General features: G+C 45.2%; 2 protein-coding genes across 10 annotated transcripts; one reads left to right on the top strand and one right to left on the bottom strand.

The window, feature by feature from the left end:
- The first annotated feature begins 6,903 nt into the window (after positions 1–6,903).
- On the top strand, positions 6,904–79,032 carry LOC127570244 (vasoactive intestinal polypeptide receptor-like). 3 transcript variants are annotated; one of them, XM_052015572.1, is made up of 13 exons: positions 6,904–7,110; positions 11,149–11,251; positions 21,400–21,507; positions 22,691–22,791; positions 32,237–32,328; positions 40,659–40,791; positions 48,758–48,911; positions 51,705–51,765; positions 57,849–57,915; positions 59,671–59,765; positions 62,012–62,141; positions 63,948–63,989; positions 78,778–79,032. In XM_052015572.1, the coding sequence occupies exons 1-13, from the start codon at positions 7,048–7,050 to the stop codon at positions 78,916–78,918; spliced, it is 1,290 nt and encodes a 429-aa protein (XP_051871532.1). In that variant the 5' UTR covers positions 6,904–7,047; the 3' UTR covers positions 78,919–79,032. The 3 variants fall into 3 exon arrangements, with proteins under 3 accessions (XP_051871532.1, XP_051871531.1, XP_051871534.1); XM_052015571.1 differs by lacking the exon at positions 78,778–79,032 and adding an exon at positions 69,494–73,800; XM_052015574.1 differs by lacking the exons at positions 6,904–7,110; positions 21,400–21,507; positions 78,778–79,032 and adding an exon at positions 69,494–73,800 and having other exon boundaries at positions 11,090–11,251.
- sec22c (SEC22 homolog C, vesicle trafficking protein) lies at positions 37,762–118,951 on the bottom strand. 7 transcript variants are annotated; one of them, XM_052015575.1, is made up of 7 exons: positions 118,834–118,951; positions 102,875–103,083; positions 99,872–100,035; positions 98,095–98,274; positions 95,359–95,477; positions 94,133–94,198; positions 37,762–38,113 (listed from the first exon to the last, which is right to left on the bottom strand). In XM_052015575.1, the coding sequence occupies exons 2-7, from the start codon at positions 103,054–103,056 to the stop codon at positions 37,862–37,864; spliced, it is 963 nt and encodes a 320-aa protein (XP_051871535.1). In that variant the 5' UTR covers positions 103,057–103,083; positions 118,834–118,951; the 3' UTR covers positions 37,762–37,861. The 7 variants fall into 7 exon arrangements, with proteins under 7 accessions (XP_051871535.1, XP_051871536.1, XP_051871537.1 ...); XM_052015576.1 differs by having other exon boundaries at positions 102,875–103,086; positions 118,834–118,867; XM_052015577.1 differs by lacking the exon at positions 118,834–118,951 and adding an exon at positions 107,637–107,716.
- Between the last annotated feature and the right edge of the window lie 25,228 nt (positions 118,952–144,179).

Raw genomic sequence — 144,179 nt, forward strand, 5'->3', positions numbered from 1 at the left:
AGATGTCCTGGTGTGGGAAGCCTCTTCACGAAAACAGACACAGCAGAGAGGGAGGAACTGAGAGAAGGGAGTTGTGTCCTTGCAAGTGACAGCGTGGGAAGAGTCAACGTAACTGTGGAAGTCAGTGGGTTTGTAGAAGATGTCAGTGGATAATCTGTCTCTCAAAATGGAGACAGAGAGATCGAGGAAGGGGAGAGAGATGTCGGAAGTGGCCAAGTGAAGGTGAGGGCGGGGTTGAGGTTGGTGACAAAGTTGACAAGCTCAGCATGGGTGCAGGAAGCAGCACCGATCTAGTTGTCAATGTAGCAGAGAAAGAGTTGGGGAGTGTTACTGGTGAAGGCTTGGAACATGGACTGTTCCACGTAGCCAACGAAAAGGCAGGCATAGCTGGGGCCCATGCGAGTACCCATGGCTACACCTTTGGTCTGGAGAAAGTGGGAGTTAACATAGAACATACATAGAACGTAGAACAGTACAGCACAGAACAGGCCCTTCGGCCCACAATGTTGTGCCGACATAGCTATTCCCTCCTGCCTACAGAATGCCCATATCCCGCTATTTTCCTCTCATTCATGTTACCATCCAAGCCCCTCCTAAAAGCCCCCAATGAATTTGCCTCCACTGCCCTATCAGGCAACGCATTCCAGGCATCCACCACTCTCTCAGTAAAAAATGTACTCCTCACGCCTGTACTGAACCTACCTCCTCTGACCTTAAATGCATGCCCTCTGGTATTGGATCGCTCAATAATGGGAAAAAGATATTGCTTGTCCACCCTATGCCCCTCGTAATTTTATACACCTCTAACAGATCACCCCTCAGCTGCTCCAGGGAAAAGAGCTCAAGTTTGTCCAGTTCTCCTGATAGCACATGCCCTCTAATCCAGGCAGCATCCTAGTAAACCTCCTCTGCACCCCCTCTAAAGCCTCGACATCCTTCCTGTAGTGAGGTGACCAGAATTGCACGCAATAATTGCACGGAATTGCCGAAAGAGAAGTTGTTGAGGCTGAGCACCAGACCGAGGCAGGTGGTGGTGGAGGGGAACTGGTTGCATGTATGTAAGGGCAGTGCATGTAAGAGACTGGGGATCAGATAAGAATGAACATACAGATAATGTTGGTGCTGGCTGTGATAAAGACTCATTAAATATAGCTGATCTGGAGTTAAATAGGACAGTGGAGAGAAGCAAATAAATACTGGAACTATGAGATACAAGCACAACAGATGTTGGAAATTAGAATAGAAATAAAAATTGCTGGAAATACACAACAGGTCAGGCAGCATCTGCACAGAGAGAACAACGGGGTCCTGATACAAACTGGAAAGACTGGCTATCTGAAATTGTTAAACACAGCATCAGAGCCTGAGAGCCATAACAGCCCCAAAAATATGTGCTACTGTTCCCTGAGCTTACTTCAGAACAATATAGAAGAACTGAAGGCAGGATGTTCAGAGTGGGAATGGGGAAGTGAAAGAGAACAGAAAGTTCAGGGTCACCCCCTCAGACTGAACGGAAGTGTTCTGCAAAGCCGACAGCCAATCTTGGTTTCTAACCTTTCCCAATTCTGATGATAGGTTTTCAACCTACATATTTACTTATGACATAGAAGGAGGCCCATTGATTTTGGCCCATCAAGTCATAGGGTCATGGAGTCAGACAGCACAGAAGCAGATCCTTCGAGCCAATTGGTCCACACCAACCAAGACATCCATCTAAGCCGGTCCCATTTGCCTGCATTTGGCCCTTTCCTGTCCAATTGTCTTTTACATGTTGTTCATGTACCTGCCTCAACCACTTCCTCTGACAGCTCCTTCCATATACAAACCACCCTCTGCATGAAGATTCACCTCAGGTCCCTTTTAAATCTTTCCCCTGTCTACTTACACCTGTTCCCTCCAATGTTTGATTCCCCAACCCTGGGGAAAAGACTGAGCGCATTCACCTTATCTATGCCCCTCATGATTTTATACACCTCTGGAAGGTTACACTCAGTCTCCTACTCTCCAAGGAGGTCGTAGCCTGCTCAACCTCCCCCTATAACTCGTGCCCATGGGAACCTAGAGGGCATAGTTTTAAGGTGAGAGTGGGAAAGTTTAAAGGAGATGTGCGGGGCAAGTTCTTTTACACTAGAAGCGGTGGGTGCCTGGAACGTGCTGCCAGGGGTGGTGGTGGAGGCAGATACGATAATGGTGTTTAAGAGGCTGGTAGACGCATGAACAGGCAGGGGACGGAGGGATATGGATCAGGTGCAGGCAGAAGAGATTTGGCTTAATTCTGCATTATGTTCGGCACAGATATCGTGCACCGAAGGGCCTGTTCCTGTGGTGTACTGTTCCATGTAACTCACAACATTCTCATGAAGTCTGTGCTGGCTAAAAGAGCAGTCCTATCCCCACTAATTTTCCCCCATGACCTCATATCCCCACATTCCCACCAACTCGCCCCAGATTCTACCACTTACCTTCACACTTTATTGTGACTTACAGCGACCAATCATCCTACCAACCTGCGTATCTCCAGGACATGAGAGGAAACCAGAGCACCCAGAGGAAACCCACACAGTCAGAGGGAGAACACACAAACTCCACAAAAGCAGAATCTGAGGTTTTTCAAGGTAGATTCAGTCAGCTCATTCTCTTGTGGATTTGTAGGTCTCGATATGAGAACCTTTGCTACAAGTACCTACTTTTTTTTAAAATCCCCCTTTATCCCCCCACCATCAGTAGTACCTAGAAAAACAAAGGACTGCAGAAGCTGGAATCTAGATGAAAAACACGATGATGCTGGAGGAACTCAGTAGGCCAGGCAGCATCCGTGGAGAAAAGCAGGCTGTCAACGTTTTGGGTCAGGACCCTTATTCAGTCCCCACCAGAAATTCTTAACCGATTAGATAATGTATCTCAACCCTTGGGCCAGGCTAGAGAGGGGAGAGGGTAAATTGGATTAATATTGTCACATGTACTGAGGTACACTGACAAACCTTGTTTTGCATGCCATTCATACAGATCATTTCATCACAAGTTGGAAGTACCCTGACCGGTTGCATCAAGGTCTGGGATGGCAATTCGAATGCACAGGAACATAACAAGCTGCAGAGAGAAGTGGACTCTGCCCAATACATCATGGGCACATCCCTCCCCACCATCGGGAGTATCTACAGGAGGCGCTGCCTCAAGAAGGCAACATCCATCATCAAAGATCCCCCACCATCCAGGTCATGCCATCTTCTCGCAGCTACCATCGGGCAGGAGGTACAGAAGCCTGAAGTCCCACACCACCAGGTTCAGGAACAGCTACTTCCCTTTAACCATTCGGTTCTTGAACCAACTGGAACAACCCTAATCACTACCTCAGTATAGCAACACTATGACCACTTTGCACTATAATGGACTTTTTTTGTTCTAATTGTGTTCTTTCTTGTAAAAATAATGTGTAATTCATGTTTAATTTATGTTTTTCTTGTGAATGCTGCTTATCTGATGCTCTGTGCCTGTGATGCCACTGCAAGTAAGTTTTTCATTGCACCTGTGCATACATGTACTTGTGCATCAGACAATAAACTCGTGTACTTGTGAATCTGACAATAAACTCGTGTACTTGTGAATCTGACAATATTGTTACCCATCAGTTTTATTAAAGAAAACATTTAGTTATTGAACAGCTGAGCTTTTGCTGTTGGATTTTGTTGATTAAAGAAATAGGGGAAAGTGATACAAATATAAAATGAAATGTAAAAAAATTAGCTCCTGTACAATAATTGAAGATCAAAAACAACAGATGCTGGAAATCTGAAAGTAAAGCAGAAAATTCTGGAAAGACTCAGCAAGTCAAGCAGCATCCGTGGAGGGAGCCATCCCACTTCCAGTCTGACTTCTCTCTGTTTGCGGCTTCCTGTACTGTTTAAACAAGACCCAACGCAAGCTCGAGGAACAGCACCTCATCTTCTCTCTGGACAGATCACAACCTTCCACACGCAGTACTGAATTCTCCAACTTTAGCTAACTCAGCCTTTCCCTCTGTATCGGAACTGGCCATTTCTGCCTGACATGATTTTGGCTCCATTTGTCCTGTTCCACTGGTATAATCTGCCCTGTTTGGTGTCCCCCATCCTCACTACTGATAACACATTGCACAGACAAAGAAGCACAATGTGGTTGTAACTGCTCCCAATTAAACCCACTTGGTCTCCCACACTTTGTCCGACCCTCCCCTCCCCCACCTTCTCTCCAACTGAAACCTAACTTGTTTCTCTCCCCCTATTCTGACAGAGTCCCAGACCTGACCTTGTCCTGATACAGTATTTCCACCCAAAACGTCGACAGTTCCTTTCCCCTCTGCAAAGACAGAGGTGCCGCCTTTGTAAGGAGATGTTAAATCGAGACCCCCTGTCTACAATCCCATCTGCACATAAGACCCCCCCAACTCCCCCCCCCCCCCGCCCCCCACGGCATCATTTCGAAGCAAAATCAGCTACTGACCAAGTGGTTGTTTACTGGGATTAGTATGGATGGACAGCACGGATATGATGGGCCGAAGGGTCTATTTCTGTATGACTCTCTGAGAACAGGGAGGTTGTACCCAAAATGTCCCAGACAAGACTATTAATTAGTAAAAAGATATTTCCCCATGATCAAAGACCCCACCCACCCAGGTCATTCTCTCTTCTCTCCTCTTCCATTGGGTAGAAGATACAGGAGCCTGAGGGCACGTACCACCAGACTTAAGGACAGCTTCTACCCCACTGTGATAAAACTATTGAACGGCTCCCTTATACGATGAGATGGACTCTGACCTCACGATCTACCTTGTTGTGACCTTGCACCTCATTGCACTGCACTTTCTCTGTAGCTGTGACACTTTACTCCAGATGCTGCCTGACCCGCTGAGTCCCTCCAGCAGATTGTGTGTTGCTCCAGATTACACGGTAGTGTAGCGGTTAGCGTAACACTTTACAGCGCCAGTGACCCGGGTTCAATTCCGGCCGCTGCCTGTAAGGAGTTTGTACGTTCTCCCCGTGTCTGCGTGGGTTTCCTCCGGGTGCTCCAGTTTCCTCCCACATTCCAAAGACGTACGGGTTAGGAAGTTGTGGGCATGCTACGTTGGCGCCGGAAGCGTGGTGAAACTTGCAGGCTGCCTCCAGAACACTCTACGCAAAAGATGCATTTCACTGTGTGTTTCAATGTACATGTGACTAATAAAGATATCTCTTACAGCATGTGCCGTCTCCTGTGTCCCCACTGAACTGGGAACTGTTTCTCTCTCAGCAGATGCTGCCTGACCTGCTGAGTGTTTCCAGCTTTCTTTTTTTGTCTTTATCAGCTCCTTTTACAATCCCTTTTACCGACTAAGCACACCCTAAAGTCACTAAAGCACTTTTGGAAAAGTAGTCACTGCATGACAAATACAGCCGGCAATCTGTAAACAGCAGAGGTCCCACCAACAGCAATGAGATAAGTGATCAAATAAGGTATCTACTTATGCAACGACACACATGTTGCTGAAGGAAATCAGCGGGTCAGGCAGCGTCTGTGGAGGGAAATGGAGACTCCACATTTTGGGTGGGCACTCTTCATCCGGACTGAAGGATATGATAGAGGGGTTGGTTTCTTATTGTCACATGTACCAAGGTACAGTGGAAAACTTGTCTTGCATACCGTTCATACAGGTCAATTCATTACACAGTGCAGTTATATTGAGTTAGTACACAGTGCATTGAGGTAGTACAGGTAAAACCTATAACAGTACAGAGTAAAGTGTCACAGCTACAGAGAAAGTGCAGTGCAATGAGGTGCAAGGTCACAACAAGGTAGATCGTGAGGTCAGAGTCCATCTCATCGTATAAGGGAGCCGTTCAATAGTTTTATCACAGTGGGGTAGAAGCTGTCCTTAAGTCTGGTGGTACGTGCCCTCAGGCTCCTGTATCTTCTACCCAATGGAAGAGGAGAGAAGAGAGAATGACCTGGGTGGGTGGGGTCTTTGATCATGGGGAAATATCTTTTTACTAATTAATAGTCTTGTCTGGGACATTTTGGGTACAACCTCCCTGTTCTCAGAGAGTCATACAGAAATAGACCCTTCGGCCCATCATATCCGTGCTGTCCATCCATACTAATCCCAGTAAACAACCACTTGGTCAGTAGCTGATTTTGCTTCGAAATGATGCCGTGGGGGGCGGGGGGGGGGGGAGTTGGGGGGGTCTTATGTGCAGATGGGATTGTAGACAGGGGGTCTCGATTTAACATCTCCTTACAAAGGCGGCACCTCTGTCTGTGCAGAGGGGAGGGAAGGTAGGCGCGGCGCTTTTTCACACAAAGGGTCAATGTTTAAGAACACGGTGCTTGGAGGAAACGGGTCTGAGAGAGAAATGAGGGCGGCTTCGGGCGCTGCAACGCCTCTGTAACCCGAATCAAACGCTCGCCTTTACTACTGGAGGAACGGGAGACTGCAGGACGCTGGAATCTGGAGCAACAAGCAGTCTGCTGGAGGAACTCAGCGGGTCGAGCCCGAGGCAAGGTGTGGACCTGAAACATTGACCATCCCTCCAGCTCCCACTGAGACCCGCTCCCTTCAATGGGTACACCTTTGGACACCAACTACATCACAGTGCTGCAGGTACCTGATAGTCCCGCCCCCTTCCCGTGCTGCCATTGGTGAAGGGCGAGGCAATTCGTTTCCTGATTGGCCGGTTCCACTGTCAACCAAGCCCAGGAAACATATAAAGAGTGTCACAGCCTAACTTGGGCTTGGAGCGCAGACCAGGGCTAATGAAAGGTTGTATTTAGCATCCGCTATAACTACCAGAAGCCTCCCAGAATCTGCAGATTTGTTATTTTAGAAACATTCTCTGAAATAAATAAACATGCTTTTTATTTGCTTTCCACCTACAACAGCCCTATTGCAGAGAGAGGGTGACTGCAAGCCGGGGTTACCGGAAAATCGCTCTCGACCCCACTGAAGGTTCTTCTGCGGGCAGAGAGGGGACGTGGGGTGGTTCTACCGGCGCTTCTCACAGCCAGCGCCGCAAATCGGGGCGCAATTTCGGCGCGATGTACTTCGCCCAAGTTTCCACGCTCCTTGTAACCCTCCTGACCCAGTGTGTCATCCCCTGGGTAAGTCAACGTTTACCATGTTAAAACTCTGCCGATTAAAAGCTTCATCTTTTTTTTAGTTCTAGTATCTCATTTATGCTGTATCCAACTACAAGGATGTAGGATTAGGCTTCTTAAACAGGGCAGTAGATTAGATTTAGAGTATAACGAAGATTGGAATCTATAACTGTATTTTAAGAACTCACTTTAGATCGAACTGTAAGGGTATAATTGTATGGGAGGTTTCCAATTAATGACGACTGTCGATATTTTGGAATGTTTCCTGTCTGTTTACATCGTGCTTATTTAGCTATGAAAAAACTTCCCCAGTCCCACACCGAAAGAGCTATTTCCCCTATTAAGTGGTATGACTTTTTTTTAAAGTACAATAAGCTGTAGATATTCGAGATTCCAGTCATTCGGAGATTGGTTCAAAACTTTCCACAGATACCGCAGGACTGAGTTCCTCCAGCATTTCTGTTTGAACCAGAGAGCCTTCCGCAGAACTCCGAGGGGTGAAGGGTTTCAAAACACCGCTTGGGGGGAGGAGTGTGATGTGTAGGTAAATTGGTTTATTATTGTCACTTGTACTGAGGTACAGTGAAAATCTTGTCTTGCATTGCCGTCCATACAGATCAATTCGTTACACAGTGCATTGAGGTAGTACAGGGTAAAAACAATAACAGAATACAAAGTGTCACAGTTACGGAGAAAGTGCAGGCAGACAATAAGGTGCAAGGTCACAATGAGGTAGATTGAGGTCAAAAGTCCTTATCGTACAAGGGGACTGTTCAATAGTCTTATAACAGTGGGGAAGAAGCTGTCCTTGAGCCTGGTGGTACGTGCTTGCAGGCTTCAAGGAGCTCTGTGCTAGGGAAGGGATAAATGATTCTATAGTTGACCACACCTGATCTCTCTGCAGACTCTTTGCCCAGACCTTTACTACATAGAACAACACAGGAACAGATGCTTTGGTATATTGTTTACGCTATGAAATGTTGCCTCCTTTTATTGGGGGGGGGGGGGGAACTCCCTGTCCAAGGTAGAGGTATGAATCCAGTGATCATTTGGTGGTACAGCTGAGAGCTGCGATGACCCCCAGTGCTGTCTGTGTGGAGTTTGCCTGCTCTCCCTGGGACTGTGTGGGCTTCCCCATGGGTGCTCTGGTTTCCTCCCACATTCCAAGAATGTGCAGGTTGGTAGGTTAATGACGCACTGTAAGTTCTCCCTGGGGTTGTGACGGGAGTGTGGGGAGAATGTGTTGCAAGGAAAATTGGTGAGGGAGTGGGATTGCTTTGCTGACCAGCATAGACTTGATGGGCCAAACAGCCTCCTTTTATGTTGTGAGAAAATGCACAGGAACAGGCCCTTAAACCCATGATGTCTTTGCCAATCATGGTGCCAAATTAAACTAATCCCATCTATCTGCACGTGGTCTATATCTCTCCATTCCCTGCCTGTCCCTATGCCTAAGTAGCTCTTAACGTTGCCATGGTATCTGCTTCTACCAGCTCCCCTGGCAGTGGATTCCAATCACCCACCATTCTGTGTTTCTATTTTCAAAAAAATCTCAAATCTCTTTTAAACTTCCCCCTCTCACCTTAAACCTATGCCCTCTAATATTTGACATTTCCACCCTGGGGGGAAAGGACTATTACCATTGACCCTTTCTATGCCTCTTGAACCTTCTATCAGGTCTCCCTTCAGCCTCTGACACTCCAGTGAAAATGATCCCAGTTTGATCAACCTCTACTTGTAGCTGATACACTCTTAATTCAGACAACATCCTGGTGAACCTCTTCTGCATGCTCTCCAAAGCCCCTAGATCTTTCCTGTTGTGTGGTGACCAGTACTCCAAATATGGTCTAACCAAAGTTTTACACAGCTGCAACATGACTTCCTGACTTTTATACTCAATGCCCCGAATGATGAAGGCAAGTATGCTGTACGCTGCCTTTATCACCCCATCTATTTGTGTTGCCAGTTTCGGGGACCTCTGGACTTGCACTCCAAGATCCTTCTGTACATCGATGCTCCTGCCAGTTACACAATCATAGTCATACAGCATGGAAACAGGCCGTTCGGCCCAAGATTCCCATCCAGGCTAGTCCCACTTGTTTGTGTTTGGCCCTTAACCCTCTAAATCTTTCCTATCCATGTACCTGCCCAAGTGTCTTTTAAATGTTGTTAATGTACCTGCCTGAACCACTTCCTCTGGCAGCTCATTCCATGTACTGACCACCCTCTGGGTGAAGAAGTTGCCCCTCAGGTTCATATTAAATCTCACCTTAAACCTATGCCCTCTAGTTCTTGATTCCCCAACCCTGGGGAAAAGACTGAGTGCATTCACTTTATCTCTGCCCCTCATGATTTTATACACATCTATAAGATCACCCCATGCTCCAATAAAAAAAGTCCCAACGTGCTCAAGATAAGATATCTTTATTAGTGTTACAGACTCAGGGAATGTCCCTTTAAGATAGAGTGTGTGTGGGGCGTGCTTATGTCAATAGAAGATAAAGGACGTAATGACGTTGTTGAAGTCAGAAGAGAGAGAGAGAGAAGGGAGAGAGACACCAGTCTGCTAGTGTTCTCTATCGATGGATGAGAAACAATAACTGTGTCTAACACAGAAATCCATGTATGGAAATTGGAAGTAAGCCGGTGGAGTTCACTTTGTTGCTGACCTGTAGAAGGAAACGGGTATTTGTGTGTGGACGACCATGATTTGGATGTTTTTCGGGGTGAGGAAGTCACTACCGAGTAAACACTGAAGTGTCGTTTGGGTTCCATCGTGGAACATTTGGATTTCGTATTTACTCTCTCTGTTTCTCTACGTCTACATCTTATCTTCAGACAACGGTGGTTGTTGAAGAAGCCCTTGCTCATGTTTCACCTTATGGCTTGCGGAACTGAACTTTAAGAACCATTCCTGAACTTGGAGTTTGGGACTTTGCCACACACACATGAAGAGTTTAGTTTTTGGGGTTAACGTTCAAGGTTTAACATTTTTGAATTCTAACATTTTTACTTCTATTTTTCGTATTATCATAAGTAGTGATTAATAAAATAGTTTTTAACACTGAATCATGCTCAGTGTGTTTCTTTTGTTGCTGGTTCGTGACAATTAGTCACGTGTACATCGAAACACACAGTGAAATGCATCTTTTGTGTAGTGTTCTGGGGGCAGCCCGCAAGTGTCACCGTGCTTCCAGTGCCAACATAGTATACCCACAACTTCCTAGCCTGTACATCTTTGGAATGTGGGAGGAAACCCATGCAGAACAGGGAGAACGTACAACCTCCTTACAGACAGCGGCGAGAATTGAACCTGGGTCGCTGGCACTGTAAAGCATTATGCTAACCGCTACACTACCGTGCCTGCCTAACTCTGGTCCCTTGAGTCCTGGCAACATCCCTGTATGTGCATTACGATATAATTTCCTCTTGCATTTGACCTCCAAAAATGCACCACCTGACACTTGTCAGGATTAAACTATCTGCCATTTCTCTGCCCACGTTTCCAACTGATACCCTTTGTCAACTTTCCTCACTATGCACAACTCCTCCAATTATTGTGTCAACTGCAGTCTTACTAACGAGACCACCTACAGTTTCATCCAAGTCATTAATATGCACAACAAACAGCACTGATTCTTGCGGAAACCACTTGGTCACTGGCCTCCAGTCAGAAAAATGCCAGTAGCCTGTTTTGTGCGTCCACTGTGCCATTATCTGAAAGAGCACTCTCCTTGCACTGTCCCCACAGCCAGCCAGATTTCCTTTCTAAAACTGAATATTCTTTCCCCCCACACTCACAGTCTTTGCTTTTCAGCTCTGAGAAATTCGCTGCATAAAGATAACACTTACTCCTTTACCAAATTCAAGGGCAGAGCTGCCAGCCAATAAAACCCCTAAGCCACAGGGATAAGTTTGTACCAATTGAAAGTAGCCTCCTGCATCAGCTGCCTGCACACTGATGTGGTAACGGGCTGAAAAATTGATGTGTTTGCTGCAGTCCTGCTCGTGAGGTTATCTTGATGAAACTGTTATCTCTAGGTACTGTCGGAGCATTTGGAGTGCAGCATTATGGTGAAGGTCGCACAGCTTCAGGAGGAGTGTCACAGGACGCTTGCCAGAGACAACCAGAGCTTGAAGACAGGTGAGGAGATGATTGCACCCGTATTGATGGGAACAAGGAAAAGGATGAGGGGACTTGCAATCACATAGTTGCCAAAGTACATAACATCCAACTGAAGACCTTTTTTAAGCATTGCAAAGTTGACAAAACAGCAGCCTATTTACTCACAAGAAGGTTGAGTAATTTGGTTATCAGTGTTAGTAATGCTGGCTACAACACTGCTGATGATCCCCTGCTTTTCTTTAAAGTAATATTATCGTTCTTACTCCTTCAATGGTTGAATGGTTGCCAGCCACTTTAATTCTCCTCCACATTCCCTCACTGACATCTGGCCTTGGCCTCATCCACAGCCAAGCTGAGGCTAAATTCAAACTAGAGGAACAGCACCTCATGTTCTGCCTGGGTCATCTACAACCCAACAGCATGAACATTAAACTTTCCAGCTGCTGGCACCCACACACCCTTCTCACTGGGTCCCCTCCCCACCTCCCTCCCTTTATTCCATGTTCCATCATCCTTTTGACCAGATTCCATCTTCAACCCTTTGTCACCACCCATCTCCTCCAGCTTCTGATGCTATCCCCACTCCCCACCCCCCCCCCACCACCTGCCTATCAGCCCCCTCCCCTGCCCCACCCAGATCCACCTATCACCTTCCAGCTCTTGTTCCACTCCACCTTTTTATCCTGGCTATCTCCCCTCAATCTTTCAATCCAGGTGAAGGGTCTCGACCCAAAATGTCACTGTCCATTTTCCTCCGTGGATGTTGCCTGACCTGCTGAGTTCTTCCAGTGTTTTGTGTGGCTCCAGATCCCAGCATCTGAAGTCGCTTGTCTCCACCCAGTTCAATGTCTCATCTGAAAGCTGGAACTGCCAATAGCGCAGTGATCCCTTCAGAGAAGGCAAATTCTCTACAGCTATCTGTACCTGAACTTTGGCCACTTCCAAATTCTTAGCTGGGCTTTGAAGTTCTGGGTTTATAGAGATGTGTTTAACTTCAGCTGTGCAATGATTATAAACCCTAATGATTCACTGCAACTGGGTATTTGGCAGGAAGTTTATTAACTTGTAAGTAAATACAAAGTTTTGTGGTTGATCCAGGAATGTTTGCCTTGCAAAAGGAGGAGCATCCCATTGATTTTCAACAGCCAATATAGATGCACAAAGATAAATATGTACATTAATGTATACACTTACCTATTGTATGTATATTTGTCTTAATATACATATTTTAACCTTTCATTCTCACCCAGCACTCAGTTTTGTACAATCTATCCAATTGGTTCCACTCCACTATGGTTTCCACAGAGCACTGTATATGTTTGCTCATTACTTAGTGTTACTGTTGAAAAGTCCCCAGTAATTCTTGTATGAGTGTTTGGAAGCTTGCTGCCTCCCACATACTGTAAAGTGACAGGCATCTGTTTCTTATTAGCAAGCCATATTGATCCAGGTGACGCACACTAGACCTTTTCATGCATAGTAAATTAAACTGTGACTCGGACATTGAACATGGGTATAACTGACACCTCATGAAATATATTCCATGTACCTCGCTTTTAAATTTGAACAGGATGGGTAAGAGGCTATGATTGGTCCTAGTGCATGACTCAAGTCACTGGCCCTGCTGTTTAGAAGGTGCAGAGGATTAGCCCAATTAGCCAGGCATGGCAATGTGGTCAAAGTTAATTAGTAAAGTTTGTTTCCAGTACTCGTATGAATTAGGAGAAGGCCACTCAGTCCTTTTGAAACTGTTCCACTATTCAGCAAGATCCTGACTGATCTGATTGTATTGGCTTATTATTTGTAAAGATGGAGCTTGGGGTCCAAGTCTACAGGCTTCAGAAAGTGGCTGCACAAGTCGATAGCGGTAAAGGTGTATGGTATGCATGCCTTTATTAGTTGAGGCACTGAGTTCAAGAGTCAGGAAGTTATGTTGCAGCTTTATAAAACTCTGATTTGGCTGCATCTGAAGTATTGCATTTGGTTCTGGTCACCCTATTGTAGGAAGGATGTAGAGGCTTTGGGGAGGGTGCAGAAGAGGTTCACCAGGATGCTGCCTGGATTAGAGAGAATGTGCTATGAGGAGAGGTTGGACAAACTTGGGTTGTTTTCTCAGGAGCAGTGGAGGCTGAGGGGAGACCTGATAGAAGCTTATAAAATTGAGGGGCATAGAGAAAGTAGACAGCCAGTATCTCTTTCCCAGGGTTAATGTGTTTAATACTAGAGGCCATGCATTTAAGGTGAGAGGGGGTAAGTTCAAAGGAGCTGTGCGGAGCATATTTTTTAGTGGTGGATGCTCAGAATGTGATGCCAGAGTGGTGGTGGAGGCAAATACAACAGAGGTGTTTAAGTGGCTCTTAGATAGGCACATGGGTGTGCAGAGAATGGAGGGGATGTGAACATTGTGTAGGCAGAAGGGATTAGTTTAGTTAGGCATTTAATTAGTTCAGCACAGCATCATGGGCCGACGGGCCTGTTCCTGTGCTGTATTGTTCTATATGTGCCCAGGGCTAGGAAATCAAGAACTAGAGGACACAAGTTTAAGGTGAGGGGGGAGAGATTTAATAGGAACCTGTGGGGCAATTTTTTCACCCAGAGGGTGGTCCGTATAATAAATGAGCTGCCAGAGGAAGTAGTTGAGGCAGGTACATTAACAACAGTTAAAAGGTACCTTGACAGGTACATGGATAGGAAGGATTTGGAGGGATATGGGACAAACATGGGCAAATGGGACCAGCTTAGATGGGAATCTTGTTCGGCATGAACCAATTGGGCCAAAAGACCTGTTTCCATGCTGTATGAACCTGACTCTATTTCACTGCAGAATACAATGTTGACATTACAGCAGAAATACAGTGCAAGCGGACGATAAGATGTAAGGGCCATGACGGGATGGTTTGAGAGATCGAGTTCATGTAACCTCAACACCACATCCTCAACTGCTGGAAACCTTGCTTACTAAGAATCCATCTGCTGCTGCTTCAAAAAACATTCAGACTCTGCTTCCACTGTGTTTGGAGGAAGACAGTTCTAAAGTGCCCCAACTTTGAAGAAATATTTCACTTTGTCCTCAGCTGTGTTAAATGCAGAGCCTTTTTTTCCTGCAACAGTGTCCCCAAGTTCTAGACCCCCTCCATAGATGGAACGGTCCTGCACATCCATCCTACCAAGACCCCTTGAGGTTTTGAGTTTCTACACATCCCCCCCTCACTTGTCTAAGCTGCAGAGGATATGAACCTTGGCTCAAGGGTAGGAAGCAAAAGCTGATGGTGGAAGGTTGTTTTCTGAACTGGAGGTCTGTGACTAGTGGTGTTCCCCAGGGGTCAGTGCTGGGCCCATTGCTATTTGTCATCTATATCAATGTTCGAGGGTTAGTAAGTTTGCAGATAACACTAAAAATAGGTGGTGTCGTTGACAAGATGATTATCAGGAATTGCGGAGGGATCTTGACCAGCTGGGTAAGTGGGCTGAGGAATGGCAAATGGAGTTTAATTCGGATAAGTGTGAGGTATTGCATTTTGGGAAGACAAATCAAGGTAGGACATTCACAGTGAGCAGCATAGCCTTGGAGTGTTGTAGAACGGAGGGAGATAGGAGTACAAGTACATACGTAGTTCCCTGAAAGTGGCGTTGCAGGTAGACAGGGTGGTGAGGGTGTTTGCCATGCTGGCCTTCATCAATCAGGGCACTGAGTATAGAAGTTGGGATGTTACGTTGCAGTTGTACAAGACGTTGGTGAGGCCGCATTTGGAACATTGTGTTCAGTTTTGTTCACCCTGCTGTAGGAAAGATGCCATTAAGCCGGAAAGAGTGCAGAGGAGATTTACGAGGATGTTGCTGGGACTTGAGGGGCTGAGTTATGGAGAGAGGTTGGGACATTTTTCATTGAAGTGTAGGAGAATGAGGGGTGATCTTGTAGAGGTGTATAAAATTGAAGGGCAGGTAGGGTCAATGTGCACAGTCTTTTTCCCAGGGTTGGGGAATCAAGAACTAGAGGGCATGGGTTTAATGTGAGAGGGGAGAGATTTAATAGAACCTGAGGGGCAACTTTTTCACCCAGACAGTGGTCAGTATATGGAACGAGCTGCCAGAGGAAGTGATTGAGGCAGGTACATTAACGTAATTTAAAAGGTACTTGGACAGGTACATGGATAGGAAAGGTTTGGAGGGATACGGGCCAAACACTGGCAAATGGGACTGGCTTAGATTGGAATCTTGGCTGGCATGGACCAGTTGGGCCAAAAAGGACCTGTTCCCAGACTCCGTGACTCTCCATCGTTAGATAACCTGCCCATCTTGAGCGACCCACCCCCACTAATCTGGCACCAAATGGTGGCAAGGGCCAATCAGTGGGGAAGGCTGGTGGATGGAAGTTAAGGTGGGGGTCAACAGGCAGTTGAGAGAATAGGAGGCTGATGTGGGTGCTTGGTGGGGAGGTAGTGAGAAGTGGTTGAGAGGGTGGAGATGATTCTCTTCCCAGTGACGCTGCCAAATTCTTTGACTCTTAATCCCAGTCCTTTGTTTATTCCATCATTGTCCCTTTAGCATTTCTTTTTGCACTACTTCAGACCACCCTGTTTTATTCCTGTCACTGTATTTATTATTATCATGTATACTGTTTACTGAGTTTCACGCAAGCAAGGAATTTCATTGCACCCTGGTGTGTGTGACGATGAACTGATCTGAATCTGGATGGTGGGTGAGGGGTTAGAGAAGCAGATGGGAGGCAGGAGATCACTTGAGGGGTGGGGGTTTGCTCGGTAGGGTGTTGAGGAAAGTCTCAATCAAGAAGCCGTCAAGGTTTGAGGGGTGGAGGGAGTGGGGAGAGCCACCCAGGCACAGCACTAAGATGAGAGCTTGATGGAGTAGAGGTGCCCCAAGGGAGTAAAGGCCGGAATGGGGGAGGGTGGGGCTGTGGCCGTGATGGGGGGGGGGGGACGTTGGGCCTTGGTCTCCTTCAGGGAGCAGAGGTGCATTTTCTTTTGTTCTTCAGACCATGAGGAATGCTAGAAAGAGTAAAACCTTAAATTGGCAGCTCTCACCTCCATTTCATGCTGTTTCTTCCTGAATGCTGTTAATACAACAAGATGCTGGAGGAACTCAGCAGATCAGGCAGCATCCATGGGGGGAAAAGCAGACGGTCCTGACCCAAAACGTTGACCGCCTGCTTTTCTCCACAGATGCGGCCTGACCTGCTGAGTTCCTCCAGCATCTTGTTGGTTTTTTCATCTAGATTCCAGCATCTGCAGTCCTTTGTTTGTTAGTGTAAACCTTACTGAGCTGCAATTAACCACATTAATAGTCCTGGAATATTAACACAACAAAATATTCCTCAACAAGAACTGCTGGAGGAACTCAGCAGGTCAGGCAGCATCTATGGAGAGAAACAGTCAACGTTTCAGGTCGAGACCTTTCAGGTTTTTCCCTGCAGTTTAATCCCAGTGTTTCTTGATCCCCTTCTCACTGTAATTGGTTTATTATTGTCACATGTGCTGAGATGATGTGAAAAACTGTTTTGCATGTCATCTGCACAGGTGATTCCAAAACAATACATTGAGGTAGTACAAAGGGAAAACAATAAAAGAATAGAGTATGGTGCCACAGTTACAGAGTGCAGGCAGACAATAAGGTGCAAGGGCCACGATGAGGTAGATTGTGAAGTCTGCTTAACTGAGGCAGTGAGGAACGTAGACTGTGCATGGAAGGGAGGCTAGTTTTTGCAACAAACTAGGCTGTGTCCCCAACTCTGCAATTTCTCATCTTGGGCAGAGCAGTCGCAATACCAAGCTGTGATGCATCCAGATAGGATGCTTTCTGTCGTATAGCTGTACAAAAAAAAATTGGTGAGGTTTAACTCGGACATGCCAAATTTCCTTGGCCTTCTGAGGATGTAGAGGTGCTTGTGTGCTTTCCTGGCCATTAATTTATAGCCCAATATTCCAAGGTTGCTGCCACACCACTTCTCATCTACAGTCTCTCCAGTCAGTGTGAGCTAATGTTATTTGGGGTTTCTGCTGCTGATCTGAGCACTGTCTGGTTTGGTCTGAATCTGTAATACCCTCTAGCCTAATGGTCACATGACCAGGTTCTAGGAAGCCAGTCAGGGTGGCAGAGCAAGTAAAGCTGCTGCCTCTGGGCTCCAGAGACCCAGGTTCATAAAATGTGGTCGCCAGAAAGATGTGACTGCACTAGAGAGGGTGCAGAGGAATTTGTGGATGTCGTCCGGACTGGAAAGTTGTAGCTCTGGGGAAAGATTGGATAAAGTGGGATTGTTTTCTATGGAACAACGGAGACTTGTTACCTAAAACTGAGGGGTCTAGAGGTACTTTATTTCTCTTCACTGAGTGGTCATAGAGTAAAACATCAGGGAAACAGGTCCATGCTGACCAAGGCACCCATCTGAGTCGATCCCACTTGCCCACGTTTGGCCCTGAAACCAGGAAACATAGATTTCAGTTAGTAGGCTGAAAATTAGTAAATTAGTTTATTATTGTCACATGTGCTGAGGTACAGTGAAAAACTTTGTTTTGCATGCCATCCATTAAGATCATTTCATCACATCAGTGCATTGAGGTAGTGCGAGGGAAAACAATAACAAAATGCAGAATAAAGTGTTAGTCACAAAGTGCAGTGCAGGCAGACAATAAGGTGCAAAGCCATCACAAGGTAGATTGAGGTCAAGAGTCCATCTTATACTAGGGGACCATTCAATAGTCTTGCAACAGCAGGATAGAAGCTGTCCTTGAGCTTGGTGGCCAATGGGAGGGAGGAGAAGAGAGAATGCCCAGGGCAGATGGGGTCTTTGATTATGTTGGCTGCTTTACCTGTAGGGAAGGCTGGTTTCTGTGATATGCTGAGCTGCGTCTATAAGTCTCTGCGAAGGGGAGATGAGGAAAAATGTTTTCACCAGATACAGTGGGGGTCTGGAACTCATTGTCTGAAAGGGTGGTGCCAGCAGAAACCTTCCCCTGCACTCAACTGGCACTGGGATGTGTACTTGAAGAGCCATGACCTGCAGAGCTACAGACATGGTACAGGAAGTGCGGTTGAATCGTTGAGTTTTGTTCAACCAGCTTGAACAGGATGGCTTCCCAGTGCTGTAAATATTCTGATTCTATGTTCACTGACATTTAGCTGGTTAGATACAGCCTCATCCTGTGCTGTGTAGTTATTTACATTGGGAGTAGTTCAGTGTATCAAACCTGTTTGTATTAGTAATGTTGGCCAGGTTCATAGTACCGATATGAACCTTAGGGTAAACAACCCCTTGGCAAAGAATCTGCCCTGAACCTGCTCAATATTTTCCTGGTTAAGTTATTCTTGTTTGTTGTGGGGAATATCAAGGATACATTGAAGCATTAGCTTCCAAGCTTTGGTTCCCTCTCTTGAGGTGGAGATCCCCTTCAAGAATCCTTTAATTGCCTTTTTTCCTCTGCAAATGATGGCCCTGTACCGAAGCTCTCCAAGATGCCAGGCTTCCACCACCCTACAACCCCTCCAATTATAGCCAGCATATTTGTCGTTCCTTCCCATCTCCCATCATTTGTTCCCAAACCTGTCCAGGCTTTGCCCTATTCTGCCATGGCTTTGTGCTGACAATGGATCCATTTCCAAGTGAATGCTCTTTCCCCAGTGTTCCCACCCTGCTGAGCTCTTCCAGTCTCCTCTCTGGCAGCCCCCCCCCCCCTCCCAATTATCTCTGCTGCTGTTGGACAATGGGGTAAACTTATTTCCTCCTACCAAAACGTTGGTAGGACTGGGCCTGCCCACCTCGAACTCCAGAATCCTCATCACCAACTACGTCCCACTCCCTAGTCACTACCTTGGGTTGTGACTGGTTTACAATCTCTCTGCTCTCCAGCCCTAGGTTTCCAATCCTGTTGCCATTCCCAATATGCCTTCCATTACACCCAAACAAGGTCCACCTTTGACCCAACCTCAGCTTATCTGCTACTGACGTAAGTTAACTGATTCATTCAGTTCAGGTGGAGGCCATTCGGCACCCTGTCCAGTGCTAGCTCTGATTTCTCTTACTCCCAGTGTAGCTAGCTGAATTTTCTCATTTACTTAACTGTACTTCCATTGAAGTTCCAGAGAGTACATTCTTGATCAGAGCTCTGCACTTAATCTTCCCACCTGCGTGCCCCCCCCCCCCAGATTCACTGCTTGCTTATTACAACAGCAGCCATTTATCCCATCAAATCAATGCTAGCCCTTGGGGCAATCCCACTGGCCCCATTCCTCATTGCCTTGTTTCCTCCTGGATGCCTGGTAACTCCCCTACCAACCTGGGTGAAAAACTTTCTTCCTCTATCCTCTTGAGGCTTCTTCCAATTACTTCTAACCTATGACCCCCTGCCCCCCATCCTGTTTACCCCATCTGTGCCCCTCATAATTTTATCCACCTCGACTAACTCTCCCCTCAGCCTCCCCTTGCTGGCTGGGAGTGGTAGAGGCAGATACCCACACCGGATCAAGTCAGTGCTGGAAGAACCCAGCCGGTCAAGCAGCATCTGTGGAAGAGAAACCAGTCAACGTTTCAGGTCGGGGATCCTTCCTCGTAACTGGGGGAGGGAATGGAGGGTTAGTTATAGTCAGATCTGGGGGGAGGAGTGAGGTGAAAGACAGACTATATTATAGAACAGTACAGCACAATACAGGCCCTTCGGCCCACATAATTATAAGTTCTGACCATTAGCCATTTATAGAAATGGGACAAGAAAGGGACATTCCCAGGATAATGGGAAATGGTGAGAGCAGCTTACCTGAAGTTGGAGAATTCAGTGCAACACAAAACTGAAGGAACTCGGCAGGTCAGGCAGCATCTATGGAGGGAAATGAGCAGTCAATGTTTTGGGCCAAGACCCTTCATCAGGACTGGAAAGAGGGGAGATAGCTGGTATAAAATGGAGGGAAGGGGCAGAGCAAGAGCTGGCATGTGATAGGTGGATCCAGGTGAGGGCAGGGGGAGGGCGGGACTGATGTCAGAAGCCGGGAGGTGATAGGTAGAGGTGACGAAGGGCTGAGGATGGAATCTGACAGGTGAGGATGGTGGAGCATGGAATAAAGGGAGGTGCGGGGGGGAACTGGTGGGAGGAGTGGGTGATGGGCGGATGGATAGGGTGGGGAAAGCAAAGGGACAGAGGGGAGCAGTTTCCATGCTCATTCCAGAAGGTTGCAAGGTGCCCAGACAAAAGATGAGGTGTTGTTCTTCTAGCTTACGTTAGGCCTCACTGTGACACTGGAGGAGCTGCAGACACACAGGTCGGAATTGGAGTGGGATGGAAAATTAAAGTGGCAGGTAACGGGAAACTTGGCGTCGCTCCTGTGGACTGTGTGGGTGCTCCTCAAAGCAATCACCCAGTCTGTTTGGTTTCTCCTATGTGGAGACCGCACTGAATGCACTACACTTGATTGGAAAAAGTCCAAGTGAATCACAGCTTCACCTGGAAGGATTCTGTGTTCCTGGGTGGTGGGAAGGGGAGAAGTAAATTGGTTTACTATTGTCACACGTACCGAGGTACAGTGGGGAAAAAACTTCTGCACGCCGTCCACACAATCATTTCATCACATAATACAAGGTATTACAAGGAAAAGCAGAATAGTGTTACAGTTACAGAGAGTGCAGGTGAACAATAAGGAGTAAGGTCATAAGGTAGGTTGTGAGGTCAAGTGTCCAACTTATTATACTAGGGAACCGTTCAATAGTCTTAACTATAAAAACATTGGCTGTGCAGCAACTAATTTCTGCACAGCAAGATCCCACAATAGGCAATGCAATACTGGAGCAAATAAATTGTTCTAGCAGTGTTGCTCAGTGAAAAGATGTCAAGGAACCAGGAGAACCTCTATCCTCAGATGGCAGCATTTGAAAGGATGTGTCTGAGGTTTTGTCTCGGCAATGCTGTGGTGCTTGGGAGCTTGATTCCACAATCTGTTACCTATAGACAAGGTCTGGCAGATGGTTAGAAATAGTTTTTGTGAATGGGTGCATGTGGTGTTTTAATCTTTGGGGACTTTCACAGGCCCAGGACCCCAACTACAAATACCACCACATTCTGATCTCCAAAAACTGGAAAAACTTTTCCTGTCACTTAAACTCAAGCTCTGTTTTTGAAATCTAGTGGTTTAAGATCTAAATTAAGAACAAATGTGCTTATTTTCAGGGTGCAATGGAATGTGGGACAATATAACATGTTGGCCTCCTGCAAGAGTTGGGGAGGTGGTTGTGGTGCCTTGTCCACATTTTCCTGGCTTTTTCCTGGACATTAAAGGTAACTTAAAAGACTTGCTGCCATTCGTCTGTGTTTCATTGGCCAGTGAAGGCTCTCACTGCTTTCTGTTTCTTTCATTAGCCAGTAAAGACTCCCACTGCCTTTTACCTGTGGTTCATTGGCCAGTGATCAATCAGCGGCTGAGGTCAGATACTACCTCCCATAAAGTGGTGACAGAGGGCACACTCTCCCCTGCTGTAGTTTAATACCCCACATGTCCCTAGACACAGTGTGACTATCTGAGCAGAGGCTGCCAAAGGCACCTTGACCTTCTGCCTGGTGGTGGTTTGCATGGTTGGCACACAGTGCCAGCCCTGTCTCTCTCAGCTGAACCCTACCATAAGTTGAAAGGCTGTGGGTTCAAACCAAACTCCAGACCCCTGAGCCGGCCAGACAGAAGTTGCAGTGGAGCGCAGGATGAGTAACTGCAGTGGATTTTGTAGTTTGCACTGCAGTCACTGCGCCAGTGGGGAGAACAAGTGTTTCAGATGGTGGATAGGGTACCAATCAATAGGCTATGGTGTCCTGGAAGGTGTCGAATGTTGCTGGTACCTCAACTCATGCAGGTAACTGAGTGTTCCATGGCACTCCTGACCTGTGCCTTGCAGATGATGGAATTCCTTGTGGCATCTGAAGGTGAGTCACTCACCACAGGATACCCCGCCCCGACCTGCTCTTGCAACCATGATATTTATAGGCAGCCCAGTTGAGTTTGCTGGTCACTGGACATTGAGGGTGGTGGACTCAGTGATGATAATGCCATTGAATGTTGGGGATGGGTTTTTGGATTCTCTTGTTGGAGATGGTCATTGCTTGGCACTTGTATGGGTGAATATCACTTGCCACTTCTCAGCCCCAGCCTGAATGTTGTCCAGATCTTGCTGCATGCAGGCATGGGGCTGCTTTGTTTGCTGAGGAATTGTGAATGGAATTGAACACCGTGCAATCATCAGGAAACACCCCCACTTCTGACCTTATGGTGGAACGCAGCTCACTGAGGAAGCAGCTGAAAGCTGCAGATTAAATGAAAGCTTCCCTTTCACTCTAGCCCCAGTACTAAACTCTTGGCTCCTGTAAAGCACTTTTTGCATAGTTTTATCAAGATATGGTAAGAAAAGCAATTTGTGTCATTGATCAGTCTTGGTGCAAGAATAATTAACCCACACAACTATTTGTCTTACAGCCAACGTCAGCAGGACCTGCACAAGTGCAGGTTGGACAGACCTCTCCCTCTCCTATTTCTTAGCTTGTGGCTATAACAACAAGACTCCACCCACTGCAAAGGTTTGTCTGCCTGCAACCAGTCTGTCTGAGCGTTGTCGGGTGGGGCTAAACAACCTCCTTCACCTGAAGCTTCAGGCCTTTATTTCCTCTATCTTTAAACTTCATCAGTCAGGGTATTGAGTACAGGAGTTGGGATGTTATGAAGTTGTACAAGACCTTGAGGCCACATTTGGAACATTGTGTTCAGGTTTGGTCGCCCTGCTGTGGAAGAGACGCCATTAAGCTGGAAGGAGCGCAGAGGAGATTTACAAGGATGTTGCCGGGACTCGGGACTGAGTTGTGGAGAGAGGTTGAGCAGGTTGGGACTGTTTTCATTGGAGCATAGGAGAATGAGGGGTGATCTTATAGAGGTGTATAAAATCATGAGGGGCATAGATAGGGTCAATACGTATAGGCTTTTCTCCCAGTGTTGGGGAATTGAGAATTAGAGGAGAGATTTAATGTGAGAGGAGAGAATTAATTGGAACCTGAGGGGCAACCTTTTCACCCAGAGTATGATCAGTATATGGAACGAGCTGCCAGGGAAGCAGTTGAAGCAGGTACATTAACAACAGTTAAAAGGTCCGTGGACAGGTACGTGGATAGACAAGGTTTTGAGGGATATGGGATTAGAATCTTGGTCAGCATGGACTAGTTGGGCCAAAGGGCCTGTTTCCATGCTATATGACACTATGACTTTGACTCTAGAAATGAAAACCTAGTACCAGGGAGTGTTTCTAGAGCAGCAGAATGGGGGGTGGGGGGGAGGGCTGATTTTTGTATGGAACTTTGGCTACATCACAGTTGGGAATACCATGGATCTTCAGATTACAGAAGAACCAAGGGGCATTGTCAGGGTGTGGTAATGGTTTGAGGGCCATTCAGTGTATTCACAAGAACATGAGAAAATAGGAGTAGGCCACTTGGCCCTTCAAGCATGCCCTGCCATTCAATATGATGGTGGCAGTCCCCTGGACCTTTCAAAACAAAATTACCCACTTCCTCTAAATACCTTCAATAGAACATAGAACAGTTCAGCACAGGAACAGGCCCTTCGGCCCATGATGTCTGTGCTGAACACAATGCCAATTTAAACAGCCCACCTGTACATGTTGTGTACCCCTCCATTCCCCCGGCAGTGCATTCCAGGCAATTGCTCTGGTGTTTATGATAATAAACTAATCTGAATCTGAGAAACAACTTGCCTCAAATCTCCTTAAAATCTCCCCCTCCCCCCCCCCCACCTTAAACCTATACTCTCCAGATTCCAGCATCTGCAGTCCTTTGTTTCTCCAGTATTTTGACATTTCTGCCCAGAGAAAAAGTACTGTCTATGCCTCTCATAATTTGCTCACTTCTATCGGATGCTCCAGAGAAAACAATCCAAGTTTGTCCAACCTCTCCTTGTAGCTCATACTCCCTAATCTAGCCAGTGTCCCGGTGAACCTCTTCTGCACCCTCTCCAAAGCCTTCACATCCTTCCTGTAATGGGACAACCAGAACCACACACAATACTCCAAGTGCGGTCTGACCAAAGTTTTGTACAGCTGCACTGTGGCTTCCTGACTTTCCTGACTTCCTGGCTTTCCTGATGAAAGCGTGCCATACACCACCTACACTATCCTTGCCGACTTCTGTTGCAACTTTCAGAGTCAACCAAGTCTTTGTAACGGCTACAACGTTGTAGTTCCTGTACTAATCCAGGCCCTGGGTTTATCTGCCTTACCTGCAACACTCCTTGCACTGAACCTGGTGGTGTGGGACTTCAGGCTTTCAACAGCTACTTCCTTCAACCATTCAGTTCTTGAATTAACCTGCACAACCCTGATCACTACAGTTTAGTAACACTATGACCACTTTGACCACCTTGCACTAAATGGACGTTTTTTGTTCTAATTGTGCTTTCTTGTTTAAACAAAATTGTACACAATTTTTTAATGTTTTTGTTGTGAATGCTGCTTATCTGATGCTATGTGCCTGTGATGCTGCTGCAAGTAAGTTTTTCACTGTACCTGTGCACATGTGGACGTGCAGATGACAATAAACTTTGACTTTGACCACTCCAGCCCCTCAGTCCCACTGTGTTCATTAAACCTGGCTCTGCCTGTCCTTGCTTCAGCCTTATTTAACCTAACCCTACTTTCCTTCCCCTCAATCCCTCCTTTCACTGACCTCCTGCTCTGGGTCCCAGCCATCTAACACTCCAGTTTAATCCCTCCCGAGTAGCACTAGCAAACCTCCCTGTGAGGATATTGGTGCATCTCCAATCAGGTGCAACCCGTCCCTATTGTACAGGTCCCACCTGCCCTGGAAAAGCCCAGTGATCCACGTACCTGAAGCCCACCCTCCCTCCTACACCAGCTGCTTAGCCACACATTTAACTGTACTACCTTCCCATTTCTTACCTCACTAGTAAATGACACAGTAATCCTAAGGTTACAACCCTTGAGGTCCTGTTTTATGACTTTCTTCCTAACTGCCTAAATCCTCTTTGCAGGACCTGCTCTCCCTTCCTATGTTGTCGGTACCAACACAGACCACAACCTCTGGCTGCTCACTGTCCTGTTTCAGAATGTCCTGTGCCCACTCAGACATCCCTGTCCCTGGCACCAGGGAGGCAACACACCATCCTGGGGTCCTACTCATGGCCACAAACCCTGTCTGTTCTGCTGACTAAAGAGTCCCCTAACACATACTCACCTAGCCCTTGACCTACCCTACTCTGCAACAGCCAATGATCCTACCTCAATAATTCTCTTGATGTCGAGAATTGCAGAGAATACCATCCTGTGCAAAAAGAAATTTCTACATCCCGCTTTTTTCTATAAATGACTGCTGCCTTGTAATATGTCCCCTTGTTTGTGACTCTCTCACTAGTGAAACTATCTTAACCCCTACCCTATAACCTCGTGTCTCAATGTTGATCTTCATTCTTCTAAGCTCCAAACAATATGGATCCAAACTGTGTCCTCTCACTGGGGCAGCCCTTCTCATCCCAGGAATTAGCCCTGCTCCCTATTTGTCCCAATCTGTTAATTTAAATGGAATTCTTTGACACCAGGACAATCAAGGTCTTTTGTTTTCTGGTTCTTACTATCTGGGGCTTCTTGTCTGAACAGGCAGTGACAAGTTGCCACTGTCCCAGGTTTGCCCCCACATACCACCCCAACCATAAGCCCTCACAACCACCTTATTTACCCCACCCCACCCCACCTCAAATACTGTATCTCTACACAAAGGAAGTACCTGTGTGCTGTCTGTAGGACCACTGAATCAGTTAAGCACAGAGATTCCCAGCAGTGGCTGTTAAAATGCAAAATTCCTCACTGGAAATGGAGGTTGAAGCAGATTCCCCAAAAATAAATATTCTGAAGGAGTCAGTGGGTGCAAGAAAAATTGAAGCAAAGGTGGACGGGATCCAAAAAAGAAACTTTCAGAGTTGGCACTGATCATAGCACCGCTGCATCACTCCCAAAACAGTACAAAGATCCTGATACTTTCCTCACGGAAGCTGTAGAAAATGGCACCTGCTCAGGAAAGACTTGCCTCAAAGGCAAAGGGAATTTCACAAGCAAAAGGCCAAAATCTCCTCCCTGGGGTTAATAGCGTCTGGTAAAAGATTTACAGTGTTTGTTTGTTCCTGTAGCAGAAACATAATGGTTGGCTTAGATTTCATTTAAAGTTTATATCTCTGTGTGCATTAATTACCAGGCCTCCCTCAGAGAGCTTGTCTCCTGCAGGATTTCACTGACACCTGTAAAATGAGGCAGTTCTGAGTTGAAGTGTTTCTGCTGCTGCTCTGGCAGCTGCCAAATGCTGAGAAGAGGCAGCAATCTCCCTTTGTCAATGGCTGTGAGGCTGTACGCTGGGCAGAGTTTCTGAGCTGCCTTAACTCTGACTGCTAATGATCATTGACACACCTTCCAAGATAAAAGGGTGTGTTTAAAGCCTCCCAGTTCTAACATATCTCCAGTCTCCCACCACTTAACACGACGTTACATGAAGCTGTTTAATGTGGCAAATGTCCCAAGGCTCTTGAGTATTATCAGACAGAATTTGACATCAGCACTGGAGATATCTGTGCAAGCAGTCTAGAGTTTGCTCAGGGGCAGTTTTTAAGAATACAAAATTAGATTAATAGGCCACTCAACTCCCGAGCCCACTACAACATTCTATAAGATCATAGCTGATCTGATTATAAAGTCAAGTTTATTGTCATAGGCACAAGATATTAACAACATTTAAAAGCCATCTAGATGAGTACATGGATAGGAGTGAGTGAGGGCTGTGGGCCAAATGCAGGTGGGTGGGACTAGCTCACTGGGCAACACAGTCGGCATGGATGAGTGGGGTGAAGGTCCTGTTTCCCTGCTGCATGTACTGGTGTGATGAAAAGTTTGCAGGAGCATCAGGTGTACATAGCATCAAATAAGCAGCATTCAAAAGAAAAACAAACACATTACAAACAATTTCTACAAAAAAGAACACTATTGGAACAAATAAGTCAATTGTCGTGCAAAGTGGTCATAGTGTTGCTAAACTGAGTGATTAGAGATGTGCCGGTTGGTTCAAGAACCGAATGGTTGAAGGGAAGTAGCTGTTCTTGAAGCTGGTGGTGTGGGACTTCAGGCTTCTGTACCTCCTGCCCAATCGTAGCTGTGAGAAGATGGCAGGGCCTGGATGGTGGGGATCTTTGATCTAACTCTAAATGTTTAATTGTAACCGCCACACATTGCTATCTATCCTTGGTAAACTCTAATCCCTATGCTTATCAAGTTTCTATCTTTGCCTTGCAAATATTAAAAGACTTTGCTTCCACTATCCTTTGAGGAAGAGATTTTTCAGAGTCACACACCTGAGGAAAAATTTTATTCATTATTCAAAAATATAGGATTTAGATCTGGAACATAGAACATTACAGCACAGTACAGGCCCTTCAGCCCATGATGTGCTGACATTTTATCCTGCTCTAAGATCTATCTAACCCTTCCCTCCCACATAGCCCTCCATTTCTCTATCATTCATGTGTCTATCTAAGAGTCTCTTAAATGTCCCTAATATATCTGCCCCCACAACCTCTGCCGGCAGTGCGTTCCACGCACCCACCACGCTCTATGTAAAAAAAAACTTGCCTCTGACATCTCCCCTATACCTTCCTCCAATCACCTTAAAATTATGCCACCTCATGTTTGCCATTGTCACCCTGGGAAAAAGTCTCTGACTGTCCACTCGATCTATGCTTCTTATCTTGTACACCTCTATCAAGTCACATTTCATCTTCCTCCGTTCCAAAGAGAAAAGCCCTAGCTCACTCAACCTATCCTCATAAGACATGCTCTCCAATCCAGGCAACATCCTGGTAAATCTCCTCTGCACCATCTCTAAAGCTTCCACATCCTTCCTATAATGAGGCGACCAGAACCGAACACAATACTCTAAGTGTGGTCTAACCAGAGCTTTATAGAGCTGCAACATTACCTCATGGCTCTTGAACTTGTTACCCTGACTAACGAAGGCCAACACACCATACACCTTCTTAACAACCCTATCAACATGTGTGGCAACCTTGAGTGACCTATGGACATGGACCCCTGCTAAGATTCCTACCATTAACCTTGTATTCTGCCTTCAAATTTAATCTCCCAAAGTGTATCACTTCACACGTTTCCAGGTTGAACTCCATCTGCCCAGAACAGATCCCGGTGGAATACCACTGGTCACCGACCTCCAGGCAGAATACTCTCCATCTACAACCACCCATTGTCTTCTAAGGGTGAGCCAATTCTGAATCCATACAGCCAAGTTTCCCTGGATCCCTTGTCTCCTGACTTTCTGAACAAGCCTTCCATGAGGAACCTTATCAAATGCCTTACTAAAATCCATGTATACCACATCCACTGCTTGACCTTCATCAATGTGCTTTGTCACATCCTCAGAGGATTCAATCAGGCTCGTGAGGCACAACCTGCCCCTCTCAAAGCCATGCTGACTGTCCCTAATCAGCCTATGCTTCTCCAAAACGCTCATAAATCCTGTCTCCAGTAATTTGCCCACTTCCAAAGTAAGACTCGCTGATCTGTAATTCCCAGAGTTATCCCTACTCCCTTTCTAGAACAAAGGAACAACATTTGCTATCCTCCGATCATCTGGCACTACTCCTGTGGCCAAAGAGGACACACAGATCATTGCCAAAGATCATACAGCAATCTCTTCCCTCGCTTCCTGTAATAACCTTGGATATACCCTGTCTAGCCCCGGTGACTTATCCTAATGTTTTTTCAAAAGTTCCAGCACCTCTTTTATCTTCACATCGATATGCCCTGGCATATTAGTCTGTCGTACGCCATCCTCACAAACATCAAGGTGTCTAACTCTGGTGAATACTGAAGCAAAGTATTCATTAAGGACCTCCCCTACCTCTTCCGACTCCAGGCACATGTTTCCTCTTTATCCCTGATCGGTCCTACCCTCGCTCTAGTCATCCTCTTATTCTTCACATACGTGTCGAACGTCTTGGGGTTTTCCTCAATCCTACTCGCCAAGGGCTTCTCATGCCCCCTTCTAGCTCTCCTAAGTCCATTCTTAAGCTCCCTCCTGGCTACCTTGTAACTCTCCAGTCTGATCCTTGCTTTCTAAACCTTAGGGAAGCTTCTTTCTTTTGACTAGGTATCCTGTGTCTCTTGTCAACCATGGTTCCTTCACTCTACCATCCTTACCCTGCCTCAATGGGACAAACCTATCCAGAACCCCATGTTTACTCCCTAAACAACCTCCACATTTCCGCTGTGCACTTCCCCAAGAACATCTGTTCCCAATTTACTCTCCCAAGTTCCTGCCTAATAGCATCATAATTTCCCCTCCCCCAGTTAAATACTGTCCCATATCGCCTGCTCCTATCCCTCTCCGAGGTGATGGTAAAAGTCAGGGAGTTATGGTCACTGTCTCCAAAATGCTCTCCCACTGAGAGATCTGAAACCTGATCAGGCTCATTGCCTAGTACCAGGTCCAGAATGGCCTCTCCTCTAGTCGGCCTGTCCACATACTGTGTCAGGAATCCTTCCTGTACACACCGAACAAACTCCGTCCCATCTATCCCCTTTACACTAAGGAGGTGCCAATCAATATTAGGGAAGTTGAAATCACCCATGACAACAACCCTGTTATTTCGGTACCTCTCCAAAATCTGCCTCCCAATCTGCTCCTCAATGTCCCTGTTGCTATTGGAGGGGTGTCTGTAGAATACTCCCAATAGAGTGTGCTCCCTTCCTGTTTCTGACTTCCACTCACACTGACTCAGTAGACGATCCCTCCAGGACATCCTCCCTTTCTACAGCTGTGATACTGTCCCTGATCAGCAAAGCCACTCCCCTACCGTCCCTGTCCCTTTTGAAACATCTAAACCCTGGAATATCCAGCAGCCATTCCTGTTTTTGTGACAGCCAAGCCTTCGTTTTGGCCACAACGTCATTGCAGATATGGGCAGAGAAATGGCAGATGGAGTTTAATCTGAGCAAGTATGGGGTGTTGCACTTTGGGAGACCAAATATAAGGGGAAAATGTACAGTAGATAGCAGGAGAATTGAGGTACGGAGGGATCTTGGTGCAAGTCCATAGCTCCCTGTACACGGCAACACAAGTAGATATGGTGGTAAAGAAGGCATAAGGCATGCTTGCCTTCGTCAGTCAGCACACTGAGTATAAGAGTCAGGAAGTCATGTTGCAGCTGTATACAATTTTGGTTAGGACACATTTGGAGTATTGTGTGCAGTTGTGGTCGCCCCATTACGGGAACAATGTGGAGGTTTTGGAGAGGGTGCAGAAGAGGTTCACCAGGATGTTGCCAGTATGGGAGAGTGTTAGCTATAAGGAGAGGTTGGACAAACTTGCGTTGTTTACTCTGGAGGATCAGAAGCTGAGGGGGAGACCTGATGGAAGTTTAAAATTACCAGAAGCATAGATAGGGTAGATACTCGGTGTGTTTTTTTTCCACAGGGTAGAAATTTTGGATTCTGTAGGGTGTAGCTAAAGGGGATGTGCAGGTCAAGTTTTTAAGAGTTGTAGGTGCCTGCAATGGGCTGCCAGGGGTGGTGCTGGGAGCAGATGTGACAGTAGCATTTAGACTGGCACATGAATGTATGGGAAATGAGGGATGTGGATCACCTGCAGGCAGATGGGATTAGTTTAATTTGGCATCGTGTTCAGCACAGACATGGTGGGCAGAAGGGCCTGTTCCTGTACTGTACTGTTCTGTTCTAATCTGGGCATCAATAGCAAGGTGAGTATTTATCACCCATCTCCGGTTGACCATTTGAACCAACTATATTGAGTGTGGAGTTGTATATAGGCAAGACTAGGTAAGGACTGTAAATTCTCTGCCCGGAAGGAACTTGGTGACAATCCAAAGGCTTAATGGCCACCATTCCTTTCACCTTCTTCACCCCTCCCCGCCCACCACTCTCATTTCCACCCCCCACCCCAAAAAAAAATCCAGGTTAATTTGCATTAAATGACATCTTCCATGGTAGGAGTTGAACTCTGTTTCCTGGACTTGGTCCAGGCCTCTGGGTCACTGACCCAGTTACTTCACCACTGCACCAACACTACCTTGAAGGAGCAATGGAAGGTGATGTGGCAAGGAGGTTGAGGGAGGGAACTCTTGAGCTTAGGGCCTCAGCAATTGAAGTCATGGCCACCATTGGTAGAGGGATTACATCCGGCCAGAAAGGGAGGCGTGTGTCAAATTTGACCACACATCTCCTCTGAACTTACCTCCTCTCATCCCAAATGCATGTCCTCTAGTATTAGACATTTCAACACTGGGAAAAAGATACCGGCTGTCTACTCTATCTGTGCCTCTCATAATCTTGCAAACTTCTATAAAATCTCCCTTCAGCCTCTGCTACTCTGGAGAAAACAGCCCAAGTTTGTCCAACCTCTCCTCATAGCACATGCCCTCTAATCCAGGCAGCATCCTGGTGAACCTCTTCTGCACCCACTCCGAAGCCTCCACATCCTTCCTCTAAAGGGGCAACCAGAACTGAATGCAATACTCCAGATGTGGCCTAATCAGAGTTTTATAAAGCTGCAACGTAACTTCCTGACTCTTGAACACAATGCCTCGACTAGGAAAGGCAATCATGCCATACACCACCTTTACCATCCTCTCAACCTGCGCAGCCACTTTCAGGGAGCTAGGGACCCGGACCGCAAGGTTTCTAAATGTAATGCGCCTATGGTAACTGGGAAGCAGGTGAGTTGAAAGGGAGTTGCAAGGACTGAAGCCTCAGTGGCAGGAAGGGAGCAGAGCAAACGTTATCTGGTGGGACAGATGCAGAATTTCGGAATGGTTGGATATCGGATTATTGGAGTTTTACTATACTGGGATGGTGGATATGAACTCTGCTTCTCTGTGCGTGTGCAGCAGCATTAATAATAGGAGTGTTCTTCCCTTCCCCCTCGGACATAGTTCTACAGAGTGGTGAAGACCATTTACACCGTCGGGCACAGCTTGTCCCTCTTCTCCCTGACCGTGGCTATCGTCATCCTTTGCATCTTCAGGTAGGACGTCAACGGCTTTCTTTTGGGCTCAGTCCCACCACCTTCCCCATGGGGATGAGACCTTGAAATGTGCTCTGTTGGCCAGGGTGAGTTGTGGGATGTCCCAAGGCTGAAGAAAGGTAGTGTACGAGTTCGTTCTTCTCTTCCCCTATCCCTGATGGAGTTCTTCGCCAATATGTAATCGGTAAATTGGTTTATTATTGTCACATGTACTGAGGTACAGTGAAATACTTTGTTCTGCATGCCATCTATACAGATCATTTCATCACATTGAGGTAGAACAAGGGTAAGCAATAACAGAATGCAGAATAAAGTGTTACAGTTACCGAGGAAGTGCAGTGCAGGTAGACAATAAGGTGCAAGGCCATAACAAGGTAGAATGTGAGGTCAAAAGTCCATCTTATCGTACAAGAGGTTTGTTCACAGTAGTCACAACAGCAGGATAGAAGGCGTCCTTGAGCCTGGTGGTATGTGCTTTCAGGCTTTTGTATCTTCTGCCCAATGGGAGGGGGTAGAAGAGAGAATGTCCGGGGTGGGTGGGGTCTTTGATTATGTTGCCTGCTTTACCGAGGCAGCGAGAAGTGCAGACAGAGTCCACAGAGGGGAGGCTGGTTTCTGTGATGTGCTGGGCTGTGTCCACCTGTGCATACTTGGGGAATATTTAGAGCTGAAACATATTTAAAATATCTTGCCATTTTGTTTTAAGTAAGCCATTTAAGGTTAAATTTCTCATTTCATATTTATCTCATTTTCCTATTGATAGGGAAAGAGGCCATTCAGCCCATCTCTGCCATTTCTTGGAACATTCCCATTCTGTTGCTTATATGCTTCTAAGCTATTCTCTCTCACATGCCCATTAATGCTGCACAGTGATTGTCCTGCTGCCCAATACACTGTCCAGTTAACTACCAACCACCCCGCATGTCTTTGGGATGTGGGAGGAAATCGGAGCACCCATGGCGAAACCCACGTGATCACGGGGGGAGCGTTCAAACTCCACACAGACAGCACCCAAGGTCAGAATCGAACCTGGGTCCTAAAGGCTGAACCCATATTTTTAAACAGCAACCCCTAGTCTAGAGTCTCCCACAAGGAACCATTTTCTCCACATCCACCATGTCAAGACCCCACTGGATCTTGTGTTTCAATCATGTCCCTTCTGGCCCTTCTAAACTGCTGCAGATATAAATGACAATATGTAAAAATGTCTTTGAGCTCTATCTTGAATGTGCTCAATGACTAAGCGTCATCACCACCACCACTCTGCGGGTCAGAGAGTCACAGCACAGAAACAGGCCCTTCGGCCCAACTCATCCGTGCTGACCAAGATGCCTAAGTGAGCCAGTCCCATTTGCCTGCATTTGGTCCATATCCCTCTAAACCTTTCCTATCCATGTCAGTGTCCAAATGTCTTTTAAATGACATAATTGTACCCCCCTCTACCTCTTCCTCTGGAAGCTTGTTCCACATACCCACCACCCTCTGTGTGTGTGTGTGTGTGTGTGTGTGTGTGTGTGTGTGTGTGTGTGTGTGTGTGTGTGTGTATGTTGGGGGGGCAGGGGAAGGTGGGGTCCTTTTTAAATCTTTCCTCTCTCACTTCAAACTAATGGTCTTGGACTCTCCTTGCTCGGAATCTGGAGCACCTCTGACGTCATCTCTTCGCTACCTTTTGCTTAAATGTGAGCAGGCTTGGCTGCTCTATTCTCGCCAAAGAACTGAAGTCCATTGGATACCAATCACCCACAGTGGCTGGGTGAACATAGAACAGTACAGGCCCTTCAGCCCTCGATGTTGTGCTGAACTAATTAAACCAATGACTCCTAATTAATCTAATCCCTTTTCCCTGCACATTGGCCATATCCCTCCCTTCTCTGCACATTCATGTGCCTATCTAAGAGTCTCTTAAACACTCCTATGCTATCTGCCTCCACCACCACCCCTGCAGAGCACTCCAGGCACCCACTACTCTGTGTCTCTTTTTTTTAAAATCTTGCCTCACATCTTCTTTGTACTTTTCCCCCTCTCACCCTAAATACATGCCCTCTAGTACAGGACATTTCAATCCTGAGGGAAAAAAGATACTGGCTTTCTACTCTATGCCTCCCATAATTTTATCAAATCCTCCCTCAACCTCTGCCACTCTAAGAGAAAACAGCCCCAAGCTTGTCCAACCTCTCCTCGCAGCACGCGTCAGAGGTTTACCAGTATCCTGGTGAACTTCCTCTGCACCCTCTCCTAAGCCTCCACATCCTTTCTATAACAGGGTGACCAGAACTGAATGCAATACTCTAAGTGTGGCCTACCCAGCATCTTATAAAGCTGTGACATAACCTCCTGACTCTTGAAGTCAATGCCTTGATGAATAAAGGCAAGCAGCCAAGGGAAAGTTGTAAGTGATATCAAGGCAAGGTGAGAATCCCTCAGTGGCATCTTTCATCTGGGGAGGAGTGGTAGTGTGGGCTGGGTTAGTGACCCTGTGGTACAAAGTGCTCATGTCTTCAGTGGAGCCCCCGTCCTCCTCACTGAGCCTTGTGCATCAAGTAGATGGCAACACCTTGCCTCTCTGGCAAGGAAGTCTGCATGGGAGTGAAGGAATCTGGAAGATGGGAAAACCAGGAGAGAGGTGAGGGAGAAATGGAGACACAAGAAACTGCTGGAATCTAGAGCAACATGCAGTCTGCTGGAGGAATTCAGTGGGTCGAGCGGGATCTGTCTATGTGTTGGGGGGGGGGGGTGGGGGTTGGTGTGGAATTGTCAGCATTTCAAGTTGAGACTCTGCATCTGAAATTTCAACCTGAAACATCAAAACCCTGTGTCAGGATGCAGGGGTTCGATCCAATTAAGCTACCAACCTATACGTCTTTGGGATGTGGGAGGAAACTGGAGCGCCCGGGGGAGGGAAACCCACGCAGTCACTGGGAGAACCTGCAAACTCCACACAGACAGCACCAGAGGTCAGGATTGAACCCGGGTCTCCAGAGCTGTGAGGCAGTTGTTCTACTCACTGTGCCAGAGTAGACTTGATGCTTCGGGTCTCTGATCTCTCCTCAGTATCCGTTAGATGTGTGGTTGCTCTTGTGATTTCCCACAAAATCAGAAGTTGGTGAAAATACTTGTCAGACAGTATCTATATAGAGAGAGAGTCAATGTTCTTACTCGATGAACTTCCCATTTAATACCTCCCATGACACCAACCCATAATGAGTGATGTTGATGGCAGATAAATATTGGCCTGGGATACTGGACAAAACTCTCCTGCTCTTCAAACAGTAGAGTATGCGGGCTTTCTTTGTCAAGAAAACAGAAGAAGCCTGTGTTTAACAAATCATCTAATGTGTCACCTTCAAAAGTGCGGAGTGCCCTCAGTAACAGAATCACAGAACATAGAACAGTACAGCACAGAACAGGCCCTTCGGCCCACAATGTTGTGCCGACATAGCTAATCCCTCCTACCTACAGATTGCCCAGATCCCTCCATTTTCCTCTCATTCATGTGCCCATCCAAGACCCTCTTTAAAGCCCCCAATGAATTTGCCTCTACCACCCTATCAGGCAACGCATTCTAGGCATCCACCACTCTCTGAGTAGATCACAAGGCAAGGGAGCAGAAGCAGGCCATTCAGCCCATTGAGTCTGCTCCAAAGAAAAGGGAAAAAGGAATGGGGAATGGGGGGAGAGAAAAAAAAAACCTATTCTAATACCAATTTCCGGCCTTATCCCCATATCCCTTGATACCCTATTTAGATATCTACCTATCTCTTCCTTGAACGCCCCCACTGATCTGGCCTCCACTGCTGTACGTGGCAAGGAGTTCCACAAATTCACCACCCTCTGACTAAAGAAATTTCTCCTCATCTCTGTTTTGAAACTGTACCCTCTAATTCTAAGATTGTGCCCTCTGGTCCTGGACTCACCCACCAAGGGAAACAGCCTAGCCACATCTACTCTGTCCTTTCCTATCAACATTTTAAATGTCGCTATGAGGTCCCCTCTCATTCTTCTGTACTCCAGTGAGTACAGTCCAAGAGCTGACAAACGCTCATCATACGTAAGCCCTTTCATTCCTGGAATCATCCTCGTAAATCTCCTCTGAACCTACCCCCCTCACCTTAAATGCATGCACTTATAAAGCGGTCTAAGATTTGGTTGGAGAGGCAGTTGCCAGAGCATTTGAAAGGAAGAGCTAGAGGAAATTTCGTGCCCACAAATCAACAATGTACCTGAGGGTGGACTTCTAGAATTGGACTTTGGATTCACGGCTCTTGAGTCAAACAGCACAGAAACAGGCCCTTCAGTCCAACTGGTCCATGCAGACGAAGATTCACACTCAAGCCAGTCCCATTTGCCCGGGTTTGACCCATGTCCCTCGAAACCTTCTCCTATCCATGTACCTCTTGTTAGTGCACCTGCCTCAACCACTTCCTCTGGCAGCTTGTTCCATTGTTGGCGGCATTGGTTAGCCGGCTGAGACAAGGCCCAATTGAAGGACGAGGAAGGGCTATCCCCAGGTTACAGACACACCGAAGAGCTTCCATTGTATTATTAAATTCAAAAGTCCGACTTGTGTACATGTATTTATTCCTACGAATGGCAAAACTAGTTTACTCTCTCCACCAAGTAATTTTCTTATCAGTCTAAAGTGCTTTTGATGCCATTCATTACAATACTGTGGAGGTACGGTTACCCTATCAAGTGATTTTTGTTTATTTTCTGACTTGTGGGCATCCGTACAAGCAGAATCCATTCGTTACCTGGGGACAGTCTACAGTCTGTCACTGTACCTCTGTACAGGTGACAATAATAAACCAATACTTAGCTTCCTCCAGACTGTACCGATGCATATGGACCGTACGGGTCAATTCATTACACAGTGCAGATACATTGAGTTCGTATAGAGTCCATTGATGTAGTACAGGTAAAAACAATAACAGTACAGGGTAAAGTGTACGAAGGGTTATCTTGTGTGGAGGTTCAGAGAACCTGTGGAAAGAACTGTAGAAGGGAATGGGGTCTGGTGATAGAATCCATCCCTCATTATAAGTTGTAGCGTCAATTTACTGCAATAATCTTCCACTTCCATACCCTAAATCTGCACTGGATTTTCTGGTGTTCTGAGACAAATGTTTGCTTTGTACATCAATAGTTGCTAGTATTGCATATTAAACTTATATTAATGCTATTGAGGAGCTCTGCCTGTGGAATGGAAATCAATGTCACATCAAGTTTACAATCATTTTAACGGAGCAGTTAACATTCCTTTTATCAAGGGAATCAACCGCCCAGAGGTTGGGACTGATGAAGTGCACACAGCAAAGCAGAAGTTATTCAGAATCAGGTTTATTATCACTGACATATGTCATGAAATTTGTTGTTTTGCGACAGCAGTACAGAGCAAGGCAGAAAGACCTAAAAATACCGTAAGTTACAAAAATAAATAGTGTAGAAGAGAAATAACAAGGTAGTGTTCATGGACCGTTCAGAAATTTGATGGCGGAGGGGAAGAAGCTGTTCCTGAATCGTTGAGTGTGGCTCTTCAGGCTCCTGTACCTCCTCCCTGATGGTAGTCATGAGAAGCGGGCATGTCCCAGGCGGTGAGGGTCCGGAATGATGGATGCAGCCTTCTTGAGGCACTGTCGCCTTGAAGATGTCCTCGATGGTGGGGAGGGTTGTGCCCGTGATGGAGCTGGCTGAGTCTACAAACTTCTGCAGCCTCTTTCGATCCTGCGCATTGGAGCCTCCATACCAGGCGGTGATGCAGCCAGTCAGAATGCTCTCCCCCGTACATCTGTAGAAATTTGTAAGAGTCTATGGTGACATACCAAATCTCCTCAAACTCCTAATGAAGTAGAGCTGCTGGAGTGCCTTCTTCGTGATTGCATCAATGTGTTGGGCTCAAGATGTTGACACGCAGCAACTTGAAGCTGCTGACCCTTTCCACCGCTGACCCCTCAATGAAGACTGGTGAGGAACAGGCCCTTCAGACCAACTCATCCATGCCGATCAAGTTGTCTACTTGAGCTCGTCCCTTTTCCTCACGTTTGGCCCATATCCCTCTAAATCTTCCCAATCCATGTACCTGTCCAAATGTATTTTAAATATGTAATTGTACCTGCCTCTACTAATTTCTCTGGCAACTCGTTCCATGTACCCACCAACCTCTGTGGAAAAAGTTGCCCCGCAGATCTCTTTAAAATCCCTCTCCTCTCACTTTAAACCTATGCCCTCTAGTTTTAGACTCTCCAACCCTGGGGAAAAAAACTGACTATCCACCCTATCTATGATTTTACACACCTCTATAAGGTCACCCCTCAGCCTCCTTCACTCCAGGGAAAACCGTCCCAGTCTATCCAGCCTCCCCTTATAACTCAAACACTCCAGTCCCGGTAACATCCTCATGAATCTTTTCTGCATTTTCTCCAGCTTAATTGGAATTGGTTTATTATTGTCACTTGTACCAAGGTACAGTGAAAAACTTGTCTTGAATACCGTTCATACAGTTCAATTCATTACACAGTGCATTGAGGCAGTACAAGGTAAAACAATACAGAATGCAGAGTAAAGTGTCACAGCTACAGAGAAAGTGCAGTACAAGTAGACAATAAGGTGAAGGTGATAACAAGGTAGATTGTGAGGTCAAGGGCCCATCTTATTGTACTAGGGAACTATTCAATAGTCTTATAACAGTGGGATAGAAGCTGTCCTCGAGCCTGGTGGTACGTGCTTTCAGGCTTTTGTATCTTCTGCCTGACAGGAGAAGAGAGAATGTCCAGGGTGGGTAGGGTCTTTGATTATGCTGGCTGCTTTACCGAGGCAGTGAGAAGTGTAGACAGAGTCCACGGAGGGGAGGCTGGTTTCCGTGATATGCTGAGCTGTGTCCACAACTCTCTGCAGTTTCTCATGGTCTGGGGCAGAGCAGTCGCCATACTGAGCCGTGATGCATCCAGATAGGATGCTTTCTATGTGTATCGATAAAATTTAGTGTGGATCAAAGGGAATGTGCTGAATTTCTTCAGCCTCCTGAGGAAGTAGAGGCACTGGTGAGCTTTCTTGGCCGTAGCAACTACGTGGTTGGACCAGGGCAGGCTATTGGTGATGTTCACTCCAAGGAACTTGAAGCTCTTGACTTCAGCACCATTGATGCAGACAGGTGCATGTGTACTGCCCCCCCTTCCTGAAGTCAATGACCCCTTAACAATGTCCTTCCTGTAGCCAGGCAACCAGAACTGCACACAATGTATATATAGTTCTGGACTACAGGAGAGATGTGTTTGCACTGGAGGGGGTGCAGAGAGACTTACAAGGATTTACCAGGACTGAAAAATTGTAGCCATGAAGAAAGATTGGATGGGATAGGATTGTTTTCTTTGGAGCAGAGGAGGCTGTGGGGAGATAATTCAAGTAATATTCTGAGGAGTCTAGGCAGGGTAAATAGAAAGGACCCATCTCCCTTAGAGATGGGGTCTAGGACGGATATGGGAACTAGGGTCATCATTTTAAGGTGACTGGAAGATAAGATGATGAAAAGCTTTTCACCCAGAGGGTGGTAGTGGTGGTAACCTTCACCAAAATTAAATGCAACTGGAGTGTAGTCTAAAGTCTGTGACCCACGGGGTTACAGACCCAGCACTGGGATGTGGGATTGGACTCGGGAGGTCTTTTCATTGCCTGGAATAGAATGAGTGACCAACTGTGTTGTAAATTATCTGATTTTTTTTTAATGATCTGGGATCAACAGTTATGGGGTAGAACTGTGAGCATTCTGTGAGTGGGGGACAGGGGGATCGGGAGGGAGTGGTAAGTGGGGATGGGGCTTGGGGAGAGGGCTGAGGGAGGGGACAGGAAGTGCGGCAGGGCTTGGGGATGGAGCGGTGGGTCAGGCAGGGCTTGGGGACGGGGTGGCTTGCGGGGGGGAGGTGAGACTGGACAAAGTTACAGGGAGTTGGAGCAGGGCTCTTGGTGATTACAGGGGGAAGTTACGGACAGTTGGGGCAGGACTGGGTAGTTACAAACACTGGGGAAAGTTGCGGGGAGTTGGTGCAGAGCAGGAGGTGACAGGGCTGTGGTGGTTACACGGTCGACTTTGTTGATAGCATTGAGCGTTCCTGAAATTGTATTCTGAAGCTCAGACCCTACTGAGGAACAATAGTTCATGTGCAGGATTTAACACTGTCACAATGTTGTAACAACCCAGTGTTGATACGTTAGCAATTGTCAATCTTTAACGCTATGATATTGAACTTTCAATTGCCTATAACTTCTCTATTGTCCTCTCGCATGAACTTATTTAATTCACAACGTAATGCACTAATTGCCCTTTCCTCTTTCTATAGCAAGTTGCACTGTACCCGAAATTACATCCATATGCACCTCTTTATGTCGTTCATCCTGAGGGCCATTTCCGTCTTCATCAAGGACTTGGTTCTGTTTGAAGGTGGTGAATCAAACCATTGCTCCAAGGTTTCGGTAGGTACAGAACGACAGCTGTCCCTTCCCGTCAAACCAAATTTACCCCCCCTTTTGGAGGAAAACGTGTCTTTAATGCAAATACTTTTGCTTTAACCCACTTCCAGTTCCAGGTTCCTGACCTGATCACTTCCCTCAAGCTGGCCATTTCTTGACCTTCCAATCTCACTGGGAACCAACCTGACGCTGCCCACTGACCACAATGTGACATTGTTGGACCAACCCAGGAGTTAATCTTAGAGACTCGGGACCTTTTCTTAGACGGTTTGAGAACCTGGGGTGTGGACAGAGGTCAGTTGGTGCAGGGCAAGGGACAGCAGGAGGTCCAAGACAAATTAAGAAGGTATCCCGGGCTTGATGAACCATCCTTGGGTTTTAACAGCCTCGTGGGGTTGCAGGGAGAAGTAAAATTTCCAGGGGGACTGATTAGGAGCTGCAAAGGCTTGAGTGGAATATTGGGGATACAGGTGGGGAATGGAGGGTAGTCAAAGTCAAGTTTTGATTGTCACATTCGCAGGTACAATGAGAAACATACATGCAGCAGCATCACAGGCACATAGTATCAGAACATAGTTCGATGCAGGAACAGGGCCTTCAGCCCACAATGTTGTGCTAAACTAATTACATTAAACTGGTAATTAAATGCCTCACTAAACTAGTCCCTTCTGCCTACACAATGTCCATATCCCTCCATTCTCTGCACATTCATGTGCCTATCTAAGAGCCTCTTGAACACCCCTATCATATTTGCTTCCATCACCATTCCAGGCACCCACCACTGTTTAAAATAAAAACTTGCCCCACACATCTCCTTTGAACCTACCCCCCTCACCTTAAATGCACGTCCTCTAGTATTAGACATTTCAACCCTGGGAGAAAGATGCTGGCTGTCTACTCTATCTCTCATAAATTTATAAACCTCTATCAGGTCTCCCCTCAGCCTCTGCTGCTCCAGAGAAAACAACCCAAGTTTGTCCAACCTCTCCTCACAGCACATCCACTCAATCTATGCCTCTTATCTTGTACACCTCTATCAAGTCACCTCTCATCTTCCTTCTCTCCAAAGAGAAAAGCCCTAGCTCGCTCAACCTATCCTCATAAGACATGCTATCCAATCCAGGCAGCATCCTGGTGAACCTCTTCTGCACCCTCTCCAAAGCCTCCACGTCCTTCCTATAATGGGGTGACCAGAAGTGAATGCAGATGCACACCACTCACAAGAAAAAAACGTGAATTATACACAACTTTTTATAAGAGAGAGTACAATTAGCACGAAAATTCCATTGTAGTGCAAAGCGGTCATAGGGTAACGTGGGTCAGGAGGGGTAACCTGGGGACTGCTGGGTTGATGTATGAGGGGGAACTTGGCTAATGGTGTAGAGTTTAGAAGAACAAGAGGCGAGCTCAGTACCGCATGGGGTGGATACGGAATTGAGGTTTCCCTGAGCTGAGGGATCCAGAACCCAAATTAAGGGATTATGGACAGAGATGGTGAGAAATTTCTCCACCCAAAAGTTTCTCCTTTTAAGGGTGTGGGGACTTAGTTGTTGAGTATATTCAAGATGGTAGACCCAGAGACTTTTAGATAAGAGAATTTTGAAGACCTACTCCTTGTGAAGGAGGCCTTCGTAGAGCATCGTCCATGACCACAGTAAAGCCAAAGCATATAGCAGCCAAATGAATTGCTTTAAAGTTTGTAATGTAGGAGGGACTTCATCCAATTAGTACAATGAAAGCTCTCACCAAGTGTGGTCATTGTGGTTGCGTTATCTGGGCGATAGTGGTCAGGACATCAGGTGCAACACCACCGCTCTTCACTGAAAGGGCAGGACTTTGTGAAACCCACATGTCTAATAGTGCCACACTGCTGAGCTTTTGTGTTTGTATTTCTGGGGTAAGACTTGAACCCTTAACCTTCTGACTCAGTTGTGGGCTACCAACAAAGCCACAGACAGCGTTCTCAATGAGAAAGAATAACACTGGAGCCAAATTCCAGAGAATAGAAGGTTTCATAGTATAGATTAAGGTGGTTGTTAATTGGTTTATGATTGTCACATGTACTGAGGTACAGTGAAAAACTTTGTTTTGCATGCCATCCTTACAGATCATTTCATCACATCAGTGCATTGAGGTAGTACAAGGGAAAACAATAACAGAATGCAGAATATGGTGTTACAGTTACAGAGAAAGTGCAATGCAGACAGATAATAAGGTGCAAGGTCATAAAAAAAGTGGGTTGTGGAGTCAAGAGTCCATCTTATCGTACTAGGGGACTGTTCAATAATCCAACAGTGAGGGAACAAGAATCTAACAAGAGTCCATGGAGGGGAGGCTGGTTTCTGTGATGCGCTGAGCTGTGACCACAACTCCCTGCAGTTTCTTGTGATCCCGGGCAGAGCAGTTGCCGTACCAAGCTGTGATGCATCCGGATAGGATGCTTTCTATGGTGCATCGATTAAAGATTGGTGAGGATCAAAGGGGACATGCCAAATTTCTTTAGCCTCCAACTGTGGAGTTGGAGAGTGATTGGGAAGATTCAGAGTCCCATTTCTGAGGCTAGCCACAATGAATTGGAAGTGGCAAACAGATCCATCAAGGAGCAGAGACAGAAGGTTTTGGAGTTTGTTACACTGTTTGAGTTGGTGGGGAGTGAAGGAAGGCAAACTGTCCCATTGCCACTGACTCTCACAGGCACTGTTTACTTATTTTTCAATGTGCGTCACTGAATCCAGTCAGACTGTGGTGTGAAGTGACATGTTTGACAATAGGAAAATCTGCTCGATGAATGAGAAATTCCAGAAATGAAATATTATCCTTAATTTTTATGTGCTTTTGAAAAACTTAGTACCTGTTAGTTTCTTAACCCTGTCTGGGTTCATTAATTTGGAACTCTCATTCAACAATGCTTTCCACTATAAGTGCCTACATCATCTTACATAACCTCTTGTGGGATCTAAGATATGAACAGTTTCTTTCGATTATGGTACAACAGCGCAATGTTATTTTAGTGTCACTTCAGAACCTGTTGGGGAGATGGGAGACAGCAGGATTATTAGAACATAGAACAGTACAGCATAGAACAGGCCCTTCGGCCCACAATGTTGTGCTGACATAGCTATTCCCTCCTATCTTCAGAATGCCCATATCCCTCTATTTTCCTCTCATTCATGTGCCTATCCAAGCCAATCTTAAAAGCCCCAATGAGTTTGCCTCCACCACCCTATCAGGCAACGCATTCCAGGCATCCACCACTCTCTCAGTAAAAAAACGTACCCCTCACATCTGTTCTGAACCTACCCCCTCTCACCTTAAGTGCATGGCCTCTGGTATTGAATTATTTTAAATGGGTTTTCCTACCTCTCCCTCATCGCCCACTCCAACAGAATCTATTCCTTCTTCTGCATTATGCAGTGAAATTACGATCCATAGCCTTATTATATGAAAATCCAATCCATGAAAATCCAAAATATTCCAGATGCTGGCAATCTGAAATAAAAAGATAACACTGGAAGCACCCAGCAGGTCAGGCAGCATCTGCGGAAAGAGGAACAGAGTTAATGTCTCGGGTCTGAGACCCTGTTTCAGAACTGGGAAAGAGAAGACAAGTTAGCATTAAGTTGTAGGGAATGGCAGAGGAGGAATGGAAAGGACGAAGGACATGAAGGTGAGGCTAGTGTTGCAGCAGGGATAAGTTGTTAGGCTCATCTATTCAATGGGTTAGAGTGGGGGGGGGGGGAAGAAAAGGAACAAATGTACAAGATGAGGGCATTTAGAGAATGAGTATACAAAGGAAGTGAGAAGTTGTGAAATGCAAGGTTGTATAAATTGCCCAGCTATGCTAATGGAGAGAGTAAAAGCTCCACCAATGAATGGATGGTTTGCAACAGAAATGACCAGTTCTGATGTAGGCAAAAAAAAAGTCACCAGAATTTGATGCTAAATTCGGAAGACTGCAGTGTTTCCAGTTGGGAAATTGAGGTGGTGTTCCTCAAGTTTCTGTTGGGCTTCATTATAACAGTGCAGGAGGCCACAGAAGACAGTGGCATAGCTGGTAGAGCAGCTGCCTCACTGTACCAGCAACCTGGGTTCAATCCTGACCTCTGGCGCTGTCTGTGTGGAGTTCTCGCGTTCTCCCTGTGACCACATGGGTTTCCTCCGGGTGCTCTGGTTTCCCCCCATGGCCCAAAGATATGTGGGTTAGTAGTTTAATTAGCTGCTGTAAATTGCCCCTAAGTGGTAAATTGATGGGAATGTGGGGAGAATAAGTTAAAGGGAGAATTAATGGGGGAATGGGATTGCTCTGTGAGCTAGCATTGACTTGATGGGCTAAATGGCAACCTCCTATGTTGTATGAAGATCGGTCGGAGTGGGATGGAGCATTAAAGTGGCAGGCAGCTGGAAGCTCAGGGTCTCAAAGCTCTCGGAGAATTAAATAATTGGCTAACAGCACGGATAACCAGGCTGGCTGAGGCGTGGATCCCATTGCTAGGGATCTGAGATCAGGATTGAGATGGAGCTGACTCCACGAAGGGTTGACAAAGGCATCGTCCACCCAGGCTGTTGCAGATGCTCAGTGGCTGAGTCCATTCAGATGGAAGGAATAGTGAGCTGTGCAGATAGAGCAGTAACGTAAAGCAGATAATCAGCCGTGACGGCCACTTTGTTGCGAAAAGATTGAAAAACCATATCAAATGGGGGTGGCATTTTTGAGGGGCCGAGTGGCCTACTCCTGCTACTATTTCAAGTTCAAGTTTATTGTCATGGGTACATGTACCCAGGGTATACATGAGATGAAAATTAGCTTTTTGCAGTAGCACAGTGCATGACAAACATAAGTTAACAAACTCAAATTAACATAAATTAGAGACAGTCCAAGACTTTTTCCCAGGGTGACAATAGCTAACGTGAGGGGATATAATTTTAAGGTGATTGGAGGATGATATAAGGGGGATGTTGTGAGTAAGTTTTTTTTTACACAGTGTGGTGGGTGCGTGGAACGCACTGCCGGCAGAAGTTGTGGGGGCAGATACATTAGGGACATTTAAGAGAGTCTTAGATAGACACATGAATGATAGAGAAATGGACGGCTATGTGGGAGGGAAGGGTTAGATGGATCTTAGAGCAGGATGAAATGTCAGCACAACATTGTGGGCCGAGGGGCCTGCACTGTGCTGTAGTGTTCTGTGCTTATACATAACTTGCATGACAAAATCCACAGAAGTAAACATAATGACATTAATGCAAGTTGAGGGAAATATGGTCTGGGGTAGAATTAGGGCTCCTCAGGTCAGTTCAAGAACCTGACGGCAGCGGGGAAGAAGCTGTTGTTGAACCTCGAGGTGTGGGTCTTCAGGCTCCTGTACCTCCTGCTCGATGGCAGCATCGAGAAGAGGGCACGGCCTGGATGGTGGGGGTCCTTAATTATAGATGTTGCCTTCCTGAGACATCACCTCCTGTGGATGTCCTCAATGGTGGGGAGAGCTGTACCTGTGCTGGAACTGGCTGAGTCCCACTGCTCTCTGCAGCCTTTTGCGTTCCTGTGCATTGGAGCTCCCATTCCAGGCCCTGATGCAACCAATCAGAGTGCTTTCCGCTGTACATCTGTGGAGGTTTGTCAGAGTGACCCTGTGAATGGGTTGGAAGAGATGATCTCTTCCTCTGTTTCTTGCCTCTTTATATTCTGAGGGGCTGGGCAAGGGTTAAACATTATTTACCAGCAGCACAATGACTCGATCTGCATAAAACTACTTTGTTCTTCTGGCAACCCGCCAATGATCTGAGTTTGTTGCAGATCAAAAGCTGAGAAAGGGCCATCAAAGTCGAGCTCCATTCCTCTCTTCACTTAAGTAACTGACTGTCACGTCACCATAAACAACAGTCAAAAAATGCTGGAAATATGAAATAAAAAGTCTCCAGGTCAGGCAGCACCTGTGGAAAGAGAAAGAGTCAACATTTCAGGTCAAAGACACTTGATCAGACAGAGTGGCCTTGGGCCTGGAAGTGAGTGTGTTACTAAATGAACCACAAAGGGTCTTCTACCTGCAGCATGTTCGAAACTCTCTATTTCCCTTTTCATAGATGCTGACTGACCTGCTGAATGTTTCCAACACTTGCTGCTTTATGCTGTGGCACAGACTTCCCATCCCCTCCCCTCCCAAATCTCCACTCTCATTCTTTCCATTGTATAAACATCAGAAAATTCAGACGTACGAGTTGGAAGTGTAACTTCACAGAGTCATACAGCACGGATACAGGCCCTTCGGCTCAACTGGTCCATGCTGACCAAGGTGCCCATCTAAGCTAGTCCCATTTGCCTGCGTTTGGCCTATATCCCTCTAAACCTTTCCTATCCACGTAGCTGTCCAATTCTTACAAGCCCTTCAAGCCCTATCCTGATCAGTGGTAGAATCTGGGGGGTGTTAATAGGAATGTGTGGAGAATAATATGTTTTTGGGCAGTTTTAATGTAAATAAGTGGTTGACTGTCAGGGCAGACTCAGTGGGCCGAAGGGCCTGTTCCTCTGATACAGATGATTAAACAACATAGCATGAAGACCATTCAGCCTGTCATGCCTGTACTATTTCTTTATAAGAGTCACCTGCTCCTTCCCCTTGCACGGGGCCCTTTTATAACTTTCCTATTAGATCTGCTACTCAGGCAGTGCATCCGAGACGACGGTGTTTTTTTTGTTTCAAATCACTGCAACCTCCCTGCTTGCTTACCCAATTAGCTTAAACTGGTGTTGTTGCCAGTGGAAACTGTTTGTCATACCTACACACTGCCTCGTGATCTGGAGCACTTAATTCATCCTCCCCTTAACCTTCTCCGCTCCAAAGAAAGAAGCCCAGCCTTGCCAGTTTATCCACATCACAGAAATCCCTCTGCTTTATCCCAACAAATTCCCTTCCCGTGCTCCTGGACATTTAACCATTGAAATGGAGTAGATGCAATGATGTTGTTGGTGGACGGCAAGGCTGGACGTGAGCAATACTGCACGGTACAGTCGGCGGCAGGTTGCATGGTTGGGTTGCAGGAGTTAATGCATGATTGCGTTCCGCACACAAGCCACACAAACCCATGACGCAACAGAGGAAGAGACATGGGCGGTGCGCACAGTTTCCTTTCATGCTGCCTCATTCTTCAGCTGTGGCTCATTTGATGTTGATGTTGGAGATTGGAGAGGTTGAGTTATAAGGAGAGACTGGATAGGCTGGGACTGTTTTCCCTGGAGTGTAGCAAGCTGAGGGGTGACCTTGTCAAGTTTTATAAAATCCTGAGGGGCATGGTCAGAGGTGAATGGTCACAGTCTGTTTCCCGGGGCTGGGGAGTCTAAAACTAGAGGGCATAGGTTTAAGGTGAGAGGGGAGATATTTAAAAAGGACTTGAGGGGCAACTTCTTCACGCAGAGGGTGGTGGGTATAGGGAACAAGCTGCCAGTGGAAGTGGTTGAGGCAGGTACAATAACAACATTTAAAAGACATTTGGATAAGTACATGGATAGGAAAGCTTTAGAGAGAGAGATGGGTTAACGCAGGTAAATGAGATGAGATCTCTTTATTAGGTCACATGTACATCGAAACACACAGTGAAATGCATCTTTTGCGTAGAGTGTTCTGGGGGCAGCCCGCAAGTGTCGCCACGCTTCCGGCGCCAACGTAGCATGCCCACAGTTTCCTAACCCGTACGTCTTTGGAATGTGGGAGGAAACCTGAGCACCTGGAGGAAACCCACGCAGACATGGGGAGAACGTACAAAGTCCTTACAGACAGTGGCGGGAATTGAACCCGGGTTGCTGGCGCTGTAATAGCGTTATGCTAACCACTACACTACCGTGCCTACTTAGGTGGGTACCATGGTCAGCATGGACCAATTGGGCTGAAGGGTCTGTTTCCGTGCTGTGTTACTCTATTACTATTTCTGAGCTCGGCTGTGCTCCATTGTAACGTCCTCCTCTCTCTGCCTCTAGGCTGGCTGTAAAGCTGCAATGGTCTTCTTCCAGTATTGCATCATGGCAAACTTCTCCTGGCTCTTGGTGGAGGGCCTGTACTTGCACACCCTGCTGGTTATTTCCCTCTTCTCGGAGAAAAAATACTTCTGGTGGTACATACTCATCGGCTGGGGTAGGTATGGACACCACAGACCCCCGTGTCAGGCTGTTGGATTTCACTGGGTCTTATTTGCATTTACAGCCACTATTCAGGATTATAATTGGTTTATTATTGTCACGAGTACCGAGATAGTGAAATTTTTTGCATGCCGTCCATACAGATCATTCCAAACATCAGTACATCGAGGCAGTACAAAAGGAAAAAAATAACAGAATGCAGAATATAGTGTAACAGTTACAAAGTGTAGTGCAGTTAGACAATAAGGTGCAAGGCCATCACAAGGTAGACTGAGAGATCAAGAGTTCATCTTTATCGTACAAGATATCCATTCAAGAGTTTTATAACAGTGGGGTAGAGCTGTCCTTGAGCCCGGTGGTACGTGCTTTCAGGCTTTTGTATCTTCTGCCCAAAGGAAGAAGAGAGAATGACCAGGGTGGGTGAGGTCCTTGATTACGTTGGCTGCTTTTGGATTATGGAGAACCTTTGCTTATCTGAAGCATTGAGATGAACACTCTGGGTAAAAGAGCAGGTCAGCCAGTGGTCAAATGTTACACTAAGACTTCCAATGATCCAGCACCCTTGGTGGTGACGTGCTAGCAAATTTTCCAGACTAGGGATGTATTCTGCTAAACTCCAAAGAGTATTGGCCAAATCTGCTCAAACTCCCTTCATAACCAGCCTCTTCATTCTAATAATCAACCTAATGAACCTTCTCTGCACATCTTTGAATATGGAGACCAAACTCTACACAACACTCCAGGTTCAACCTCGCCTGTAAAGTTGTATCAAAACTTCCCTTCTTTATACACCTTGCAATAAGTGCTGACATTTCACAAGTCTCCCTAATTACTTGCTGTACCTACGTGCCAAACCTTCTATTGGGATGCCTACTAATGCATGGTAAAGTGGATGGAGTTGAGGAAACCTCAAAGACCTGAAAGACAGCACATAGTCATAGCCATACAGCACAGAAACAGGCCCTTCAGTCCAATACATCCATGCTGACCAAGATGCCCATTTAAGATGGTCCCATTTGGCCCATAACCCTCTAGACCTTTCCTACCCACGTACCAGTCCAAGTGTCTTTTAAATGTACCCGCCTCAACCACTTCCTCTGGCAGCTCATTTCATATGTTAATCACCCTCAGGGTGAGAGGGGAAAGATTTAATAGAACCTGATGGACAACCTTTTCACCCAAAACCCTATGTCTTCTAATTAAGATTTAAGGTAAGATATTAAGAGATCTTCTATTAGTCACATGTACATCGAAACACACAGTGAAATGCACCTCTTGCGTAGAGTGTTCTGGGGGCAGCCCACAAGTGTCGCCACACTTCCGGCGCCAACATAGCATGCCCACAACTTCCTAACCCATACGTCTTTGGAATATGGGAGGAAACCAGAGCACCCGGAGGAAACCCACGCAGACACAGAGAATGTACAAACTCCTTACAGACAGTGGCGGGAATTGAACCCAGGTCGCTGGCGCTGTAATAGTGTTACACTAACCGCTACACTACCGTGCCTGCCCTTCTTGATTGCCTAGGAAAAAGACTGAGCATTCAAAAAAAATAGTGTGTCTTTCCACACCTGCCTGACTGCTAAGCATTGCCACCGCTTTCTAGTCCAGCATCCACTATCCACTGTAATTTTCTTCTGATATTGTTTAAGTGTTACATTTGCCGTACAGGGGAAGGAATGCGGAGATCGCTGGAGAAATCCAGTTGCTGTTCTCCATTCAAAAACTTCAAGGAATTTGCTCACCACCAGTAGTTTCGAGGAACAGAACCAATAAAGCTGATTTGTTCTATTTATTCCTGTGATCTAAGGATTGGCGAGGCCAGCATTTATTGTCCATCCCTAACCGCCCTTCAGGAGGTAGCAGTGAGCCACTCTGTTGAACCCCTGCAGTCCTTCTGGTGAAGGTGCTCCCAAAGTACGGTTACCATCGAACAATACAGCACAATACAGGCCCTTTGGCCCACCATGTTATGCCACCTAAGACTATCTCACCCCTTCCTCCCACATATCCCCCTATTTTAAATTCCTCCATATGCTTATCTAACAATCTCTTGAACTTGACCAACGTACCTGCCTTCACCACTACCCAAGGCAGCGCATTCCAAGCACCAACCACTCTCTGGGTAAAAAACCTCCCTCTGATATCTCCCTTCCCCTCCCCCCCCATTACTTTAAAGCCATGCCCTCTCGTGTTGAGCATTGGTGCCCTGGGAAAGAGGTGCTGGCTGTCTACTCTATCTATTCCTCTTAATATTTTGTATACCTCTATCATGTCTCCCCTCATCCTCCTCCTCTCCAAAGAGTAAAGCCCTAGCTCCCTTAGTCTTTTCTCATAGTCCATACTCTCCAATCCAGGCAGCATCCTGGTAAATCTCCTCTGCACCCTTTCCAGTGCTTCCACATCCTTCCTATAACGAGGTGACTAGAACCGGACACAGTACTCCAAGTGTGGTCTAACCAGAGTTTTGGGGAGGGAGGAGATCCAGGACTGACACCTAGCAGTGACGACGGGCTGATGATGTGTTTCCAGGTCAGGGCAGTGGGTGACTTGGGGAGCTTGCAGGCGGTGGTGTCCTTGTCCTGTTTGGTGGTTGAATCTAGGATTTGCTGTTGGAGTAGTGTGGGCGAGTAATTGCAGTGTATTCTGTAGATGGAGCATGCTGCAGCCACTGTGTGCTGTTGCTGGGGACAATGAATACTTGGGGTGGAGGGTGAGTGTTGTATAACATGACTGCTTTGCCTTGGGTGATGTCTAAGGTACAACCATCTGTATTCTTTGACAGGGTCTCCCCTGCTGTTTATCATCGCTTGGACCCTCGCTAGACTCCACCTTGACAATGTTGGGTAAGTGCAGTGAGTTGGGGGGAGGTGGTAGTTGCTGCATTTCTGTGGAACCTGGGATGGGAGGGGAGGGCAGATGCTGGGCCTGTAACTTTGAGGGATGGGGATGGGGAAGAGGCCCATGGGAGGGTGGGGGGAGAGGGGTGGTGGGGATGACTATGCTTCTGTGGGAGCTAAGGTCATATAGTTGTACAGCATAGAAACAGGCTCTTTGGCCCACTGTTTCTATGCCAACCATTATACCTATCTATACTAACCCCATTTCCCTGCATTAATTCCCTATCCCTCTATGCTCTACTCATTCAAGTACCTGCCCAGATGCATCTTAAATGCTGTTACTGTTCCTGCCTCCTCCGGCAGCTCATTCCTGTTACGAACTTCTCTTTGTGTGAAAAATCTAACCCTTCGATACCCTTTAAACCTCCCTCTCACAAAGCTCCGTCCTCTGATTTCAGACACCCCTACCATGGGGAACAGGCTCTAGTTATGTACCCTATCTGTGCCTTTCATGATTTTATAAACCTCTATCATGTCACCCCTCAGCAGCCTTCACTCCAGGGAAAACAGTCCCAGCCTCTCCAGTTTGTTCTTGTAACTCATGCCCTCCAGTCCCGGCAACATCCCTGTGAATCTTTTATGAACCCCCTCCAGTTTAATGACATCCTTCCTATCGCAGGGCAACCAGAACTGTACGCAGTACTCCAAATGTAGCCTTGCTAACGTCTTGTACACTGTAACATGAAGTCCCAACTCCTGTACTCAACATTCTGACCGATTGAAGGCCAGCGTGCCAAATGCTGTCTTCACCGCCCTATCTACCTGTGTCACCAATTTCAGGGAACTATGTACCTGTACCCCACCAATCCCCCCCCCCCCCCAGGGTCTCTCTGTTCTACAACGCTCTCCAGAGCCCCACCATTTACTGTGTAAGGCCTGCTCTGGTCTGGTTTATCTTGCCAAAATGCAACACCTCGCATTTTTCTAAATTAAACTCCATCTGCCATTGGCCCAGTTGATCAAGATCCCGTTGTGAGCTTAGATAACCTTCAATAGCCACAATACCAATTTTGGTGTCATCCGTTAAATCAGTTGAGCCAATGGCTAGCACTGTGCTGTGTGTTCAATGTCAGAGCCTACCATAATTGTTGTTCTCAGAATAATTAGTACTTAAAAACAAATCTATAGAATTCATTCAGTAGTCGGTCTCCATAAGATACAATGAGATATCTTTATTAGTCACATGTACGTTGAAAAACACAGTGAAATGCATCTTTTGTGTAGAGTGTTCTGGGGGGGCAGCCCGCAAGTGTCGCCACGCTTCTGGTGCCAACACAGCATGCCCACAACTTCCTAACCCGTACGTCTTTGGAAATGTGGGAGGAAATCGGAGCACCTGGAGGAAACCCACGCAGACACGGGGACAACATGCAAACTCCTTACAGACAGCGGCCGGAATTGAACCCAGGTCGCTGGCGCTGTAAAGCGTTATGCTAACAGCTACACTACTGTGCCTGCCCACTGGATGTTTCTGCACCTTTTTATCGTCTTTACCTAATGCCCAGCACTGCTCCTCCATTGAAGTGTAAGCTGGGAGGGGAACCAGAGTGTTAGAGCAGATAGTGAGGTGGAGGAGGATAAAGGTCATGCGAGGACTGCAGGTATAGACAGAAATCAAAGGTTTGTACGTGATAGAAATGTTCTCAGGTGCATCTATTTCAATGCAAGGAGTATTGTAGGTAAGGCAGATGAGCTTAGGGCATGGATTGGCACGTGGGAATACAACATTATTGCTATTAGTGAGACTTGGATGCAGGAGGGGCAGGACTGGCAGCTTAATGTTCCGGGGTTCCATTGTTTCAGACGTGATAGAGGGGGAGGGATGAAAGGGGGAGGAGTGGCATTACTAGTCAGGGAAAATATCACAGCTGTGCGTAGACAGGACAGCCTGAAGGGATCGTCTATAGAGGCCATATGGGTGGAGCTGAGGAACAGGAAAGGTGTGGCCACACTAATAGGGTTGTATTATAGACCGCCCAATAGTCAGAGAGAATCGGAGGAACAAATCTGTAGTGAGATAGCAGGCCGATGTAAGAAACAAAGTTGTAATAGTAGGGGATTTTAACTTTCCACATATTGACTGGGACTCCCACACTGTGAAAGGGCTGGATGGCTTGGAATTTGACAAATGTGTTCAGGAAAGTTTTCTAAATCAATATATAGAGGTACCAACGAGAGAGAATGCAATATTTGATCTCCTGTTAGGGAAGCAGGCATGTCAGGTGACAAGTATGTGTAGGTGAACGTTTTGGGTCCAGTGACCATAATGTCATTAGTTTCAAGTTAATTATGGATAACGATAGGTCTGATCCTCGAACTGAGGTTCTAAATTGGAGAAAGGCCAATTTTGTGGAAATGAGGAAGGATCTAGGAAGAGTGGATTGGGATAAGTTGTTTTCTGGCAAGGATGTGTTCGGTAAGTGGAAGGCCTTCAAAGGTGAAATTTTGAGAGTGCAGAGTTTGCATGTTAAAGGCAAAGTTAAGAAGCATAGGGAACCTTGGTTTTCAAGGGATATCGGTGATCTGGTTAAGAAAAAGAGAGGTGAAGAGCAGGTATAGGCAACTAGGAACAAATGAGGTACTTGAAGAGTGTAGAAAATGTAAGAAAATACTAAAAAAGGAAATCAGGAAGGCAAAAAGAAGACATGAGGTTGCTTTGGCAGACAATGTGAAGGTAAACTCAAAAGATTTCTACAAGTATATTAAGAGTAAAAGGTTAGTAAGGGACAAAATTGGTCCCCTAGAAGATCAGAGTTGTCGTCTATGTGTGGGAGCCTCAGGAGATGTGGGAAATCTTAAACAGTTTTTTTGCATCAGTATTTACTCAGGAAACTGGCATAGTGGATATGGAAGGAAGGGAAACGAGCACTAGTGTCATGGAACATGTAGAGATTAAAGAGGAGGAGGTGCTTGCTGCCTTACAGTGAATAAAGGTAGATAAATTCCCCGGGCCTGACAAGATATTTCCTCAGACGTTGAGAGAGACTAGTGTAGAAATTGCAGGGGCCCTGGCAGATATATTTAAAATGTCCTTAGCCACGGGTGCAGTGCCGGAGGACTGGAGGGTAGCTCATGTTGTTCCGTTGTTTAAAAAAGGCTCTAAAAGTAAACCAGGTGATTACAGGACGGTGAGCCTGACATCAGTAGTAGGTAAATTATTGGAAGGTGTTCTGAGAGATCGGATATACAAGTATTTGGACAACCAAGGGCTGATTAAGGATAGTCAGCATGGCTTTGTGCGTGGTAGATCGTGTTTAACGAATCTTGTAGAGTTTTTCGAGGAGGTTACCAAGAAAGTAGATGAAGGAAAGGCTGTGGATGTTGTCTACATGGACTTCAGTAAGGCCTCTGACAAGGTCCCACATGGGAGGTTAGTTCAGAAGGTTCAGACACTAGGTATCCATGGAAAGTTTGTAAACTGGATTCAAAATTGGCTGTGTGGGAGAAGGTGGATGATTGTTTCTCAGACTGGAGGCCTGTGACTAGTGGTGTGCCTCAGGGACCTGTGCTGGGACCATTGCTGTTTGTTGTCTCTATCAATGATCTAGATGATAAGGTGGTAAATTGGATCAGCAAGTTTGCTGATGACACTAAAATTGGATGGCGTTGTGGACAGTGAGGAGGGCTTTCAAAGCTTGCAGAGGGATCTGAACCAACTGGAAAAATGGCCAGAAAATGGCAGATGGAATTTGATACAGACAAGCGTGAGGTGTTGCATTTTGGAAGGACAAATCAAGGTACATGCACAGTAAATGGTAGGGCACTGAGGAGTGCGGAGGAACAAAGGGATCTGGGAGTTCAGATACATAATTCCCTGAAAGTGGTGTCACAGGTAGGCAGGGTTGTAAAGAAGGTTTCTGGCATCCTGGCATTCATAAATCAAAGTATTGAGTATAGGAGTTGGGATGTTATGGTGAGGTTGTATAAGACATTGGTGAGGCCAAATTTGGAGTATTGTGTGCAGTTCTGGTCACCTACCTATAGGAAGGATATCAGTAAGATTGAAAGAGTGCAGAGGAGATTTACTAGAATGTTTCTGGGTCTTCAGAAGTTGAGTTACAGGGAAAGATTGAACAGGTTAGGACTTTATTCCTTGGAACGTAGAAGAATGAGGGGAGATTTGATAGAGGTTTACAAAATTATGAGGGGTATAGACAGAGTAAATGTGAGCAGGCTCTTTCCACCTAGATTAGGAGAGATAAGTACAAGAGGACATGGCTTTAGGGTGAAAGGGGAAAGGTTTAGGGGGAGCTTCTTCACTCAGAGTGGTGGGAGTGTGGAACGGGCTGCCATCTGATGTGGTAAATGCGGGCTCACTCTTAAGTTTTAAGAATAAATTGGATAGATACATGGATGGGAGAGGTCTGGAGGGTTATGGACTGGGTGCAGGTCAATGGGACTAGTGGAATAAAGTTTCGGTACAGGATGGGCCAAATGGCCTGTTTTCTGTGCTGTAGTGTTCTGTCTGGTGTGTACAGCTCTCAACTCCCCACAACTGGTCCTTATGCCCTCCTTCCTACACCCTCTCTAGCCATGCATTTACCTGCATCGTCCTCCTTTTGCTGTGCTCACTAATGCATTAGGCCGTGGACCTCGTGCAGTAAATGGGATCGATATAGATGGGCACAACACTTGGTGTGGACGTGGTGGGCCAGAGGGCCTGTCTCTGCACTGAACGTCTCTGACTTGATGACTGTGATGTCTCAGCATTGCATAAAAGTCCATGAGCTAAGAAAGCTGACCCCCCCTTCTACCCTGCCCTCTCCCCAATCTAATTGGCCTCAGCAACCAGAGAAGGAGAATTTGGCCAGGGATCCTTGGGTGGGTGTGGAGAGGGGACTTGGAGCCATAGAGCACGGAAACAGGCCCTTTGACCCAACTGGTCCATGCCGACCAAGATGCCATAAGACATGGGAGCAGAATTAGGCCATTTGGTCATGGCTAATTTATTTTTCCCCCTCCACCCCATTCTCCTGCCTCCCCATAACCTTTGATGCCCTTACTAATCAAGAACCTATCAATCTCGGCTTTAAATATACCTAACGACTTGGCCTCCACAGCCGTCTGTGGCGATGAATTCCATAGATTCACCACCCTCTGGCTAAATAAATTCCTCCTCATGTCTGTTCTAAAGGGACGTCCTTCTATTTCTGAGGCTGTGCTCACTGGCCCTAGACTCTCCCACCACTGGAAACATCCTCTCCACATCCACACTCTCCAGGCCTTTCAATATTCGGGAGGTTTCAATGAAATCCTCCCTCATCTCGCTAAACTCCAGCGAGTACAGGCCCAGAACCATCAAATGCTCCTCATATATTAACCCTTTTGTCCCCAGGATCATTCTTGTAAACATCCTCTGGACCCCCTCCAATTCCGGCACATCCTTCCTTAGATATGGGGCCCAAAACTGCTCAGAATACTCTGAATGTGGTCTGACCAATGCCTTATAAAGCCTCAGCATTACATCCTTGCTTTTATATTCTAGTCCTCTCAAAATGAATGCTAACATTGCATCCTTATGACCGACTCAACCTGCAAGTTAACCTTGAGGGAATCCTGCACTGGGACTCCCAAGTCTCTTTGCACCTCCGATTTCTGAATTCGCTCCCCGTTAAGAAAATAGTCTACACCTTTATTCCTTCTACCAAAGTGCATGACCACACACTTGCCTACGCTGTATTCCATCTGCCACTTCTTTGCCCATTCTCCCAACCTGTCCAAGTCCTTTTGCAGACTCCCTGCTTCCTCAGCACTATCTGCCCCTCCACCTATCTTGTGGCCGATCCAAGTGAGTCCCATCTGCCTGCGTTTGGCCCATATCCCTCTAAACTTTTCCTATCCATGTACCTGTCCAAGTAATTTTTGGTTGTTAATGTACCTGCTTCAATCACTTCCTTGGCCACCAGAGAGCCATCAGTCTGGGCAACGAGGCCTCTACCGGGTGTGCCCAAGTTGGTGCTTGGGGCTTTCAGTATCTGTGGGGTGATTCCAAGCGGGATTTACTGTTGAGTTGTTCTCTTCCCTTGCAGGTGCTGGCAGAATATTGACTCTTCTGTCTGGTGGATCATACGGGGCCCAAATCTTGTATTTATCTTGGTAAGGAAGCAACGGTCATTTCGACTTGAGAGGGAGAATTAACTCGGTGTCTGAGGTAGAATGGTGCCAGCTCTACACAGATACAGAGGCGGCTGAGCATCATTAACCTGCCCAGCACAAAGTGAACTGTCTGCAATGGGATGGATGCAGTGAGCGGGCAAGGGGGTGACGGCTCGTGTATAATGAGGGGAAACACAGTGGTAGAAAGAGTGGAATAATAACACTAGTGGGGCAAGTTGGTGGTGGAAGCAGACACGATTGTGGCATTTAAGAGGCTTTTAGATAAGCACGTGAAGAGAAACCAAGGACTGCAGATGCTGGAATCTAGATGAAAAACACGATGATGCTGGAGGAGCTCAGCAGACCAGGCAGCATCCGTGGAGAAAAGCAGGTGGTCAACGTTTCGGATCAGGACCCTTCTTCAGGATTGAAGATAGGGAAAGGGGAAGCCCAATATATAGGGGGGAAAAGCAAGAGCAGTGATAAGTGGACAAAAGAGGGGAGGCGGGGTGGGCACTAGGTGGTGATAGGTAGATGCAGGTAAGAGATAATGTTAGGCAGAGGAGAACAGCCCCACCGGGGGATGGGTCAAAGATAAGGAGAGAAAGGGGGAGAAAAAGGGGTAGAAAAAAAGAGAAGCTAGGAAAGGGAAGAAGGTAGGAAGCATGGCGGGGAGGCTGAGGGGAAGGGGGGTATCGGTATTGGTTTATTATTGTCACTTGTACCGAGGTACAGTGAAAAACTTGTCTTACAAACTGATCGTACCGGTCAATTCATTACACAGTGCAGTTACATTGAGTTAGTACAGAGTGCACTGAGGTAGTACAGGTAAAAACAGTAACAGTACAGAGTAAAGTGTCACAGCTGCAGAGAAAGTGCAGTGCAATAAGGTGCAAGGTCACAACAAGGTAGATCGTAAGGTCATAGTCCATCTCATCATATAAGGGAACGAACTGTTCAATAGTCTTATCACAGTGGGGTAGAAGCTGTCCCCAAGTCTGGTGGTACGTGCCCTCAGGCTCCTGTATCTTCTACTCAATGGAAGAGGAGAGAAGAGAGAACGTCCTGGGTGAGTGGGATGCAGAGCTGTAGGTGGGGATTACTTAAAGTGGGTTAAAGTGAGTATGGATCATGTGCAGGCAGAAGAGATTGTTTAATTTGGCATTGTGTTCGGTGCAGACATGGTAAATTAAATTTTGTAAATTGGTTTATTATTGTCACGTGTACCGAGGTACAGTGAAAAACTTTGTTTTGCATGCCATCTGCACAGATCGTTTCATTACAACAGTACATTGAAGTAGTACAAGGGAAAAGCAATAACAGAATGTGGAATAAGGTCTTACAGTTACAGAAAGAGTACAGGCAGACAATAAGGTGCAAGGCTATAACAAGGTAGATTGTGAGGGCAAGGATCCATATGGTGGGCCTGTTCCTGTGCTGTTCTTTCAATAATAAGAAACTATTTGACCAAAAAAGCAAACTGCAAATGCTGGAAATGTGAAATTAAAGCAAAGTGCTGGAAACACTCAGCAGGTCAGGCAGCATCTGTGGAGAGAGAAACAGAGTCAAAGTTTCAGGTCGATGATTTCCCATCAGAGCACTGAACTGACACATTATCTCTCACGCTCTCTCTCCCACCCAGAACTGAGCGGACCAGCCAGCTTGGGGTTAAGGATACCAGCTCAGTTAGCGGGGCAGCCTATCCCTGCACCTCACCTGGGTTCCCAGTTCTAACGTGATTTTCCCCCTCTTTAGGTGAATTTCGTTCTCTTCACGTGTATTATTCGAATACTGATACAGAAGCTGCACTCCCCTGATGTTGGACTGAATAAATCCAGCCAGCAGTACACGTGAGTGTTCCTCCAAATGGTCCAAAAGTTAACCAAAGCCAATTTCCATCACTTGGACAGATCTGTGGCTGTTGAATTGATTACACACTGAGGTGCAGCTACTGGAAGTGAGCTAAAAACCTTGCTGTGGGGGAGAATCTGTGGGTCTGGGAGCAGTGAAAATGAATCTTCAACCAACCAATCAGATCAAACGGAGACACAAGAGACTGCAGATGCTGGAATCTGGAGCAATAAACAATCTGCTGGAGGAACTCAGCAGGTCGAGTGGCATCTGTGGGGAGGGGAAGGAACTGTCGATATTTTGGGTCAAAACCCTGAATCAGGAAGTTTCAGCCCAAAACATCAACAATTCCTTTCCCTCCCACAGATGCTGCTCGACCCGCTGAGTTCCTCCAGCAGATTGTTGAATCAGACCAAATGTGCAGCTCGGGACTGGGAAGGAAGTAATTTAAAATGGGTGAGTTCAAAGTCATGTAGGTACAAAGAGAGGAAAAAACTTTGGATTATGAGCAGGTATGAATGACAAATTAAACTTTAAACAGTTAATTTTGATACTTTTTTTTAAATCAACACTTGACAAAATGAGACTCTAGCTCCACATTTGGTTTTGTGTTAGATAGCTTAATTGGTGCAATTAACAATTTTTTTTTAAAACAATCTGACAGCTGGAAGTCACTGGAGAGGTTGCAGAGGAGATTCACCAGGATGTTGCCTGAGATGGAATATTTCAGTCATGAGGAGGGACTGGAAAGGCTGGGTTTGTTTTCCCTGGAGCGGGGGGGAGGGGGGGGTGCGGTACCTGATAGAGGTGTACAGAATTATCAGGGGCAGAGGGAGGATAGTAAGAAACTTACCCCATGGCAGAGGAATCCAATACCAGAGGGCATAGGTTTAAAGTGACAAGTAAAAGGTTTAGCAGGGATCTGAGGAAGAATTTTTTCACCTAGAGGGTGGTCGGAATCTGGATCGCACTGCCTGACAGGGTGCTGAGAGACAGAGACTCAGCATTTAAGAAGCCTCTGGACGAGCACTCGTATCGCCATGGCTTAGTGGGCTGTGAACCAGGTGCTGGTTAATGGGATGTCTAGATGGGCCAGCATAGACATGACGGGCCAAAGAGCCTGCTTCTGGTACGATGACTAATCTGGGTTCAATTGAGAAAGAAAGAGGTGAGAGACTGCAGATGCTGGAAACTGTAGCAAGAAAAATCACGCTGCTATAGGAACTCAGCAGGTCAGGCAGCATCTGTGGAGGGAAATGGACAGTTGACGTTTCGGGCCAAGACCCTTCATCTGGGCTGGTTTCAGATCGAGACCCTTCATCTGGACTGGACTCCTTCAGCAATCCCGATGAAGGGTCTCGACCCGAAATGCCGACTGTCCATTTCCCTCCACTGAAGCTGCCTGACCCACCGAGTTCCTCCAGAGCTCGTCTTTTTGCTCCGTGTCTAACTAACTTTGTCCAGATCTAATGTTCTGAGGCGGACTCCCGCCATCACCAGACCAGACCCATCATTCTGAGCCTAGTTAGATTTGCATCTGTTATTAAAAATACATTTTGGTGGTTAGTCACCAACAGCACCATGAGGTTTCTCAGGCAACAGCACCAGAGTTCCTAGTCACATGTCTGCACCTGCCTGAGGTTGCCACAGGATTTGTCAATGCATAACAACAAGCACCCAGGACACACACAGACGGACATCAACTGCTGCTGGAAGGTCATCAATTCGGTGAAAGACGCCCTTTGGTCTGCTCAAAAGTTGTTGGTCTTCCAACACTGCGAGATGTCTGTATGGGAATGCCCCCAACTGGCACATTCCAGGCTGCAGGAGTACGTGCTGAGGGACGCACTGAAGCTGGGTGCAGCCAACGCAAAGGCTCGGTGGGGAAGGACTACAGAATAGGGTTCTTCTGCCACTGGACGGGGAGGGACGGGGTCAGGCGAGGAAGCCCCTTAAACATTGTAAATACGGGACTGGGTAGCCCCCAGGGAGCCACACGAATGGCATCGGTGTTATGTTTTTTATATAAAAAGGTAACACTGATCTGTACAAGAATGTAAAGGATTGCACTGTTTTATTATTGTATATAGTTTGTCTTTTATTATGAACAAAGTTTATTTTGGTTAATTAAAAAAAACAAGCCCTGCTGGTCTCAGCTTTATTCTGGCACAGACCAGTGACTCAAGTGAAGGTTGGCCCAAGCTGCTGGCTTAATGAGTGAATTCTCTTTACTTGCTTTAAACAGGAGGCTGGCAAAGTCAACTCTACTCCTTATTCCCCTGTTCGGCATCAATTATATTGTGTTTGTGTTCTTCCCCGATAACTTCAACCCGAACGTAAAGATGGTTTTTGATCTTGTTATCGGATCCTTTCAGGTAAGGTTCACACCATCGTTACATCTTAGTTGTGTAATTGCGCTGGTGCAGAGTTCTAACTCCCTAACTCCCTCTTCCCTTTCACACCTGATCACTGAGCTGTTCCCACCTAACAGTCATAATCTTACAACATGGAAACAGGCCCTTCGGCCCAAATCGTCCATGCTGTCGGCATTGTCCAGAGAGCTAGTCCCATCTGCCCGTCAGAGCCTACCATAATTCACCACCTCCATTGGAATGTCTGCCTCCTGCCCTCTTCCTCTGCCAACTCTCTCAGCCCTACAACCTTCTGGGAACTCCATATTCTTCCAACTTTAGCCTCTTGTACACCCTTCCCACCACCCCCCGCCATTTCCTTCTCTGTAGTGTTGATTACAGCCAAAGATGTTGTACTACATCCTTGCCTTTATCAGTTGAGGCAGTGAGTATAAAAGTCGGCAAGTCATATTGCAGCTGTGTAAAACTTTGGTTAGGCCACATTTGGAGTACTGTGTGCAGTTCTGGCCGCCCCATTGCAGGAAGGAAGTGGAGGCTTTGGAGAGTGCAGAAGAGGTTCACCAGGATGCTGCCTGGATTAGAGAGTATTAGCTATAAGGAGAGGTTGGACAAATTTGGATTGTTTTCCCTGGAGCATTGGAGTCTGGGGGAGAGGGGGAGGACCTGAGAAAAGTATATAAAATTATGAGAAGCATAAATAGGGTAGATTGTTTTTTTTCCCCCCAGGAATGTCAAATACTTGAGGGCATAGCTTTAAGGTGAGAGAGGGAAAGTTTAAAGGAGATCTATGAGGCAAGTTTTTTTTTACACAGAGTGGTGGGTGCCTGGATCAGGCTGCCAGGGGAAGTGGTGGAAGCAGGTATGATAGCAACGTTTAAGAGGCATTTAGACAGATACATAGGCAGGAAATGGAGGGATACAGACCATGTGCAGGCAGCTGGGATTAGTTTAAACTGGCAGCATGGTCAGCACAGACATCGTGGGCCGAACGGCCTGTTCCTGTGCTGTACTGTTCTGTGTTCTGTTAGAGGCTGTGCTCTACAGCCAGCCCTTCACAGATTTCACTGGGCCCCTGTAGGAGCATCCAATTCTGAAGGGAGGACCAGTAAAATCTGTACTTGCTGGACCACCATAAGTATAAGGCAATTGTATCTTAGCTTGCTGAGCAATTACAACACAGGAGGCCATCAAATCCTTTGTGGTTCCCAACAGAACATAGAACAGTACAGCACAGGAACAGGCCCTTCAGCCCACAATGTTGCGTTGAACTAATTAAACTAGTAACTAAATGCCTAACTAAACTAATCCGTTCTGCCTACATAATGTCCATATCCCTCCATTCCCTGCACATTCATGTGCCTATCTTAGAGCCCTTTAACATCTCTAAGATATCGTATTTGCCTCCACCATCACACTTGGCAGTACATCCCAGGCACCCACCACTCTCCATGTTTTCAAAAATAAACTTGCCCCACACATCTCCTTTGAACTTGACCCCTCTCACCTTAAATGCATGGCCTCTAGTATTAGACATTTCAACCCTGGGAAAAAGATACCGGCTGTCTACTCTCGTCATAATCTTATGAACCTCTATCAGGTCTCCTCTCAGCCTCTGCCACTCCAGAGAAAACAACCCAAGTTTGTCCTTATAGCTTGAGTGACAATAATATACCAATACCCTCTGAACTATGGCCGTGGAGAGATCCTGTTTCTTACTGGATGCGTGTGATAGATTAATCCTGTTGCCTGTTTTCAAACAGTGACACATTGCTCTCACAATAACACTGGTATTCATGTTGTTCTCCGCAGGGTTTCATTGTGGCTGTGTTATACTGTTTCCTGAATGGAGAGGTAAGGGGAGCCAAGTGCACACAAACTACACCTCTTTACTTCTGAACATCATACTTTTGTAATCTATTTTTGCATTTCAAAGTCGTTTGTCAACATTCATAACTGTGAAGGTGTCACACTGCAGTTTCATCTTCCTAGAGTCCTAGTCATACAGCACGGAAACAGGCCCTTTGGCCCAACTGGTCCATGCTGACCAAGATGCCCATCTAAGCCAGTCCCATTTGCCTGCATTTGGCCCAAATCCCTCTGAACCTTTCCTATCCACGTCCCTGTCCAAATGTCTTTTAAAAGTTGTTATTGCACCTGCCTCAAACTCTCCCTCCGGCAGCTCGTTCCACATGTGTACCACCAAAATTCCCTTCAAATTCCTACTGAGTCTCTTCCCTCTCACCTTCCCCTCACAGAGTGCTACAGCACAGAAACAGGCCCTTCAGCCCATCTGGTCCATGCTGGCCTGGTTTTCTGCCTAGTTCCATCTACCTGCACCCGGACCATAGCCCTCCATACCTCTCCCATCCATGTACCTATCCAAACCTCTCTCAAATGTTACAGTTGAACCCACATCCACCACTTCTTCTGGCAGCTCGTTCCACACTCGCACCACCCTCTGAGTGAAGAAGTTCCCCCTCAGATTCCCCTTAAATATTTCACCTTTCACCCTAAACCTATGACCTCTAGTTCTAGTCTCACCCAACCTTAGGGGAAAAAGCCCGCATGCATTCATCCTATCTATACCCCTCATAATTTGTACACCTCTATAAGATCTCCCCTCATTCTCCTGCGCTCCAGGGAATAAAGTCCTATCCTGTTCTACCTATCCCTGTAACTCAGGTCCTCAAGTCCCAGCAACATTCGTGTAAATTCTCTGCACTCTTTCAAGCTTATTGATATCTTTCCTGTAGGTAGGTGACCAGAACTGCACACCATGCTCTAAATTTGGCCTCACCGATATCAACATAACACCCCAGCTCCTGTACTCAATGCCCTGATTTATTAAAGCCTAAGTGCCAAAAGCTCTCTTTACAACCCTATCTACCTGTGACACCACTTTCAAGGAACTATGGACCTGTATTCCCAGGTCCTTTTGTTCTACCGCACACCTCAGATCTCTACCATTTACTGTGTAAGTCTTACCCTGGTTTGTCCACCCAAAGTGCATCACCTCACACTTGTCTGCAATAAATTCCATTTGCCATTTTCCCAGCTGGTCCAGATCACTTTGCAAGCTTTGATAGCCTTCCTCGCTGTCCACTACACCCCCAATCTTGGTGTCATCTGCAAATTTGCTGATCCAGTTTACCATGTTATCATCTAAATCATTAATACAGATGACAAGCAACAACGGACCCAGCACCGATCCCTGCGGAACACCAATAGTCATAAGCCTTCAGTCATAGAGACAACCATCTACTACCACTCTCTGGCTTCTCCTGCTAAGCCAACATTGAATCCAGTTGACTACTTCATCATGAATGCCAAGCGACTTAATCTTCTGGAGCAGTCTCCCATGCGGGACTTTGTCAAAGGCCTTGCTAAAATCCATGTAGACAATGTCCACTGTCTTCCCTTCATCAATCTTCCTAGTAACCTCCTCAAAAAAACTCTCTTAGATTGGTTAGACATGACCCGCCATGCACAAAGCCATGTTGACTATCCTAAATCAGGCCCTGTCTACCCAAATACTTAAATATCCTGTCCCTCAGAGTAACTTCCAATAATTTACCCACGACTGATGTCAGGCTCACTGATTTGTAATTTCCCAGCTTATTCTTAGAGCCTTTCTTAAACAAGGGAACAACATTAGCTATCCTCCAGTCCTCCGGCACCTCACCCGTGGCTTAGGACGTTTTAAATATCTCTGCTAGGGCCCCTGCAATTTCTGCACTAGCCTCCCACAAGGTCCGAGGGGACACCTCATCAGACCCTGTGGATTTATCCACCCTAATGTGCCTCAAGACAGCAAGCACCTCCTCTTCTGTAATCCCGATATGGTCTATGACCTCACTATTTTTCCTCAGTTCTATAGACTCTGTGTCTGTCTCCCAAGTAAACACAGATGCAAAAAATCCATTTAAGATCTCCCTCATCTGTTTTGGCTCCACATAGATGACCACACTGATCTTCAAGAGGACCAATTTTGTCCCTTGCTACCCTTTTGCTCTTAATATAGTTATAGAAACCCTTGGGATTCTCTTTCACCTTGTCTGCCAAAGCAACCTCATGTCCTCTTTTTGCCCTCCTGATTTCTCTCAAGTGTTCTCTTGCATTTCTTATACTCAAGCGCCTCATTTGATCCTAACTGCCTATGCCTGATATGCACCTCCTTTTTCTTTACCAGGGCCTCAATATCCCTCGATAACGAAGGTTCCCTAAACCTGTTAGCCTTGCCTTTTATCCTAACAGGAACATATGCCCTCTAGTTCTTGATTCCCCAACCCTGGGAAAAAGACGGTGTACGCACTCAATCTATACCCTCATGATTTTATACACTACTTAGTCTCCAACACTCCAAGGAAGAAAAGACTTGGCCTGTCCAACCTCTCCTTGTACCTCAGTCTCTTGTGTTCTGGCAACATCCTTGTAAATCTTTTCTGCACTCTTTCCAGTTTAATAACATCTTTCCTGTAGCAGGGCGACCAAAACAACACAATATTGCAAGTGTGGCCTCACCACTTGTGTTATACAACTGCAACATAACTTCCCGACTTCTGTACTCAATGCCCTGACTGAAGGCCAGTGTGCCAAAAGCCACCTTCACCACCCTGTCTATGACTTCACTTTCAGGGAACCATGTACCTGAACTCCCTCTGTTCTACAACACTCCTTAGGACCTTCCCATTTACTGTGAAAGTCCTACCTTGACTTGACTTCCCAAAATGCAACACCTTGCACTTATCCAAATTAAAGTCCATTTGCCATTCATCGGCCCACTTACCCAGCTGATCAAGATCCCTCTGTAATTTTTGATAATCTTCTTCACTGTCTACGATACCACGTATTTTGATTGGCATCTGTAAATTTACTAGCTAAGCCTTGTACATTCTTATCCAAATCATTGATATAGATAACAAACAACAATGGGCCCAGCACTGATCCCTAAGGCACACCACTAGTCCTTCCCACAACCTTCCACCATTCACTCTCTGCTTCATACCATCAAGCCAACTGTGTATTCAATTAGCCAGCTCCCCTGGATCCCATGTGATCTAACCTTCCAGAGCAGCCTATCTTGCTACATATGGCGCTGTCATGTAACTTGCATTGGCCACATCCTGGGCCAATGAGGCACAAGAATGTCTATGCTCCAATCAATTCCCTGCAACTAAATTGGCATCAATTTTTCATTGTTAATAGCTTTTTATAAATGTTATAAAGTAAGAGATTGGAAATCAATTGTATTGAGTCTGACTTGCATTTTTATTGCCTTTCACAGCTTTCAAACATAGACTTTCATGGCCAACAAAGTACTTTTGACATGTAGTCATGGTTGTAATGTAGGGAAGTGATTATTCTCCTTGGGGCAACGGAGTTAGAGGCTCAAACTCTGGGGGGGGGGGTTTAAAGTTGGGGGAAGGTGCCTCCTGTAACTGGGTTGGAGGCAGAGTGAAGGTCATTTTATTAAGGGCTCAGAGGGTAGTGTCAGAGAATTTTTTCTGACATCTATGACATTGTGATCTGCAGTGGTCTGCCTAAAATAACAGCAGAAGGAAATTCAATAAACTTTTGAAAGGGAATTGGGTAAATGCCTGAAGGATAAAAACTGTTATTGGAATTGGGCAGGGGAACGAGATTAATTGGATTATTGTCTTTGAGAGCTGGGAAAGGCAAAATGGGTTGAATGGTCTCCTTGTGTTAAAAGGTTGATTCAAAGTCAAGTTTATTGTCATCTGCACAAGTCCATGTGTGCACAGGTGCATTGAAAAACTTACTTGCAGCAGCATCACAGGCACACAGCATCAGAGAGACAATCCTCACAAGAAAAACAAATTATTCAAGAAAGAACATAATCAGAATAAAACAAAAACAAAGTTGATTGTAGTGCAAAGTGGTCATAGTGTTGCTATACTGAGGTAGCGATTAAGGTTGTACAGGTTGGTTCACGAACCAAGTGGTTGAAGGGAAGTAACTGTTCTTGAACCTGGCAGTGTGGCACTTCAGGCTTCTGTACCTCCTGCCTGATGGTAGCTGTGAGAAGATGGCATGGCCTGGATGGTGGGAATTTTGATGATAGATGTTGCCTTCTCAAGGCACTGCCTCCTGTAGATACTACTGATGGTGGCGGGGGGATGTGCCAGGGATTCTAAACAGGAGCTGAGTTGTATCTACACTGTCCAGTCACCTGCCTCTCCCTTCTAGGTCCACATCAAGTGTTGCTCAACATCTGGTATGGACAACCCTGGGTTATTTGTCATCAAATTAAAACTCCCGTTTGCAAATGCTTGTTCCCAGTCTGAAGACTTCACTTCCCTGTAGCCAATGTTTGTAGTCAACATTTACCACGAGAACTGGTTCTGCAGCCTGCTACCTTGCAGCTTCCCTCCTGTAAACAGTGACTCTCCCTGCCATGAACTACAGCTACTGGGTGAAGTCACAGCCCCACTGACCCCATACACTGAATAAAGCCACATGAGAATTGCTACTACATTTAAAAACTTCGATAACCCTGCACCCCTTGGCACTTTGGTGCCAGACTGACAGATTAGCCAAACTACCAGATGTTTTTCCTATTAATACCCTGACACACATTGAATTCTTTTTTTTGATGTTACACAGAATGGGTCTTCCCTGGGTTATGAACACCCAACGTGTGTGCAGAATCAGAATTATCACTGATATGACATGAAATCTGTTGTTTTGCAGCAGCAGTACAGTGCAAAGACATAAAATTACCACAAATTATAAAAATATAGTGCAAATAAAAAAGAATAACGAGGTAGTGTTCATGGGTTCATGGACTGTTCAGAAATCTGATGGCGGAGGGGAAGAAGCTATTCCTAAATCGTTGAGTGTGGGTCTTCAGGCTCCTGTACCTCCTCCCCGATGGTAGTAACGAGAAGAGGGCATATCCTGGATGGTGAGGATCCTTATTGATGGATGCTGCCTTCTTGAGGCACCACCTCTTGAAGATGTCCTCTGGCGAGGAGGGTTGCGCCTGTGATGGAGCTGGCTGAGTCTACAACCCTCCGCAGCCTCTTGCGATCCTGCGCATTGGAGCCTCCATACCAGGCGGAGATGCAACCAGTCAGAATGCTCTCCCCCATACATCTGTAGAAATTTGTAAGAGTCTTTGGTGACATACCAACCCTCCTCAAACTCCTAACGAAGTACAGCCTGAATATGGGAACAAGCATTTGGGACACTTTTTATTATTGAATTAGTTAGTATTATAACAGGTATAATTGGCTAAATGGTCTTCTGATGTTCCTTGTGGAAAATCTATGGGTCAGAAGGGACTGCAGCCAGAAGTGTTTATTTGTTGCCTTGTTTTATTGCCGCGTGTGCAGGTTCAGTCGGAACTGAAGAGGAAATGGAGACGGTGGCACATTGAGAGGTATGTGGGAGGAGAAATGAAGTATCACCAGCCTTCCATAGGCAGCAATGGGACCAGCTGCACCACCCAGATCTCCATGTTAACCAAGTGCAGCCCCAAGACCAGAGATTCCAGCGTTCAGGCAGAGTTTTCCAACTCCTAGGTTGAGACACCTTGAGGCTTCATATGACCTTGGAATTCCACATGTCCTGAGAAGGAACTAAAAGATTCACAAACTTTGTGCCACCGAAACCCAGTTTTCTGGGAAAGATGCAGACAATTGGAATCGATCAATATTGTATTTCTGGATATTGGCATGGTAATCTTCAAATGTGTCAAGACCGGGCAAGAAGATCAAAGCCATTTGCCACATGGTTAAACTATTAACCACTGGACTTGACAAGTCTATTACTGCAGCCAATTGTAAAGCTGTGGCTTTGACCTGTAACGTGTTCTTCATTTTAGTCTGTCTGTTTTTCCGGATATTGGGAACTGTAACATCCAAATATCAAACCTAATGTTGGGCTACGAGAATAAAAAAAACTGCAGATGCTGGAAATCTGAACTATGAACAGAAAACGCTGGAAACACTCAGCAGGTCAGGCAGCAAATGTGGGGAGAGAAACAAATTTGACGGTTCCCCAACCTGAAACTCCCTCTCTCTCCACAGATGCTGCCTGACCTGCTGAGTGTTTCCAGCATTTTCTGTTTTTATTTTTGAGGCTGAACTAATTTATTCCCATTACTCCTTGCACAGTGTTTTAGTTTGGTCTTTAGTGCTTTGTATAAAAACAGGCTTTTGTTTTTTGCACATTGGCAGCAGAGAGGAGGAGCCAGACCAGTTTAAAAGTTCATTGGCAGGTAAGAGCAGGGCCAAGGAAACACTTCTGATTTGCTCCTGAAAGGTTGCTCCATTATACCTTGCCTTCTTTTTATTGGCTGATGTGCTTACAATTAGCCAATGTTTTTTTGGGAGTGGCTATGCTTGAGTTCCACTGGGCTGTGTTTGAGGGTTAAGTGCAAAGACTTTGGCTTGTGAGGCTTCAGTGAGGAGGTGGAGCAGAGGTATGGGTAAGAAGAGGTTAGGTCCTTTTTTTAAACTTTAGGGAGTGTAGTCAGGATAGCAGTCGTGGCAGCGATATGCTCTTCCTGCAGTATGTGGGAGATTGGGGAATCTTCCAGTGTCCCTGAGGACTACATCTGCGGGAAGTGCGTCCAGCTGCAGCTCATGACTGACCACATCAAGGAAATGGAGTTGGATGCACTCAGGGTCATCTGGGATCAGAGAGCATCCTAGATGAGAGTTTTAGTGAGGTGGTCACATCTAAGATGCAGGCTGCAGGTAGCTGGGTGACTATCAGGAAAGGTAGGGGGGAAGACAGTGCAGGGCTCCTCTGTGGCCATTCCCCTCAGCAACAGTATACCTCTTTGGATACTGATGGGGGGGGGGGGGGAGTGGGAAGAGAAATGACCTTTCAGAGAGTAGCAGCCTGGTCGGTGGTACCATGACTGGCTCTGAGGGACAGCAGGGAAGGGTGGAGTCAGACAGAGTGATGGTGATAAGAGACTCGATAGTTAGGGGAACAGGCAGGAGATTCTGCGGCCCCAAATGAGAAGACAAGATGGTGTGTTGCCTCCCTCCTGCCAGGCTCATGGATGTCTCTGAGTGGTTACAGCCAGAGGTCATTGTGCACATTGGCACCAACAACATGGGTAAAGGGATGAGGTCCTGCAGAGTAAACATATGAAGTTAGGAAAGAGGTTAAAAAGCAGGACCTCAAGTGTAGTGATCTCTGAATTTCTCCCGGTGCCACGTGCTAAGGAGGGCAGAAATAGAAGGATAGGCCAGATGAATGTGTGGCTAAGGAGCTGGTGCAGGGATTCAAGTTTTTAGATCATTGGGATCTCTTCTGGGTCAGAGGTGATCCATGCAAGAGATGTGCATCTGAACTGGAGCGGGACAAATATCCTGGGAAAGAGATTTAATAGTGCTATTCCGGAAGTTTTAAACTAGATTGGCAGCGGGGTAGGTCCCTGAACGGAAGTGAGGCAGTTGAGAAGTTGGGGGCAAATATTGTGGTCAATGAAAGCAAGTTTAGTAGACTGGACAGCCAGGAGCAGGGCAGAGAGAGGAAAGAATGGTGGTTTAAACTGCATTTACTTCAATGCAAGAGGTTTAACAAGCAAGGCAGACAAACTCGGGATGTGGATTGGCTCAGGGGACTGGGATATTAATAGCCATGACAGGAACATGGCTGAGAGAAGGGCAGGACTGGCAGTTCAGTGTTCCAGGGAACATATGCTACAGATGTGATAAAGACAAGGGGGGGGGAAGATTGCCTTTTTTACAAGGGAGAACGGTGCTTAGGATATTCTTGGGGGATCGTCCAGTGAGAACATATGGGTGGAACTTAGAAACAAAGGGATGATCACTTTGAGTCTGTATTATAGGGCCCCCCCCCAATGATCAGGGGGAATTAGAGGAGCAGATGTGTAGGGAGATTGCCGATAGCTGTAATAACAATAGGGCATTATTAGTGGGTAATATTAACTTCCCTAATATTGACTGGGTCACCCAAAGTGTAAAGGGCTTGGATGGGGTGGAATTTGATAAATGTGTCCAAGAAAGCTGCTTTAATCAATATATAGAGGGGCCCTACTAGAGACGGTACAACACCAGACCTCATCTTGGGGAACAAGTTAGGGCAAGTGACTTAAGTGTCAGTGTGGGAGACCACTTTGTGACCTGTGACCATAATTCTGTTAGTCTTAAAATAGTTGTGCAGAAAGCTAGGACTGGTCCGCAAGTTAAAGTCTTAAACTGAAGCAGAGCCAACTTTGGGCATTAGGTGGGAGCTTGCAGAGGTGTATTTAAAAAAACCATGGGGGGTATAGATAAGGTGAATGTACACAGTCCTTCTTCTGAGGGAAAGGGAATCAAAAACTAGAGGGCATAGGTTTGAGGTGAGAGGGGAAAGATTTAAAAAGGGGCCTGAGGGACAACTTTAGGCAAAGGATGGTGTATATATGGAACGAGCTGCCAGAGGAAGTGGTTGAGGCAGGTAAGACCTTTGGACAAGTACGTGGGTAGGAAAGGTTCCAGAGGGATATGGACCAATGTGGGCAAATGGGACTAGCTTAGATGGGCATCTTGGTCGGCATGGACCAGTTGGGCCCAGGGACTGTTTCCATGCTGTATGACTCTATGATGTTGGTGAATTTTTTGATTAAAGAACTGGTTCTGTTCTCTCCCTAACCGGTTGTCTGTTGGACCTGGCTTTTGTCACAACCTGAAATGATGTGCTATTTAATTTAATATTTTATATGACCTTAATTGAGAAATCCAGTAGCTAACATAGCCATATGCAAAGATTATTGTTGGTACCATGGATTGCTGTGACTATGGATAGTATCCAGGCTGTGAGTTTCACATTACAAGGCAGAAGGAAACCATTCAGTCACTCAAATGCAGGCCAGCTCCCAGCAGATCGATCCCATCCTCTTCCTCCCCACCCTGTATCTAATTCTCTCTTGCTTGCCAATCAATTTCCCCTTGGATTCTTTTGCCACTTATCTACACTGAGGGGGTAATGTACAGTGGCCAATTAACCTACCAGCATGTACTCGGCTTGTGGCGGCAACACAAGCAGTTGCACTGAGCTTCTAGACTGATTTGCCAGTTGAATGCCAAAAGACATTCTGTTGGAGGTAACATCTTTCATACGAGATTTAAGCTGTCTAACCTCTTGCCTTGAAGAGCCCAACAGACTAAATTGATGGCACCTTTAGTTAATAGGCTACCTGTGGAAATGAATGCTATCAATCTTTGTGAAACTTTTCTATAGTGTGTCTATAAATCAATGTAAAAGCCGTTGTAAATGAACCTCACTATCATAACCAAATATAGTTGTCATGTTCATTACTTTACAATGAATGTATTTTCCCATGTTGCCATGGCCACAAACTGTAAAGTCCAAAATGGAGCCCTTTGTATAAAATGCATTTATTATTTTATACTGGAGTGAGGTTGGAGAATAAGACCTTTGCAAGTTAGTGTGGTGGATGCCACTGACATTTCCATGCATTTCCAGAACTAGATACTGATTAGCACATGGGAATATGATACCATTGCTATCACACAGATGTGGTTGAAAGCTGGACTGGGACTGGCAGCTCTACATTCCAGGATATAGATTCGCCAGGCATTGTAATGTTAATTAAGAAGCCCATTACTGCAGTAAGGAGGGAAGATGTCCCAGAAAGTTCAAGTGAGTCATGTGGGTGCAGCTCGGAAACAAAGGGAGCAGTCGTAAGAAAATAGGACCAGGAGTAGGCCAATCGGCCCCTCAATTCTGCCCCACCATTCGACATGATCACAGCTGGTCTGTGTTGGCTTTGACTGCTCTTCTATGCCAGTTCCACATTGCCATCGACTCTTCGATCGTTCAACAATTCATCCACCTCCTTAAATACTTCCAATGACTTAGTGTCCTTAACCCTCTGGGGCAGAGAATTCCAGTGATTCACCACCTTTTGCAAAATTTCTACACACCTCAGTTTTAAATGAGCCAGCCCTTTATCATAGCCAGAGAGTAATACAGCATGAAAACAGGCCCTTTGGCCCAACTCGTCCATGCCCACCTAAGCTAGTCCCATTTGGCCCATATCCCTCTAAACCCCTCCTATCCATTACTTATCCAAATACCTTCTAGATGTTGTTAATGTCCCTGCCTCAACCACTTCCTCTGGCAGCTCGATCCATATACACATCACCCACTGTGTGAAGAAGTTGTCCCTCAGGTCCCTTTTAAATCTTTCCCTTCTTGCCTTAAACCTATGCCCTCTAGTTTTTAGTTCCCCCTTCCCTGGGGAACTTCATAGAATTGGACAGCACAGAAACAGACCCTTGTGGTCCATGCCTGCCTGATGACCATCCACAATAAACCCATTTGCCTGCATTAGGCCCATATCCCTCTGTATTTTCCAATTTCAGTTAAATGCAATGCTCATACCATTGGGTTGCAAACTACCCAGATGCAATATGAGAAGCTGTTCCTCTAGTTTGCGTTGGGCCTCGCCCTCGCAGTGGAGAAGGCTGAGGATGGACAGGTCAGTGTGGGAAAGGGAGTTGAAATAACATTGCAACCAGGAGCTCAAGATGCCCGTTGTGGACAGAGCATGGGTGCCCTGCACAATGGTCTCGCTGATGTAGTGGAGGCCACATCGGGAGCACCAAATGCAGTAGATGAGGTTGGAAAAGGTGCAAGTGAATCTCTGCCTCACCTGGAAGGGCTGTTCAGGTCCCTGGATGGTGGTGAGGGAGGAGGGGCAGAGACAAGTGTTGCACCTCCTCCGGTTACGGGGAAGGGTGAGCGAACCAGTGAGTCACAGAGACAGTGGTCCCTGCAGAAAGCAGGAAAGGGTGGGGAGGGGTATTGGTATTTTATTGTCACTTGTACTGAGATACAGTGAAAAACTTGCCTTGGATACCATTTGTACAGATCAATGCATTATACAGTGCATTGAAGTAGTACAGGGTGAAAACAACAACAGAACACAGAGTAAAGTGTCACAGCTACAGAGGAAGTGCAGTGCAGGTAGATAATAAGGTGCAAGGTCACAACAAGGTAGATTGTGAGGTCAAGAGTCCATCTCATCGTATAAGGGAATCGTTCAATAGTCTTATCACAGTGGGACAGAAGCTGTCCTAGAGCGTGGTGGTACGTGCCCTCAGGCTCCTGTATCTTCTGCCTGATGGTGGCATCAGACTGGTGGTGGCATCGTGTTGTAGCTGGAGGAAATGACGAAGGATGATGCACTGGAGACGGAGGCTGGCTGGGTGAAAGGTGAGGACCAAGGGAATTCTACCCCTGTTCTCTCTGGGGCAAGGTGAGGTAACAGCAGAAGTGCGGGAAATGGAGGAGATGCGGGTGAGCGCCCCATCAACCACAGTAGAGGGGAAGCCACATTTCCTGAGAGAGGAGGACATCTCGGGTGTCCTGGAGTGGAAAGCCTCAATTCGAGAACACATGCGGCGGAAGCTGAGAGAAAGGAATGGCAGGAGAGGGCAGGAGGAAGCGTCGTCGAGTTAGCTCTGGGGATCGGTGGGTTTGTAGTAAATGTCGGTGGATGGTTTGTCTCCTGAGATGGAGACGCAGTGATCCAGAAAAGGGGGAGAGGTGTCAGAAATTGTCCGGGTGAATTTGACGGCGAAGTGGAAATTAGTAACGAAGATGAATTCTGACCTTGGATGCTGTCTGTGTGGAGTTTGCATGTTCTGGGTGTGACGTGGGTTTTCTCCCCCGTCCCACAAAGACATGCAGGTTGGTAGGATAATTGGCCACTGTAAATTGCCTCCAGTGTGTAGGCGAGTGGTAGAATCTGGGGGGTGTTGATGGCAATGTGGGGAGAAGTAAGAAAATTGGGATTAATGTAGGATTAGTGTAAATGGGTGCCTGATGATTGGTGCAGAAGATGCTCTGATTCGGATTTCTAATACTCCATCAGTCTGTCAGACGGCAATTGAAAAATAAGAAGGAGCCACCTGAAGAGTGAAATGACTGTCAGTCGCTTGTTATTTTACCCCTGCACAATATATTCTGCAGCTGGCAATAAGTAGCATCTTCATCTGCCACAGAAGGCATTGTGTCTCATCTGAAAGTCTGACAATTCCTCTTCATGTCTTAATCCTTGGATAGAAATCCTTGCTTTGAGAACCTGCCTATTAGATTGTCTCCTTTGTTAAACTGATTGTATCAGAAGGGCACTGACTGTAGTGTGTACTCAGTGCAGTGACACTGTTGTATCACACTGCTCAGGTTGCCGCCTCACAGCTCGATCAACCCGGGTTCGATCCCGACTTCCGGCGCTGTCTGCGTGGAGTTTGCACGTTCTCCCTGTGACCGCGTGGGTTTCCCCCAGGTGCTCTGGTTTCCTCCCACATCCCAAGGACTTGCTGGTTGGCAGGTTAAATGGGAACTGTGAATTACCCGAGACAAAAACAATTAAAAGGGAAGTTAGAGTCATACAATAAGAGGTGTTTGGCACGCTGGCCTTCATCAGTCAGAGCACTGAGTATATGAATTGAGATGTTATGTTGCAGTTGCACAAATTGTTAAAATTGTGTATAATTTATCTTTTTCTTGTGAGTGCTGCTTATATGATCCTATGTGCCTGTGATGCTGCCGCAAGATTTTCATTGCGACTGTGCGTACATGTCCTTCTGCATGTGACAATAAACTCGACTTTGACTTTACGAGACTTGGTGAGGCCGCACTTGGAGTACTGTGTACAGCTTTGGTCGCCCTGTTATAGGAAAAACTTCATTAAACTGGAAAGAGTGCAGAGAAGATGTACGAGAATGCTGCCAGGACTTGAGTTATAGGGAGAGGTTGGACAGGCTAGGACTTTATTCCTTGGAATGTAAAAGACCGAGGGATGAGGTATTAGAATCATGAGAGGTATATAGAATCAGAGAACAGTACAGCACAATACAGGCCCTTTGGCCCACAATGTTGTGCTGACCTTTAAACCTCACCTGAGACTATCTAACACCTTCCTCCCACATATCCCTCTATTTTAAATTCCTCCATATGCTTATCTAGCAATCTCTTGAATTTGACCAATGTACCTGCCTCCACCACCACCACCCCAGGCAGCGCATTCCATGCCCCAACCACTCTCTGGGTACATTTGGTGATCGCACACAGTCTTTTTCCCAGGGAAGGGGAGCTAAAAACTAGAGGGCATAGGTTTAGGGTGAGAGGAAAAAGGAACCCGAGGGGCACCTTCTTCACGCAGAGGTTGGTGTGTACATGGACACAGATTTAGGGTAAGCAGGAAGAGATTTAAAGGGGATCTGAGGGAGGAACCTTCTTCATCCAGAGAGTGGCAAGTACCTGGAATGCACTGACTAAGAGAGTGGTTGAAGCTGGGTTACGGATGGCATTTAAGAAGTCTCTAGGTGAACTCTTGAATTGCCTAGGCATAGAAGGGTATGGACCAAGTGCTGGGTGATGGGGTTAATGCAGATAGGTGCTCACTGGTTGGTGCAGAGAGTCAAATGGCCTGTTTCCATGTTTATGGCTCCACGAGATTGTCAGCCTGGTTTCAGAGAATTCAATTACCTGCAAGCTCTGGGAATAGTGAGTTAAAAGATTGAAGGTGTACGTTTCAAGGGAGCGGTAAATTTTAAACTAATCTGCAGAAGTAACCTCTTCAGTGGACGAGTGGTCATTCTTTGGTATGGCTCCTCAGGGAATTGGAGGAATCAGTTAGCATTGATTAATTCAATGCAAATTAGATAATTTCAGGAAAATAACATTGTATGGAGTATATGAGTAATTGAGACATGATGGAGTGAGTGTATTGTGCTTGGGAGGAACAGATAAATTGGGACCTGTGGGAGAGGGAAATTGGTCTTTGGTAGCACAAAGCAGGAACAGGAGTGTTGGCAGATAAGGTAAAGGAGAATTCTCCAAGGTTCTATATAAGATAAGATTTCTTTATTAGTCACATGTACATCGAAACACACAGTGAAATGCATCTTTTGCATAGAATATTCTGGGGGCAGCCCGCAAGTGTCGCCACACTTCTAGCACCAACACAGCATGCCCACAGCTTCCTAACCCGTACGTCTTTTGGAATGTGGGAGGAAACCAGAGCACCGGAGGAAACCCACGCAGACACGGGGAGAACATACAAACTCCTTACAGTCAGTGGCCGAATTGAACCCGGGTCACTGGCGCTGTAATAGCGTTACCCTAACCGCTACACTACCTTAAGGGCATAAGGGTAACCTGGGAGAGAACAGGTCCCCTTAAGGGTCAGTGGGGTCATCTATGTGCGGAGCACAGGAGATGGGTGAGGTCTTAAATGAACACTTCTCATCTGTATTTACCATGGGAAAGGTCATGGAAGCTACGGAATTCAAGGAAGAGAACAGTGATGTCCTGAAACATAACATTATTGAAAAGAAGGTGTTGGTGTTGGCGATCTTGAGACGCATAAAGGCGGATAAATTTCTTTAGCCAGAGGGCAGTGAATCTGTGGAATTCATTACCACAGACGGCTGTGGAGGTCAAGTCATTGGGTATATTTAAATCGGAGGTTGATAGGTTCTTGATTAGCGAGGGCGTCAAAGGTTATGGGGAGAAGGCAGGAGAATGGGGTTGAGAGGGAAAAATAAATCAGCCATGATCGAATGGCAGAGCAGACTCGATGGGCCAAATCGCTTAATTCTGCTCCTATGTCTTATAGTCTATCCAGATGCATCACGGCTTGGTACAGCAACAGCTCTGCCCACGAACACAAGAAACTGCAGAGTTGTGGACACAGCTCAGCACATCACGGAAACCCGCCTCCCCTCTATGGACTCTGTCTACACTTCTGCCTCAGTAAAGCAGCCAACATAATCAAAGACCCCTCCCACCCCGGATATTCTCTCTTCTCCTCCCTCCCATCGGGCAGAAAATACAAAAGCCTGAAAGCATGTACCACCAGGCTCAAAGACAGCTTCTGTCCTGCTGTTATAAGACTATTAAATGGTCCCCTAGTACGATAAGATGGACTCTTGGCCTCACAATCTACCTCGTTGTGGCCTTGCACCTTATTGTCTGCCTGCACTGCACTTTCTCTGTAACTGTTACACTTTATTCTGCATTCTGTTATTGCTTTTCCTTTGTACTACCTCAATGCACTGATGTGATGAAATGATCTGCATGGATGGCATGCAAAACAAAGTTATTCACCGTACCTTGGTAAATGTGACAGTAATAAATCAATTTACCATTTTACAATATATTATGAAAACAGAAAATGCTGGAAATACTCAGCAGGTCAGGCAGCCTCTGTGGGAAGAGACACAGAGTTAATGCTTCAGTTCAGAAATGGGAAGGAAACAAAGGAAACTTGTTAAGCTGCAGGGAGGGTGGGGGAGGAGGGGGTGTCTCTGAAAGGGTAAAACTGGGGTGACCATGGGGATAAGCTGTAAACGAGGCGATCTGGACAGGGAGTGAATGGGAGCAGTTCGAGGATGAGAACATAGACAAAAGAACCCAGAGAAAAGAACGTGGGAGTTGCGAAATGCAGAGCAGGAGAACATGCCCGGCAGGTCAAGCTGGGCGTGTCCTCCACTCCCAGAGGGAAATAAAGAAAAACAAAAAACAAGCTGAACCAATACCACAGATGGATGACTGATACGGACAGAAATCAACTGACCTGAAGTTGCAGAATTCAATATTGGGTCTAGAGGGCTGTAATGGACTTCCTGCTCTCTCTGGGTCCCTGTGTTTACTGACTCATGCTTGCTCGCAGTTAAACAATGCCTCACCTTCACAATTCTCATGCCATTTCACCAGTTCTTCTCTGGCTTGTCCCCTCCCTAGGGCAGTGATGTTCAATGCCCTCTAGATATGCACTCTTCTCTTGATCAAGCCCAAATATAACCACCCCTCCACTGTCAGCCCCCAAGATCCTAGGTCCTGAAATACCACTCCTTAAACCTCTCAATGCCTCTCTCCCCTCCATTAACATGTGTCACATGCCTTAATGTATGTGGCTCAGGGTCAAATTGTGAAATGCCTTGGAGACCTTTTGGCACACTAATGATGCTAGATAAATGCATTGGTGTTGTTGGGATCAGAAAAATGAGGGGTGATCTTATTGAACAAGTACAACATTCTTAAGAGGCTTGTCAGGGTAGATGCAGGGGTGTTTACTCTGGCTGGGGTATCTAGAAACGGGTCAGGGTATCAAAATAACAGGTCAGCCATTCAGGGAAGGAATTTCGTCACCCAGATGGAGGTGAATCTTTCTCTACCCAAGAGAACTGTGGATAGACGCCAAGTATTATCAGGATGGAGATCGATACTTTGGACTGCAGATGAAAGGCCTTGACCCAAAACGTTCACTGTCCTTTTCCTTCCATAGATGAGGCCTGACCCGCTGAGTTCCTCCAGCTTTTTATGTGTTGCTCTATCTGAGCTAAACTTTTGCACAAAATCGCCCATACTCTAATTTTTTTTATTCATTCAAGGGATGTGGGGTTTGCATTATTTAATTGTCCATCCCTAATTGCCCTTGGGAAGGTGATGGTGAGCTGCCTTCTTGAACTACTGCAGTCCTTGAGGTGTGGGTACAACCTCGATGCTGTTAGGGAGGGAGTTCAAGGATTTCACCAATTTACCATTTTGACCCAGCGACGGTGAAGGAACGATATATTTCCAAGTCAGGATGGTGTGGATTGGAGGGCAACTTCTAGGAGGTGGTGTTCCCCGGGCTTTTGCTGCTCTTGTTGTTCTAGCTGGTAGAGGTCATGGGTTAGGAAGATGCTGTCCAAGGAGCCTTGGTCTCATCTGACATCATCAAATGCCTCCTGAAAATCTAGATATACTAAATCTGGTGGGTCCACCTAATCTACCATGTTTGTTTTACTTTGCAAATTAGTTTTCTAACCTCAGTAAATGTTTAAATTTCTCCCCAGCATCATTAAACCCACAACAAAAACTGAAAATGCTGGTAATACTCAGCAAGTCACGCTGCATCTTTGGGAAGAGAAACAGACATAACGTTTCGTTGAACTTTCTATGTTTTCAACCTGAAACATTGATTATGTTTCTCTTCCCACAGATGCAGCCTGACCTGCTCATTATTTCCAGCACTTTCTGTTTTTATTTTAGATTTCTAGCATCTCCAGTTTTTTTATTGATTTCTATTAAGTTTACATATTGGCAGGCTGACATGGATTTAGTGTTTTTTTAAATTTTAATAACTTACCTGACCTCAATCCATGGCAGGGGAGGGGGGGGGGGGGGGGGGTTCAAAATTCACCACATGTATACTAGATATATTGAAACCCAGCTTCACACAAGCAAGGAATTTCATTGTATCCTGGTGTATATGACAAGAAACTCATCTGAATCAGAATTATTAACATTATCTAGGTCTCTATCCAGTTATATATATTTGGATTGGAGCTCCATCCAGTGGTTTAAATTAGCCAAGACATTTTATATCTACGTCCATTGTTCAATTATCAACAGAGATTAATAAAACACCATCACAAACAAACCCCAACTCTAAATGCCAGTACCTTTATACGTACACTAAGTTAGGGATAACTAATAACCTGTTTCAAAGAGGAACCCATTGTAAAACTGCCAGGACAGTGTAATGCTGCATATGTAATGTGGTAATTACATTGGCAGGAAAGGAACATTGCATTCAAAAAGCACTTTACTAACTCTCAGGAACACCTCAGCACTATGTATAATTATTTTCTTTTAAATGAAATCACCGTTATTAGGCGATTATATATCAGTGTGGGGGGTGAGCACTGCATCAGTTGCATGGTGCACATGTGACCTTGTGGGAAATACAGAGAGTGCCTGAAAAACTCAGTAGGTCAGGCAGGGTCTGTGGAGAGAGAAATAGAGTCAATGCTTCAGGTCCCTTCAATGGCAGTAACTTTCAGATCTGTTTCTTTCCCTCCAGATGCTGCCTGACCTTCTGAGCACTCCCAATACTTTTTCCCCTGGATTTCCAGCATCTGCAGTTATTTTTTGACCCAGCGACCTTGTGGTGACTGTCTCACACTGGAGTGTACGTACAGCTTCCATTTCCAGACCCGATCCAGAGATCCAAGAACAAACTGTAGGCTGATAATCCAGAGCAGTGCTGAAGGAGTGCAACATGATCAGCTTTCGAATGAGACCCTGCCTGCTCGGTCAAGCGGACATAAAAGATATTGAAATTGATCTCCTGCCACAATCTGCAAGGATCTGCTGGCAGGTATACCAGTTACCGGGCTATTCCAGAACAAAGGCTGTAGTGCAACCTCGACCTCAGAAGAGTACTGGCTCCAGGACATCCCATGGAGTCCAACGAGGGGGGCCTTGAACCTCTGCAGATTTCCTACCCCTCATATACTGAACCCATAGCAGGTCAACTTGAATGGGAGAAATCAGCTGCTTGGATAAAGGTATGCAGAGTTTCTTAGAGTCCTACAGAGGAGAAACAGGCCCTTTGGCCCACCAAGTCTGTGCCAACCAGAAAACACCCATTTACACAAATCCTACACTAATCCCATTTATTCTCTGATGTTCCTAGATCCCTGACTTCTTTGGAATGTGGGAGGAAACTAGAGCACAGTGGGAAACCCACACGGTCAAAGGGAGAACGTGCCAACTCCACACAGATAGCACCGGAGGTCAGGATTGAACATACGTCACTGAAACTCTAAGGCAACAGCTCAACCAGCTGCATCACCTTAATGCATAGAACAGTACAGCCCAGGAACAGGCCCTTCAGCTCACGATGTTGCATTGAACTAATTAAACGCCTAAACTAATCCCTTCTGCCTACACAATGTCCATACCCCTCCATTCCCTGCACATTCATGTGCCTAAAAGCCTCTTAAATGCCTCTATCATATTTGCCTCCACTACCACCCCCGGCAGCACATTCCAGGCACCCACCATTCTGTGTAAAAAAAACTTGCCCCGCACATCTTCGAACTTACCCCCTCTCACCTTAAATTCATGCCCTGTAGTATTAGGCATTTCAATCCTGGGAAAAAAAACACCGGCTGTCTATTCTATCTATGCCCCTCATAACCTTATAAACCTCTATCAGGTCACCTTGCCGCATTTTGAGTTATACACACATAAAAATAATTATTTAAACTGTGTGCATTTTTACCTTTTCACTTTTTTTAATTGTCAGGAGAAATTAGAATTTAAAATGAATCCTCCTCAATTGCAAATACTTGTGAATGTCAGAAGCCTTCACAAACAGTGAGGTTTTGAAATTTGGGGCTTCTGAAGAGGCAACTCTCCTGGGTGTTCACATTTATCTGATCTGGGACTCTTTAAAAGCAGTGTTGTACGGCGCGGGAAGATTACACAGAAAGGGAGGGGTGAGACCACAGTAAATGAGGAGAGGACTTTCAAGAGGCTTTGCTTAACCAGGAAAAGTGTAGGTCATCAGTTACAGGTGGTAGATGAGTAGGATGGTGTAAGTTAGGTGAAGGGCAACAGAAATTCAAAAGATCACAAGCTTACCAAATAGAAAAGGAATATTTTATCCAAAGATAACAAAGTTGGTTGAGAGTTTCAGCAGCAGATGAGCTGAGGCAGGGGAGGGAAGTTAGGCTAAGGTACAGAGGTTCAAAATGAGCAGTCTGGGATATGGAACAGTTTAGAGTTTATAAGAAGCTAAAGACTAGAAAGAACTAACATGCCTGCAAGCGGCTGGTGCATGAGCAATGACCCACATCACTCACTACTGTCTGCTTGTCCAAACTTTCCATAAAATTGTGCTTTTCTCTTCAGACTTCAAACAAGATGATGGCTGACGATGCAGGTTTTAAAGCAAATACATTTGCAGAATAGATCTTTATTTCATCAGTAATTTCATTAGCAATGTATTGAGAAATTTAGTTTGACATGCAAAAACTGAGGCTGATGATAAACGGAGCATATAAAACATCAGACTTCTTAGTTATTGTACAACAGTGCAAAAAGTATTAAAATGTTCATGTTTCCATTCAAATATGTTTTCGTACATTTCCAAACAATATATAGGTTTTCATCAGATCAATCTGGCACAGACAGGATGGCTCTACTATTCTTGTTCTATGATGTACCTCCAAATGACATATAAATACATCAACATTTAAAAATACCATACATAAAATAGAATCCTCCAGTAACCTGTTGCCAATGCTGGAGGATTTTGGATAATTCAAACCCACTCCACCTTATTATTCTATGTTATCCAAACTCATACGGTTCTCTCTCATTTTCCTAACAGGCAACAGTTTCACTCTGTGAGACTGCTACCTCCACGCACTGATTATAGAGACAGTAAATTCAGTCTTACTGCTCTTCTTTTAATTCGTCCTTCAGGATCTGGGCAAGTTCAGCACTTACTGCCCATCCCCAACTGCTCTTGATCTGAAAAGGTTGCTAAGCCATTTCAGGGAGCACTTAAGAGTGGATATGGAGTCACACATAGACGTCGATAAGGACAGCAGATTTGCTTTCATAAAGGACATTAGTAAATCAGATGGGTTTTTACAACAATCCAATAGTTTCATGATCATAATCACTTTTTTAATATAAATTACAGATTATTAAATTCATTTAAATTCCACAGCTGCTATGGTGGGACTTGAACCGGGGTCTCTGCATTATTTGTCCAGGCCTCTTGGTTTCCAGTCATTAATTTAACCAGTGCGCCACAACTATATACTTTGCACCTCCTCCTGCGACATGCAGGTGCTCCAGGGACCTGGGTTCAATCCTGACCTTGGGCACTGTCCGTGTGGAGTTTGAACATTCCAGCTATGACCAGGTGGGTTTTCTTTCTGGGTGCTTTGGTTATCTCAAAGATGTGTAGGTAGGTAAATTAGCCACTGTAAGTTATCCCTTGCTGTCAATTAATGCAGAAGGAATCAAAGGGGAGTTCATGGGTGAGACAGGCAAGTTGCAGAAGTACAGGGAACTAAGGGGAGAGAATGAGATTAATGTGACTGCTCCTCCGGCAGTCAGCACTGACCTGACGGGAAGAATCACCTCCTGTGACGGTACAAGTACAAGAAAACAGAGCACAACATCCACAGCTCACTCAATGGTGCCCAAAACACATTCAGAGTGCTTCCATTAAAAGAGTGAAAGTGACGTTGGAAAACTTGCTGAATGGTCAAACTCAAGACTTGCTTGTCTGCAAACACATTTGTTGGATAACAGTCGGTCATACAGCACAGAAACAAGCCCTTCGGCCCACCACTTCCATGCCAACCTTTTTGCCCGTCTACACTAAGCTTGCATTTGCCTGCTTTAGGGCCATATCCTTCTCTGCCTTGCCTATTATGTGCCTATCTACATACCTTTTAAACATAGTGATTGTATCTGACTCCACCACTGCTTCTGGCAGCATGTACCAGATATCAACTACTCTGTAAAAACTTACCTCTCAAATCCCTTTTAAAACTCCTTCCCCTCACCTTAAACCTATGTCCTCTTGTTTTTGATACCTCTATCAAGGGAAAAAGATTTTTTACTATCTACCCTATCTATGCCTCTCATAATCTTAAATATTATATTCTTCTATCATGTAAAGTAATAACACAGCATGGTTCATTTCATTGTGAAGATAAGTCTCCTCTCATACCACCTAAGCAGCTGTCAGCTGCAGTTTTATATCCAGGTGCTGGGACACAAACTTCAACCTTACTAGTGGATGCCATGTCATGAACAATCCCCAGCATTGCACACTTCATTACATGTGGCAGATGCAAGATCAGTGGAGTCTCCAAAAATCTGTGTGGGAGACGTGCAAAAGCAGGAGCTGGTTGCCACTAAGTTGCTGCTCTGGCTACAATAAGAAGCTTCATCAGTTGTTCTCAGACAAAAAAAATCAATGCAGAAAATGGGAAACCATTTTAGTATTTTTTAATAAGCTCCCTCGCCCCAGGGCTCCAGTACAACATGGAAGATTACAGCATGGGAACAGGCCTTTTGGCCCACCACGTCTGTGCCAACCATGATGCCAAATTAAACTAATTCCTTTTGCCTGCACATGATTCATATCCCCCAGATTCATGTGCCTGTCTAAGCACCTCTCAAACGCCATTATCGTACCTGCTTCCAGCACTACCCACCACTCTGTGTAAAAACCCATCTCCTTCAAACTTTCCCCCTCTCATCTTAAATTTATGCCCTCAGGTATTTGAGATTTCTACCCAGGGAAAAAGATTCTGGCTGTCTATGCTATTTCTGCCTCTCATATAAACTTCTGTCGGGTCGACATTTCCTGATGCACGGTCTTGACATGTAAAGTTGACCATCCCCCTACTTCCACAGATGCTGCCTGACCCGCTGAGTTCCTCCAGCAGTTTGCTTTTTGCTCCAAACACTACAGTTAAATGTGAATCTATGAGGCAGTACATTCTGCAACTCTTGTGCAAAAGCCATTTTTTGGCAGCTAACTCTCAGAGTTCAAGATTCAAATCACGATCTGTGTTCTAGTCAGGTTGACACACCTCCATCGCCTTGAATATGAGCATAAGGAAACTCCTCCCTCTCCAGACCAGTGAAACAAGCAGAAATTATGGAGAGAGGTTGAGCAGGTTGGGACTTTTTTCATTAGAGCGTAGGAGAATAAGGGGTGACCTTATAGAGGTGCATAAAATTATGAGGGGCATAGATAGGGTTAATGCGCACAATTTGTTTTCCAGAGCTGGGGAATCAAGAACTAGAGGGCACAGGTTTAAGGTGAGAGGGTAGAGGTTTAATAGGAACCTGAGGGGCAACTTCTTCACCCAGAGGGTAGTCCGTATATGGAATGAGCTGCCAGAGGAAGTGGTTGAGGCAGGTACAATAGCAACGTTTATAAGGTACTTGGACAGGTACATGAATAGGAAAAATTTAGAGGAATATGGGCCAAACGCGGCCAATGGGAATGGTAGTTGGCATGATCCAGTTGGACCGAAGAGCCTGCTTCCGTGCTGTATGACTCTATAACTCTAAATGTCAACAGATTGGTTTCATTTTGTGAATGGAGGTCAAGTTCCATGAGAACCAATCAGATCTTGTTTTTGTCACCTTTCAGCAAAGACAGCAGACTGTGAAGAGAGCAGATGCCCATTGGTACTAGTCCGGGAACACCTGATCCACTCTGATCTAAGCAGAGGCCTGGATCATACCTGGCTGGAAGACCACTTAGGTACATCAAGTGCAGTACAGTTTGCCTAGAGAGGAGATGGGTGCCATCTGTCACTCAGCTGAAGAATCACACATAACACAAAGCACCATACAGCCTCTCAGGTTCCCCAGCTGTCACAGCTACCTCAGGACCAACTTTATGATGTAGGAAAGAAGGATTCTCTGCGCAAGTAGTTAGCAAAGGAGGTGATAGGGTCACTTAAAGGTGTCAAGTCACATCTCTTTCGGAGAGGGCAAGTGGGCTAGAGGGGCAGTGGAACTTTGTGTCATATTGGTGGGGAACATAAAACCAATTCAGTATAAACAGATCAGTAGGGCAGCTCCTTGCCCATTTAGGAAGCTCTGCTGCTCATAAGATGGGAAAGTGAGAACCAACCTGCACTAACCCCACACTGAAGTATTCAGCCCTGCAGTGTGAACTTGAAGTGGCAACCCAAGTACATACCACAAGCTGAATATTCAGCCAATGGCCCACCCCCAAGGTTACGACAAATATCAAGTAAACCTTTAGAATCCTTGGCTTATAATCAAGTCAATAGATACATGAACCAATCACAAAAACCAGTTTTGTGTCAAAATGCATGTATCTACTGCTAAAGATCTCTAAAGTTAGCACAGACATTATAGACAATAGTGCACTTACACTAATTTGTTAGCTAAGACTTTACATTTGAAATAGAATAAATACAATGAATATAAAAATTTCTTTAAAAACCATAATAGTGCATGCATAATCTGTAAAAGAAAGCGCTCAAATGTTCTGTGCATTCAGGTTGGAGTAAGCAAGACCACTGATCCAACTTCAAGGTACTCTGGACGTGTATCTCCATTGCCTGGAACACCCGTGCAAGAATGCGCCAATACCTGCAGCACACAAACTGCAGTGGTCCAGGAAGGCAGCTCATCACCTTCTTCTCAAGGGCAGCCAGAAGTATCCCGTAAGTGGTAGCCTGGCCAATGATGCCAGAATGAAAATAAATATTTTCTATCTCGCTGCTATCAGACTCTTGAACTCAGATCTCCCAATCGACCTCGTCATGACCCTTGCACTGCACTTTCTCTGTAACTGCGACATTATATTCTGGATTCTGTTTTTCTCTTTACTACCTCAATGTACGGCGTGATCTGTCCGGATGGCATGCAAACTAAAGCTTTTCACTGTATCTCAGTACACGTGACAATAATAAACCAATACCAATTCATCAATTCCCTTTCCTCCTGAAGAATTCTAGCTTCCTTCAGAATACCAAGCTGTACAAGTGAATGAAAATGTCCTGGGTCACATGGTTTCAGATTTACTGTAAGACATATCACGTGTCACATGCAGTGCAATCCCAAGTGGATAAAGCAGTGGACGGCATCATTTTAGGACTCAACACCTTCTGGAAATCACGAGTTATAATGAGTCGCACTAGAATACCATGATCCTGTCAGAATGGAAAGGCAGCATTCACTGCTGGAGTTAACAACACTTAATGCCTGGCATGCCACAGTGGTAAGAAAAGAATCAGAGTGCAGGAAGCTCATGACACAAGGTACCACTTACGTTGACACTGATCAAGGGAGGTCTGGATCACTTTGGGTTCAATTGGGAACTTGGAAAGAAAGTCCCTCCAAGCAAACAAAAGGCCAGAGAAATGAACAAAGGAGTACTCTGACAATCTTCAAAACTGAATGGTTGCCTTCTGAGCAAACAGTTTGGCTGCAACACATCCTTAATATATCACTGCTTCCCACCTGAGTGAAGGAGAGTCTTCTGAACCAGTAAACTCTGGGAAAACACATCTGGAGAATAAAATTACTGCAACATGATTAATGGCACTAAATTCTAAAGACATTATCTCTTGAGCTATCCTGTTAATCAACCTCAATTTGTTTTAAAATAAAGGATCATTATTTGAGTTACACATATTAAAACATGATAACTGATTAATCTCCTTGTCTCCACCATCTCTCCAGGCTCTCTGTCTCTATCTACAGGGAAAAGTGACCCTATCATCTTGCAATTCCACCTTCTCACGGAGTGGTGGTGCTGCAAGACCAACTCTGGGACATAACTACAGCTTGCCAAATGAAACACCACAATTTACAGTAGGAATACGGGCAGAATATACGACTTTAAAGAATAGAATATATGGCGTTTCCCACATCTGAACATCTCCCGCCGGGTAAACGTGAGGGCTACACTAGGTCTCGGCTTTCCCTCTGCACACCATGAGGTACTGATCCAGTTATTCCTCTGGATTTATCATCATACACCAAACTTTAGACTTGTGAAGGACTTATCATCATCCTCTCGTACCAAAGGAAATTCCATTTCTCTTTCGTTGGACTTGCCATTTTGAGAAAGGGCATACATTTTAGACTCCTTGCATTTCATTTTGTCCAGGCAGTGACTGCAGCAATGACAATGGCGTTGACATTATCAGACATACTGAAGGCACGTTTGAGAGAGCTCGATCGCTGAACTTTTCCACCAGCAGAGTTGGTCAACAGGTCAGACTCCACAGTCAGCTAGTCTCTCTGTGAGCTTCCTTGACAATATCTGATGTGTGGATAGACAAGCCACCCCTAAGTGGAAGAGGATTTGCCAAAAGTTCCTCAGCCCAAATAAATAAAAATTGCATATACAAATAAGAGCCAGTGCTCCAGGTGCCTTGATCATCCTGGCCGAGACATAGAAGAGGTACAGGTAACACTGAAAAAGGAATAGATACAACCGTTGAAACACAAGCTTGACATAAACAAATCCATGCTTCATTCATGCATGCTGGATGAGGTGAGGTTCAAATGGGGGCTACTGCAAACACAAAGTGAAGTAAAGACAGAAAATGCCGGAGGGACTCAGCAAGTCTGGAGGCATCAGTGGAAAGAGAGACGGGTTCTCTCTCCACAGATGCTGCCTGACCTACTGAGCATTTCAAGCTTTTTTTTATTTCATGTTTCCAACATCTGTTGTTTTTTGATTTTCAAACACAAAGTGAAAACCAATCAATGTATATTTTACAGAGTCATCCTTTGCAGGCTTAAACTCAGTTAGGAACCAGGGCAGCCAACACAGTTATGCCATTCAATCTGATCATGGTTAATCCATGACATTAAAATTGGTGGTGTAGTGGATAGTGAAGTAGGTTATCTAAGATTACAACAAGATCTAGATGAACTGGGGAAGTGGGTTTTAAAAGAAAAATATTGGGGGAGGTTGAGGGAAGGGGAGAAGGTGGCGAAACAGGCACCTTCCTGAGGGTCCTTCACAGGGGGATGTGGAAACTATGCTTCCTTCTGTGGGAGAATCTAGAATTAGGGTCACTATTTAAAAATAAAGGGTCACCCATTTAAGATGGAGATATGCCTATGGAACTCTAAGGAACTGGCACATGGGGGAGAAGGGGCCTGGAGTGGTGGATCAGGCAGATCAGTCATGACATTGAATGGCAGAGCAGGTTCGAAAGGCCAAGTGACTACTCCTGCTCCTAATTCATATGTTCATGTCAAATCTTTGATCCATATTCCTCAATAGACTCCCCTAACAAAAATCTGTGCCCACTTTGAATATTTCAAATTAATTCAACATCCACATGTGGTTCCAGATTAGCATTATTCTTTGAATGAAAGAGCATATCCTCATTGGACATCTAAATTGCCTGGCTCTAATTTCATGATTATATTCCCTTGTGGCGAATTCTTCTTCACAGGGGACGATTATTCTATTCTGTTGAGGCCTTTTATCCTGTTAATCACCTCAATTAGTTCAACCCTTAATCCCCACACCCAATGGAATACACTAAATTCATGCAACTTGTTCTTGAAATTAGACCTATCAATATTTAGCTGTATTTCAATCAATCTGCCTGGAACCACGCAGACATCCTGAGATCTAGTGTCCAAAACTGCAGAGTAACTTGAATGGGGTTTGACTAAGGATCTGTACAATTAAAGTACAGATCCTTAGTCAAACCCCATTCAAATTATCCCCTTAAATCAATAACTTTTTTGGATTATATAAGAATAAGAGGCCTCCAGCTATTGGCAAACAGCAAAAAGAACGACACACTGAACAATTTTGGGATTATTTTGGGAAAGATTTAAGGTAAAGGATGAGCAATTAAACAGGGCTCAACTAATGCCACAAAGGGCTGTACAATACTCCTTATAAAGCAGTTTCTTGGCAGAAATAATTTCTCAAGGTCAATAATTCCATGTAACTGGTAACCAAAAATACATCGACCCATCCTAGGAAAAATGTTCAATTATGTATTTGAACAGGGTTTTTCTGGGTTATTCAAAGAGGGAACAGCTAAGCAGAAAAGTAGCATTACTTGTACTGAATCAATCACAATTTTAATCTTTGAGTTCTGATGAAAACTCATCACAGGAATGGTTAACTGTTTCTCTCTCCACAGATACTGGTTGACCCGCTGAGTCCTTCAGCATTTCTTCCTTTTATTGCAAGTCTCTAGCATCTCCAGAATTTTGCATTCTAAGATCATTTTACTCCGATGAAAACGGGAGGGCGAGAGAAGACAAAAATAATCCACAGTGCTACCGCAGAAATAAAAGAAGTGAACAACTCAGATGCATTTAAGTAGAGCTGGCAAATATGAGACAAAAGGGAAATGGAGATCAATCTGAGGGTTACATGGAGAGGGTAAGGCAGGACATGTCATAGACAAAATGAGGAGCCTGCTTCTGTGACAGAGACAACTCCCTGTATTGACAAAATGGACTGTTTCACTGCAATTCTATGCAAATCAGGGGAACCATCAGAGAAATGAAGTCCAATCCAAAAACTTGCTGTGGCACAGATTTGACAGAATGAAGAGCCTGCTTCTCTGCTGTAATATTTTTGGGATGCAGGGAAAGTCAAAATGAGATGCAATTAGATCACAATAAGGGCAAATAAACCAGCTACATTGCAGATGAAATGAATAAACTAAGAGAATTATAAAAGAAGCAAAAACCCAGAGTAACTTTTTAGAAACAGAGCTGCTTCCTATCTGTGGTCCTGTTCACAAAATATTGACAAAACAAAAACTGTCAATGCTGATGTCTGTTGCACATGAGCATAGTCCAATGTTCTTTTTCCAACCCCTTCTATTCCTTTCTCCCCCATGTGAACTTACCCTTAAATATACCCCACATACATTAAAATGGACTTATTTTTTGTTCTAATTATGTTCTTTCTTGTAAAAATTGTGTGTAATTCAGGTTTAATTTATGTTTTTTCTTGTGAATGCTGCTTATATGATGCTCTGTGCCTGTGATGCTGCTGCGAAGTTTTTCATTGCACCTGTGCACACATGTACTTGTGCATCTGACAATAAACTCGACTTTGACTTTGAACATTCTCACCATAAAAGGGTTTTCCTTGAATTCCCTACCGGATGTGCATGCACTTAGGAAGACAAAAGATATATCAGCCTTTATTTCAAGAGGAGCACAAGGATAAAGATGACTTACTGCAATTAACTTGGGCTCTGGTGAGACTGCATTAACAACACTGTATACAGGTCTGATCTCCTGACTGACAGAATTAGGGACAGTGCAAGCAAGGATCACCAGATGGATTCCTGTGTTGGGGGGGGTGGGGTGGTGGTGGTTTGTTCCATGAAGAGATTAAGCAGACCGGGCCTATACTCTCTAGAGATTAGCAGAATGAGAGGTGATCTCATTCTTACAGACCTTGACAGGGTAGATGAAGGAATGATGTTTCTCCTAGCTGGACCATCTAAAACCACAGGTCACAGGTCTAAATAATGGGTCGCTCATCCAGGACAGAGATGAGAAGAAGTTTCTTCATCCAGAGGGTCGTGAATCTTTAGAATTCCCTTCCAGAGAGGGCTCTGGAGGCACAGTCGCTGACTATCTTGAAGATCGAGAATGATTTTTGGATATTAAGGGGTCAAGGGATATGGGGTTAGGGCAGAGGTGAAGAATCAGCCATAATCGTACCAATAGCTGAGCAAGCACGAGGCACCAAATGCTGATTCTACTCCTTGTGACGTTATTTTCCATTTATGGCTTAGTTTGTTCTTGCCCACAAGTGGAAACACCTTCCACTTTTTCCATCATATTAAACTTTTTCGTACTCTTGTAGAGCTACAAATTTACTCTTCAATCATCGAAGGGTCTTCACAAGAAGAATATTTTTGCTTCACTCAAATCTCTCAGTTCTAATCCCTAATCACCTGCATCCAGCCAAGTGGAATTGTCAGACTATGGGAGGAGAAGTCGGCTCTTCTACCCCTCCAGACTGCTCTACCATGCTTCAAGATCATGGCTGATCTCCTACCTCAACACCATGTCCCTTCCTTATCCCCATGTGCCTTGGTTCCATTGATATCCAGAACACTAACAATCTCCATTCTGAATGCATACAATGACTGAGCCTTCACAGTCCTTCTAAGCAAATAATTTCAAAGATGCACCACCCTTTAAGTGAAGAAATTTCTCCTCATTTCAGTCCTAACTGGCCTAACCCTCCTTTTGAGACTGTGACCCCCAGATCCATCCCATATCTACTCTGTTAAGCTCTCCAAGAATTTTGTATGTTTCAATGAGGTTACCTCTCATTCTTCTAAACTCTAGACAATTGAGGCCTGACCTACTCGACCTCTTCTGCCATCTCAGGAACCAGGCTGATGAGTCTTTGCTGCATTCCCTCAACTGCACATACACACTTATTTAGTTAAGACCAGAACTGCACACAATGCTCCAGCTGTGCTCTTTCCTATGTAATTATTGTAAGACAACTTTACTCTTGCACTCAATTCCTCTAGCAATAAAGGTTAACACACTGTTCGCCCTCCTAATGACCTACAGCATCCTGCACGTTAACTTCCAGTGACTTAATTGTCTTAATAAGAATGCAAGAAAAGTTAACTTACCTGAAGTACACAGGTAATAAAAGCTACAAGAAATGCAACAACTGATCCCTTTTCTTCATTACCGTCCTAGTAAAAAACAGTGATAATAAACAAAAGACTCTTTTCCACTGAAGTACATACCAATAAAGGCAAGATTCGACAAATGCATTGCCCTAGCCCCTTCTTAATCCATTCCCTTCTTTACCATATACCATTATGACAAGTATCATCATAAGCCAAATAAGGAAGAAATTTGAATGTGTGAATTATTTTGACAAACTAGGTTCTGCGTATGGAAGGATGATTGATGAGATTTAACACAGACAAGTGGAATGCACTGTTCCTACAAACAAAGTATTAGGTGACGAAGGCAACCCTTGAAGCTTTTAAAATAGCCAAGGACGAAATTGAAAAGCACTTCTGACTATATTAATTGAAACAACTTTCAATGCATGCAGAGCAGCAACCAATAAAGCAAACTGAGTGCTGAATTATATAGGCAGAAAACAGATCAGAAGTCATGCTCAACCATTTAATATATTGATCGTAGCGGCATGGCAAAATATTCAGTCCTATAAAAATGAACTTGGAAATTGATCCTAATACAACACTGTTACTGTTAAAATCTTGTGCTTCCAAACTACAGGGAAGTGACATTAGATAGGGTTGCATAACAGTAGATAGCTGGGCCAGAATTTCTTCAAACTCAATGGGCAGTAGCACACAGACAAGTTTCAACTAATGAGGTACAATAATTGACAGTATGAAGCTTGGAGGGTCAGAGATTGTTAAATTCTACGTTTTGATCAAAGTGGAGGACAGGAAGCAAAAATCCTTGGAATCATTTAACAACAGGATCCCATGATGGAAACTAATAACCCTGTCTGCATAAACCAAAATATGTTGAATTTGTATCTGTATCTATCTTGCCAATCACCAGCAACTTTCACTCTTTTTTAACTTCTTACTTGGAACAATTCAATGAAAAAGATCACCAAACTTAATGCTTGTCGTGATCAATACCAATTCCAAGCTCTCCACAAGCTAAAATCAGCGTAACAATACCTATATCACCTAAAATCACCATGTTATGTGACCAATACATAACCTCAGGGAGAAAAGGGAGAGCAAATGAACTGGCTCAATTAATTGATGAGCTTTGCATTATAACTCTTTAAGGTAGTGGGGTGCAGTAAGAAAAATTGAAAGCTATCAGCTGCCTCAAGTTTTAGCTATATTGCATTTACCTGAAAGTTGTGTTCAATGAGGTGAACTCCACGGATCAAATTGAGAGCTCCACATACAATATTAAGGATAACTGAGAGGATCCCAACTGCACTCACGGGCTCCAGTCTGTAGTTGGGTGCTGAGGGTTAATAAAACAAGATTTGAAATTGTGATCAGAAACAATCTGCTATAGTGCCATGCTTATTTATTGAATCGATAGTGTAACCGGCACGGTTAGATGGTAGCTTATCTATCCATCATAGGAAGAAGATTTCCATGTTGAGGAGAAGATTTATTCCTTCTCAAACCCTTCCAAACCTTCCCTACCATTTAATTTTACATGCCTGGCCCCAATCGAGTGTGCCAGGCATTTATTTTACTGCGCAGAACCCAATTCTATCCCACCTCAAAATCCACCAGGCAGGGCTCACATCTGTGGATAACTAATAGAGGCAAGCAGTGTAAACCCAGGTTGATTTTATTAGTAACAAAAAATCTGCTGGAGGAACTCAGCAGATCGAGCAGCATTGGTGGGAGGAAAGGAAGTGTCAATGTTTCAGGTCAAAATCCTGCATCAGGACAATGCTTTTCACCTCACAGATGCTGCTCAACCTGCTGAGGTCCTCCAGCAGATTGTTTGTTGCTCCAGATTCCAGCATCTGCCATCTTTTGCGTCTCCTCTTGATCTCACTGGTGTTCCCTAACATCGAAACGTTGGCATAAAATCATTTTTCAGGGAAGTTCCTCTCACTTCTTTCCATACTTTCATATACATCTTGCAACATACACCCTCCTCAAGAAAGTGACCCATTCTCACAGTCCATCCAATCCATCCTGATGAAGGGTCTCGACACGAAACGTCGACTGTTTATTTCCCTCCATAGATGCTACCTGATCTGATAAGTTCCTCCAGCCTTTTGTGTGTGTTACTCTAGATTCCAGCATCTGCAGAATCTCTTCTGTTTCCGTTTTGCTGCTAGAGGAACACAGTGGGTCCGGCAGCATCTGTGGAGGGACAGTCGACGTTACCAGTCAAGACCCTACATCAGGACTGCCAGTAACGAGATCCTACCTCAATTGTATGTCGCCATTTTAATGCAATAATTGAATAAACAAACGTATCCATGCCCTACAGTGTTGAGCACAAGAATTAAGAGCAAGACTGCTGTACATGCTGAAAGTACCAAGTTGTCCATTGCTACTCCAGAATCTATTCAAGAGAAGCAGCAATAACAGAACCAAGCAATGTGGATGCAAGATTTAGTTTTCAAGCAGTATGTTCAAAAGCTGAGAAGCAGATGGAGCAGGGGAGTTTCTCTGCAGTACGGCCCAAGGGATTGGGAGATGCAAGACTGAGGTGTTATGGCACCACTGCTGGTATGAGGTGTAATTACAGAATTACAAGTTTACAAAGTGAGAAAAAAGAATGTTCATCATCTTTCTCGTTTCCATGCAATACAACACGTGAAGCTGGCTTAAGCCGCATTGAGAAATTGGTGTCCAAAAACCACTGGTAAGGAGTTACGTGCAGCCTCTTTTCTCCTTAATTCCCCAACACATTTTGGGAAGGTAACCATCTAGAACATCACAGTCAAGATGCAAAAGAGTATCCACCAAGGGTGGTGGGCAAATGGAACGAGCTGCCACAGGAACTGGTAGAGGCAGGTACAATTACAAATTTAAAAGGCAAATTTGGGTGATTTGTCAGAGTCATAGCCATAGAGTTACAGAGCACAGGAATAGGCCCTTCTCATCCATGCTGACCAAACTGCCTACCCGAACTAGGCACATTTACCTGCATTTAGCCCATATCCCTCTAAACCTTTTGTCACCAACCTAAATGTCTTTTCAATGTTGTAACTGTACCCACCTCCACCACTTTCTCTGGCAGCTCGTTCCATATTCCCACCACACTCTGTGTGAAAAGGTTGCCCCTTAGGTTCCCTTTAAATCTTTCCCCTCTAAATCTTTCCCCTTTCACCTTAAATCTATGCCCTCTAGTTTTTGACTCCTCTACCCTGGAAAAACCACTGTGGCAATTGATCTCACCTATGCCCCTCATGATTTTATAAACCTCTGTAAGATCACCCCTCAGTCTCTTACGCTCGAGAGGAAATAGCCCCAGCCTATCCAGTCTCTCCTTGTAATTCACACCCTCCAGTCCCGATAACGTGAGTACATGGATAGGAAAGGCTTAGAGGGATATTGACCAAACACAGGCAAATGGGATTAGTGTAGATAGGCATCTTGGTCAGTATGGACTAGTTGGCCGAAGGCCTGTTTCTATGCTCCTCACATCACACTCCACTGCGCTCCTGGATCATTGAGTGCATAACATCTTTAATGTTGAACCAATATACCTGTCACCTATGATTTCTATACATTCATGGAAAAGTCAAGTGAGATTCAATGGAATTTTACAAACTAGCCTTTACCTGGGGTACAGGGAAGTAACGAGGGAGGGAATAGGACTGATGGGATTTCTCTGCTGGAGAGTCTGCATGCATCAAATGGGCCAAATGGCCTGCATCTGTGTCATAAAAAGTAAGCAACTTGTTACAATAGAGTTGAACTTCAGTGGTGTTTTAACTGAGATATCTTCTTTACCTGGCATGGATGCAGATTCTGAATTCCTCACCAGAGCAGACAGCAAGTATCACTGACAAGCTCTACTTGATCTCACTCAAAGCAATTTAAGTGGGTATAATTATATGAAAGTCAGTCCATTCATAAGACAGTGTCTGATCTGAGCTTACCAGAGCCAGAACATAAATGCAGATGTCCATTCAGTGTCCCATTGGTAACCACAATATCATCCAGATTCACCTGTCGGGGAGGCGTCACCTTTAGCTCCCTCTGGATATTTGTCACACTGATCTTTAACGATGGACGGTTTGAATAATTATAATGCCATTTTATCTTCTGTATCACACTGTCTGCAATTGAACAAAATACACTCAGCTTAAAGCTATCAAATAACGTAACAATGAATGAGAATAAATGGCCGTGGAATACTTCCCTACACACACTATATAAACTGAACAATGTAATTCATACAGTCTGTCTCAGAGAAGAAGTTCATTGTGATCTCTTTAACACAGTTTGCATCAGGGATTTCCTAGCGGAAACATTTCAGATCAGGTTGCAGGGTACTGTAAACTGCTGACTCCACCCAAACTCAACAAAATCACCTGCAAAACACCAAACATTGTTCAACCTGACAGAAACCTACACCTGCTATAAAACAGGTAACAACTGCTGCTTTTGGCAGAAACTCTCAAATCCATCGCTGAATTTTGCAGGTTCCATCGTGGAGCTTGGATACAAAATGAGTACTTTGCTAAGCCACTTCATATAGCAGCTGTTAGTGTGGCATAGAAGTCACAAGCAGGGCAGTCCAAGTAAGGGTAACTTCTCATACTTCCTTAAGACAAAAGAAGGCTATTCAGCCCATCAAATCTAAACAAGCCCTAGGAGAAATCCCATCACTCTCATTCTCCCATTATTTCCCTGTAATTATTCTCTCTCAGATGCCCATTAACTTTCCCCGATTCTCCTATCACCCAGTTACTACACAGCAGAAGATTTATAATGGCCAATTAACCTAACAACCAACACATAGGGTCATAGAGTCATACAGCATGGAAACAGGCCCTTTGGTCCAACTCATTCATGCCGACCAAGACGTCCATCTAAGCTAGTCCCATTTGCCTGCATTTAGCCCATATCCCTCTAAACCTTTCCTATCCATGTACTTATCCAAATGTCCTTTAAATGCCTTAACCACTTCCTCTGGAAACTCATTCTATATATGTACCACCCCCTTTGCGAATAAGTTGCCCCTCAGGCTCCTATTAAATTTTTCTCCTCTCACCTTAAAACTATGCCCTCTACTTCTTGATTCCCTTTCCCTTGGAAAAGGACTGTGTTCATTCACCCTGTCTATGCCCCTCATCATTTTATACATCTCTATAAGATTACCCCTCATTCTCCTTCGCTCCAAAGAATAAAGTGCTCACCTGCCCAACCTCTCCCTATAACCCAATCCCTTGAGTCGTGGCAAAACATCCTTGTGAAACTCCTCTGCACTCTTTCCAGCTTAATAGCATCTTTCCTATAACAGGGCAACCAAAACTGTGCACGATACTCCAAATACAATATAATACTCCATCTTTGGGAGGTGGATGGAAACACAGACAGTACCAGAGGTCAGAACAGAATCCAGGTCATAGAGCAATGAGGCAGCTGCATTATCTACTCTGCCCCTATGTCGTCCATTTTTTAATAACAATCTACAACTTTAAACTAAAACAGTTTCCCATTTGTATGCACAGTATCCCATATTATTACACTGCTACTCGTTGGCATGGTGAAAGTCTACTTAGAACATTTATCACAACTTTCAGTCAATAAAAATGGAGACAATGTATCAGCAGTCAATTTAAAGGAGTGTTAATGGAACTGGTGTTGTACACTGATGGAAGTTAAAGCAGAGATCTAGAAAATAGCAGACAGGTTGTCAACAAAACTTACCAAATTCAAGAAAAGCATAGGGTCTTGATACCAGCTGGATTTTAGCAACTTCAAAGGAAGAAACAAACTCCATTCCAAGTTCCTCTAGGAAACAAAACGCCATCGTTGTGGGATAGTAGCTACAGCAGATGGTCATGTAGGCAACACCCTGTGAAGAAGTAAAACTGAAAGAAAAGCCATTACATACATATATGGCAAACATCCAGCAGCTAAATGTGACATTTTGTAACGTAGCAGATCATTTAAAGTTCTGTCATGCCTTAAAAAACTTACAATTGAAGAATGAATGACCCTATGACCCTTCAGAGATACTGCACCCCACATTACCCTATTCCAAAAAGGGGCAATAAGCATAACTTTGGTCTCCCACTCCCCATATACTTACTGAAGTAAAATTAAGGATTTGCTGCTGTGAACCAGGCCACTGGGGGAAGGTGCAATTAAATATATCAAGAAGAGTAGTCCTCTTAACTCCAAACCCCACGTAATTTACCAGGTTTACTCGGAGAGTAGTAAACATGCTTGTCAGGAGCTGGATAATAGAGGTCTCATGGCCTGTAAAAAAAATAGCCCATGGACTGCTAATTAATTCTCTAATTTATTTAACTACTCCACCTCAACTTTATGAATAGATAATGTAAAACACATCAAGTAGATAAATTGGTAAAGAAGGTGTATGGCAAACTTGTCTTCATTGGTCAGGGCATTGAGTACAAAAGTCAAGAAGTCATGTTGCAACTGTAAAATTTTGATTAGGCCACATTTGGAGTACTGTATGCAGTTCTGGTCGCCCCATAACAGGAAGGATGCAGAGGCTTTGGAGAGGGTGTGGAAGAGGTTCACCAGGATGTGAGCTAGATTACAGATTTGCTATTACAGTGTCAGCGATCCAGATTCAATTCCTGCCGCTGTCTGTAAGGAGTTTGTATGTTCTCCCCGTGACTGCGTGGGTTTCCTCCGGGTGCTCCGGTTTCCTCCCACATTACAAAGACGTATGGGTTAGGAAGTTGTGGGCATGTTATGTTGGCGCCGGAAGCATGGCGACGCTTGTGGGCTGCCCCCAGAACACTCTACGCAAAAGATGCATTACACTGTGTGTTTCGATGTACATGTAACTAGTAATCTTATCTTATAATGAGAGGTTGGACAAACTTGGATTGTTTTCAGGGGCTGAGATGAGACCTGATAGAGGTTTATAAAATTATGAGGGGCGTGGATAGGGTAGATAGTCAGAGTCTTTCCCAGGGTAGAAATGTCAAATATTAAAGGACATAGCTTTAAGGTGAGAGGAGGAAAGTTTAAAGGAAATGTGCGGGGTAAGTTTTTTTGTTACACAGAGAATGCAGGTGCCTGCAACACACTGCCAGGAGCAGTGGTGGAAGCAGACACAACAGTGGTATTTAAGAGGCAGTTAGATAAGCATGTCGGGAATTGAGGGATTCAGATCATGTGCAGGCAGATGAGTTTAATTTGAACTGGCATAACAGTCAGCACAGACATCATGGGCTGAAGAGCTTGTTCCAGTGTGCTGTTCTATGTTCCATGTTCTAAATGTATTTCTTTTAATTTAATTTTCATTTGATGTTTCCTCTGGCTGGGGCATCAACAACCAGTGGATCAGTGTCTCAAAATAAGGGTTCTGCCATTCAGGATAGAGATGGTAGTAATTTCCTCACCCATATGGTAGTGAGTCTTTAGAATTTTCTACCGAAGAAGGCTGTGAAGGCTCTGTTGCTGAGTCTATTGAAGACAGAGGTAGATAGATTTTTGGATTTTAAGGGAATCAAGCAATATAGGCTTAGTGTAGGAAAGTAAGACTATGATCTCAATCAATGGTGAAGCAGGATAAGGGGACCAAATGGCCTTCTTCTGTTTCTATCTCTTGTTATGTTTTCCTGGAACATGCAGCTGCTAAATTTGTAAATCAGTTCTACTGTGGGATCCTGATTTAACCAAGTTACTGAGATACCTTTCTCTTTCTCTCAGACAGAATATCTGCTGTAATGATCCAGGTTGCTACTTGCAGATCAAAATTTTTCTTTTGGGGGGAGGTGTTACAAGCCAGTTTGCAACTTGGTGATTGTCCCTTTAAGGCACCTGGACAGTAGTGTAGTTGTGTGTGTGTGTGTGTGTGTGTGTGTGTGTGTGTGTGTGTGTGTGTGTGTGTGTGTGTGTGTGTGTGAGAGAGAGAGAGAGAGAGAGAGAGAGAGAGAGAGAGAGAGAGAGAATAATCAAGGCAGGGTGCATACCAAAGTCAATGTCTTAACAAGGAGTGACAGAAATACAGAATCTGTTGTCACAAACTGCAGTTCAAGCATTTTCTATAGTACCCTTAACCTAGATAAGTGCACAAAACACTTCACAGGAGTGCTATTACTTCAAGTGATGGCCTCCAGCCATGCAAGATTATTTTTAGGGCAGATGACCAAAAGCTCAATCAAACTGATATGTTCCAAAGAAAGAAAGAAAGAGTAGAGCAGCAGAGAAACTTACAAAAATAAAACATCCAGGGCCCTAAAGCAGAACCCATTAATTACTTTAAAAGAGAATTTTATACTGATCTGGATGCAAAGAAAATTGTTTGAGGAAAAGAAAACTCATTCCATTTACTGATACAAAGCTGAAAACCAGAAGTCAAAAAGGGTGTGCACTAATTACCAAACCCTGTTTCCACCCCTCACATCCCACCCCCTCCAGCACCCACCCCACATCCCACCAAAACACACATACTCCTTCTGAAATCACATCCTTCCAGCTCTGGCTCTATGAACCTATGTCACAACGTGGTATGGAGCAGTATGTACAACAGCAGTCATCTCTGACTGGCTTAGCTCTATTATTTTTTGACACTGCAAGTCAACACTTGAGATCAAGAGCAATGTCATCACAAGTGCTGTCTTCAAGCTGCTCAATTTTCACAGAAACTGAAAGCATTTGACTCCAAGTCTAACTGTAACAAACAATCTTTAGATTCACACTAAATGTGTGCAGTGGCATACTCACTGTATGTGAAGCTGATTGTTCTTCACAGTTCCACGGCCAGGAAATTGCCCAAGCATTTTGGACACCATCTTCAGATGCTTTTTACATTCTTGCAATTCCCTACTGTATTCAAAGTCTGTGGAAGCAGAAAGCGGCAACCCATCCTTCACCCGGACAACATAGGCAAATAGGATCATAGACATCGTGTTCCCTAGTATTCATGAAGGCTACTGCTGAAAGTAAAAGCAGAAATTAAATTAAGAGAAATATTGCAGATGTTGGAAAAATCCATTTATCAGGCAGCATCTATGCAGAGAGTTAATGTCTCAGGCCAATGACTTTTGATCAGAAATGGGAGATGAAACACCCTAAGATGCAGAGAAAAGGAGAAAGGAGGGAAAGAACAAAGAAGAGAGTTGTGCAACACAGGAGCAATTGAATGTCTGAAGTAGATAATGGCACATTGTAAGAAGGGCAAGTAAAGAAATAATGGATGAGTCTAGAGGAGCTGCAACTGGTAATAGCAGAATAATTATTTAAAATTACTGAGTTCAATGTCCAGATTGGATGGCTAAAATGAGCCCAAAAGATGAGATGGTTTTCCTCAAAGGAATGTTAAACAATAAATCAGGTGAAATGTGAATTAATCTCAAACCATTTTTTTAAGAAAGTATCTTACTAGGAGTGGGAGTTGCTCAAAAGAACAACATTTAATGCTCAAACCTAGATGTCCCTGGGATGGTGGTGAGCCTCCTACTCAAATACAAAGGTTTGCATGTTAAATGTGCTCCCGCAGTACTCTTAGGTGAAGAGTTCCAGGATCTCGACCCAGCGATGATAAAGTAACAGTCATTTATATTCAAATGGGACTACCTAATATAGCTGTTTCAAAGTGCCACCAGCTGAATGGTTTCCGTTTATGTTGTATCATTTTGTGATTCAGGGTTTGGAAGTGTTCTCCATTAGAGAAGGTAGAGATGCTAGTCTCCCTCTTCCCGTTACCAACTGTTGACCTTCAATGCAGTTATCATGTGATGCACTGCGCTCTGCTGTGACATTCTCCAAAGTCAAAGATTCAAACAGTCACTGCCTATGCACAGATATCAAGACGTACCACAGTATCTCAGAAAAGACCCAAAGTAGGTTTACAGTGTACAAACATAAATTCAAGAAGCATAATAAGAAGCATTTCTGACAACCTGCAGGTGTTATTAATAAGATGAAAGTAAAATAGATCTGGCTTAAAAAAAGGAGTATGGGTTCTAAATATTACTCAACACTTGAAATTTGTGTAAGAGAGAATGGGGAAAAAGAGGGAGAGTGGCAGAATTGATTATGGAAATTTTTACAGTACTGGAGAAAGAGGATGTCCTAGAATGATCAAGGGCAGTATCTGTTCATAGTTAAGAAACAACTAAAGTGTGATTACTGACTAATGGGAAGGACTTTGAGATACAAATTTGCAGTAAGACTGCAATAGGTACAAAGGTCAAAGTAATAATGGGAAACTTCAATAATCCAAATATAGACTAGGATAATAACATAAGGAGCAAAGAAGGGAAGGAGTTAATGAAATGTACTCCGGAGAGCTTTCCTGGTCTGTACTCAACAAGGAAGTTGGAATCAATGGACTTGGTTCTGGGAAATGACCCAGAACATGTGGAGAAAATATCAGTGGGGAAACATCTCAGAAACACTGATCACCAGGTTACAATAGATATGGAAATAGAGTCTAAAGACAATTGGAGATGGACCATTTTCAACGAGAGCAAATCTGGCCCAGGTAAACTACCAGGGAAAACTGTAATGGAATCACGGAGGCCTTTAAATTGCAGATGTTTCCGCTGAACTCATGGAATGTTCCAATGAGAGAGAAGGAACTTTAATCTGGAGCTCACTGGATGGCCTAAAACGAGAAGTAAAATAGAATGGAAAAAATAAGCATGTGATGCCAAGTTGTTAATAAGTGAGAGCGTGACACATTATAGGAGAAGTAAATGAGTGGCAAAAGTACGAAAAAAGATTGGCAAGCAAATATAAAAGGAATCCAAAACTATTCTATAGGCACATGAACAGGAAAAGGGGTGGAGGAAGAGAGGTAGGACTAATCAGAGACCCCAACTCCACTCACAAGAGGCTGAGATACTAAATGAGTTCTTTATAGTGTTCACTAAGGAAGAAATAATTAAGATTCTGGATGAGATTAAAATTGATCAAGAGTAGGTACCAGAAAGACTCACTGCACTCAAAGTGTATAAACCACTGCTCCAGGATGGATGTATCCTAGGTTGCTGACAGATGTAAAAATGCAATTGCAGTGAAACCCAGCCATAGCCTTCATAGCCAAACATTGAGGGGATTTGCTGGAGGACTGGAAAATTGCAAATTTTATACCCTTGTAAAACAAAAGTAACTAATTTAACTTTGATAGCGAAGAAAGATCAAGAAGTAGTAATCAGGGGCAGAATTGGCAGTGGTGGTCGAGTATGGATTGATTAGAGAAAGCCAGCATAGACTTGTTAAATACAAGTTGATTTTTTTTGATGAGGTCCATGATGGAAATGCAATTGATAAAATAGATGGATTTCCTAAAGGCATTTGCTAAGATGCCACAGAATTGGTTTGTCAGCAAGATTGAGAGCCATAGAAATAAAAGAATCTATAACAGCATGAATAGAAATAGATTTCTGGATATTAAAGGAATCAAGGGATGTGGAAATAGTGCATGAAAATGAAGCTAAGGTAAAAGATCAGCCATGATCTTGATGAATGGTGAAGAAGACTTAAAGGTAAGGTGGCCTACTACTGGTCCTAAATAAAAATACTGTAGGAAAAGAGCAAGGAATTCATAACACACCTTTTAGAAAAAGAACACTGACGTGCCATAATTGGAATACTGTAACCAGATCTGGTGGCCCACTTTAAGAAAGATTTAGAGGTGTTAAAGAGGGTGTGGAATAATTTTACAAAAATGATTTCAGAGATGATGGCCTTTAGTTACATGGATGGACTGGAGAAGTTGGGCTGTTCTCCTTGAAAGAGGGGGTGGCAAGGGGATAGAAATATTTAAAATCATGAAGGGTACAGGTAGAGCAAATAGATGAAGACTGTTCCCATTGGTAGAGGGATCAAGAGCTAGGAGACACAGAATGAGGCAATTGACCAAAGAACCAAAAGTGGCATGAGCAAATCTTTTTTGACACACTGGGTGGTTTGAGTTGAAAGTGCATTGCCAGGCATAGCAGTGGGAACACATATCAGAAAGAAAAGAATTTGCAGGGCTTTGGAGTTAGGGCAGGGGACTGGGACTAACTAGGTCACTCTTACATAGAGCCAATATGAACTCAGTGGGGTGAATGGCCTCCTTCCATATTCTGTGACTCTGAGATTGAGTGTGTGCAGTGCCCTAGAACAGAAAACCTGCAGGAGGATACACTTATCTGCCAAGAAAGCAGAGAGCACTGGCAAAACACAAATATAAATAAATCAAAGTGACACCATACAACTGTTTCAACAATTGCAACATTAACATGGTAAAACATCCCAAGGTAGCTTTCCCAGCTAATTTACCTTATGCCAGTGCTTGTGGCAAGCAGAGTTACACATCTCCGTAAAGGTGACCTACATGTAAAATCCTGTGGGACTCATACAATGATTTGTATAATTGGAACCAGTCATTACTAAATATATTTTGCCCTATATATATGAAACTGCTGTTGAAGGACTGCCTAAAAGTCAAAGACTTACTCACGGATCTTCACATATGCTTTGATTAATGATAAATGCCTACATTACTGAGACTTGACACTAATGTTCCTAAAACGGATAAAACCGGGCACATGACAACACTCCATCCTATCAACTTTAATGACTGGACTCTGTCCATCCAAACAGATTGTGTCTGTGCATTAGCGTTGACACTTGAGTAATTTATTTATCACTGATGGCAGAGCTTTCAACTGATAAATTAAAAAGCTTTATTGCTTTTACTAAGTAGAGGCCAGTGCACAGTTAACCTGATGTTGGGTACATAAGGAAATATTGAAAATAAATAAAAACTACAGATACTAGAAATCTGAAATGAAACCAGAAAATGCTGGAAAAACTCAGCAAGTCAGGCAGCCTCTGTGGAAAGAGAAACTATCAAATTTTGGGTCTGAGATCCTTCGTCAGAACTAGGGAAAACAGAAATGTAAGTCAGTTTTCAGTAGGAAAGATGGTGGGGCAGGGATGTCTAGAACAAAGGGAATATCTTTGATAGGATGAGTCAAGATGGTTCAATGGGGAGAATGAAAAGATACCTTAGCTTGTTGCAACAACAGCAGTCAGCTTTTTTGCCAACCATAGGACACCATCAAATTTACATCTGCCTGGTATCTGAAGAGCAGCAGTAGTGAGAAAGCAAATAGACATAACGTGATTACAGGTGGTTACTGTAGCACTGCCTACTAAAATTCTGAGGAGAGCACATATTGTGCACTCATTTGCCTGTCTTTAAAAGCAAATAATTGCAAAAAAAACCACAAGAATCGTTAGCATCTATTTTGCCTTTGATCCCTATTGTCAATATTTTTCCTCCTTAAGCAGTGAGAACAAATGTCTTTGCCAGGGATAGGTTAGTGACTAATTTCCATTACAGTCCCACTGACTCCCAGAGTTATCATGACTAAACTTCAACTCACCCATGCTTCCTAAAAGCATTCTATTCTATTCTCCCAGGACCTCAGGCTTCTTAACATTTGTTCCACACCAGTATTCTCAAGAAGTCTTCTTTTTTCATTACCATGGTTCTTGCTCCATCGTAGTTGATGAGTCTCTCAATTACCTCTATTCCATTTCCCGTTCTAGTTCTTTCACTCTCTCTCCTCCCACAAAGAGAAAGTATGTCCCCCTTGTCCTCAACCTTCTACATTCAACTGACCATCATCTGCAGCCTCCACCACCTGCAATGAGATTGCAATAGCAGACACATCATCCCTCCCATTTCAGCATTCCAAAAGGGAATGTTCCCTATGTCACTTCCTGGTCTTGTCCTCCTTCTCGACCAATCATTCCCCTTCTCACAGGACTTTCACATGCAAATGACAGGGAATGTAACACCTTACTTTTACCTCCTTTCCCACCATCCAGGGATCTAAACACTCCTTCCAGCTGTAGCAGAGATTCACATGAACTTCTAATTCAGTATACTACATTACATTCACAATGTGATCTCATCTGCACTGGAGAATCCAAACACAGACTAAGTGACCATTTTGCAGAACACCTTCATTCAGTATGCAAGGATAACTGCATTTCTAGTTAATTCTCCATCCAACTCCCACTCTGACCTCTCAGTCTGGCTGTTCCAACAAAGTGCAATGTCAACTTGAGGAACAGAATCAGGACTCAACACTGAATTCAACAATTTCAGATAACCAGCCTTTCAGGTTTATATCAGAACTGACTAGTTCTGATGAAAAGTCATTAACCTTTAAAGTTAACTCTGTTTTTCTCTCTCCTCAGATGCTGCCTAACCCACTAAGTATTCAAAAACACCAGAAATAAATGGAGCAGGCTATTGAGCCTCTCTCAATTGCTTTGCCATTTGATAAGAATTTCACTGATCTTTATCTCAGTGCCACTTTCCTGCACTAATCCCACATCCTTTGATTCCCTTCATATCCAAAAAACTATCTATCTCAAGTCTTGAATATACTGTACTCAGTGACTGAGTCACAGAGTCAATCAGCACAGAAACAGACCCTTCAGCCCAAGTCATCCATTTCGACCAAGATGTCTATCTGAGCTAGTCCCATTTGCCTGCATTTGGCCTACACAACCCTTGAGTTCCAAAGATTCGCCATCTTCTTGAAGAGATTTCTTCTCATCTCAGCCCTGAATGACAAACCCCTTGTTTTGAGACTGTGACCCCTTGTTCTTTTCGATCCAACTAAGAAAAACATCCTCCCTGCATCTACCTTATCATGTCCCAGAAGAGCTTTAAATCTTTTTGGAACATCATCTCTGATTTTCCCAAACTCAATCTTTCTTTCTTCATTTCTTCCTTTCGCCAGGCTAGAATAGTTAGAATGGCTCCAGGGTCAGTGGTGTTTTCATCTCGTGAGATGTGGGAGCTCTGGGAGGCCTCCAGTCTCCCTGATAGCTACATCTGTACAAGGAGCATCCAGCTGTAGCTCCTTACAGACCACGTTAGGGAACTGGAGCTGAAAAGCAGGACCTCAAGGGTAGTAATCTCTGGATTACTGCCTGTGCCATGCGCCAGTGAGGATAAAAATAGATTGATATGGCAGATGAATGCGTGGCTGAGGAGTTGGTACGGGGACAGGATTTCAGATTTGTGGATCAGTGGGGGAAGGTATGACCTGTACAAAAGGGGCGGGTTACACCTGAACTGGAGGGGGACCAATATTCTTGCGGGCAGGTTTGCTTGAGCTGTTGGGGAGGGTTTAAACTAGTTTGGCAGGGGGAATGGGAACCCGAGTTAGGGTTGGTGCATTTAGTGTACAAGTAGACCCAACATTCCTCAGTTGGATGGGCTGGAGTGTCTACTTTAATGCCAGAAGTATCAGGAACAAGGGTGATGAACTTAAGACCAAGGGTAAGTACATGGAACTTCGACGTTGTGGCCATTACAGAGACTTGGCTGTTGGATATTCCAGGGTTTAGATATTTCAAAAGGGACAGGGACAGAGGTAAAAGAGGTGGGGGAGTGGCTTTGCTGATCAAGGACAGTATCACAGCTGTAGAAATGGAGGACGTCCTGGAGGGATCGTCTACTGAGTCAGTGTGGATGGAAGTCAGAAACAGGAAGGGAGCACTCACTCCATTGGGAGTATTCTACAGATCCCACAATAGCAGCAGAGACACTGAGGAGCAGATCAGGAGGCAGATTTTGGAAACGTGCAAAAATAACAGGGTTGTTGTCATAGGTGATTTCAACTTCCTTAATATTGATTGGCACCTCCTTAGTGTAAAGGAGATATATGGGGCAGAATTTGCTGTGTCCAGGAAGGATTCCTGACAAAGTATGTGCACAGGCCGACTAGAGGAGAGGCCATTCTGGACCTGGTACTAGGCAATGAGCCTGATCAGGTTTCAGATCTCTCATTGGGAGAGCATTTTGGAGACAGTGACCATAATTTCTTGACCTTTACCATAGCCTTGGAAAGAGATAGGAGTAGATGGTATGGGAAAGTATTTAATTAGGGGAGGGGAAATTATGATGCTATTAGGCAGGAACTTGGGAGCGTAAATTGGGAACAGACGTTCTTGGGGAAGTGCACAGCAGAAATGTGGAGGTTGTTTAGGGAGTACTTGTATGGGGTTCTGGATAGTTTTGTCCCATTGAGGCAGGGTAAGGATGGTAGAGTGAAGGAACCGTGGTTGACAAGAGACATTGAATATCTTGTCAAGAGGAAGACTGAAACTTAGCTAAGGTTTAGGAAGCAAGGATCAGACAGGGCTCTGGAGAGTTACAAGGTAGCCAGGAGGGAGCTTAAGAAAGGACTTAGGAGAGCTAGAAGGGGGCATGAGAAGGCCTTGGCGAGTAGGATTAAGGAAAACCCCATAATGTTCTACACGAATGTGAAGAATAGAAGGATGACTAGAGGATGGACTGATCAGGGATAAAAGAGAAAACGTGCGTGGAGTCAGAAGAGGTAGGGGAGGTCCTTAATGAATACTGTGCTTCAGTATTCGCCAGACCTTGACATTTGTGTGAATGGCGTACAACAGGCTGATATGCTAGAGTATGTTGACGTGAAGAAAGAGGATATGCTGGAACTTTTGAAAAACATTAGGATAGATAAATCACCAGGGCTGGACAGGATATATCCAAGGTTATTACGGGAAGTGAAGGAAGAGACTGCTGCACCTTTGGCAATGATCTTTGCATTTTCACCAGCCACAAGAGTAGTGCCAGATGATTGGAGGGTGGCAAATGTTGTTCCTTTGTTCAAGAAAGGGAGTAGGGATAACCCTGGGACTTACATACCAGTGACTCTTAATTCAGTGGTGGGCAAATTACTGGAGAAGATTCTTAGAGACAGGATTTATGGACATTTGGAGAAGCATAGGCTGATTAGGAACAGTCAGCATGGCTTTGTGAGGGGCAGGTCGTGCCTCACGAGCCTGACTGAATTCTTTAAGGATGTGACAAAGCACATTGATGAAGGTACAGCAGTAGATGTGGTGTACATGGATTTCAGTAAGGCATTTGATAAGGTTGCTTATGGCAGGCTCATTCAGAAAGTCAGGAGGCATGGGATCCAGGGAGACTTGGCTGCATGGATTCAGAATTGGCTCACCCATAGAAGACAGAGGGTGGCGGTAGATGGAGCGTATTCTGCCTGGAGGTAGGTGTCACCTGTTCTGGGACCTCTGCTCTTTGTGATTTTTATAAATGACTTGGATGAGGATATGGAAGGGTGGATTAGTAAATTTGCAGATGTTTCCAAGGTTGGTGGTGTTGTGGATAGTGTAGAAGGTTGCTGTAGGTTACAATGGGACATTGATAGGATGCAGAGCTGGGCTGAGAAGTGACAGACGGAGTTCAACCCGGAAAAGTGTGAAGTGATACACTTTGGAAGATCAAATTTGAAGGCAGAATACAAGGTTAATGGCAGGACACTTAGCAGTGTGGAGGAACAGAGGGATCTTGGGGTGCATACCCATAGATTCCTCAAGGTTGCCATGGAGGTTGATAGTGTTGTTAAGAAGGCGTATGGCATGTTGGCCTTCATTAGTCAGGGTATTGAGTTCAAGAGCCGTGAGGTAATATTGCAGCTCTATAGAACTCTGGTCAGACCACACTTGGAGTATTGTGTTCAGTTCTGGTCTCCTCATTATAGGAAGGATGTGGAAGCTTTAGAGAGGGTGCAGAGGAGATTTACCAGGATGTCGCCTGGATTGGAAAACATGTCTTATGAGGATAGGTTGAGCGAGCTAGGGCTTTTCTCTTTGGAGAGGAGGATGAGAGGTGACTTAATAGAGGTGTACAAGATGATAAGAGGCATAGATCGAGTGGACAGTTAGAGACTTTTTCCCCAGGGCAAAAATAGCTAACACGAGCGAGCATAACTTTAAGGTGATTGGAGGAAGGTATGGGGGGATGTCAGAGGCAAGTTTTATTTTACACAGAGGGTGATGGGTGCGTGGAATGTACTGCCGGCAGAGGTGGTGGAGGCAGAAACATTAGAGACATTAAGAGACTCTTAGATAGGCACATGAATGATAGAAAAATGGTGGGCTATGTGGGAGGGAAGGGTTAGATAGATCTTAGAATAGGATAAAATGACAGCACGACATGGTAGGCTGAAAGGCCTGTACTGTTCTGTAATTTTCTATGTTCTATGAATTAATGGACAGGAAAGGTTTAGGGGGATATGGGCCAAATGCAGGTAAGTGGGACTAGCTTAGGTGGGCATCTTGATCAGCATGGGCGAGTTGGGCCAAAGGGCCAGTTTCAGTGCTGTGTGGCTCTAATTCTGCATGAATTCAGATAAGGAGCCTTCAATTTTGTCTTCTTACAATTCTTCCCCTCTCTGACTTTAATTGGATTTATGTTTGTGTGCTCTGTCACTTCACGACAAACTCTGGTTATCAATACCCATTTCGCCATCCTGCGCTACTGTCTCTTCCTTCCTTGTAATTTTTACATTTTCCCTTCACCCACCCCCACCACCCCCCAGACAATTTAGTTTAAAACCTTATGTTTGACCTTTGGTATTCAATTTGCTAATATAATGGTTCTGCCTGATTCAAGTGAATCCTCTCCCAATAGAATAGCTCCCTCCACCCCCATCATTGGTGCTGGTGCCCCATGAACTGATGCCTATTTCTCACACCAATCTGTGAGCAGCACGTTCAATTTTGAATTTATTGATCCTATATCAATTTGCACAAAGCTCAGCTAGTAACCCAGGAATTTCTTTTGTGGTTCTGCTCTTTAATTTAGATCCTAGCTTCTCATGCCCCTTCAGCAGAACCTCCTCCTTTGTCATCAGTTCTCACATGTACCACGACAACTGGATCTTTCCCCTCCCATTCCAAATTCCTCACCAGCCCCAAGGAGATATTTAGAACTCAGGGTCACTGTTTAAAAACAAAGGGTTACTGTCTTACAACAGAGCTGGGGCAAAATGTTTACCCTCAGAGGGTTGCAAGCCTTTGGAACTCTCTTTCTAAAGAAGTCAGTGGAAGCAGAGTATTTAAATATTTTAAAGGCAAAGGTAGGATGATTTCTGATAAACAAGGGAGTGAAAGGTTACTGGGGTAAGCAGGGATGCAGAGCTAATGCTACAATCAGATTAACAACAGTCATACTGAATGACAGAGAAAGTTCAAGAGTCCAGGTGGCCTATTCCTGATCCTAATTCACATATTAACCCCAGCATTGTTCAGGCAGCCTGTGGTTCTCATGATAATGGCCACAAAGAACAGTATATATTGCCCTTGCTGAAATGTCCCCTAACACTCCTACATTCCTTCCCACTCTGCCAATTTGAATGAACGTGTATCATGCTACTGTGGCCAGTTTACTCATCCTACCTGTGGTATCTGCTCTCACTAACGCAGGCTGCAAGAATTGCTGGACAAGTACAAGGGCTGAAATTCATCCAATACTACTTTCTGGATATCCATATCTTGGCATACTTGTCATCAATTTTTCCTGTACCTCTTGTTTAGTTAATTCTACATCCATTCTAAATGGTTGTGACCACCTCCTGGAAAAAACTGGTCCAAGTAACTTCACCTGCCTCTTGCTGCATCAGTGTCCAGACTGTATTTGAAACTCAATGACTCTGAGCTTAAGTTGTGATCACTGATTTCCACCAGTTCCCACATACTGCAATTACAAAACATCACCTCCCTTGCCATGCCTGTCTTAATTTGATTAATTTACGTATTTTTTTAATATTAAGCTGTGCCACTGCCCTTCCCCCCACTGAACTCCCTACTTTGAAGACACTACACTCAGTGGGTAAAGCAGTGAGCAAAGTCACACTGTGCCTTGTAAAACCCACAGACATATATTCCTAGTTCCCATAACTACAGAGTCTACTGACATCGTCATTCTTATATTTCAGATTTCCAGCAAATCCATTGATTTGTATTGCAGTCAAGCAGAGGATTTTTTTCTATCCTCTGTTCTTATTCATTTCCTGTTAGTTACATCTCCACCAGACAGAGCTGTTACGATTAACAAGTCTTCACAATCTTAGCTGGCACCACAGCCACTTGTATCATTCAATCTCTCTTATACTCTACTTGTCCCCTCTTCTCTCTACCTGTCCTCCTCCTTTGCAACTTAAAACACACTCGTTTTTTTAACTTTGCCTAGTTCTGTGGAAAGATCACCAACCTGAAATATTAACTCCATCCCCTGATGTTGGCTGGCCTCAAGTCTGTCAGGGATTTATTTCACTTTACAAAATGAAAGTTTTTTTTTAAGGAAATCACCTTATCCAAGAATTGTTTGTTTATTTTCTCATGCTACTTTCCAGTAGTTTCTCAGCATTGCTTCAACAACCCTCCTGACAGCTCACTCAAATCCCCTTCTTCACATACACACCTTTTTTCATTATAAACTTGCACCTTATTATCTACCTGCACTGAACTTTCTCTGCAGCTGTGACACTTTACTCTGCATTCTGTATTCTTTTACCTTGTACTACCTCAATGCACTGCGTAATGAATTGATCAGTATGCAAGACAAGTTTTTGCACTGTAACTCGGTACAAGTGACAATATTCCAATTCTTTACGTAGGACCCTCATGTGACTGACAACAGCTATCTGATCATCTCACACATCCTGATTCCATCCCCACACAATTTTTGCCCACCAAATGATCAGGATCTAGAGCCACTATTGCAGCACACCAACAAGTGACCAGCTATCTCAACAGACATGTGCCTTTATGACTTGTATGGTATAACAATAAACAATTAGCTCACAATATCCCTCTGTGAGCTTCGACAGCCCTCCACACTATCCACAACATCTTTGTGTCATCTGCAAACTTGCTAACCCAGCCTTCCACCCCCTCATCTAAGTCATTAATAAATATCACAAAAAGTAGAGGTCCCAGCACCAACCCCTGTGGGACACCACTAGTCACAGCCCTCCAATCTGAATGCACTCCCTCCACCACAACCCTCTGCTTTCTACAGGCAAGCCAATTCTGAATCCACACGGCCAAGCCTCCCTGGATCCCATACCCTCTGACCTTCTGAAGAAGCCTACCATGCGGAACCTTGTCAAACGCCTTACTAAAATCCATGTAGACCACATCTACTGCACTACCCTCTTCAATCTTCCTGGTCACCTCCTCAGAGAACCCTATCAGGCTAGTGAGGCAAGATCTTCCCTTCACAAATCCATGCTGGCTATCCCTAATCAGTCCACGATTCTCTAAATGTCATAGATCCTATCTCTTAGAATCCTTTCTAGCAACTTACCCACCACAGACATAAGGCTCACTGGTCTGTAATTCCCTGGACTATCCCTACTACCTATTTTGAATAAGGGGACAACATTCGCCACCCTCCGGTACCATCCCCATTGACAACGAGGACTCAAAGATCCTAGCCAATGGTTCAGCAATCTCCTCCCTCGCCTCACGAAGCAGCCTGGGGAATATTCCATCAGGCCCCGGGGACTTATCTGTCGTACTATTTTCTAACAGCTCCAAAACATCCTCTCTCTTGATATCTACATACTCTAGAACATTACCCTTACCAATACTGTCCTCAGTATCATCAAGACCCCTCTCCTTGGTGAATACTGTGGAGAAGTATTCATTGAGAACCTCACCCACTTCCACAGTTTCCAGGCACAGCTTCCCACCTCTGTCTTTAATCGGACCTACCTTTACTCTAGCCATCCTTCTGCTCTTCACGTACGAGTAAAAAGCCTTGGGATTCTCCTTAACCCTACTCGCCAAAGCCTTTTCATGTCCCCTTCTCGCTCTCCTCAGCCCCTTCTTAAGTTCTCTCCTTGCTACTCTATATTCCTCACGAACCCTGTCTGATCCTTGCTGCTTACACCTTATGTATGCTGCCGCCTTCTTCCTAACTAGTTGTTCCACCTCTCGTCACCCATGGTTCCTTCACCCTGCCATTCCTTCTCTGCCTCACCAGGACAAATTTATCTCTAACATCCTGCAAGAGATCCCTGAACATCGACCATATCTCTATAGTACATTTCCCTTCAAAAATGTCATCCCAATTTACACTCTCAAGTTCTCACCTTATGGCCTCATAGTTCGCCTTTCCCCAATTAAATACCTTCCCATCCTCTTTGCTCCTATCCCTGTCCATGACAATGCTAAAGGTTATGGAGCAGTGGTCACTGTCCCCCAAATGCTCACCCACCGATAGATCTGCCACCTGACCCGGTTCATTACCTAAAACTTGATCTAATATGGCATTCCCTCTAGTCGGCCTGTCAACATACTGACAGGAATCCATCCTGGACACTCTTAACAAACTCCGCCCCGTCTAAACCTTTGGCACTAAGCAGACGCCAATCAATATTTGGGAAGCTGAAGTCTCCCATGATAACAACCCTGTTATTCTTGCATCTTTCCAAAATCTGCCTCCCAATCCGCTCCTCAGTATCCCTGCTGCTACCGGGGGGGGGGGGGGGTGGTGGCCTATAGAATACTCCCAGTAGAGTAACAGCTCCTTTCTCGTTCCTAACCTCCACCCATATTGACTCTAGAGGATCCTTCTACAATATCCACCCTTTCTGCAGCTGTAATAGTGTCCATGACCAGTATCACCACCCCTCCTCCTCTTCTCCCCCCCTCCCTATCCCTTTTAAAACACTGAAAACCAGGAATATTCAATATCCATTCCTGCCCTGATGTCAGCCATGTCTCTGTGATAGCCACAATATCATAGTTCCATGTACTTATCCATGCTCTCAGTTCATCTATCTTATTCCTGATGCTTCTTGCACTTAAGTAAATGCACTTTAGCCCACCCGCCTTACTACTTTTGTAGCCTGTACTCTGCTTCTCCCTCCTCTGCAAAGCCTCTCTACCTGTTAGATCTGACTTTTTCCCCATCCCCTTCTCCCTCTGACCTACTCCTCCTATTCCCATCCCCCTCGCAAACTAGTTTAAACCCTCCCGAACCACCCTAGCAAACCTGGCTGCAAGGATATCGGCCCCCCTCGGGTTCGGGTGTAACCCATATTCTCCATACAGGTCCCACCTTCCCCTGAAGAGATCCCAATGATCCAAAAATCTAAAACCTTCCCTCCTGCACCAACTTCCCAGCCACGCATTTAACTGCCATCTCCTCCTATTCCTACCTTCACTATCGCACGACACAGGCAGCAATCCCGAGATTGCTACCCTTGAGGTCCTGTTCTTCAGCCTTCTGCCTAGCTCCCTAAACTCACTTTTCAGGACCTCATCCCTCTTCCTACCTATGTCGTTGGTACCAACATGAACCACGACTTCTGGCTGTTCTCCCTCCGGCTCAAGGATCCTGTGGACCTGATCAGAGACATCCCGGACCCTGGCACCTGGGAGGCAACATACCATCTTGTCGGGCCTTTTATCTTTCACTGAGATATTATACCCAGTGCAGCAAGGATAGCAGGAGTGAAGCAGAATATGAAAAAAATTCAAGTTTTGAGTTCAGGTGAACCAGTAATTTTTGTAAATTATTAGTCTCTGCATCAAATCCCAGGTATGGTTACAATAGACATAGTGGAAGCAAATAGTATGATCCACTTAAGGATGGGCTACCTAAGGAGAAGGGAATAGAGGGATATCTGCCTGCCACACTGATGCTGCAGCAAGTTTTTCATTGCACCAGTGCAAACGTGTTCTTGTGCATATGATAATAAACTCAGCTTTGACTTTATAAGAACGTGACTACACCAGAGAGGGTGCAGAGAATATTGCCTGCAATGAAGCATTTCTGTTACCAGCAGAGACAACATGGGCTGGGTTTGTTTTCTTTGCAGCAGAGGAGGCTGAGGAGGGACCTGATAGAAGTGTACAAAATTATGAGGTGATTGATAGGGTAGACAGCAGAAAACTTTTACCTATAGCATTGTGTCTACAAAGAGAAGGCATAGGTTTAAGATGAGGAATAAGAGGTGTAAAGGGGAATCTGAGGATGAACTTTTTCCTCCAGAGAGTGATTAGTGTCTGTTACACACTGATTGAGTGCATAGTGCACTCCCTTAACATTTAAGGTCTAGCCAAGCACTTGAATTACTAATACATTGAAAGCTACAGACCAGGTACTGATAAATGACCTTAATGTGGATAAGTACTTGATGGTCAGCATGGATATGATGGGCCGAAGGGCCTGTTTCTGTGGCTGTATGACTATAACAAGATATGGAAAGATTGCAGGTGGTTTTAGTCTGCACATCAACATGGACTGTTGCGCTGTGGCCTTTGTTCCCTGAGCTGTACTTTCTGTCCTCTCACATAACACAAACTCAGGCTCCACCTGCCCTCTCAGGTGTGCACCCCTGCACAAAACAGCAGTGGAGTGCCTCACTTCGCACCCTACCCCCGCCGCCCTCCAGTGCAATAAGGAGACTAAAGGTACTGGGGCAGCAATGGGGTGGCCTGAAATGTCAGCCTGCTGAATGTGGATTGCTTGCTGCTCCACTGCAGTAACTTGCCTGATGTCCGTCCCTAAATCCGCACCAAACTCGCAGAACATGCGCCCGCCCCATGCTGGCAGCTGGGCGGTGCAAGGAGCGGCCCGCCACGTCGGGACAGTGACCGGACTTCATGCACTTGGGCGCAATGTCCTCAGGTGGGTCTGAGGCCGTGAGGAGACAACGACGTCTGCTCTCAAACTCTTCCAGCTCAGCGACTTGTCCAACCTCAACCCTCCCCGCAACGGATCTGAACCACCTTCAGCAGGCTGACTCTTCAGGCCGCCCTCCCCCCCCATTTCGCCGCAACCAACTACGATGTTATTCGAGAGACCTCACCTATCGCCTCTTATCGACGCTTCATCGCCGCTGCGCATGCGCGCTGGGCGGGCTGGGGAGGGCACCTTGCGCGTGCGCACGGCCGATCTGATCCGCGCATGCGCCGGACAAGGCCGTGCATGCTGGGGGTTGTAGTCCAACACCGCCCCTCCCTCCCTCCCTCCCTCCCTCCCTCCCTCCCTCCCCCGCCCCGGTGAGCGGCAGCTGCTTCCCGCCGGGAGGAATTGAACATTCAGGGAGGGCGGAACGGAATCGCCTCTCGCCCTCGGCGGCCACTTGGAGCCGTTGCCCTGTCCTCTGCCGCCCCGCCCGGCCAGACGACTCTCGCGAGAACGGTGAGGCGGGCGCGGGATCGCCGGGCGAGACCGGGGCGCGAGCTCTTCCCGCTGGTCGGCGCGGGTTTTCCGTTGGGTGGTGGAGCGCGGGAAATTCAAATCTGTGGGGAATCAGCGGGCGCAGGCGTCAGCAAGCGGCGCGGCGCACAGGCTCCCGTTCAAATTAACGGTGCTGAGGTCCTGAGGGTTGAGAGCTTCAAGTTCCTGGGGGTGAACATCACCAACAGCCTGCCCCGGTCCAGCCGCGTAGACGCCACGGCCAAGCGAGCTCCCCAGCGCCTCTACTTCCTCAGGAGGCTGAAGAGATTCGGCACGTCCCTGCCGACCCTCACCAATTCTTATCGATGCACCGTAGAAGGTGTCCGAGTAGCTCACCGCGATCGTATCAGTGGTTAGGACTCTGTGTTGTGGCCGCAGCAACCTCGGTTCGGATCCGAGTCACGGCATTGCGGTGGGGCGATGGCACCTCATTGGGAGCTGAATCCTATCCGGATGCATCACGGCTTGGTATGGCAAGGCCGTGACAGGGTATAAGATATTTATTTATTAGTCACACATACATAGAAACACACAGTGAATACTTAGTATTACTTTATTCTGCATTCTGTTATTGTTTTTACCCTGTACTACCTCAATGCACTGTGTAATGAGTCGATCTGTACGAATGGTATGCAAGACACGTCACTTGTTCAGACGTACAGTGAAAAACAGTAATAAACCAATACCAAATGCATCTTTTTGCGTTACTGAGAATGGGCTGGCAGGCAGCCCGCAATTGTCGCCACTCTTCCGGTGCCAACATAGCCTGCCCACAACTTCCTAACCTGCACGTCTTTGGAATATGAGAGGGAACTGGAGCACCCGGAGGAAGCCCACACAGACACGGGGAGAACATACAAACCCCTTACAGACAGTGGCCGGAATTGAACCCGGGTCACTGGTGCCATAATTGTGTCATGCTAACCGCTACACTATAGAAGTCAAGAGTCCATCTTATCGTACTAGTGGACTGTTCAATAGTCTTATAACAGCAGGACCACAAGAAACTGCAGGGAATTGTAGACACATCTCAGCATATCACAGAAAACAGCCTCTCCTCCATTGACTCTGTCTACACTTCTCGTTGCCTCAGTAAAGCAGATAACGTAATCAAAGACCTTATTGTCTGCCTGCATTGCATTTCCTCTGTAACTGTAACTCTTTATTCTGCATTCTGTTTTTGTATTTCTATAATTGTCCGTACCTCCCTCTGCAACTGACTGTGGTCTCCCTCTTCCTTATTGGGAGACCACAGTCAGTGCGGATCAGCAATAACATTTCCTTGCTGACAATCAACACTGACGCACCTCAAGGATGTGTGCTTAGCCCACTGCTCTACTCTCTCTACACTCATGACTGTGTGGCTAGGCACAGCTCAAATGCCATCTATAAATTTACCAATAACACCACTGATGTTGGTGGAATCTCAGATGGCGACTAGGAGGCATACGGGAGTGAGATAGATCGGCTGGTTGAGTGGTGTAACAACAACCTCACACTCGACATCAGCAAGACCAAGGAATTGATTGTGGTCTTCAGGAAGGGAAAGTTGGAAGAAAACACACCAGTCCTCACTGAGGGGTCAGTGGTGGAAAGGGTGAGCAGCTTCAAATTCCTGGATATCGACATCTCAGAGGATCTATCCTGGGCTCAACACGTTGATACAATCACAAAGAAGACACACCAGCGGCTCTACTTCATTAGGAATTTGAGTAGATTTGGTATGTCACCAAAGACTCTTGCAAATTTCTATAGATGTGCAGTACATTCTGATTGGTTGCGTCACAGTCTGTATGAAGCCTCCAATGCACAGGATCACAAGAGACTGCAGAGGGTATAGAGTCAGCCTGCTCCATCACCGGCACAACTCTCCCCACCATTGAGGACATCTTCAAGAGATGGTGCCTCAATAAGGCAGCATCCATCATTAAGGACCCTCACCATTTGGGACATGCCCTCCTCCCTGATGGTAGTAATGAGAAGAGGTACAGGAGCCTGAAGACCCAAATTCAACAATTCAGGAACAGCTTTTTCCCCTCTGCTATCAGATTTCTGAATGATCCGTGAACCCATAAACACTACCTCATTATTCCTTTTTTTTGCACTATTTATTTCTGTAATTTATAGATTTTTATGTCTTTGCACTGTACTGCTGCCAGGAAACAACAAATTTCACGTCCTATGTTGGTGATAATGAATCTGATTGTCCTTTGTACTACCTCGATGTGCTGATGAGATGCAATGATCTGTATTGATGGAATGTAAAATAGAGTTTTTCACTGCCTCAGTACATGTGACAATAATTTACCAATTTACCAGCTGGCTCAATCCTCCTCCCACCCTTCCTCATTCATCTAATACAGAGGCAAAAAATGAGAATCAGAATGCTGGAAATTCTCAGCAGAGAGGATGTTTCAAGTCAATGACCTTTCATGGGAGATAATCATACTTGAAAATAAATAAACTGCAGTGCTAGGAGTCCTAAATTAGAAACAGAAAACGCTGGAAATACTCACCAGGTGAGGAGAGGACCTTTCAGATCAATGACCCTCCAGACTTGAGAATAAATAAATTGCAGATGCTTGAAATCTGAAATGAAAACAGAAAAGGCTGGAAATACACAGCAGGTCAGGCAGCATCTGTGGGAAAAGGAACAGAGTCAATACTTTGGATCGGTGACCATCAGTACTGAGCAGCAATTGCATTTCATGTTGCAGAGAGGTGTGGACGGAGAGAACAATGGTGAAAAAACAAAGCAGGTCGGGCAACGTCCGTGGAGAGAGAAACAGTCGTCATTTAAGGCCTTACATGGGGGAGAAATTGTGCTTTATCATGGAGCATACAAGAAAATAGAAGCAGGAGCAAAAGACAGACTGCTGGAGGAACTCAGTGGGTCAGGCAGCATCTATGGAAATGGACAGTCCATGTTTTGGGTTGAGACCCTTCATCTGGACTGAAAGAGGGGAGATGGCCAGTATAAACAGGGGAGGGGGAAGGGTGTGACAAGAGCTGTTGCTTATTACTTGCCTCCAACAGTTAGTTTTTTGCTCCAGATTCCAGTGTCTGAAATCTCATGGCTCCAAAATCAGAGGAATTGGCTTCCAGACCTCTCAAACCTGCCCCACCTTTCAATATGAACATCAATGATGTATGCTGCCATCAACTCTTCTGTGCCAGTTTTCCATAACACTCGATTCCCTGATCTTTCAAATATTTATCTGTCTCCACCTTAAATATATCTAATGATCTGGCCTCCACCACCCTCTGAGGCAGCCTCTGAGGGAAGAAATTTCTGCATGCAATTTTAAATGACCCCTTATTTTGCAGTTATGGCCCCTTGGTTGATACTTTTCTGAGAGAGACAACAACAAAGAGAACACTTCACAAACTTCCCTCTGACATCAGCCCCACTCTGTGGCAGAGTCTGTGGGTCCCATACTGGCCTTATCCTATAAAACCAGAATGGAAGCAAGCCATCCTCGATCATGAGGGACTGCCTAAGAAAAGTCTCACAATGCCCTTCAGTAACTGAGAAACAAAAAAACTGCTGATGTTGGGAATTTGAAATAACAGAAAATGAAACACTCAAATGGTCAGACAGTATCTATGGAGAGTGAAAGAGTTAAAGTTTCAGCTTGATGACCGTTAAACAGAACTGAGAAAGTGGGTTCTGACTAAAGGTCTCTGCTTTGAAATGTTAACTCTGTTTCTCTTTCACTGATGCTGCCTGACCTGCTGACTGTTTTCAGCATTTTCTATTGTTATCACAAGGTTTCTGTTTCAGAAGAAACAGAATGTCTGTGGCAGGATGGAGACCAAAGTTATCCAGGTGACATAATGTTTTCGTTGCTATCTAGTTAATAAATGGGGACAATCAGAATAAAAAGCAAAAGAGCATGCTTGTATCCTTCTATTCAAGTGCCTCTCTACATGTCTCTTAAGCATATTGTATCTGACTCCACTATCTCTCTGACAACGAGTTCCAGATATCAACCACTCTGTGGGTTTAAAAAAATCTTTCGCCTCAAATCCCCTATGAAATTCCTTCCTCTCACCTTAAAACTGTGCCCTCTAATTTTTGATACTCCTACAATAGGAAACAAATTCTGACTATCTACTTATCAATGCCTCTCATAATTTAATAAACCTTCGCTAGGTCACCCCTCAGCTTTCTTCACTCCAAGGAAAGCTCTCCCTGTAACTAAAGTCTTCCAATCCAGGCAACATCCTGGTGAATCTCCTCCACACTCTCTTTAGCACAAACACATCCTATAGGGTGGCAACCAGAGCTACATGCAAAACTCCAAGTGTGGCCTAATCAGTATTTTGCAAGGTTGCAACATAATGTCACAACTTCTATATTCTATGCCCTGACCTATGAAGGCAAGCACTACCCTCCACCTGTGTTACTAATTATAGGAAACTATTTGTTCATCAAAATTCCTTAGTACCCTTCTATTTATACTGCATATATTCTACCCTTATTTGATGTCCGAAAGTGCATCACCTTGAACTTGGTGGGACTAAATTCTGTTTGTCCTCAACACCAATTTTTGTGTCATTTGCAAACATACTAATCATACCTCCTACATTCACATCCAAGTCATTAATATATTATCACAAACAACAAAGATCACTTCACTAATCCCTGCAGTACACCACCGGTCACATACTTCCGACCTTAATTCTGTTAATATGCAAAAATCTATCAATCTGTGTTTTGAATGAACTCAGTAACTGAGCCTTCACTGTCCTCCAGCATAAATTCCAAAGATTCACTACCTTCTGAGTGCAAATCCAAAGATCCACTACCCTTGGTATTTCCACCTCCATTTCCTGTATCTCTACAACCTGAAAAATTCTGTATTAATAAATGAAACCAAGTATTGATTGTCAAAGGAAAATCCTGGTTCACTAACCTATTTGAATTCTTTGATGATGTAATGGAGGAGGTTTTAGCTGTAGAGGCATATGGCATGGAAACAGGCCCTCCAACCCACCAAGTCCATACCAACCAAGCACCATTTATCCTAATCCTAATATTCATATCTCAGCCCAACACAGCTTAATGGATCATCCGGTGATTATTACTTGGTGCTGTTATGGATCCTTGATGTGTATAAATTGGCATTGTATTTCCATTGTTGTTTCCATTAATTTACTGCAATCATATCAGGCCTTGGTGAGACCACACGTGGAATATTGTATATAAGTCTGGTCTTCATTACTGAAGGAAGGAAACACTTGCATTAAAGGGAAGGTGACAAATGTTTCCCAGATTGATTCTTAGGATGGTGGGTGTGTCCTATGGGGAGAGAGATTATGTGCTCTGAGCCTGTATCCTCTAGTGTTTAGAAGAATGAGAGGTGATCTCATTGAAACATGCAGAATTCTTAATAGGCTTGACAGGGTAGATGCAAATTGATGTTTCCCCGGCTATGGCATCTAGACCAGTGTTCATTGTCTCAAGATAAGAGGTCTGTCATAGTGAATCTTTGGAACTCTCTTATAAAAACAGTCATGAAGGCTCAATTGCTGAGTGCATTCAAGAGAGTGCTTGATAGATGTTCAGATATTAAGGGAATCAAGGACTTATGGGGTTAGTGTAGGAAATGGTGCAGAAGTAAAAGATCATTCTTGATCTTATCAAATAGCAGAACAGGTGCAGGAGGCTAAATGCAGAACTTCTTTGACTTCTTATGTTCTTATATTACAAATGTGGCCACACTTGAAAAATACTCCATTGGTGGTAAAGTGCTTAGGTCATGACTGGCATTGTATAAATATGAAGGTTGGTAATTAGGAAATATGAACTGAGGATAACAGGAGATTTAAAATAAACATTCACATTGCTACAACATGGAATGTTCTACCACAAGTCCCTACTGAGACAGAAACTGTAACTTGACACCAAGGAATTAGTTCCTGAAAAGGGGAAAGAATGAAAGGTGGGAGCATTGGGATTTGACTCCAGGTCGAAGCAAAACAGGTGTCAATAACACCAACATTTTTTAGTCATCAGTATCAGTGCACAGTGATTAGTGCATTTATCCAAACATCATCTGCAGCTGTATTTGGATCCAGATGCTTAATTCAGACAGCTCCTTTACACCTTTCTCATTATTATGCAATGTCAGAGTAGAACATTGAACAAATATAGAATCCTATCAGTTTTTCAACAAATTCAATCTGCTGCTCGACTTGATCTTTGCAACAGCTTTCCCAGTTAAGGCAATGTTGATTAGACTCTGCACACTTTATTGTTTTGGGATCACAATACCTTTCAGAAAATTGCCCTAAGTACACTGTAAAAACCTGTGCCATTACTACCTAAACTATAGTAATGGCAACAAGTTTGTCAGCCTCTGTAAGATTTGCTGCTTTAAGAACTTTGCTTATTCTGCACACTTTGATCTCTATTTATAATCCCCAACTCCTTACCACTGTCAGGAGGTCTGTGGGCAACTCTCATTGAAGTTTTGCATCTGTCTTGGTCTTTAGTTCCACCAGAATGCTTCCACTGCCTGCCCACTCTTTGGAAATCCAGTCCTTCCATTTTGGTAATTGTTTCATTTATCAATAATGCTTCACCTCCTCCTCCTATTCCCTTCCTTTCCAAACAGCCTACGGCTGAAAGTTTCAGCCATTTTGACAAATTTGTGTGACGTTTAAGATGTTTTTATAATGTAACAGTTAAAAAAACTCATTATATAGCCAAAGGTATTTTGAAGTCAATTACATATTGAATATATGCTTCAGAGCATATTTAATGTTCATACGGTGACTGAAAACCCAGCATATGCATGTGTAGTGTTAGAGCTCTTAGATATTTAATATTTGTTAACAATATGATGTACAACTTTGTGCAAGTATAATTTGTATAAATACTATTTCAGTTATTCGATTTCTTATCTTATTCTTCAGAGTGTGAGGTACAATGGAACTCTAAGGAATGTATGCTATCTGCATAGATCACTTAATCAGGACAAACTCAAATTATTTATTTATTCTGCGCTTTTGTTCTTCTTTTCCAGTACACATGGACTCTTAATGGAACTTGCTTCTCTCTGATCAGGAGTACGGAATCTAATTAAATCTAAATACTGGCTCGTAAACAACCTCGATCAGGGATCTAATCTAGGTTGTTCCTTGTTATTATTTACCTTGAACTACCTCAATGCAATGTTGTAATGATATGAACTGTATGGACGATATGCAAGAGACATTTTTCACTGTACCTCGGTACATGTGACAATAATAAACCGGTTTATCAATTTATAAGGTTGTATTGTGAACCATCAACAACCAAGACAAATGGAAAGTTTACTGCCCATTTTCAGCATAGTGCTTGTCAGGCTGCGCTTATCCCTCAGGCAAGATCAGATTATCTCATTGTTTTTTGTGGTACCATGAGCTGCTGTGTATACTCCCAACCATGACTTGGTGGATTAGACTCTCGGCTCTTGAGTCAGGAAACCAAGTCTACTTCCACTACAGAGATTTGAGGAAGGCTGCCGGTTCAGTGCTGTACCTGTGGAGGTGCTGTCCTGCAGATAAGACATTAACCAGGTTCTGTCTGCCCTCAAAATGAATGTAAAAGATCCAATGACAATATCTCATTGAAGAGTAATGGGATTAGCTCAGTGTCCAGGGACATCACAACAACAGAGCACAGTAAAACACTGCTTAATCCTGCACCCTCAGGATTTGGGCGGTGCCAGATTAGCACATTTTCCAGATGGCTGGATATTATTCCTATCAATACCCCAACACAGAATTGGGGCCTTCAACCTATGCTAACCTTTCTGCCCATCATCACTTATCCCATATGCCCACATTAGGTCCACATCCTTCTGTGCCTTGTTTATCCATTTGCCTGCCTTAGGGGAAAGAGATTCAGAGAGAATATAAGGGGGACCTTCTTCACCTAAAGAATGGTAAGTATCTGGAATGCACTACCTGGGAGCGTGGTTGAAGCTGGGTTGTTGACACCATTTAAGAAGCATCAAGATGAATGCTTTAATTACTTAGGCACAGAGGGCTTTGGACCAAGTGCTAAGCAATGGGATTAGTATGGAAGGGTGCCCACTGGGCAGCATGGATGAGTTGGGCCAAATGGTCCATTGCCATGCTTTATGGTTCCATGAACTAGAGTCTCCCGATCCAGGCAACATCCTGCTGAATCTCCTCTGCACTCTCTCCAGCACAATTACATCCTTCTATGACCAGAAATGCACACAATACTCAAAGTGTGGCCTAACCAATGTTTTATAAAGCTGCAACTTTACATCCAAGTTCTTATATTCTACGCCACAGCTAACATCCCATATGCCTCCTTCACCACCTTATCCACCTGCGCTGCCACTTTAAAGGATCTATGGACTTGTACCCCAATGTCTCTCTGTTCATCATCATTCTTTAGTGCCCTTCTATTTACTGTATATGTCCTACCCCTATTTGACTTCCCAAAATGCACTATGTCGCATCTGTCAGCATTAAATTCCATCTGCCAACGTTCCAGCCAACTTTCCACTGATCTATATTCTGCTGTTGCCTGAAACACCTTCCACAATACTACCAATTTTTGTGTCATCTGCAAACTTACTAATCATTCCTCCTACATTCATATCCACGTTGTTAATATATATCACAAACAGCAAAGGTCCCAGTAATGATCCACTGGTCACAGACTTCCAAACAGGAAAATATGGTTCCACCACTACCCCCTGCCTCCTACCACCTGGCCAATTTTGGATCCAATTAGCCAGCTCGCCTTAGATCCCATGTACTTTAACCTGCTGCACCAGTCTACCACTGCGGGACGTTGTCAAATGCCTTACTAGAGTCCATGTGGACAACGTCTATCACCCTGCTTTTTTGAATGTTTTACAGTAATAAATTTTCCAGTCAACCCGATGAGCTTAAAGGGAGCGTGGAAAATGGGGCCCTGGCGAATGTAAAGCGTGAGTGGGAATCCACCAGATTACTGGAGCAGATTGAAAATGCGGTAAAAGCTCAGCCATGATCGAATTGAATAGGGGAGCAGAGCAAGGACAGAATGGCCTACTCCTGCCCTGTTTCTTCTGTTCTTATTGCCAACCCGCCCATCAGCTTCAATATTTCTCCATCGCGGGATAGAAGCTGTCCTTGAGCCTGGTGGTATGTGCTTTCAGGCTTTTGTATCTTCTGTCTGATGGGAGGGGGGAGTCAGTCCTGCTGCAGCAATGCTAACATTTGTTTCGAAAACAAACTGTCCTTCCCAAGCGTGTAATGGGAGAAGGTTTCTCGTGACAATTAGTGATGCTGGTTGGGACTTAGTGGGCAGCAAACTTTCCTTCTCAGTCAGAAATGTTCTGGTCCAGAACCCTGAGGGGCAGATCACTTCTGACAGACTTATCCATCCTCGGAGATGCTGCCTATAGCTGGGGTGTTAAACTCTCCCTTTACTTCAATCAAGAACTGGAGTTATTCTCAATGTTGTGACCAATATTTATTCCTTACAAAAACAGATTTTGTTATCTGGTCATTGTTGTATCACTGTAAGTAGGGGCTAATGCCTCTGCTTCCTCAGGAGGCTAAAGAAATTTGGCTTTCATCTTTTGAACAATTGTCTAATAAATATAATTTGCCTAGATCACGCTTTTTTCAATATTTGCAGATTAGAAATATTTTAAAAACTACTATACCCTCTTTTCCGACACCTTACAAAATTGAAACTACAGAAAAAATTTTAGGTCTTAATCCTTATCAGAAGGGCTTGATAGCGATAATTTATGATTTAATTATGAAAATACGTCTAGAATCATTAGACAAAATTAAGAATGAATGGGAAAGCGAACTCCAGACATCTTTACCCATAGAGACTTGGAAGGAAATTCTTCATTTAGTTAATACATCTTCAATGTGTGCCAGACACTCGTTGATACAGTTTAAGGTAGTTCACAGGACCCATATATCCAAAGATAAGTTAGCTCGTTTTTATAACCATATAAATCCTATATGTGATAGATGTAAATCGAATGTGGCTTCTTTGACTCATGTTTTGGTCCTGTCCTCTTTTGGAAAAATATTGGAAAGACATTTTTAACATTATTTCAAACGTATTGAAGATTGATTTACAACCTCACCCTATCACTGCAATTTTTGGATTACCAAGGATAGAGTCTGGCCATCTATCTGCTTCCGCTAACCATATGATTGCTTTTGTTACATTAATGGCCAAATGATCCATTTTGCTTAAATGGAAGGATCCAATACCCCCTACTACTTTTCAATGGTTTTCTCAAACTATATCATGTTTAAACTTGGAAAAAATTAGGAGTGGTACTGTTGATCCTTCGCTTAAATTTGAAGATATTTGGAGTCCATTTATTCAATATTTCCACATGATGTAGATCCCCCTTCAATAACTTTCCAACTTGGAGGAACGGAGTTGATGACATAATATTGCTCTGTTTCTACTGAGAAATTTTAGCCCAGTTTTTTTTCTTTTTTTTTGTTGTTTGTTTTTTTTTGAAATTTTATTTATTTTTTTGTTTAGTTTATATTGTTTACAATTTTTCTTATTCATTTGGGGTTTTTTTACATTTATATAATAAATATTTTTCTTTCTTTTATATTATATTCATTTACTAAGAGATCATTGGATCTACAGATTTTTTTTATATTTTATTGTTCTTTATGATTATCTATACTATGATTGTTATCCTGATCTCTTTGTATTACATGTATAAATATTGATGCTATATATCAATCTGTATTAATTTGAAAACTAATAAAAAGATTGAAAAAAAGAAATTTGGCATATTCCCGTCGACTCTCACCCAATTTTAATGATCTGTATGGACAGGCAAAACAAAGTTTTTCACTGTACCTCGGTACGTGTGACAATAATAAACCAATTTACCGGTTTAGTTCTGCACAAATTGCTGTGTTTGCATGGCTAAATTCAAAAATGTTTCATTGACTGTGGAGCACTTTGTGGTGTGGAAGGTTATATGAACACAGGTCATTCTTACAGTGCTCCATAAAATACACAGAAATGTAAAGTATTAAGTTTTTGTGGAATATCATAGAATCTACAAATAATAGTTACTGTTTGCATCCCTTGATTTAGGAATAACTGTCAGTGATATCAGTGGGACAGTGCATAATGCTGTCTCAACGTAGAAATAAATCCATCTTAATTTAACTAAGTCTATTAAAACAGTCAATGGGCCAAGGAAATTTCAGTGTGATAAACACTCCAAACTGAAAAAAGGAACAGTTCTGAGATTAATGTCTTTTAACACAGCGTAAATCCAGCTGCACACTATGTCTTGGATTTAATTTCTCCAGCTCTTGCTCCACTTTGAAGACTCATGAAATTCATGAATGGTGAGTGCATGGATTCCACTGCCCTTTTAGTGATTTGGCCAAGAGGGATTTTTATAGGTGGGAACCAAGTCACTGAAGGCTGGAAAGCGATTCATTTGTGGGCAAAATTACACCCCATCTCAGTCAGGTAGAACCCCCAAATGGAACATTGCTGCTACTCATTCCTCGGTTCACAAGAGGGACATGTTCCTGGAAATTGTTTTATTGAGCCAAATGCACTGTTGGTGTGTTTGTGGTGACACAAGAGACTGCAGATGCTGGAATATGGAGCAACAAACAAACTGCTGGGGGAACTCAGTGGGTCAGGCAGCATCTGTGAAGGGAAATGGACAGTCAATGATTCTAGTCGAGATCCCTAATCTGGACTTTTGGATCTGGATGTTTGTACTGTGTATTCCAAGGGGTGGAGTTTGGTGCATTGTTTGTCATAGCAGGGAATAGATTTGCCAATTGAAGACATGTACCCTAAAGTATCAATGGCATTGATGGTAGAATTTGGTATTGGTTTATTATTGTCACATGTACCGAGATACAGTGGAAAACTTAGTTTGCAAATCGAATATGTGTAAATTGAAGAATATCTGCAGTTCCTCTCCCCATTAGGACTGGAATTAAACTGCTCTTCGATCTGAGCATTGACACTCACATTGAAATAGAGCCATTTTAACACAACACGTGGCCAGCATTGATCAGGCAAAACTGAAACGTATTATAAGACATTCAGTTTCCAGGAGCTTGTTCAAAGAGGCAGATTTTAAGGACGAACTTCCAGGGGGTGAAATGGACTGCTGAAGGGTGTTACAGGGTAATTCCGGAGCTTGGCATTTTGGTAGGTGGTCACAGCCAACAGAAGCAGAGCAAGAATCTTGAAGCTGTAGCGGTTGCTACCGCGGAATAAAACAAGACTCACTCGGAGGATTGCCAAACAGAACTGGTTTATTTTCCCGCCTTGCGCGGGCCCTTTAAGGGAGAAAACTCCCGCCCAAACAACCGGCAATGACGTAAGTCCTACGTCATCAGGACTTTCCCGCGCGCGGGTTCTCCCCGTCGCTCGGAAAGACGAGGCCCGCCGCCATCTTGGGCCTCGTCGCTCCGACGCTGCGCGACCCGACTGCCGAGCCGGTTCGCCCGACTAGACGGTGAGTCGCCACACAACCCCCGCCCCCCCAGAACCGGCGAGACAGTCCCCAAGGTCCGTGGGCTGTGCCAGCTGCCGCTTAGGGGGGCGGCCTCTGCGTCGTGGCGTGGCAACCTCGACAGGCTGTTGCAGATCCAAATGGGCCGGTTTGAGGCGGTCCGCCGTGAAAACCTGTTCCCTGCCTCCAATGTCCAAAATAAAAGTGGATCCGTTATTGCGTATGACTCGGAACGGTCCCTCATATGGTCGTTGCAATGGCGCCCGAGGTGTGCCTCGCGAACGAAAACAAACTTACAGTCCCGTAGTTCCTTAGGCTGGCAGGATGGGGCTTGACCGTGCCATGAGGTGGGAATCTGGGCCAAGGCGCCAAGCTTCTCGCGCAGTCTTTGTAGGACTGCTGGGGGTTGTTCCCCTTGGTCCCGAAGGGCAGGTATGAAATCCCCGGGGACAACTAGTGGCGCCCCGTATACAAGCTCAGCTGACGAAGTGCGGAGGTCTTCTTTGGGGGCAGTGCGTATGCCGAGCAGGACCCAAGGCAGCTCGTCAACCCAGTTAGGACCCTTCAGGCCGGCCATCAAGGCCGATTTTAGATGGCGGTGAAAACGTTCCACCAACCCGTTTGATTGAGGATGGTAGGCCGTGGTGGTGTGCAGCTGCGTCCCTAGCAGGTTCGCTAATGCAGCCCAGAGACTGGAAGTGAATTGGGTGCCTCTGTCTGAAGTGATGTGGGCCGGAACGCCAAAACGTGAGACCCAAGTTGTGAGCAGCGCTCGGGCGCAGGAATCAGTTGTGATGTCAGTCAGGGGGGTTGCCTCAGGCCACCTCGTGAACCGGTCCACGATAGTAAGGAGGTACCGGGCTCCTCTTGAAACCGGCAGAGGGCCCACGAGGTCGACGTGTATGTGGTCGAACCTCCGACGGGTAGGCTCGAACTGCTGTAGTGGGACCTTGGTGTGTCGCTGGATTTTTGACGTCTGGCAGTGCGGACAAGTCCTGGCCCACTCACTGACCTGTTTGCGCAGGCCATGCCAGACAAACTTGCTGGCGACCAGTCGGACAGTAGATCTGATGGACGGGTGCGCCAACCCATGGACCGAGTCAAAAACGCATCTCCGCCAGGCTGCAGGGACTATAGGGCGGGGCTGACCAGTCGCAACGTCGCAAAGTAGGGTCCGCTGACCTGGACCAACCAAGAAATCTCGGAGCTGTAGACCCGAGACTGCAGTTCTGTAGCTGGGCAGTTCATCGTCGGCTTGCTGTGCGTCAGCCAGGGCCGTGTAGTTGACACCCAAGGATAGGTTGTGGATGGTTGGTCTGGAAAGTGCATCAGCAACAACATTATCCTTTCCGGAGACATGTTGGATGTCAGTTGTGAACTCGGAAATGTAGGATAATTGTCTCTGCTGACGAGCTGACCAGGGATCGGAGACTTTGGAGAAGGCAAAGGACAGAGGCTTATGATCGGTGAAAGCGGTGAAAGGCCTGCCTTCTAGAAAGTATCGGAAATGCCGGACCGCCAGATACAGCGCTAGAAGTTCCCAATCAAAAGCGCTGTACTTCAGTTCGGGCGGTCTAAGGTGCTTGCTGAAAAATGCCAAGGGTTGCCAGCGGCCTTCGAGTAGCTGTTCCAGTACCCCACCCACCGCGGTGTTGGACGCGTCTACCGTGAGGGCAGTCGGGACGTCAGTCCTGGGGTGTACCAGCATCGTGGCGTCTGCCAGGGCATCTTTGGCCTTAACGAAAGCAGCCGCAGCCTCGTCAGTCCAGATGATGTCCTTGCCCTTACCAGCCAGCAGCGAGAACAGAGGGCGCATGATACGGGCTGCTGCAAGTTGACCATCCCAAGGAATTCCTGTAGGCCTTTGACTGTGTCGGGGCGGGCAAAATGGCGGATAGCATCCACCTTGGCGGGTAGGGGTGTTGCCCCGTCGCTGGTGATTTTGTGGCCGAGGAAATCGATAGAGTCAAGTCCGAATTGGCACTTGGACGGGTTAATCGTGAGGCCGAAATCGCAGAGGCGGGAATACAGCTGGCGGAGGTGGGAAAGGTGTTCCTGGCGGTTACGGCTGGCGATCAGTATGTCGTCCAAGTAAATGAACACGAAGTCCAGGTCTCGGCCTACCGCGTCCATCAGCCGCTGGAAGGTCTGCGCGGCGTTCTTAAGGCCGAACGGCATCCGAAGGAATTCGAACAGGCCGAATGGGGTGATAATCGCAGTTTTGGGGACGTCATCCAGATGGACCGGGATTTGGTGGTATCCCCTAACGAGGTCCACTTTGGAAAAGATGCGGGCCCCGTGTAAGTTCGCTGCGAAGTCCTGGATGTGAGGGATGGGATAGCGGTCCGGGGTGGTGGCGTCATTCAGCCTGCGGTAGTCGCCGCAGGGCCTCCACCCTCCGGTGGCTTTGGGGACCATGTGCAGGGGGGAGGCCCAGGGGCTGTCTGACCTGCGAACAGTCCCCAGCTCCTCCATGTGACGGAACTCTTCCTTTGCCAGGCAGAGCTTGTCTGGAGGTAATCGCCGTGCTCGGGCATGAAGGGGTGGCCCTGTGGTAATGATGTGGTGTCGTACCCCATGTGTGGGCCTGGAATTTGTAAACGAAGGTGCCAAAATCGATGGGAATTCGGCTAGGAGCTTGGCGAAATCGTCGCCAGAAAGGGAAATGGAGTCCAGGCGCGGGGCTGGTGGGCTGATTTCTCCCAGGGGATAGGTCCGGAGAGTGCTAGAGTGGACTAACCGCTTCCCTCGCAGGTCGACTAACAGGTTGTGGGCCCGAAGGAAATCGGCTCCTAGGAGTGGTCGGGCGACGGTGGCAAGGGTAAAGGTCCAGGTAAAACGGCTGCCGCCAAAGTGTAATTGAAGGGTACGGGTGCCGAAAGACCGTATCGTTGTACCATTGGCAGCATTGAGTAGAGGACCTGGTGGCCTGTCACGAGTGTCGCGGCCTGTCGGGGGCAAAATACTGACCTCCGCTCCAGTATCAACGAGGAAACGCCGTCCAGATTTCTTGTCCTGAACGAAGAGGAGGCTCTGTCGGCGGCCAGCCGCCGTAGCCATCAGCGGCGGCTGGCCCTGGCGTTTCCCTGAAACTTGCAGGGTGGGCGGCATCGACGGGCCTCCGCACCCCACCTCTGATGGTAGAAGCACAGCTGGTCACCCGTGTCGTCGTCTGCGTTCCTGGGGCGTGGCTGCTCGGTTGCCGGGGCCGGGCGAGGCGGGCGTTGGGCTCGCGGCCTGGTGATCTGACTGACGGACGAACCGCTCTCGCGCTTGGCCCTCCACAGGACATCTGCCCGGGCGGCCACCTCACGGGGGTTGCTGAAGTCGGCGTCAGCTAACAACAAGTGGATGTCATCGGGGAGCTGTTCGAGGAAGGCCTGTTCGAACATCAGGCATGGCTTGTGTCCCTCGGCCAATGCCAGCATCTCATTCATTAGGGCGGATGGGGATCTGTCCCCCAGGCCATCCAGATGAAGCAGGCGGGCGGCGCTTTCACGACGGGAGAGGCCGAAGGTCCGGATCAAAAGGTCTTTGAAAGCCGGGTACTTATCTTCCTCCGGAGGCGACTGGATGAAGTCTCCAACCTGGGCGGCTGTCTCCTGGTCCAGAGAGCTAACCACATGGTAGTACTTCGTGGAGTCGGAGGTGATCTGCTGAAGGTGGAATTGCGCTTCGGCCTGGTCAAACCAGACGCTGGGCCGAAGTGTCCAAAAGGTGGGCAGCTTGAGGGCCACTGCGTTGGCTGCTGCGCTGTCGTCCATTTCACGGGTCCAAAAGCCGTTTGGACCGTCGGGGTCACCAATGTAGCGGTTGCTACCACAGAATAAAACAAGACTCTACTCGGAGGATTGCCAAACAGAACTGGTTTATTTTCCCGCCTTGCGCGGGCCCTTTAAGGGAGAAAACTCCCGCCCAAAAAACCGGCAATGACGTAAGTCCTACGTCATCAGGACTTTCCCGCGCGCGGGTTCTCCCCGTCGCTCGGAAAGACGAGGCCCACCGCCATCTTGGGCCTCGTCGCTCCGACACCGCGCAACCCGACTGCCGAGCCGGTTCGCCCGACTAGACGGTGAGTCGCCACAAAGCACACAAAATGCAGGAGGAACTCTGCAGGTCAGGTAGATTCTATAGAGAGAAATTCCCTCCACAGATGCTGCCTGACCCGCTGAGCTCCTCCAGCATTTTGTGTGTAGTTCCAGATTCCAGCATTTGCTGTCTCTTGTGTCTCCAAGAAGCCCGAAGGGTTGTAGGACCAAAGGCTTTGTAGATAGGGAAGCAAACCAGACTCTTGAACGGACCTCTCGTACGCTAAAAGATGAACTCTTGATCTCCCACTGTACCCCGTAGCACTTCATAAGTGTGAGTGTGGAACTACTAAACCAGATCCCACCTCTCATTGTTCTGTTTCTAGCGTGTAATGCTGACTTTAAAAATGAAATAATGCAGAAGGCAGAAATACTTCTCTGTTGTGCTGTGCTCAATACTGCCACCAGGTGTCAGGAGTAAAAGCAGCAGGATACCCATTATACCTGTGAAGAGTTTCCAATGTGTACCCAGCTGAGCAAACAGCAATTCTATTTCCTGTCTTAGGCATGTTTTTAAACCTAACAACCTGATCAGAATCAGAATTATTATCACTGACTTAAATGATGTGAAATCTGTTGTTTTGCGGCAGCGGTACAGTGCAAAGGCGTACAATTACTCTAAATTATAAAAATAAATGAATAGTGCAAAAAGAAGGAATAACGAGGCAGTGTTCATGTGTTCATGGACCGTTCAGAAATCTGACGGCAGACAGGAAGAAGCTGTTCCTGAATCGCTGAGTGTGGGTCTTCCAGCTCCTGTACCTCCTCCCCGATGGTAGTAACGAGAAGAGGGCATGTCCCGGGTGGTGAGGGTCCTTAATGATGGTAGATTCTGATTCAGAGGTAGAGTCATGGAGAGACATAGCACAGAACAGGCTCTTTGACTCACCCGTGGGTCCTTGCTATGTACAGAATGACTGCCACTTGTCTATGTAACTGTTAGGACTTTTCAAAAGCAGGTTTTTGTCTGTTCATGATTTGAGAGTTCCTGAAGTGAAAGCTGTTATATAAATCCCATTATATAAATCCCAGTTATGAACTTTAACATTAAATCCTATAAGAAATGATAATTATTCAAAATTATAATTCCAGACAAACTTGTCTCCAAATTCTTAGACCTGGGACTCAGCACCTCCCTCTGCAACTGGATCCTTGACTTCCTGACCAACAGACCGCAATCAGTGAGGATAGGCAGCAACACCTCCGTCACAATTATCCTCAACACTGGGGCCCCGTAAGGCTGCATCCTCAGCCCCCTACTCTACTACCTATACACTCATGACTCTGTGGCCAGATTCTGCTCTAACTCCATCAACGTTTGCAGATGACACCATTGTAGTGGGTCGAATCTCAAATAACGGTGAGTTGGAGTACAAAAATTCCTCTGTGTAAACATTACTAATAGCCTGTCCTGATCCAGCCACATGGACACTATGGCCAACAAAGCATACCAGCACCTCTACTTCCTCAGAAGGCTAAGAAAATTTGGCATGATCCTGATGATCCTCACTGACTTTTGCAGGTGCACCATTATTGGTATTGGTTTATTATTGTCACTTGTACCGAGGTACAGTGAAAAACTTGTATACTGATCGTACAGGTCAATTCATTACACAGTGCAGTTACAATGAGTTAGTACAGAGTGCGTTGAAGTAGTACAAGTAAAAACAATAACAGTACAGAGTAAAGTGTCACAGCTACAGAGAAAGTGCAGTGCAATAAGGTGCAAGGTCACAACAAGGTAGATCGTGAGGTCAGAGTCCATCTCATCCTATAAGGGAACCATTCAATAGTCTTATCACCGTGGGATAGAAGCTGTCCTTAAGTCTGGTGGTACGTGCCCTCAGGCTCCTGTATCTTCTACCTGATGGAAGAGGAGAGAAGAGAGAATGACCTGAGTGGGTGGGTTCTTTGATTATGCTGGCTGCTTCACCAAGGCAGCGTGAGTCCAAGGAGGGGAGGCTGGTTACCATGACGCACTGGGCTGTGTCCACCACTGTCTGCAGTTGCCGTACCAAGACGTGATGCATCCAGATAGGATGCTTTCTATGGTGCATCGGTAAAAGTTGGTGAGCGTCAAAGGGGACATACTGAATTTCTTTAGCCTCCTGAGGAAGCATCCTATCCAGATGCATCGCCACTTGGTATGGTAACTGCTCTGCCCAAGACCACAAGAAACTGCAGAGTGTTGTGGACACAGCCCAGCACATCATGGACACCAGCCTCCCCTCCATGGACTTCTCATTGCCTTGGTAAAGCAGCCAACATAATCAAGGACCCATCCCACCCCAGTCATTTTCTCTTCTCCCCCCTTCCATTGGGCAGCAGATACAAAAGCCTGAAAGCACACACCACCAGGCTTGAAGGCAGCTTCTATCCAGCTGTTATCAGACTGTTTGTACGATAAAGATGAACTCTTGATCTCCCAATCTACATCATCGTGGGCCTTGCACTTTATTTGTCTATCTGCACTGCACATTCTCTGTAACTGTAACACTATATTCTGCATTTTTTTTACCTTTTGTACTACCTCGATGTACTTATATGTGGAATGATCTGTCTGAATGGCATGCAAACAAAAGCTTATCACTGTATCTCAATAGATGTGACAATAATAAACCAATTATTAGTGGAATTACTTCATGAAGAGGATAGTTTTGCTTGGAAACAATCTGTTGCTAGTTAAGATTTTACTGTTGAAAAGTATTGGCTGTTGGTGATTTGACTGAACTATTTCAACTAATGAAGGCACTAGACTTTGAACAGACCATTGGATGGATAGAATAGGAACAATAAGATGTCATATTCATGAAACTAACTCATAGGTCAGAAGACTGTAAAGCTTTGGAATAAGTTGCTTGTTCTCTCAGTGTGAATGTTTGTTAGGGAGTTGATGAAGTCACCGGGATGCTGGGTCATGTATTCTGTGACTGCTGTCGTAACTTCAAATCTTTCTCAGTTAATTCCCTTAGGCAGTCTTCTGACCTGTGACTTAGTTTCATGAATATGACATCTTAATTCCCTTAGGGAATTAACTGGTTTATGTTCCTGATTTTTTTTTAGCTACTTTTGCCTCTGCCATGTTTCATTGCTTTTGATGAGTGGGCAGCATTGAGGCTATGATGTTTAGTTGCAGCATGACTGAATGGGGTGGGTGTCCAGCTAGTCCCCAATTTGAAATGTTCCTATTGGCACGCTTGCCTTCATCGGACAGAATATTGAGTACAAGAGTTGGTAGGTCATGTTACAGCTGTATAAGACATTGGGAAGGCCACAGTTGGAGTACTGCGTACAGTTCTGGTCACCCTGCTATAGGAAGGATGCCATTAAACTGGAGAGGGTGCAAAATAGATTTACGAGGTTGTTACTGAGACTGGAGATTTTGAGTTGTAATAATAGGCTGGATAGGCTAGCATATTTTTCCCTGAAGAGTAGGAGGCAGAGGGGTGACCTAATAGAGGTTTATAAAACGATGACAAGCATAGTTAAGGTGAATAGCCACAGTCTTTTCTCCAGAGTAGGGGAGTCCAAAACTAGAGGACATTGGTTTAAGGTAAGAGGAGAAAGATTTACAGGGACCAAAGGGGGCAACTTCTTCACACAGAGGGTGGTGGGTATATGGAACAAGCTGCCAGAGGAAGTGGTAGATGTGGGTACAATTACATAGGAATTCAAATTCATTTATTATTGTACAGTACAGCACAGTACGGGCCCTTCAGCCCACGATGTTGTGCCGACCTATATAAACCTTATCCCCATTCAATCTATCCCCCTCTCTACTTCACCTCCCATAACCCTTGATTTTTCTTTCATCCATGTGCCTATCTAATAGTCTCTTAATTGACCCTATTGTATCGGCCCCTACCACCACCCCTGGCAGTGCTTTCCAGGCACCCACCACTCTCTGTGTAAAAAAACCTACCTCTGACATCCCCCCTGCACTTTCCTGCATGCACCTTAAACTGATGTCCTCTAGTATTGGCCATTACCACCCTGGAGAAAGGATGCTGGCTATCCACTCTGTCTATGCCTCTCATAATTTTATGTGCCTCTATCAAGTCTCGTCTCATCCTCTGTCACTCCAAAGAGAAAAGCCCTAACTCGCTCAACCTTTGCTCATAAGACATGCTCTCCAACAGGTAGCATCCTGGTAAATCTCCTCTGCACCCTTTCCAAGGCTTCCACATTCTTCCTATAATGTGGCGACCAGAACTGAACACAATATTCCAAGTCTGGTTTGACCAGAGTTTTATAGAGCTGCACATTATGTCTCGGCTCTTGAACTCAATCCCCCAACTAATAAAGGCCAGCACACCTTGAGCATTCTTAATCACCCTATCAACTTGCGTGGCAACTTTTTGGGATCTATGTACTTGAACCCCAAGATCTCTCTGTTCCTCCACACTGCTAAGAATCCTGCCATTAACCATGTACTCTTCTTTCAAATTAGATCTTCCAAAGTGTATCACTTCACACTTCTCCAGATTGAACTCCATCTGCCACTTCTCCGCCCAGCTCTGCATCCTGTCTAGATCCCGTTGCAACCTACGACAACCTTCTACACTATCTACTACACCACCAAATTTTGTGCCATCTGCAAACTTACTGACCCACCCTTCCACTTCTTCATCCGTCATTTATAAAAAACACAAAAGAGCAGGGGTGCCAGACCAGATCCCTGTGGAACACCGTTAGTCACTGACATCCAGATCGAATGCTCATCTTCTACAATCACCCTCTGCCTTCTGTGGACAAGCCAATTTCAAATCCACACAGCCAATTTCCCATGGATCCCATACCTCATATGGATGAGCCTACCATGGGGAACTTTGTTAAACGCCTTGCTAAAATCCATATATACCACATCCACCGCACCACCTTCATCAATTTGTCTTGTCACTTACTTGAAAAACTCTATTAAGCTCGTGAGACATGACCTGCCCTTCACAAAGCCATGTTGACTATTCCTAATAAGACTATGCTTCTCCAAATGCTCATAAATCCTGTCCCTGAGAATCCTCTTCAATAGCTTGCCCACCACTGATGTAAGACTCACTGGTCTATAATTCCCAGGATTAGCCATTTTACCTTTCTTGAACAATGGAACAATGCCATCCTCCAATCCTCTGGTACCACTCCTGTGGCCAGGGAGGAAGCAAAGATCATCGTTAACACCCCAGCAATCTCTTCCCTCACTCCCCATAGTAACCTGGGGTATTTCCTATCCGACCCCCGGGACTTTTCTATCCTAATCCTTTTTAGTAGCTCCAGCGCTGCTTCTTTCTTAACCTTGACATGCTCCAACACATTTGCCCGTTCTATGCTGACCTCGCATTTGTCTAAGTCCCTCTCCCTGGTGAACACTGAAGCAAAGTATTCATTAAGGACCTCCCCTACCTCCTCTGCCTCCAGGCACATGTTTCCCCCTTTATCCCTGAGCGGTCCTACCCTTATTCTAGTCATCCTCGTGTTCCTCACATACGTGTAGAACGACTTGGGGTTTTCCTTAACCCTACTTGCCAAGGACTTCTCATGTCCCCTTCCAGCTCTCCTAAGTCCCTTCTTAAGCTCCTTCTGGCTTAGAACTCTCAAGACCCTTGTCTGATTTTTGCTTCCTAAACCTTAAATATGCTTCCTTCTTCCTCTTGAATAAACCTTCCATGTCTCTTGTTAACCATTGTTCCTTCACCCTACCATCCTTTCCTTGTCTCAGTGGAACAAACCTATCTGGAACTCCACATAAGTATTCCCTAAACAACCTCCACATTTCTGTGGTGTATTTACCAGAGAACATTTGTTCCCAATTTACGCTCCTAGGTTCCTGCCTAATACCGTCATAATTTGCCCTCCCCCAATTAAATACTTTCCCATAATGTCTGCTCCTATCCCTGTCCATGGGTATGCTGAAGGTCAGGAGGTTGTGGTCACTATACCCGAAATGCTCCCCACTGAGAGGTCTGTCGCCTTGCCAGGTCCATTGCCTAGTACCAGATCCAGCATGGCCTCTCCTCTAGTCAACCTGTCTACATACTGTATCAGGAATCCTTCCTGTACATTCCTAACAAACTCTGCCCCATCTATCCCCTTTACACTAAGGAGGTGCCAATCAATATCAATATTAGGGAAGTTGAAGTCACCCATGACAACAACCCTGTTATTTTTGCACCCTTCCAGAATCTGCCTACTTATCTACTCCTTAGTGTCCCGACGGCTATTTGAGGGCCTATAGAATACTCCCAATAGAGTGATCGCTCCCTCCTTGTTTCTGATTTCCACCCGCATTGACTCAATAGACAATCCTTCAATGATGTCCTCCCTTCCTACAGCTGTGATACTATCCCCGATTAGCAATGCCAACCACCCACCCCTTCTTACCCCCTTCCCTATCCCTTTTGAAACATCTAAACCTTGGAACCTCAAGCAGCCACTCCTGCACTTGCGACAGCCAAGTCTCTGTAACAGCCACAACATCGTAATTCCGTGTACTGCTCCATGCTCTAAGTTTAACACATTTATTCTTAACACTTCTTGCATTAAGGTAAACACATTTAAACCCATCCAACTGACTGCATTTATGCCCCGTCCCCTGCCTATCCTTCCTCACCTTCTCTGTACACATCGTATTTACTTCTACACCAACTAATCCATCATCTAATCTAACACTCCAGTTCCCATCCCCCTGCCAACCTAGTTTAAAACCTCCCCAATAGCTCTAGCACACCTGCCCGCAAGGACGCTGGTCCCTCTCGAGTTCAGGTGTAACCCATCGCTTCTGTACAGGTCATACCTTCCCCAGAAGAGATCCCAATGATCCACAAATCTGAGCGCCTGCCCCCTGCACCAACTCTGCAGCCACTCATTAGTCTGCCGTATCCTCCTATTCTTTCCCTCCCTGGCACGTGGCACAGGCAGCTATCCAGAGATTACCACCCTTGAGGTCCCGATTATTAGCTTCCTTTCCAACTCCCAAGACTTGCTCTTCAGGACCTCATCCCTTATTTTACCTATGTCGTTGGTGCCAATGTGTACCCTGCTCACCGTTCCCTTTAAGAATGCTTTGCACTCGATCCGAGACGTCCCTGACCCTGGCACCTGGGAGTCTCCTTCTTGTCCACAGAATCTCCTGTCTGTTCTCCTAAACAATGAATCCCTTATCATTATCGAACTCCTCTTCTCCACACATCCGCCCCCCCCCCCCCCCCCCCCACCCCCGCCTTCCTTTCTGAGCCACAGAGTCAGACTCCGTGCCAGAGACCCGGCTGCTGTGGCTCTCCACCAGTAATTCATTCCCCCCAACGGCATCCGAAAGGATTTACTTATTATCGAGGGAAACGGTCACAGGGGCATCCTGTACCTACTGTCTGTTCCTTTTCCCTCTCCCAACTACCTACATCCCGCACCCTAGGTGTAACTGCCTCCTGGTAACTTCTATCTATCATCTCTTCGGCTTCCCGAATGATCCGGATCATCCATCTGCAGCTCCAGCTCCCTAATGCGGTCCGTAAGGAGCTGCAGCTGGACGCACTTCCTGCAGGTGTAGTCATCAGCGACACTGGAGGTCTCCCTGACTTCCCACATCCTACAGGAGGAGCATACTTCTGCCCGACTGCCATTCCCACTCTTATGTACAAAGAAAATAACAAGTAACTAAGAAAGAAAGAGGACCTACCAGAAGCCTCCGCTCAGCTACTCCGCCTCTTGACGCTGAAGCCTCTTCAGCCAAAGCCTCAGATCCCCACTCCAACAATGGCCGCTCCACTTGACCCTACCTTCTTTTTATTGGCAGCTGCTGCCTAATTATCCAATTTTCTAACCAACAGGCCTATCAACTCACCACAGCAACAACAACGGGCCTACCTTTTCAAACCGCTTCCCGCTCTCGTTCTCGCTCTAGTTCTTGCGGTACTTACCACAGCAATGAGACTTCCCTCTCCCGTACTCATACTACTCACCACAGCCACTATGATTACATCATTTAAACAATTACGATATTTAAAAGACGTTTGGACAGGTACATGTATAAGAATAGAGGATATGGGCCAGATGGGACTAGCTCGGTTAAGCAACTTGGTTGGCATGGATGAGTTGGGCCAAAGGGTCTGTTTTCCATGTTGTATAGCTCTCTGACTCTATGACATTTATTCATGTGGGATGGGTGATATGCTGGTCACCAGTTCTAAATGCTTGCTTGTGTTTAACCCACCTCTTGTACTTCTACATACATTCGATTCCTTCGTCTTCACTGATTTCTGATCAATCGATTGAAATCTTGAAATGGACTTCCTAATTCTGGGGATGGCTTCATAACGCTCTGCAAAGTGTCATGCAGGTGTTTCACCACCATCTTCTCATGAAGAATTAGGGATGGGCAA

Source organism: Pristis pectinata, chromosome 5 (assembly GCF_009764475.1).
Source record: "Pristis pectinata isolate sPriPec2 chromosome 5, sPriPec2.1.pri, whole genome shotgun sequence".
In the NCBI taxonomy this organism is placed as follows: domain Eukaryota; kingdom Metazoa; phylum Chordata; class Chondrichthyes; order Rhinopristiformes; family Pristidae; genus Pristis; species Pristis pectinata.

Coding starts and splice junctions, on each gene's coding strand:
- LOC127570244 (XM_052015571.1), top strand. CDS start 7,048: ATGTACTTCGCCCAAGTTTCCACGCTCCTTGTAACCCTCCTGACCCAG. Junction 22,792..32,236: donor AGACTCCACCCACTGCAAAG/GTTTGTCTGCCT, acceptor CCTCGGACATAG/TTCTACAGAGTGGTGAAGAC. Junction 48,912..51,704: donor GTACATACTCATCGGCTGGG/GTAGGTATGGAC, acceptor ATTCTTTGACAG/GGTCTCCCCTGCTGTTTATC.
- sec22c (XM_052015575.1), bottom strand. CDS start 103,056: ATGTCTATGATCCTATTTGCCTATGTTGTCCGGGTGAAGGATGGGTTG. Junction 100,036..102,874: donor AACAATCAGCTTCACATACA/GTGAGTATGCCA, acceptor CTTTTCTTTCAG/TTTTACTTCTTCACAGGGTG. Junction 98,275..99,871: donor CTATGCTTTTCTTGAATTTG/GTAAGTTTTGTT, acceptor GTTCAATTGCAG/ACAGTGTGATACAGAAGATA.